Below are 144,179 nucleotides of genomic sequence, written 5' to 3' on the forward strand. Positions count from 1 at the left end.
ATGAATTCACAATTCAAAATTACAAAACATATATTAAAAGAATCTCTCATGAGGGAATGTTCAGGCAGAAAAATTGGACTTTTAGACCCATAAGAATTAACAAAAAAGAGAAACAGAACAACATTTTCGGACAGGGTGGGGATGAGAAATAGGTCTCTACTCAGCAAATGGGAATGGAGGCTAGTAGCTCCCTGCGCTGTGTTGAGAGGACCCAGAGGCCGTGTCCAGGCTCAGTGGAAAAGCCTCATTGTCATGTATGGTGTTCTCTTCCTATAAGAAAAGGTTGCTTGTTTTTGTTTGTTTGTTTGTTTGTTTGTTTTGTTTTGTTTTAATCTCTCTCATTAGGAATGACAGGATCTCTCAGCAATGAAAAAGTTTGTGAACAAAAGAGAAAGAAGTCGCAGTGAAATATCAGGTCCTTCCCCAGCTCAGTCCCTCCTGTATGTTCCCATTGCACTTTGTACACCTGTTTTGATCACTTTCAGGGACTAAGGTTAGAAGCTTACAAATCTGTCTCCAGCAGGACACAATGAGCTTCCTGGAGGAAGAGGAATAATATTTCATCCAAGTGTGTCTCCCTTGGGCTGACTGAAGTCCTTAGTACCTAGCATGGGTTTAATTGTACTGAAGAAGAGGAGTGAGTGAGCAGAATTAAAAGCCAGAAGGCAGAATCATTTCTAACATAAGTGATCACTTCATTCTTTACATCGTCTTCCCAAATGAGAACCATTCACCCTATCCAGAGCATCCAAAAATAAAAAATAAAAAAAATAAACTCACATATTCATTTTTGTATGCTTTCCCTCCCCCAGCACCTGTCACTATTTTTTGCACATAATAGGTGCTCAACACTTTTTGGGTAATGGATTGATAGATCAGCTTTCCCAAAACAAAGCTTCTTGAACTACCTGTCTTTGTGGGGGTCCTTGAATCCATGGCCTGAGTGGTGACAACAGTTGGTTAGAGGTATAGAAAGCAGCAGTCAGCCCTGGAAGAACCGTCCCAGTTGGGCACAGGAAGTCAGCTAATGAAAGGGTGAGCAGCAGAACTGCCTCATAGGCCACGTAAAAAGCCACTATTTTTACTCCTCAAGATATTTTCCACTTCAGGACTGTTGACTTTTCTTCCTTGATCTATCTCTTACTTCCCAGTTCAGTCTCAGACTTGCTTTCTTCCAGTTTCAAACCAAAATTCCCTCCCCAGAGATATCTCTCCAAACACGGTTTTATGAGGAAGGCTAACAGACCTGGGCTGTGGGCATCTTTGATACGGATGAGAGCACAAACAGCCCTCTCACCTCCAAGGAGGACTGCCAAACAGGCCGCCGCTTTAAATAGACAGAACTCCAACTCTGCTGGCCTTGCCCTCCTCCCGTTCATCATGCCCCACATCCGAAATCTCTATCCATCATTCACACTCCTGTTTGGTCTGGACAAGGGAGTGACTTTGGCAAGGCTCTCAGAATATTCTTCATGACCTCCAGCATTCCTCTTTGCGGTCTAGCCAACCACAGTGGATTCGTTCAGTTTCCCATTTTAACAGAATTTCAGGAGTTAGTGGACCAATTTCAAGACTCCCGTCTTGAGAGATCAATTACTTAGAGTGGCAGCATCAAAAGGATAAGGAGAGAAAAGCTCCATGGGGGGAAAAATGGCATTTGAGCAAGAGCTGAAGGAAGTGGGGAAGACATCCATGGGGACAGGGAGAAGCAAACACAAGGATAGAGAAGGTGGGAGGTAGCTATGGGCATACAAGGACCTCAGTTTGAGTAAAGTGTGACAAATATAACTGGATGAATGAAGATGAGGAATAAAAAATCATGTTAATAAGTTGGTTGGGGTCAGAGGTGAACGTAGAAGAAGTATAAAGTTATCTTGTGGCAATCCCCAAACACAACCATTTCACTATCAGCTATGCGCCAAGTTCTACCATAGCCACTCAGGTTGTACAATGTCTCAGACACAGCCCTCAAAGTCCCCTCTAGGAACAATCTACTATCTAGTCAGGAGACTCTTGGGAAACACACATTACAGAATAAGGTTATTTTAACCTGCAATGAACAAAGTGCCTCAGGAAGCCAGAGGTACAGGGAAAGTAGGCATGGGGGGGTGGGGGAGGAGCAAGTTCAATGTCCTTACAGGAGGAGGTAAATTTTGGTTTTTGGCTTTTATATTTTGACCACCTTCACTCATTTTCCCTACCCCCACCAATCTGTTCTCTGTTTCTATGAATTCAGGGTTTTTTGTTTGTTTGTTGTTTGTTTAGATTTCACGTGTAAGTGAGATCATACATTCTTTGTCTTTCTCTGCCAGACTGATTTCTCCTAGCATAATGCCCTCAGTGTCCATTCTTGTTGTTGCAGATGGCAAGTTTTGTTTCTTTTTTATGGCTGAGTAATATTTCATTGCATATAGATACCATATTTTCTTTATTTCTTTATCCATCAGTGGACACTTAGGTTGTTTCCATGTCTTGGCTCTTGTAAATAATGCTGCATTAAACGTGGGGGTGCAGATATCCCTTCAAGATAGTGATTTTATTTCCTTTGGATATATACCCAGAAGGGGGATTGCTGGCTCATATGATAGTTCTATTGGCAATTTTTTGAGGAACCTCCATACTGTTTTCCATAATGGCTGTACCAACTTACATTTCCACCAATAGGGCAGAGAGTTTCCCTTCTCTCTACATCTTCACCTATACTTACTATCTTGTCTTTTTGATGATAGTCTTCTAAAAGTTGTAAGGTTTTCATGTTGTTTGTGGTTCTGGTTTGCCTTTCCCTGATGATTAGTGATGTTGAACACATTTTCATGTACCTGTTGAATGTCTTTTTTTTTTTTAAATTTTATTTATTTATTTGACAGGCAGAGATCACAAGCAGGCAGAGAAGCAGGCAGAAAGGTGGGGGGAGCAGGCTCCCCACTGAGCAGAGATACCAATGTGGGGTTCCCTCTCAGGACCTTGGGATCATGACCTGAGCCAAAGGGAGAGGCTTTAACCCACTAAGCCACCCAGGCACCCCTGTTGAATATCCTTTAGACAAATGTCTACTCAGTTTCTTTGCTCATTTTAAAATTCAATTACTATTATTATTGTTATTAAGTTTTCTGAGTTCCTTATATATTTTGGATATGAACACCTGTCAGACATATGGTTTGCAAATATGTGAGTTCCTTATTTATTTTGGATATTGATCCTTTATGAGATATATGGTGTACAAACATTTTTTTTCTATTCTATAGGTTGCTTTTTTATTTTAATGATCATTTCTTTTGTTGTGCAGAAGCTTTTTTTTATGATTTTATTTATTTATTTGACACGGAGAGAGAGAGATCACAAGTAGGTGGAGAGGCAAGCAGAGAGAGAAGGGGAAGCAGGTTCCCCACTGAGCAGAGAGCCCGATGCGGGGCTCAATCCCAGGACCCTGAGATCATGACCTGAGCCAAAGGCAGAGGCTTAACCCACTTAGTCACCCAGGTGCCCCTGTACAGAAACTTTTTACTTGATATAGTCTCACTCATTTATTTTTCCTTTTGTTGCTTTGTGCTTTCGGTGTCATAGCCAAAATATCCTTGCCAAGACCTATGTCAAGAAGATTTACCCCTTGGTTTTCTTGTAAGCATTTAATGGTGTCAGGTCTTACATTTAAATTTTCAATTGATTTTGAGTTTAATTTAGTGAGTGGTGTAAAATAGGGGTCCAGTGTCATTCTTTTCTATGTGAACATCCCATTTTCCTGCACTATTTATTAAAGAGACTGTCATTTCTCCATCGAATATTCTTGGATAATATTAGTTGGCTGTGGGAGGAAATGAATTTGAACAGGGATTTGGAGAGTGAGATAACCAGAGGTTTGGGAATTAATAGGATTCTTGAGTAGGAGAAGAGGTATAGTTAAGGGACAAACAACCAGGTCTGAATTAGTGGAATACAAGTAAATATTCAACAGCCAGCTGAAAGAGGTGGAAGGTCCTGGTTTATGGCAACTGAAAATTTCTAGTGCAAATGCTTCCATGAAAGCCAATTTCAAACAACCAATTTGAAGTCCATCAGCTTGCAGAATCCCTGACAAATGATCAGTTGGCTCTGTTGAACCCCCCGAGGCTGGTCCCATCACACCCTTGCCTAGTTTGAGATGATTGTCAGACATCCAGATGAAGGTGTCTGGTAAGAACTACAAGCTGAGCTAAGGCAGGGTCTTCAAAGTCTTAAGGGTCTGCTATATTTGGGGAAAAGGGGCACTGAGAAGTGAAGCTCTAAGCCTCATGTGCTTATTCAAGGAAAGTAGATGTATTCTAAATCTGTTTTATGCTTAAAGAGTATCACTTCGCCAATTTAGAGGCACCAGATAGAAGAATATTTCAGATTATATTCACATTGAAAGCTAACTGCAGATCAGCAGCATGTCCAATATGCTTTTGGAATTACCTTTCCAAATGCCCCAGCTCCTAGGTTCTGTACCTAGATGCCTGTTACAGATTTTCCATAATCCCTTACTGCCACCTGGTGGGTGAAAGGGTGCAGCACTTAAGGTTAAAGGACCTCAAGCATCATTTGAACTATCTACATAGTTACAACTTCCGGGCTATACAACTAGGTACTCTAGTGTCATTGTTATTGTTAAAGGAAAAGCCATTTGGGAAAAGATAGTCCCTGCAGTTCAGAGAAATGTACCCAGTGGCAACTTCAGTTATTGCTGACAGTTCTCAGAGTTTTGACATGGCTGGTGAAGATCTCCGCTGATTTGCCCAGACTTCAGTGACCTTTGAGATACAAGGGAAGGCACTTCTTGCATAGGATGCTCCTGTAAATAGCTCCTCTTAGTGGTCAGTGTTCTGGATGGATACTCAGACACACCATGGTTCCCAAGGAATTTCTATGGCATCCGTACTTTTAGTTCATATGCCCCTAGTATTTCCTAAATTTAAAGATATCCTATGGTGGGGGCATCTGGGTGGCTCAGTGGGTTAAATCCTCTGCCTTCGGCTCAGGTCATGATCCAGTGTCCTGGGATCCAGCCTGCATTGGCCTCTCTGCTCAGTAGGGAGCCTGCTTACTCCTCTCTCTCTGCCTGCCTCTCTGTCTACTTGTGATCTGTCTGTCAAATAAATAAAAATAAAAATCATTAAAAAAAAAAAAGATATCCTATGGTGATGCATCACTGAGATCTAATGATATTTTTTAAAGTTCATTTTAACCATTTTATTCTATCAATAAGATGAGAGTCTTTTTTGGCAAAGTCATTATGCAAAACAAAACAAAACCAAAAATCCAAAACCAAAAAACAAAACCCTACACCAATTTTATACATACCTAATTATAAGGGCCAACTAACCAGTTGCTGACTTATTTTATTTTCTTTAATCCATAAGGATGAGAACTTCCTTATGAAAAGAAAAACAAGAGAAGGCACAAAAGGTATTTCAAATTAATTGGTTAGGTAACTAAAAATGTAATCACTGCCTTTCATATAATTACTGCAAGGTGAAATTTAAAATTATTTATGAATATGCCCATATGGTTACTAAAAATATGACTAGGAATGCCAGTTTTTAGTATTATTTATTTTTCCCATTTTTTAAAAAACTTACTGTTTTTACACACACAAAAATGAACACTCATCTTAAACATAGCAACTAATGTTCAGATTTAATTTGAGCAAAATTAAATAAGATATCATTTCTTGCATTTTAGAATGGTAGATAAATGATTATATATGTTTCTATCAAGAAAAAACACCAACATTTGCCAAAAAGACTACAACTAACATCATTGTTAAGGATGAAAGACAAAGTTTCAGGGTGCCTGTGTGGCTCAGTTGGTTAAGCAACTGCCCTCGGCTCAGGTCATGATTTTGGAGTCCCAGGATCCAGTCCCACATCGGGCTCCCTGCTCACCGGGAAGTCTGGTTCTCCCACCGACCTCTCTCCTCTCATGCTCTCTCTCATTCTCTCTCTCTCAAATAAATAAATAAAATCTTAAAAAAAAAAAAAAAAAAAGGAAAGAAATGCAATGTTTCCCTGCTAGGATTGGGAACAAGGTAAAAATCCCACTCACCACTATTACTCCCCGTGATCCTTTAAATTCCAGCTGGTGAAATAAAACAACAAGAAAGGAAATAAAAGGAAGATAGATTGGATACAAGGAAAAAACTGTCCTCATTTGCAGTTGTTATGATGGCCTACGTAAAAAACCCCAAGGAATGTGTCCCGAAAGTCAGACACAAATTGTGATATATTTCCACAAAATTCCACCAAGTGTGCCTACCTCTCCTGCCTCCCCTCCCATCTCTTTCTTCTCTGGGGCCTCTGCCACCTCTGAGACAGCAGGACCCCAACTCCTCTTACTCCTTCTTTATGATGTTCCACTTCCACGTAATGAATAGTAAATAATCATCACGCCATATAGTTCAGCAACCCGTCTGTTGCATATGTATGAGTGCCTTTATGTGAAAATCTAATAACTATGGCAAGAACTGTATGAGATGTTTTTGTGTCTTCCTTATTATCAACTAAGTCATTGTACAGAACATTATGTGTAAGACTGGTATGGAAGTGGATAGCCTATCCTCCAGTAGGCATCAGGTGGGTGATATTTAACATAGAATAACTAATGTGTAAGTTTTCTTCCTGTTTTATAACTTTGTTTTTAAAGAATTATCTTGTCATACAGTATACCTCTCTCATAATTGGAGAAATGGTAGGTCAGCCTCCTATCACACACAAGTTGTTTTTTTTTTTTTTTAAGACCATAACAATGTTTCCAATGGCTATATGGTAATAGGACTGTAATGTTGTATGCTATGAAATTTTATGATGATCTATTACTGTAGAAGCTAGGCTACTGGGAAGCAATCATGTTGATTGTACAAGGCTACCATAAAGCAATCATATTGCTACTTCTTCATTTTTGCTGCATGAATCATTATACCTGTAAATAAATACGAATTTCTTCCTCACATTATCTTTTCATTTTTTTTATGTCTAGTGTTAGTAGTATGTGTAACATCTACACATATGATACAAATAAAAATATTTATGTAGGTAGGGCAGCAATTTATCCTGTAAATGGTTGACAAATCCTTGCAGTATGGATAAGTACATATTATCCTGTAAGTGTAGATTCTCTTCCTTATGATTTTATTAATAACATTAATAACATTTTCTTTTCTTTAGCTTACTTTGTTCCAAGAATACAGTGTGCGATACATAACATACGAAATATGTATTAACTATTTATGCTTACTGACAGTAGGCTATTAGTAGGTAAGTCTTGGGGAAGTCAAAAGTTATCTGAGAACTTTTTGATTATACTGGGGTTGGCACCACTAACCTCCACACTGTTCAAGGGTCGACTGTAATTATTTAAAAATAAAAAACTGCTTAAAAAAATCCAACTAGAAAAAAATGCTCATTGACAATTAATATATATATGTACCGATGTATGGTCAGATAACCTCTTATTACTGAATTCTAAGGGCAAGAATCCAATGTACAAATTATACCTCTGCTGAACTGTATTACTGCCTTGTTTATGCCCCAATTCTCATACTCCAGTACATGAGCAACTTCTTAACTCCTTAATGCCTTTGATTTAATGATTCACATGTGTATATCATTCTATTAGGTGTCAAACCCAGGTCCACACCAATGTCATCTTTGAAACCTCAGAGTTTATAGTACAGCGCCTGGCCTGTATTAGGGTTGTATAAAGGTCAGTGAATGAAGGAGCTAGAGCCAAATAAACTGTATGTTAATTTGAAGAAATGGAAGAAAGAATGCATGAAAAATTTCAGATTACAGCAACAAGAGTTTACAGGAAATATTGTGGTGAATGGAAAGGTAGACATTTTCACGACAGGAAAATCTTCCAGGGAATGTTCCTCACTCTAGCTGCCCTGGTATTTTCTAAAACCGAACAATTCCAAGATGGCCAGCAGGGGGAGAACTACTCCTTAGGTTAGAATTAGAATCGGAACCACTTACAGGTATCTCCAGCTTTTTGAATGTTTACATTAGGCAACTTTGCTTTTACAAAATAAACCTATATGAGTACCTGTTTTCGCTAACCAGAAGAAATATGAAGAGGATCTTTGGCTTTAAAAAGAAGAAAAAAATCAAAAGTAGCATTCAGCATTTGTTTTGCAGTGCACCTTTACCAGGGCAGCACCCCCAGCAGGGAGAGGGGCTCACACCTCCCAGCAGCAAGAGGAGCTCAGCCAAGTTCCTTCCCCAGAACTACCCTCATCATCTCAGCATCAAACTGCCATAGCTTAGAATCGTATGTGAGCATCTGTGTTTTATCCCGATTTATTTTGTGCCTGTTAGCAAGAAGGGTCCTAAGGTATCAGAAAAGCCTAAAAGGGGATGACTCAGTTGGTTAAGCATCTGCTTTCAGCTCAGGGTATGATCTGAGGGTCTTTGGACCCAGTCCCATTTCAGGCTCCTTGCTCAGTGGGGAGCCTGCTTCTCCCTCTCCTTGCTCAGTGGGGAACCTGCTTGTGTGCTCTCTCTCTGGCAAATAAATACATAAAATCTTTAAAAAAAGAAAAAGAACAAAAAGAGAGAATGAAAGAAAGAAAGAAAGGGAGGGAGGGAGGGAAGAAGAAAATCTGAAGAGAAGATATTTTTTGGGTCGGGCAATGCTCAAAACAATTTCCACATAAGTTAATGGTCATTGCTTCTTGTCTGTACTCCATTTCTACTTAGGAAAAGCTTCATAGGAACGTTCCACTTTCGGGGAGTCGGGGAGAGCCATATTTGTGGCTCTGGTAGTTTCCTATGTTCAATTTTATCCAATGCTGGCATTTTGGGGCTAACAATGTTTCTAAAGTGACAGTTGTTTTCTGGTATTTTACTGCTGTCACACACACTGCTGTGAAGCATAGTCATAAACTTGCTGATTCCCCCATCTACAATCAGGGCTTACCATCTGTTCTGTCATCATGTCCTTCTCCTTCCTCATTTTTAAAAAAATTATGGTAAAACAAATAAAAACATATAACACAAAAGTTGCCTTCTTAACCATTTAAGTGCACAGTTTCATAGAGGTAAGTATATTAATATTGCTGTTCAAAAGATCTACAGAAATTTTCCATCTTGCGAAATTGAAGCTCTGTACCTATTAAATAACTCACATATCCTTCCTCTTCCCATGTCCTGGGAACTACCTTCTACCCTTCTACCCTCTGTTTCTGCGAGTTCAACTGCTCTCGATGGTTCATATACATAGAACTGTACAATATTGGCTTTTTGTGTTTGGCATATTTTACTTAGCCTAATGTCCTCAAGGTTCATCTATGCTGTAGAATGTGATGGATTTTTCTTCCTTTTTAAGGCTGTATAATATTTTATTGTATGTATAGACCACATTTTGTTTATCCAATTATCTGTCAATGTACATTTCAGTTGTTTGCACCTCTTGGTTATTGTGAATAGTTTTGCTACAAACATGGTTTGCATCAACATGGCTTTTTAAATATAAAATCAATCCACACAAACAAAAGACGTGGATCTCAATTTTTAACTCAGCCTTATTGTTTTCACAAACAACAGAAGATAGATTTTTGAAGCATCCCAACATTCTTAGCACATAATAACATAGGTAGTCCTTTCCTCTGCTTTCAATAGTCTTTGTACCATTTTCCAGCCTCTGCCCACTGCCTGGTCCCAAAGCCAATGCCACACATTTCAAATTGCACTTAGTACAACCTACTCTCAGGTACCAAATCTAATTTGTTGCATAAAAACACTCCAAGACACAGTAGCTTAAAAGGATGATTTAATAATTCTCATGATTCTATTGTTGTGCTCAGCAGGGTGGTTCTTCTGGTGGTCTCACTGGAGTCATTCTCATCACTGCAGCCATCAGGCAGTTCTGTTAGGGCTAGAGGGCATAGAATGGCCTTACCCTCTCATCAGGGGCCTTGGTGCCAGCTGTGAACTGAGTATCTCTTCTACACTGTCTCTTATCATCCAGTGGGTTGGCCCTGACTTCCTTAACTGGTGGTAGGAATGTTTTCAGAGCCCAAAGCATAAGGTGCAAGGACCCTTAAGGACAATCTTGTAAGTGTCACTTTGGCCACATTCTATAGGTTAAAGCAAGTGCCAAGGCTAGCCCACATTTGAAGTTTGAAGCAACACGATCACTCTGAGAAGAAGCATGCAGGACAGAAAGAGCAAACAATCTATGGTGAAATGGGGAATGTAATGAGACTGTTCTGGGAGAAAACCCAGGGACATAGAGAAAGAGAAAAAGTGGTTGATGGAGATGTGCAATCTTTCAAGCGTGCACTAAGTTGAGGAAATGAACCACAGTCCAAGAGTTTCCAACACAAAACTGTTTATACCCCAACAAAGTGAACAGTTGTATGAGACACAATCTCAGAAGAGGGAAGGAAACAAAATATCATAGAAAGTTGAAGATAACTTCAAGTTCTCTTTTCTCCCACCACTACTCTAACCTTGGGCTTCAAAAAAAAAAAAAAAAAATGGATAGGAAGCAAAATATTTCTCCCTGAAACCATAGTTTAAAGGAATAAACAAATGACTCTCAGATACAATTGGAAGATGGTCACCAACTCCATCTCTGAGTAAAACAGAATGTGAAACAGGGGTAAGATAAAAAGAAATGGCATTAAACTCAGCAAATATACTCTGGACTAAAACAGGAGGGAGGGAAGGGAGAAAGGAAGGAAGCAGGCAGAGTGGGAGGGGTGGAAGGAAGCTTTATTTCATCTATTCTGCCTACAAAAACGTAGGTCAAATAATAAAAAGAAAATAGACACATGGATCCAATAAATAAAAGTAAGTTCAAAGAAGATATGATAAAACAATAAAGGTTTTAAAAAAATATTTTATTTATTTATTTGAGAGAGAAAAGGCAAAAGCGGCACGGGGTGGGGGGCGGTGCAGAGGGAGAAGCAGACTCCCCGCTGAGCAGGGAGCCTGATGTGGAACCCCATTCCAGCACCTCGGGATCATGACCCGAACCAAAGGCCGATGTTTAACTGACTGAGCCACCCAGATACTCCTAAAAAGGAGATTTTAAAAGAGAGGATAGCATGCCTAAAGAAATAATACACAAATAATAAATTACAAATAGCAAAGAAGAGAATAAACATGCTGAGAAATGGAATCAGGACAAGGATGTTTGAGATAATCACAGTGATTGGAAATATATTTAAGAAAGATTAATGCAATAATCGAGAAGCTAATAAATGGATTCAGGATGTTAACAGTAACAGGCTGTCTGGGATGATGGTTATTTTGCTCCTTATGCTTTACAGTACATTTTTATATTTCCAAAATAAAAATGAAATCTGTCACTGAGGAAATCATTGTTCTTTTTTTTTTTTTTAAAGATTTTATTTATTTACTTGACAGAGAGAAATCACAAGTAGATGGAGAGGCAGGCAGAGGGGGGGGGGAAGCAGGCTCCCTGCCGAGCAGAGAGCCCGATGCGGGACTCGATCCCAGGACCCTGAGATCATGACCTGAGCCGAAGGCAGCAGCTTAACCCACTGAGCCACCCAGGCGCCCCTCATTGTTCTTTTTTTAAAAGAGAGGTTAATGGAAGATGGGGAGGTGGTTAGAAACCAGATTATTGGAGTTTCAAACAAGGGGAGAAGTTAGTGGGGAAATAATGTCAGGGAATGTAAGCCAGGCACCTGTTGGTCCTGTCTCACTGGACCCTGAACTCCAGGGACAGATGCAACATGGCAGACGCTGTAGGGAAACGGAAGGACCAGGACATACTCAAAGCAGAACAATGACAGCAGCGAGAGGTGGGAATCACAGACGTGTGGCTGAGGAAGAAAGGTGAATAACAAGGAAAACAAAGCCCTGGAGGAAGTGAGAATTCAGGTCTGAGAAAATAAAAAGAAATCACACTTTCTCCATAAGAGACAGGAAGGAAGGTATGTAGGTGTGAACCCAGAAGCTTGGAAGGAAAAGGAAGATGACAGAAGACAAACGTTTTGTGTAATCTGGAGGAATTCAAGTCCAAATGGGCTCTTTAACCGTGTTACCCTCATCACAGTGAACAGCAATGTGATGAGGGAATATCATTCACAAAGTGTTAATACGCCTCTATTGATACCCGAGGTGCTGGACATTTTCTGTTCTTTGGATGCTTATCATCACATATACAGAAATGGGTGAAGACACTTCAAATACATTATAAGATTCAAGAGTATTTTTTTTCTAAACAAATTCTACTGATTTTTTTCCACATTATAAAAGTAGTGAATTATAGAGGAATAAAAAAGTGAGGCTCACAGTAAGCCCCAGCACTCAGATATAATCACTGTAAATATTTTACTGCATTAACTTCCAGAGACAACAAGAGGGGAGAAGCTGAACGGGAAAGATAGAGAAGAGGAAAGGAAGGAAGAGGAGGAAAAGAGATTTAAGTTTTCCTTTCACCAAAATGGATACATAATCATATGCTATTTTAGAAGCTCTCATTGTTGATTCCTGTATTGTGTAGTTCTTCCGCTTAAGTAGACTTAGATGAAGATCACATCTCTGAGAATATTCTATTGTAAGAATACATTATACTAGTACTATTTTCTCCAACAAGAGTCAACCATTTCAACTGAGTATCATTTGAGGTCTTTGTACAATTGTACAATGGCTTCCTCAGAATAAGGAACTGATACATGGCTTCCTCAGAAGGGAACTGATACATGAGCCATAGTTTACGAACAGTTTTTAGACTTTTGGAATGCAATTATCAAACTACCTTCACCTGGGCCATAACAACTTGTGTGGCCACCCTCAAGGTGCCACTACTGCAGACTAACTTCTCAGCACTGGAGACCCACATCTGTTAAAATTCTCACATAGTAAGCCCCAAAATAATGTCACTTGTGTATTTTTAAGAGCTAAAACATTTTTATGTGTTTTTGTTTTTTACAGCTCTTTTCCTTATGAATGTTTTTTTTTTTTTTTTAAAGATTTTATTTATTTATTTGACAGAGAGAGAGATCACAAGTAGGCAGAGAGTCAGGCAGAGAGAGAGGAGGAAGCAGGCTCCCCGCTGAGCAGAGAGCCCGATATGGGACTCGATCCCAGGACCCTGAGATCATGACCTGAGCCGAAGGCAGCGGCTTAACCCACTGAGCCAACCAGGCGCCCCTCCTTATGAATGTTTTAATGCAGACTTTTGCCCAATTTTCACTTGAGAGTTAACATTTTTTGGTTTTGCTTGTAAGCGCCCTTTTTATGTATTTATTTTTTAAGATTTTATTTATTTATTTATTTGACAGAGAGAAAGATCACAAGTAGGCAGAGAGGCATGCAGGGAGAGAGGGGGAAGCAGGCTCCCTACTGAGCAGAGAACCCGGTGCAGGACTCAATCCCAGGACCCTGAGATCATGACCTGAACTGAAGGCAGAGGTTTAATTCACTGAGCCACCCACGTGCCCTTAAGCGCTCTTTTTAAATGGTCATATTTCATGCTGTTAATACGCTATTAACGAATTTAATTCTGACTTGGAATTCAGCTGCTGATGGAGTAGAACATGACAAATCCGAACATTTTCAACACATTCTTCAAGGAGGCAGTGGGACCTGCTGTTTAAGTATATGAGCCTAACTTAGACCTGGGCTCCATTCCCTGCCAGTGATAACCCACCAGCCAGAACTGGATTAGTATTTTCACTTTACAGAACTGTTGAGAAAATTTATATCACTCATTTAGCACAATGTCTGGAACCAAAGAAACACCCAGTTAAGTAAGTTACTATTGTAATTATCACTATATTTGATCTAGTTTCAGAGTTGTCTTTGTCATCATAATAATGTGACTGATTCATTGGGTAAATGAATAACCAAATTTGTTTATGGTCAACCTTCCATGTTGGGAAGGGAGGATTTCACATCACTTATACTTCTTTGTCTGTCACTATGTTAACCAATGTGAGATACCATGGCCCTGAATTTCAAAGAGAGTGAGAAGTAGGAAAATCTCTCTCCTCTGGAGAACAGAAAAGTTGCCTCAAAATGTTTGTTCTAGATGCTCCAGCAGGGTTGCTACCGCCGACTTATATGTCATCCAGGCCTATGTGTTTTTCCTCACAGCAAAAGCTATTCCCTGAAGTTGATGGATGTGAGGATTGAGAGATGCCCCCGTGTGTCTCCACATTTGCCAGTAAACGTTTATAACAGCTCTTTGTAGCTGGAGGGACACTACGCACCTTGTAGAGGTTCTCATGTGAGATATCCAAACTCTGAGAAGTTCATTCTTTCCCTCTTCAGTTCACCACACATGACACTTCCCACAGTAAAGTCAATGAAACTGTATAGTCCACGAAAGGCATTCTTGATCTTATATGTACTGTATTTTTATTTTTATATTTGTATTAGATATATTTTTAAAATTCTACCTCGTGTACTAGGAAGATATCTAGAGATGTACTCCTCTTGAAACATAACCCAGGGAAAACACCATCTGGTATTTAAAAACTTGGGATGCAAAGAATAATTAATGTCAGTGTGGTTGTCCTCTAGCTGCATTTCAATAGCTTAGGATTCCTGAGCTGTCTTAAATGGATATTTTGGTAAGATCAGCTTATTGGGTTTTATTTGTCTGGACATTGTCTTTATTAACCAACCACTATTTGTCAGGCACTGTTCTAGAAACACTGGCTAAAAGATTATGTCTGTTCTCAATGACAGATGAGTTTGGAGACAAGATAAAGAAATTCCTGAAAAGGAATCTATCAATTTAAAAAACATATGCTTAAATGTCAAATGAGAGTTATAACCACTGGGGGAAAAAAATCCCACAGGGCTGAGTTGTGTATCTTATGAAACAGCACACCCTTGACATAAATCTCATCAAAGTTATAGTTTTAGGGAAGAAACTCGAAGGGTATAGTCTTAGCAAATGCAACAAAGATCACCAGCTGGAAATGGTTAGATAGTGCAACTTCTTGGGATTTCTTAATTTCCTTATGAGGGTTGTGTAATGTGTTCTCTTTAGGATAAGATCCTGCCACATCCAGAAGCCCTAGGTGGAAGCAAATGATTCTCTCACACCCATAACCACATCGCCCTGAAATTACTTCCTTGTATGGCTGCAGACTACCTTTAGCAAGCCATGCATTTGGGCAGAGTATCAGGGGCTGAGTACAATTTCTTATAGATCATAATGCCACCTAATAACATTTTGTGCAGATTAAAGGACAATAAAATGTATCACACACAGGCAGTTGGTCGCAGTTACAGAACAATGACTAGCCTGAAGTCCTGTGCTCTGTCATTCCCAATGTCTGGGAGGTTCTGATCACATGACCATGCTTTAGGGGTAAAGAGAGGAGAACTAGTGTCAAAAGGATATGGGCCTTGGGCTAGATCTTGAAATCAAGGTAAAATGTTGGTCAATAAGCACCAAGGGGGCAGGCATCTTGTTTATTCTGTTCCCCAATTTAACCCTAATGTTCATTTCCTTAACACAGAGTTCACACAGCTTTGAAATCTGTTGTCAATCTTCATCTAACTGAATCTAACTTAGTTGAACGTGATAAGTGTCCTATTGAATTAAACAGTGGTAAGATCTTAAAAACACAAGTGCACAAAGGCCCCACAGGTTAACCACTGTTTCTGTACCTTTATAGAAGTGAGTAACACTTCAAAACAGTGCCATTGTGTCAAGATCTTGAATAGTTTATGATAGAGAATGCAAAATTATAAGTTTTGATCTGAGGTTTTTTAGACTGTAAAAATTTGAGCAGGCAGATCTGTTCATTGAACTGAGAAAATTTTGGTCTCATTTATTTAAAATAATCTCCAGTCTCTGTTAACTTATAAACCTTCAGTTCTGAAAGTTTCATTTGCTTTCTATTACACTTAGCACAATGTCATTTAAGTGTAGGCATAAAAAATTTTGATAGTGAGACATACCCAGATGTCTTAGGGCAAAATTACTAAGAGATATAAAAACCTCATTATCTGGATATGTATTAAATTGTTTTGTATCTCTATGTGTGAAAGCTGAAGTCTATTCTGAGTTCTGAATTTGATATATAATGAAATTCTATATGAGTTTTAAGTGTTATTTTTATTAAAACCTCTCTCCCTGAGTTCAGGTTTTACGGGCAAGTATGAAGTTAAGCTTAAAACTATGACACTGGGACGGAATGAAAGGCATACTTTTTTCTATTGCTTCCTTTTGACATCTCATGAGGGTAATACAGATTCCAGAGATTCTTTAATTTCTAGCAGACTACAGTTTCTACCACGGCTACAATTTCTACTAAATATCTTTATTTTTCCTTTCATTGCTGTTTATGGAAAGGATAAGTACAAAAATTTCACGTTGAAATAAAATCTATGGAAGTTACAAATCAGATACTTTCCCTCTGGTTTCAGACCATTCTAAATACTGGAAGGATATTTATACATGCCTTTTATTTTTTTAACCTAGAAGTATGATTGCAAATAATTAAAATGCCAAAAACAAGAATATAGGTCACAAATCAGAAATAGATGTTTACTCTGTGAACCTGACATGAACTTTGGATCTTTTTCCTCCTTCCAACAATACAGTCATGGTTAATTGTCTATAGCCCTTGCATGCAGTATCATCCCAGGGAAAATACCACCACCCTGTTCCCTGTCCCCACCCTACACACACACAGACACACACACACACACGCACAAACGCGTGCGTGCATGTGAGAAAGCAGCAAAGATTCTGTATGTAAAATTTTTATTGGTAAATCCACATTTCTTAGCTTAGAGACATATTCTACAGACTTCCCCTCTCCCTCATAATATTTAGACTGCCAAAAATCAAGGAAAATGTCATTGGACTGTAGCCATGTTACAATTTTACCTAAGGCTTACAAAGCACCTGTGATAGGCTTTGGCATGAAGTGTAATCACCACATTTAGTTTCAAAGTTCAAATGCCTGTTCCTGATATAGATAAGCAGGTACCCACAGGGCAAGGGAGGACAGTTAATGCAGCTAATGACAAAAAAAAGTCAATGTTGGGGCTGGTAACAGCCTTTTCTGGAGGACTGGGTGATCTTAGATACAATCTCATCCACCGTCTCTCCTGAAACAGGATGGGGCTAGCTGGCCTAACAGCCCTCCACACACTGACCTACCCTGCTGAACATTTCCCTTTCCCCCCCGAAGGTTTGCATATTTTTCTCTGAAACTTCTAAATAATTTTTAAGTTCCACTTGATTCTTTGCTTTGCCATGAATGGGCTGACTTATCTATGAAATTTTATATGGAAGTTACTTACCTCATTTAAGAAGTACTGATCAGAGGCATGGCAATAAAATTAGGGGAAAATAAAGGTTTTGTTTTGCATATGAAAAGCAAAGAACAGCCTTTATTATACGCAGTAGGTTAAAGACATTTTCATATATAGCCATGTGAATTTACCATTCAAATTGGGGGACTGGAGGCCAGTCACATCTTTTAAACTGATCAAACAGTCAAAGGAGAGATCTGTTACAAGACAAAAAAAGAAAACAAACACCCTGTCTGAAGAAAACAAACTAAGTAGGAACAGATGTGGATGCTCTTTACTTTAGAGTCAGCACAGCATTAATAGTCTGACTTTTAAGAGCAGGAGATGATTATAACAAAGCAGGAAAAATAAAGTAGTTTCATGTCATAAGTTGGTCATAGCAACACTTGTAGAAAATATCAGAAGAGTAAATGGGAATATGCCAAAAAGTATCCATCCAAAGGATGTTAGGATGTCCTTTCCTTACCTATTCACCTGAAGAGCTCCAATCTGCACCAAGTTCTAGCCCAAATGTCACCACCTCTGGGAGTCACTGCTGAGACCGTCAAGCAATACCAAGTGGTCTCCTCTGTTCTCCCTGGCAGATGGCTCTGCCTCTGGCTCCATTAAAACAACTACCACCCCTTAGTACACTTCTGCTCTGTCCTCTCCCTCTCTAGTTTTAGGATTATTAGTAGGACTATTACTTGTCTTTCTTTGTATTCCTGGTGACTGGCAAAGGGGAGAGGCATCTACCTATTTAATCAAGATCTGCTAAGAGGCTTTACATAGAGGCAATCACGTGTCTGCATGTGTTTTGAATACATAAAAATCAATGAGAAACTTCTATAAAGTAGATATCCTTCTGCTAAATGCAGATAAAAAGCTTAGATATTATATATAAAACAAAAAAAGGAAGACTCTGAAGAGAGAAGTCAGGCAGGCTAGGGACCTTGGGACCTAAGGGACAAAACTATGATGAGTTCTCCTGTGTTTTTGCTTTTTAGCTCAGATGTCCCAGACTTGGAGCTGAAAAGGTGAAATGGCCACAGAGCACATGTAAAGAAGTCCTAAAAAAGGCCTGTTCTCCAGCCAAAGGCCTGGAAGAGTAATGGCCTCGCAAGAGAGAAAACAGGAAATGCTCCACTCTAGCAAACGCCACTGGAAAGACCACAGACCCAACCAGACCAGTAAAGGCCAAGTGGGGAGCCTAGACTTCCAGCCTCTCTGGGCTGTCATGCAGTACCCTAACTCCCCTGACAGGGTGGGATCTGAGAGGGTTGAGTAAGCAACTGGTCAATTCATCCCCACCTGGTCATAATGAAGCCTCCTCCCCACCATTCCTGCCCACAGTATCAGTGGACACCACAGGGGAGCAGTGACAAGGCCCCCTGCACACCCCAGGCAGGAAGGCATCAATGGAAGCCCAGAGGGGAACTGAATTCCCACCCTGTGCAGCAATGACATGGATCCCATCTTGTTCCAAGTGTCACTGGAGGCTGAGTGGGAAACCTGGACTTGTAGCTACACCTTGGAGGAACTAGACAGTGCCCCTAAGTCCTCCACTAGATTGATGTCAGAGAAAGTCAGCTAAAACAGAAGGTTTAAATAAGATCCACAGTCATGTAACATCTAAAATATTCAGGTTTCCACCGAAAATCATTCATCATGCCAAGAACCAGGAAAATCTTTTTGAATGAAAAAAAGAAAACAGATGCCAACCCTGAGATGACACAGATGCTGGCATTATTTGAAAAGAATTTTGCAGCAGCCATTGCAAAAATGCTTCAGTGAGTATCTATGAATTACACAGAATAAATGAAAAAATAAAAAATCTTAGCAAAAAAATAAAAATTCTCAGCAAAGTAATACACAATATAAAGAAGAACTGAATGGAAATTTTAGGGAAAAAAATAAAAACAAAACTTAATGGGCGAGGGGGGGCTCAACAACAAAATGGATTAGAGAAGTAAAATAACGAGTGAACTTAAAGACAGGACAATAGAAATGACCCAAACTGAACAACAGAGAGAAGACAGATTGGAAAAAAGCAGTGTATAAACCCTCAGGACCCTATGGGACTAAAACAAAAACCAACAAAACTTCCTAAATTATTAAATAATTTTTAGTACAAATTATATTATCTAAAGGATTTTGTGGCCTGTAGTCTGTTCAAGAATGATCATCATAGGAAGGACAAATAAAAAAATTTTGGTGGACTAATATAACACCTAAATCAAACCCACATAGCCTACAAGTGAAGGAAGCCCTTGAAGGTTCACAGGTATAGTCACACTAAAAGGTATAGTTTATGTGGAGGAGAGGTCAGGTTCATTTATCATGACCACAAAGAAAATATAAAGCAATGGTTATACATTCTTTCCAAACCCAAGAAACTTTAAGATAAACAGCTCAGCACAGTTCTGCTGCTGGTGGGGTCATTTTGGGGCATAGAGGAAAACATTCCTGCCGTCTTGATGGAAAATGTTGCCAGGCATGCATTGGCAAGTTCTCTGAAGTTCCATGAAGACATTTTTAATAGTCTAAAATAACCACTTTTAGAGCTATTTTCAACCTATGTTCACTACCAGTGAACGGGATGGGAGTATCTTTCTTTTTTTTTGTACAAATGCAGAATAAAATTTTATAGCAGGTACACAGACTGAATTACTCAATTCACAGATCTTCCCTCAAAGTTTAACTTATTAAAAGCATTAAATCCGAGGAAGCCTAATCACAATTTACAAAAAACCAAACCCACAGGATTACATATTTTGGTTTTGAATGGGTGTTGGCAAAGACAGAAAGAGGGCCTTAGAAACAGTTTTGCTTCTGCTAATTTTTTTTCAGTTAAAACTAAAATGAATGAAACTCCAAGCTGGAAAGAATCCAGAATCACCTTTAAATCCTTGTGAAAATACTAAGGTAAAACAGACTATTCCAATCCTATCCATTAATGCTGAGCTTGCCAGTTCCATAGAAATTTATTAGTGAAAACAAAATTCAAATATCTGGCATCCAGACAATGTTCACAGCTATTTTTGCCCTTAAGAGAAGTTGAAGAGCAGTTTTAGATATGGTGTGTCTTTATTCCCCAAATTGGAACAATTCTTACACATTCAAACATGTGCGAGACTCAGTAAGAGTATTTTCCTACTGCCGGGCAGAGGCTGCCAGGTTCCCTGAGATGGTTGTTATCACAGAGGATTCTCAGCTCTAACTCTGGTCGGCAGTTTCCAAACAAGGCGACAGTGTGAATAGAGGACTGTATAAAATAAAGGTTCTTTCAAAAACATCTATGGTGTGTTTTTGGAATAAAAAAATATCAGTCTTCTTGGTCAAAGACTGGCAACCGTGTTTTCAACTGTAGAATGTCTGCAACGGGCTCTTTTCGTTCTTGAAGGAAGCTGAGTCCAGTGATGAGTTCAACATCCGTGATCCGAGCTCTGTGTAGCTTCAGTAACTCTTCTACCCATGACGACTCGTGCTTCCCCTGCTATGAAGTGGGAGGAAAAGAAACGTCACTGGAGAACAATCCGCATTCCCTACCAGCACCCCTTCTTCCCATTTCAGTGAGTTCTGACCCTCTGGCTCCCAAATGGCAGATGCTCTGACCTTTGTCAGCATGATCCCTGTTCTTGAATAGCTCAGCATCTAATACATACGATGCACCTTTGTTGAATTAAATGTGGGAATTCCCAAATTTCCCAATTTGGGAAAAGGCAAGTATACGTGGAATCAGTGCTCACGTATTGCATTGGTGCATGAAACTTCAACAGTGTGAGGTTAAAAACATGTTGGAGAACAAAAGCAATGTGGCGCGGTAGAATGAATATGGGGATGGGCGTAAATAAACTCGGACCCAAGTCCGGGTCCTATCATTACCATACCATGTAAAGTGAGGCCAGTTATTTAACACCTGAATCCTGATTCTCTTACCTGCTCCTTCCTTACAGGAGTGCTCTGAGGATCAAATGTGATGATGTGTGCAAGTGCACTAAAAGAACACCCGTTCTTATCAGAATCAGTTACGTACATGGGTACAATGAAGAGAGGGTTAGGGGTGTGGTAAAACACAACTCCATTTCTGGGGAGGTAGTGAAGTCTCAGCTAATAGATCAAATGAAAAGTAAAGGCACATGCTCTGACACATGGAAGCAGAGCTGGTAGCTGAGGCAGGGAGCAGAGATGGAAATCATACATTCATGGTAAGCATGCATTTCTCTGAATATGGCTCCTGGAGAAGGTCAGATGAAGAAGGTATCCACTGGATGGCGGGCTGCAATTGTACATTAAAGACGTCCTCCAATAAAGACTTCTGTACCCTTGGAACATTATTAGTTGGAAATGATAAATATAAGCTTTCCACATAAAAGGGGAATGGACCAATAATCTCCATTTTCCCATTAGCTTCCAATCATCCCTGTATCCAGGGCTACTTACTGCTCCAATCAGTCTCCTTCTCTGCAATAGCCTTCACTCTAGCTCTTGAAGGAATAACCCTGACTCCGTGGACTACTTGGCCAGTAGATATTTTCCATCTGTCCCAACATACACATGAACAGATAAAAAGTACAGGCAAGGCATCTGATGTCTCAGGCCAATGTCCTGCTAATCATTAGTTGCTACTTCAGAGATGAAACAGAAGGAATCAATCAGGATGTGTGATAGACCTTCAAATAACCCTTTCTCTGGTTCATGTCCAATAATTAGTGTCCTCTAGGTACACTGCTATTACAGAATTTGACAAAATATTTGCATTTAAGATAGCAGCACAATAGCTTTTGAATGGTAGAGATGGTGAAAAGGAACTCAAAGCCTCACTCATGACACCTGGCATCATTTTGGTCAGGGAGACCTGAGCATAAGTCTCTTTGAAAGGAGGGCCCAGAATTCAGACATGATATCTAGAGAAGAAACCATCTTTGGCCCACATGTGCCACATGCTAAGAATAGTGGAGAAGGAAGACAGGAAAGGTCTAGGTCCCTCATAGTGTTATTGACCCAAGACTGTCTACTTCTGGACATCCTGTCACCTGAGGTACCCGTTAATTGCTCAAGTCACTGTAAATGGGTTCTCCATTATTTGCTGCAGAACATAACACTAACTGGTAACTTTAGTGACAATTCAATCCATTGAGGAAGAGAAAGCAATGAAGGAGAGAACACTTAGTATGTATCCCGCAGTGTCCACAACAGTGACCAGCTGATAGATGTAGATGCCCAAAGGGCATCCAAATAGGTAAAACCCTGTTATTCCTTCCTTAATTCTGAAGCATAAGGAAAAAGAAGTTAATGAGAAATATGTTCTATGAGGACTGGTCAATTCATTCTCAGTTTATCAGAGAAGTAAGTAAAATATCTTCATGAATTTTAATGAATGACACACAGGCTCTTAGATCAGGGATGACAATGGATCTCTGTATTCTACTCCTGGGCCCACGGCAGAAGCTACTGTCTGCTTTGCTCACTGCTGTGTCCTCTGGACTAAGAGTACCCGGAAACATGTATTTATTGAAGGAATGAACGGCTGGATCCAAGAAAGGATCAATGAATAAATGCAGGGAGAAATTAATGAGTGATGATAGCACTCTCTCCTGCTAAGCTCAGACTGGGCCTCAACTTCCTTTTGCCCACAGGACTCCTAACTAAACCACCCATTCAAATGAGGCTGGTGAGAAAGCTACATTGCTTTGCCAACTTAGGTCTACACTTATATAGTGTAACTTCGATGGACAAAAAAAAGAAAAGTGGGAGGAAAAAAAAAAACAACTAGGAAAAAACTAGAAAAAACAACAACTAGAAAATCTGGGAAGTACTCTGAAAGAAAAACAAAATTGGCTCACTATGGGGAAAAAAAACTTCCCTAAAATTTTAATACAGTCTTGTTCGAAGACGAGGTTTTGTTTGTCTGTTTGTTTGTTTTTAATTATGAGCAAGTAAGATAACATAAAACAATTATTTCCAAACACTGAATGACAAAAGAGTAAGAAAAGATAATTAGGAACAAACATGACTTGTATAATAAAGTGATATAAAGAAAAGTAATCTGAAATACTACCTAACCATAACTTTAGGACTAATTTATAACAGTGCTGACACTTTTAGGAATTATAAATCCAGGTTTCAAACAAAAATAAATTCATAGTTCAAATAAACCTAGAACTTAGGGGCTAAGCTGAATGCAGGCACTAAGTTTTTACATTTTGATTTGTTTTTTGTGTTTTAATAGGCAAGGGTGGTCCTCTCCAAAGATATACCATCTCAGAGCATCAAATTTAAAATCATCCTGCAAAGTACATGTAAAAGCACACCCTTTCAAAGTACATGCATATTCACATTCCGTTTTTACCCACAGTGATGTCAGACACGACACATGCAAATATACTTATATTCATATGGTCAGCGTTTAAGGTGATACATGAACAAAGGCTACTTACCACACAGCTCTCACTATTGTCAGTCCTGTGAGGCAAAATGAAAGCTAAGGTGTCTAACTCATCACACTGGGAGGGAGTCTGGAATGTGTTTTTACAACTTGTCAGCACAATGAAGAAGTGAGTTGGGATCAGAATTTCTTGATTACGGATGAGTTTGCTGTTTCTGGAAAATAGGACAATCTTCAGTTTAAGAAAGAAATAGATCTCTTCTTTTTAGTGAATCTTTTGGTGAAGTATATTTTTAATACAATGAATCTAAAAATAAAATTCAGTCAAATAATTAAATATATTGTAGGAAGTTTGTAATCATAATACCTCAACATATTCTGCTGAATTGAAAACAAATTAGAAGACAGGTAAACATAAGCCAAATAATTTTTATTTTCTATAAAAATTTACTAAACTTCAGATTTTTTTTTTTTTTTAGTTCTACCTTAGGACACTGGAATTGAGACATGAAAGAAAAAATACATCTTTCTAGAACACCTACAACCAAGATTCTGAAGCATTATTGATAGTCTTCTCAACTCTGTGCAGCTATGCAAAGACAGGAGACAGAGAGGAAAGTGGTATGGGATTTTTTTCTATTCCAGCCCTTCTAGAGAAGTCATGTTTCTGTGAACTCTCCTTTGTTTTAAAGGGATTTCCTTTCTCGGGGCATCTGGATCGCTCAGTGGGTTAAAGCCTCTGCCTTCGGCTCAGGTCATGGTCCCAGGGTCCTGGGATCAAGCTGCACATGGTGGAGGAGCCTGATTCCTCCTCTCTCTCTGCCTGCTTCTCTGCCTACTTGTGATCTCTGTCTGTCAAATAAATAAATAATAATCTTAAAAAAAAAAATGGTGGATTTCCTTTCTCATGCCAGTAACTTCTTTTAAATTGCAGCATATTCTTCAAGATGTCCCAAGTAATACTTTACCTCATCTTAATTCTACTTCTTTTGTTCTGAAAGCTAGGTTTATTTATTTGTTTTTCAGCATCTTTCCAAATTTAGGGTAGTGGGAGCCTCATCTTCAATTGTAATCTTGTGTGGAACCATAACAGAAAACTGATTAAAACAGAGCGCTCTCGTGGAATGCGAAAGATATGAAGCTCTCTCTCTCTCTTAAGATTTTATTTCTTTGCGAGAGAGACTAAGAGAGAGTGAGCAAGCACAAGAAGGGAGACGGTCAGAGGGAGAAGCAGACTCCTTGCTGAGCAGGGAGCCCGACGCAGGACTCGTTTCTGGGACTTCAGGATCTTGACCTGAGCAGAAGGTGGTCACTTAACCGACTAAGCCACCCAGGCGTCCCTGAAGTTCTCCTCTTTATACTCTACTGCTGTGATCTCAGGCAGTTATGGTGGGTCCCTTACGACTCCAGGGATATAGTAAGAAACAAAACAAAAGCCTGTCATTTCACAAACTACATTACAAACTAACGTGTCACAGATAAACGTGTGTGAAGAATTTTCCCTGAGCCTGCCTGAGAGAGTTCTTCTCAGGAACCAGCTGAACCTCCCCTGACATCTCATTCTTGTTACCCTATGCCTTAATAGTAATATTACTGCAAAAAATCAGGCTGTTATTGTTTTATGAAAGATCAAATGGTTTCTAAAATGTTCTGCTGCTGTACTTTACAAAAACAGCACCTACTGGCGGTTTCTTTCAAGATGGTCACTCAGGCTCCCCCTAAAAAAAGGGTTAAAAAGGTTAGGTAAAAGCTGCGACATTCGCCCAAGGCCCGCCCTTGGACACTGCAGCTTTAGAATTCTGCTGATGCTTCCAGGCAGGATGCCTCTAGCCATACCACAAGGTTCCTTATCTTCTAACCAGCAGTAGTTAATGAAGACGGTATCTCAACAGTTATCCGCACAGAGATTTTAAACAAGGGTGTTACCTTCTTAACAGATGGCAGAGTTCAGTGTTTAATCTGAACTCAAGAATTACTCATCTAAGCAGAGTCGAGGAGAAACACTCCTTTCCTCTAAAAAATAATTTTACTGAACCCTGAGCAAAACATCCTAAGATATTTCAAGGGGCTTCCGGTATAAACAGAAATGTCTTGTCCATCAATACAAACAGTTTCAGACAGAAAAGGCTCCACGGATTCAACTGGATGGTAATCCCACACGACGGCTGTTTTTAAGAGGAAATGAAATATGTTCTTACTGCTTCAGCATCTCTGAGGAATCGTAACGTCCGTCGTAATCAGAGTCAAACACAGGCCCGCTGACCACATTGACGCCATTTCTTTCCTCCGCATACCGTTGCAGAAGGGTGCCGTGGAAGTAGCGCCATATTACTGGAACAAGAAGGGTGTCAGTGAAGGTTCCAGAGAACAAGGTGCCATGCTGTCATGTGAAATAACTCAACGACCTTATTCAAAGTCAGCGTTTGTAATAATTACTGACAAAGCCAAATGTGGCTTCAGTCTTAGTGTGAGGCCAAAAACCCACTGTTCAGCTCTGGCTTTTGGCCAGAAGAGACGAACATTGAATTCAACACTATTTTGGGCATCCCTGACTATATGCCTCACCATGAACATAAAGAAACAAGGCAGGTTATTCAGATTTATTGTTAATATCTGAAATTCCCTTTGAAATATTCACAAGTATTCTACATGTAAATTAGAGTAAAAAATTTCCTTGCACGTAATTTAGAGTAAAAAATGTCCTTGTATGCTCCATATTTTAAAATTCTATATGTCACCTGAAGAATAATTTAAATTTATTTTTGTAGGAGTTCCAAATACAATGATAGTTAATAATGATGCAAAAATCTATTCATTTCAAGGTCAAAAACAATTATCAACAACTCCCAAAGTTAAATGGGAAAACAAACTGAAAGTTCATGTGTTAGTAGACTATATAAGCCAGATAACTTAGGAAGAATGTTACACACTTTTTCCATCAAAAAATGTTGTTTACAAACATGTAAATACAGATAGGATAATAGGTATTAGAATATATCATAATTCTAACAGCTGTAGAATTTTTGTGTACTGGTATCATCAAAGTTAAGAATGTGTAAGAATGTATACCTCTAAGAACATACACCTAAAAGAACATGCTTGACAGTAATTTAATTTAGAGGATCAGTCTTAATAATATAAATTATGCCTATAATATATAGAAATTCATTGAAATTGTGAGATACAGGGTTAAAATTTTTTACCTTGAAAACTCTGGTACATTGGCACTATATTAGTATTAAGCAATGCTTCAGAATATAGTTGATCTGAACCTTTATTTAGTTCTATAAAGAAAGCAAAACAAGACAACTATTTCATTCTTCATGAATAACATTAGAAATCATACTTTCTCATGGGAGGGCACTTGAAAAATTAGCTGAGTATCACCTTAAACCCATAAAACATTCCTAAGTACAGGGTCAAGGGAAAGTGCCATGTGTTTGGTCAAGTCCCTTAAAAAAGTAAAATACTTACATCTTTTCTTCTTCAAAATGAATTTATCAAAAAAACAAAAGCTTAACAACAGCCTAAATTAAACATATACGAATTTTACATTATTTGCCTATTTCAACTAACAATGTATTGTTTTGACAACTCTCTTTCCTTAAACTCTTCTACGCTAAGAAGGAAAAAGAGATTATCTGGCTTCAGAACAACACCTACTACCCAGAAAAAACATTGCAGGATTTCTGCCTCGAAATGCTGTACAAGGCTTCTTTGTAGGGATTTTCAGCTTGGAGTTGGTCTATTTTCATAAAGCAACAGCCAAGTTTTGACTTCAGACCCTTACTCCGGGGACTGGGCTGGATATGGAGAATATTTGAGCACCTGGAGCCTTCTGCTCTTTGCCTTTTAAGGCCAGCCTGAAAATGTCTTCTCATTAACACACAGATGTGCCATATTTAAAAATAGAACACTTAACTTCAAAAAAGAAAAAATAAAAGCTCTTCCCTAGCAGCTCCATTTCTGTGAAAGTGTGAGCACCCTTAGGTTCTGCCTATCTCTACTTCTTAGGTGAATTACATTTTTCCTTTTATCAAAAAAAAAAATATTTATTTATTTGAGAGAGAGAGAATGAGTGAAGAGCAGGGGTGAGGGGCTGGGAAGGGCAGAGCCCAGAGGGAGAAGCAGGCTCCCCACTGACCAGGGAGCCCAACATCCCTGGACTCTGGGACCATGTCCTGAGCCAAAGGCAGATGCTGAATCGTTCATCCAAGCAAAAGCTAAAAAGTTGTCTAAAAGTCAAGCTTCAGACACTTTAAAATTTTTCTCTAAGAGTTATACTTCTCATTCACCATTTTCACCAATAAATAACAACAAGATGATGTATCCGGCCTCAGAAGGAAAAGAAAAGGAAGAAGAGAAAGAGGCCAAGAGAAAGGAAGGTCAGGGAGGTAGAAACTTACGTGGTGGGTAGAGGAACTCATAGCTCAGTTCAGCATTATTTTTATAAAAGGAACACTTATGGACAGGACTAAGAGAAATTCGAAGATCCTGGTAAAGACAGTTGGAAAAGTCTTCTGCAGAGAAACTGTCCTGAAAAACAAAATGAAAAGAGCCATTAGGCGTCAGGCATCTAAAAGAAAAGAAGATGGCTTTATGAGTAGCTGAAGATGCATCACACCATTTGAAAACAGAGCTCTGGCTGTCCTTCGCCATTTTCCCATTTTTCTAGTAGTATGTTCATTTTTTCCTGAGATGCAAAAACTCTTTTACGATAGTAAGGATATTAGTCATTTATTACATATGTGCAAATATTTTCCTATTATGCTGGGCCAATTTAGTGTAGCCTTTTTTTTTTTTTTTTTTGGTCAACTGCAAGCTTTTATATACTGAAATACTGATTTTGGGGGGATCTGAGCCTATCTATCTTCCATACACAACTGCACAAACTCCAGCTGGGGGTGGGGAGCCACTGTGTAGCACAAAAACCTCAGGAGCACTGAGGACTGAATTTAAGCAGCTTTGATTACATAAGTCAACCGAACATTTGAACAGAATCAAAGAACATTGTAATTATGGCATGAAACAACAGTAAATTTGATGGGAACCTACAAAACACCGGGCAGACTCCTACATATCACAAAGTCAAGTAAAAAAAAAACATGTTTACAGTGTTGGGAAACTGTCTTCAAAATTAGAACAATCAAACTGATGGTAGAAACGTTATGGAATTATATGAACGTGTATGGGTACATAATATATGTATTTTTAACAAAGAAATTACATATATACACACACATAGCCTTCTCTTTTTATTTGGCATTCTCAGTGACTATTAACAATAGTTTTATTTTTTAAATCCTGCTGCTACCCTCCATTAAGCTCTCTCAGATCCCCTTACCACCCCTTAAGGGCATCCTGTAGAGCTTGGCAGACATTCAGTTTCTGAAAATCTGGTTGGTCTAGTTTAAAACTTCAATTTGATTAAAATCTCAATCTTATCCCCTCCCCCATTCTCTCTTTCAAGGCTTATCTTCTGTTTCTCTTTCCACCAGGGCAGCCAGGGAGCAGGGGTGAGGGGGAATGGTGGTCTTATTCTGGGGTATTTGCCCCACCCCCAACCCCCAACTCTTGTCAAGGCCTTCTTGTGTTCTGGGAGGTGCACAGATCCCTGGCCTCTCTCTGGTCTGGTCTGGTCTGGGTTGGCGGGGTGGGGGGATCTTCTGTAGGTGGTATATGCAGAGAGATCACTAAGCTTTTATGACCTTGCCCATCAGTGAGGAACCCCTAAGGTGAGCACAGTGGAGGAAAATCCAGACGGAAAATACAGCTATGTATTTAGAGATGAATCATTGTGCCTGACTGCAAAATTGATTTCATAAAATTGTAAATTAGAATCCTAAAATATTAAATCAAACATAAAGCAAGGGAGAAACTTTTATTGCATGCACACGCCTCCTTTCACACAAGAAGACATCTGCTTGGAGTCTTAGAGTCACACAGTGAGTTTGTGGTCAGGCTAGAACGAGAACTTAATCTTCTAACTCACAGTTCAGTGATCTTCTAATTCAGCAACTGATGAGAGAGCCAAGATTAACTGACCCAAACTAACTTGGCTTTCAATGTTTTGCTTAATGATAATTTGAAATAATCACACAGAGCTAAAGAAGCGACCAATACTTGCATTTCTGCGGACGGTGTAAGAGGTCCAAAGGGGCATCAGGATGTCATTGCTGTAAGCACTGACGAACTGGTGCTGGTAAAGGAGACAGACCGAGGTGTTTCTCTGCAGGACTCTGGGTCTTCCGTAAGGTAAAGTGCTGCGCTTAATAACCTTCTCTTGGGTTGTAGGGGAAAAATGAAACCACCATTCAAACATACTTACTGTGAATATAATTCACAGTATATAATATATTCTGAATGTGTATACAGAATAAATTATATATATACACATATGTGTGTATATGTATACATATACAGTGAATATGTAAGAACATACTTCCTTATAGAGTATATAAGAATCCATCCAATTCTCTACTTAAACCTACTGAAAAGTTATTTTTTTTTAAAGATTGCATTTATTTATTTGACAGAGAGAGATCACAAGTAGGCAGAAAGGCAGGCAGAGAGAGAAAGGGAAGCAGTCTCCCCGCTGAGCAGAGAACCCGATGCAGGGCTCTATCCCAGGACCCCGGGATCATGACCTGAGCCGAAGGCAGAGGCTTTACCCCACTAAGCCACCCAGGCACCCCATAAAAAGTTATTTTTAACTGTAAAATAAAACTAAACACAAAGAGCAGAACCATAAACAGTTAAGAAAAGGGATTCATTGTAGTTTTTGCCTATGAAGAGTCTGAAAGATGAATGTAATATCAAGATATCACAAGAGAACACTGTGTGATATTGCTACAAATTTCAGCATTAGGACTTTAAAAATATTGCTAAAATTCTTCAACAGTATTTTAATGATTATTATTCAGGGAAAACTCTAGGCAGAGAAGTTTCTTGGATGAGAAAGCAAAAATTCATAACTAAAATTATGAGACTGAGCTGAATGAAACAGTAATAGTATAGACCATTTACTGTACTTTTTCCAAGTGCCAAGTGCTTTGTAAAGTCCTTTGTATACATCATCTAATTTAATTCTTACATAACCCTACAAATTAAGGTTATATGCCCATTGTACAGATGAGAAAACAGTAGTTTACAGAGAATGAATACTTTTTCCCTGGACATATAGTTCCTATGCTCATATTCAAACACAAATCAGTTCCAGAAATGCAATCCTTTACCACAAGGTTTTGTCATCACAAGGCTATCAAAGATATTTCTAAACATTTACAGAGATTTTTATTTTTATTTTCTTTTATTTTTGAGAAAGAGAATGAGAGAGGGAGAGCACATGCGAGTGGTGGGAGGAGCAGAGGGGGAGGGAGAGGGAGAGAGAGAGAGGATCCCAAGCAGACTCCACACCTTCGACGTGGGGCTCAATCTCAGGACCCTAAGATCATGACCTGACCTGAAATCAAAGAGTCAGATGCTTAACTGTCTGAGCCTTCCCAGGTGCCCCACATTTACAGAGATTTTTATACAGGCAAATTCAACTTGGGAATTGTGCAGAATTTGCCTTCTTATTACAGAAGGAAAAAACTGAGCCAAGTAACAAGAATCACTTTACTATATCAGAGTGTATCAGACTATATCAAAGTGTATCAGAGATTGTATCAAAGTGAGGCTGAACATCCCAGTGACTGACAAATGTTAGCAGTTGTCTGTATATGAAGCATACTCTTCACTCAAAAGCTATAAAGAAATAACTTTAGATAAACAAGCCAATTTATACTCTCTTATAATGAACTAAGAAGCAGATGAGATAGAAATCTAACAGGTGTTTACAATGGAAATCTGAAGTTCTCTAATAAAGCTATAAAAATCTTCAAGATCTCGAACCACTTCGACTATGTTCATAAAGAGTAATTCAGCTTCCACTAAATATATGATTTGCTGTAAATATCCCTCCCTTCCGTATGACAAACAGTCTAGACCATCAAGCAAAGACATCTCTGTGTTTCCTCAGGTGGTCTCCACTACCACCTTTAAGTTACTGGTTGTTCTCAACTAATGCCCCCAAACCACATGTTCTATGATTAACCTGGCTGAGAAACTAGCCCACTTTTACATTCCAAACTCAAGGGGAAACATGTCTTACCTTCTGCCACAGTCAAATTCAACTGTATCTCAAAATCCACAACTGGTAAGACCTAAAAAGTTAATAATACGATTTTAAGCAATGAGAGATGTGAGGTTTCGTTTTGTTCTATTTTTGTTTTGAGACATGTTTCAATCTTGTAACAAACAACTTCTGCAGCATAATTATCCCATTATGGGATGAAGATAAAGCCATCTTGTACAAGTCAAACTTATTTTTTTGACGAAGAGGATAAAGTTCAGATGACAACTGCAACAAGACAGAACTGCTACCCAAGCACAGCACTATGAATGAAAAACAAGAGTTGTTCCTTTATCATCTTTGCACTGCTCTCAGAGTCTTTCTATGAGCCTAGAACAAAATGAAAAGCATATCCCAACTGTTCCCCAAATCTCTATCTTTAGGGACACTATCGGTTTTTTTTTTAAAAGATTTTATTTATTATTTGAAAGCGAGAGAAAGAGATCACAAGTAGGCAGAGAAGCAGTCAGAGAGAAGGGAAGCAGGCACCCTGCTGAGCAGACAGCCTGATGTGGGACTAGATCCCAGGACCCTGAGATCATGACCTGAGCTGAAGGCAGAGGCTTAACCCACGAAGCCACTCAGGTGCCCCTAGGGACATTATCAGTTTTGTTCACTTGTCATATATTTTCATCTTCTTACGACTATGTTAAGACAGGAATAAAAAAGAAAGAGTGCCATATATCCATTTCAAACCCCCAAATATGTGATTTTCCCTCTAAATTTAAAATTAATTGAGAGATATTTTAGAGAAGGAAAATTATGATTGGTTGATAATCAAGCCCTCACTGCTAGATAACAGCACAGACTCCATGATTCAGGATGTTCCAGGACTTGGCTAGATTTCCTCCCAACCTGCATCCAAGTTAAGTCATAGCACCAAGGGATAAAGACAGAGGTGAAAATGCAAAAACTAGGAAGAGGAAAAATAAACAATAAGAGGGCAGCATGTGTTCCATCAGAATTAAACATACTTAGATATTTATGCCTACTCACAGATTTCAATTTGATCACTAAGTGTTTCCACGGCATAAGCTATGCAGAGGGCACCCTAAGATCCAACTGGGCTACACTTTGGTCAGTACTTACTGAAGGATGACATGAGCACTCAAGGTTACGTCTGGGGCTTCTTGCAAAGGGGCACTGCCCCACAGGGTGGACTTCTCTGGGATTCTCTGGGTTGTAAACGGGATTCTTTAGAAGGTGGTTAAGACTCCCATGAGTTCCATTATTAGGAGCAGGTGTCAAATTCAGTAAATCTGCATGATTCCAAGAATGGTAAATGGTTACTTAGAGGTTCAAAAACAAATAAATATAAGACTTAGCTCATGACTTTTATTTTTTTTAAACCCTATCTATGCAAGAGTTCTTTACTTTCCACCCAAAATGAAACTATGAAATGCTCTTGAATTTTAGAGCATTTATGACTATGCTGTTCTTAATAATGGGATTTTAATGGGATTACTGATATGTACACTGTCCTCTATGAACTTGTGAATTTCAGTGTGTATGACTATAGTAACCGCCATGCATGCTTATTATATGCCAGTCACTGTGCTAACGTATTTTTCTTACTTAATCCTCAAAACAATTTAATAAGTTATTGCCAATATTTGGTAGCTGAGTAATTAGAGTGTTGTGCCTAAGGCCTCAAAGCTACTAACGGAGTAAGACCCAGGATTCAAAACCAGCTTTGTCTGAGTCTGACTCATGCCCTTGGCAATAACCACAGCAAACACTTCTATAGGAAAGCACTTAGGATATGCCAGGCACTGTTTTAAGAGCTTTAGGACATATGAATTCATTTAACCATATAGGCTCCCACTAAAAGAATTACACTGAGGACATATTTAAGGTTTGCAAACTCCCAGTACCATTGTCAGGAAAAGGAAGTCATATTTAAAACACAGTATCTAACCATAAAAGTACTAATGAAGAAAGTACTGGGTAAACGAGGACTATATCTAATAGAACCTCCTCAATTTCTACAACCATGACATTGTCATCCATGAGAGTATTACTGCTACCAGAGGTTCCGCCTTGTTTGGGTTCCCTTCACAGACTCCAAACTCTTCCTCAGGCTTCCACCCCAGACCTGTTTTAACTGCCATATAATGAAGCCCACGGCCTGCCAAACTGGTAGGCATGGGTGACGTATGACCCTCCCTCCTCTGAGTGCCCCACTTTACCTGTGTACAGCCTCGTGGAAGAAATGTAAGTCATCAGATGGCACAATCCCCGTATTTTTTTTCAATGACTCTGGGTCAGGAAGAAGGTCTGGCTCCCCTCATCATCATCTCCACACAGATGCCCACCATTGACCTACTTTGGATTTTCCCATTCCAGCTCTGTTTTCAGAAGAAATGAAGGAAGCCTGTTCTCACTTACCACACATTAAATTATAGACTTCGATATTTTCAAAGGAATCAACTTCAAAGCGGTGCTTAAATCCAGGTCCATAGCCGATAAAGAGGGCCTAGATGGGCCAGAAAAGTAACAGTGTGTCAATTCATTTCCCCTGTGTATGCAGCTGGTGACAAAAAAAGTATTTTATATTATCTATGCTGTACATACATAAACTGGTTAACATAATGGGAAAACTACCGTGTCCATGGATTTGGTGGGATACTGACTGAACCCATGTTGCACATCTAATCTAAGGACATGTGGGATACTTCTCTCAGCTTGACTTGACAATCATAATGGAATGGATGATGAAATCATTGTTCATCTAGGAAATGTGATATAAATGTCACTCTGCCCATTTCACACAGTGCTACAGGCATCAAATTAAATCACTGTTATGAGTATATTCTGAAATTTTAAATTTATAGGTAACTATAAGACATTATCTTCATTTAGAACAAAAATATGATACCTTTTCTCCTATTAAATCACTACATTTCACTTACAATGTGGCGATATTCTTAATGGGGCACAAGTATATACAAAATAACTATTAGAAATTTAGTGTGAGGTAAAAGTCACATGTTCATGAAACATGAACATAAAATTTTAATGTAATGCTCAAAGTAAAACAGTTCTATAAAATTATAAGCTACATTGATTCTCATTCAACACATACAATCACACTCCACGTTTCTAAGTGTATAACTTTATATAGTTTTCTTCAGATATAAATCATTATTTTTTAAGAATAACAAGTTTACTTACTTGCATATTTGAAAATAAATTGTCAGAACCATGGAATCCATTTCCACAATGTTCCTTTTCTGAAGGAGCCCTAATTTTGATATAATATGAATTAATGATGCAAATTCTATTCACAGTGTCAGATTTGTAATCATGACATTATTTCTGTTCATAAACAATGTTACTATTTGGTTAAACCAAAAAAAAAAAAAAAAAGTAAACAAAACCACTGGGCTTGGGAAGCATTAAGGGGTCATCCTTATCTTTTATTTTGTAGATAAATCAACTGCAGAAGCAGTGTGGCATAGAAGGGGAAAATCACTAGCATTGACACAGAACCCTGACTATGCTATTTACCAGCTGTGACTTTGGCAAGTTAGTTATCTTCTCCTGGTTTCAATTTCATCATGTTGGGTTGTTTGTACAAAATAAATGGCTTAGTCTAAAGATATCTTTGGAATACAGGAGATGTCTGCGAAATATTATATGAGGTAAGGACAATCTGTTTCTTCATCATCTCCACACAGATGCCCACCATTGACCTACTTTTGAACACTAAAAGCACAGCTCTCTAGTGAAAGGAGAGAGACAGTGAGATGTTGTTCACTGCTTAGGTTTTGCTTTACAGCATGGCGTCCTGGCAACCATCAAAAGAGTTAATTATCATGTTTTGAGATATTAACAATATTAACCATCCAAATAATTTTCCAACACACCAAAAGCTGAGGTGAAAAAACAACTCTAAGAAGAAAATAATTGCTCATTATTATAAAGAACTTTTACCAATTGTTCACTGGATTTAAAGGTATTATTAGGATAGCTGTCATGTGCCGAAGAGATACAATGGTTAAATGGTAATGCAAATGTAGACATAAGAAATAATCAATATGGATGTGAGCAGAGCAGCGGTTCCTAGCTGGGTGTGGATGGCCCTCCCCCTAGGGAACTTCTGTCAAACTCTGGAGCCATTTTGGTTGGCACAACTGTGAGAAGGGTGCTTTTTCATCTAATTGGTAGAAGCCAGGGATTGCTCTCAAACATCCTACAATGCACAGGACAGCTCCCCACAACAGAGAATTATCTGACCCAAAAGGCCAACAGGCCAAGGTTGAGAAACCCTGGGATAGAGCAGAGAGAATCGCATCTGTACAGTTTTCATATAACAACATTGTTGGAAAGGGTCCAGTGGGTACACTGAATTACAAACATATCAGGGCTACATTTACGTGGAAACCATCAGAACTTACAATGCAAGTTGCCACTTAGGGTCCAAATAGAATGTCAAGGGCTCAATCCTGTCATTTTTGGCAAAGTGCAAACGCTTCGGTAAGAAATGTTTCAGGTAAGGTTTGAAGTGCTGGTTTGGTTCCCGGCACTGAAATTATAGAAGGTAAAGAAAAACTCTTATTTCCATATTTTCTTACATGTAAACTTCTCTTGAAATTGTTTAATTCTGTATGAATTTTTTCTGATAAAAATTTTACCAGCCTGCGTAGTAAGTCACAGATGCAAAAATAATTGTGTTCTTACTACTTATACAACGTACCAGCTGACCATTCCCAACAATTCAATACCCACATTTTTTACAGGAAATTAGATCTGATGCATAAAAACCCTAAAACTCTTAGACTATGTCACTCAATTTTATATGGTTTACCGCTGATGATATTCTTTTCAAACACTTATAACTACAATGTTAAGAATTTTCTTTAACGCTTAAAACGAATCAAGTAAAAAAAAATGCACTATAGATAATTCATCACCATAGATAATTCATCACCAAGACAAAACTTATTTTTTAAGTGGACATAAAAAAGACTGATAGGAAATATTTAATAATGCTAACAGTATCTATGGGGATATAGCTATAAATTTTTTTCTTCTTTTTTTTTTTCCAATTACTTCTTTACCTGCATAAAAATTAAACCATGACAATAAATGAATTCTTAAAAACCTTTTTTGGAAGATAGATTTATTTATTTGAGAAAGTGGGAGAGAGTGAGCGGGGAAGGGCCACGGGAAAGGAAGGAACAGACTCCCCGGAGAGCAGGGAGGCTGACATGGGCTCAATCCCAGGACTCTGAGATCATGACCTGAGCGGAAAGCACACGTTTAACCCTCTGAGCCACCAGCCTTCCCCTTAAAAACTTTCAATGCCAGCTTACTGGGACATGTTCTTAAAGATCTTTAAAAACAACAGTGCATCTAAATTCTGGCCTACATACTCAAAAATTCTAATGCTAAAATCCCAAGAACAGATACTGAACCTCTTTTCTAAATATATCTTAAAAAAAACTAACAATACCTAGATCATGAAAACATAAAGATACTCACAGAAAGATTTCTGGCAAGGTCTTCATAATCAACTGAAGGGGGGCAAAGATAATAATTAATTGTTGATGGTATGCTACAATTAAAAATGAAACAAAAATGCTGAAGTCAGACTCCAACTCTATTCTTCAATACCAAAACAAGTTTCAAACAGCTTATTGAAATCATTATGTATTAGTTATTGGCAAGAATGAGAGAGATTGTTAGAAACCACTCCATGCCTGTGAAATTGTGTCATACTATTAAATAAAAAGGCAAGTTACGAAATATCTATCCATCCATCTGTTCATCCATATGTGTGTCCATCCATCTGACCATCCATCTATCTGCCCATGCATCTAGATCTAGTATGATGGCCTGGTATAAAAATTAAAAAACAAACACGTCTTACATAAGCATACCAGATATCTGGGAAGACCTATTCCAAGCCTAGCAACGTTTATCTCTAGAAAGAGGAAATCAGTTGTGAATAACAGAGGTTTAGGGAAACTGCTACTTTTTACTTTACATATTTTGATATTTGATAATTCCAGAATTTTCAAATAAAAAGGACATGGGGGACCTTAGAAAAGAGGGCAAACAGACTTGTTTTGAAACTGAATTTGCATAGCAAGACCACAAATGTAGTGTACTCTGGACTACAAATCAATAAGTGTGTAGCTTTCCAAAGATTCTTCTAGCTGTACTTTATGTAAGTTTGAGAAAATTATTCAGATAAAAGAACATGTATTGTATATACATCTTATGTCTGTATATTGGTAAATAAATACAGATATAGTATTTTGCTTTAATTTGGAAGATAGAGGCCTAATGAGGTAAGGGTGTCATCAAAGCTTAGCCATCCCATCCTAAATAGTTCTGGGCACTGACCCCACCTGTACAGTTCTTATATCAGGCTTTGTAACAACCGTATACTACTTTTATAAATTAAAACAAAATACGAATTAAAACTTACGAGGCATGTACAGAGTCTACGCTGAGTGTCACTATGTTAACCTACTGTTTAATATCTGCATGAACACTTTCCTGAAATAAACTCTATTTCTCCCCATGAATATTCAATAGTTCTATGGAAACATACAACATTCAGTGCCCAAACCTAACCAGTTCCAATAAATGTCACACAAGCTTTTTTCTCTTTCTGTTTCAAAGTTAACTGTCACAGAAAGATAAATAAGACTTGCTGGTGGTATCTGAAAGTTACCAAAGAGCAATCAGAAAGTAGGCAATAACAGAGGTGGAAACAGTTAGGAAATGGACCTCACTTGCAAAAGAATTAATATTTTTAGAAAATTTCCTGGCAGTTGGGGTTCCACATGTAGTCAAGAAAGAATGTGAAATTTCTTCTTTTCTGTTTACAAAACACATTCTTACTGTGTTTTGGAATGGTCAAGGAAAGTCATTTCTGAGGACAGAAACCAGCTGTTTATAGAATTTTAAGAACTACAGAAGTGCCAACATTCCTCCTCATAATAGAATATTATTCCAACAACTCTAAGCTATTTTAATGGAATGTCATTAATTAAACTTGAATACATGTAGCCGAACTTTTCAGGTTTTTTTTTTTTTTTTTTTTTTTTTTTTTTTAGTATAAGTAATCTCAAACCTAACACAAGTAAAACACACACTATAACATAAAATTGTACTAAGCTCATCAGATAATATGCTTAGCAATGAATAGCAAAGATAAGTGGTTAGACCTGTGTCTTCACACCCAGTGCCTTTATAAAATCTTTCTGGGTGCAGAAGATCTGCACTGGAGAATTAATCATGAAAAGGAAATTAAGTTTAACCATTGCACTTTAGTGTAGAGATAGAATAATTTAGAGGTATATATTCTGAATGTAATCATATTCAATGTTAGCAACCAAATATACTTACATGAAAAGTATTTATCTGGGACATCAGAGGGTCTCAATCGAGCTGCAGGTCCGTATACAATTTTAATATCTTTAACATCTCCCAAATATTTATTCAGATACACATATTTCTTGCAACTGCCTTGTTCCATGCCTGGGAGAAAAAAATTCTCAAACATGTTAGAACTTTAATAAGGAATTTTACATGTAGAAGAGAATTTCTTTCACTTCCAGAATTTAATTCACTAACTATGTGCTGAGTGCTCACATTAGTTAAATATCTAATAGGTAAGTCACAGAATTTCAGCCATATATACCACTTCACTCCCCCCCCCCCAAAAAAAACCTTTTTCCCTTCCTTCATCCACAATTAGTTTAATATTTCTTATTTATGTATTATAGTATCTTTTTATGAGGAAGAATATCACGGTTTCAAACTGAAGAGAAATGCCTACTCATTTTCCCCAGATCACCTAGAATATGAATGGTAGCATAAAATTCTCAGTCTCATTCCAGAACTGTAGCTTCTTCGGAACAGAATTTCTTACAATCATTTCTAGAAATAGCTTTTAGGAATTCTTTCTGAAGCAAACAATAACAATAAGCAAAAACAAAAAGAAAATTGTTTTCTATTTTCTTATGCACTCATTGCTTCTGTACTCCTAAGGCTGTTACACAAACATGTTCTAAAGGTCATAGTAAGAAAAAACGAAATTAACATAGTGCTAGAATTTATACTCCTTCTAAAATCAGATTTTTCATGCTAAAGAAAATAAGAAAAGCACATAATAATGTGTTCAAGTTAAATCTAGAACTATTAGACTAGATTTACCAAAATTTAGTATTACTTTTTTTTTTAGCTATCTAAAATTCCCGGTGTAAACCCAAGTCAGGAGATGGGTGCACTGTTATTGATAGGCTCTTAGGTTTCTGTGAATTCTGTACTTTATTTTACCTGTACTTTATGTCTAATATAATTTTTTCCTAAAAAATTTCCACAAAAAACTACATAAAAAAATTAACTGTAACAATCAGAAGAAATAAGGTCACAATAGCTAATCAAGGAAACTTTTTTGGGAGCACCATTTAACCTGAAGGGTAAATGATGCAAAGTCAGATTACCGTGATCTGAAACAAGGATAAGGTTCAGGCATCGATGTAAGTTCAGCTCTTTCAGACCATCCATCAGCATGCCAACCATGTTGTCAACCCTCTGCAAGACTCTAATGACCTACGAAAGGGAAGGGAGTTCATGTGATGGATTCCATACTAATGGTTATTTCTACATAAAACTATCTCTGTTAATACAGGGAAATTTCAGTGGATGCAACTATTATGATGAACTGATTTACATTAGGCTAAGCCAGGGCAGGTAAGGCAATGCCCGTTAACAGAAGAAGGGCCAAAAAAATAGTGGGGGGGGGGGTGCAAATCCCACACATGCTCAGTTATAAATATTAGGAATGACACCAGGGGATCTGATTGTCTAACCTGTCAAAGATGTTAAAATTCTTCATGAAATGCTTTTTATAGTTCTTATATTGTATTTGATTTTTAAAATTAGGAGGAAAACAACTCATTATTTCCTTACAAACTCTATGGATATTGAATATGTTTTATCGCAAGGACACAGAAGAGCAAATGGTTTTAGCAACTTGCTTAACCTGCTTTTCTGCTCTCCTTGCAAAACCACCTGAGGAAAATTCTTGGCAGTTCTATATGTGTTTTCTGTTGTGCATCAAATCTGTCTTGTCTCTATGGTCAATTAATTTCACTGTAATATGAAACAAGCTCCCTCAATGCGGTCTTTCATTTGCTTAAAGCTACCCAAGTAATTCAAATTGGATTTTTTAAGTATTAAAATAAAGTGGGTTCCAATGTGCCATTAGAATTTAAAAGAGGTTACACATTGGTAACTGTAATATAAAAAGCAATGGGCTCAATCTTGAATGCAGATGAATCAGAAAAAGTAGTACTTTGGCAAATCTTCAGTGAAATTAGAAAAGGCGGCACTAACGTTACAATTCCTATGATCTGATAATCAGACAATTACAAAATGATCCTTAGACTTATTTGTAGCCAAACTGACCTGGACAGGACACTAAGTTCCCTTAGTGAATGAATAAAAATTACACTAGCAGCTGGCCAATTGTCAAACCGACATAACACCGACAAGAAGCTTTCCCCTTCACTGATGATAATGTGGTTGCGTTGTCCGCCATGCGTCTTCCTTACCTCACGTCTAAGGACCATTTGTGCTTAGTTGAAGGACAGAAGCAAAGCAAGGACACATGGAATTACTAACTACATTGGAGCTACTACAGATGGATTTTGATGGAAAGATCTGGAAAGTAAATACAGCCCTAGGTTGAGGGTCAACTTCCCCCTCTCTTCACGCTCTTTTAGCTAACAAGATGGCCCCCAAAAGAACCTATGCTCTAAGGGGGCACATTTGGAGTAAACCCGGGGAAAGGGAAATCAGGAGAAGATGGATTAAGCAAGTGTTTTAAACTCAAGTGAGAAAAATGAGCTTATATTCTCCCCTCCTGCTCTTGCTGAAGCAAGAACTTAGAGCAAGTAGCACTCTCAAAACCAGAGCTCGCAACAGACACATGAAGATGGGCTCTGCTCTAAACTCTGAACTAAAGAGTCCTTGAGGCTCACCAACAATTTAGCTTGGGGGTAAAATTCTAGCTATTCCTAGTCTTTCATCTCCTAGAATCACATGGGGAAAAAGATAACAAAGAGTCTAAGATTAGGGACTGGCTACACTGATTCTCCTTTCCTTGTGACTAACAATACTCACAGATCCTTACTTCCTGTTTCTTTTCAGATCTCAGGTCACAGATAAAATATACATCATAAGGAAAGTCGGCTTAGAGATAAGAAGAAAGAAGCTCAAATCATTTTCTGTTTTAATGCTTCCTCTGCTCCAAGATACAAAAATCATACGGCCACACAAACACTGAAAGCAGTATTTGATCTTTTAAAGCTCTATACAGATTACAACATAGCCAGGAGTGAGCTAAGCTCCTTCAAGAGTGTCAGGTCAAATATACTGACCTTAGTCCATGAGCTGTTTCCCCATCTCTAGCTTCCTAGTAACTGCTCAATAAAACCACAGTAATTTCAAATTCTCTATAGTTTTGACAAAATTTCCCATATTTTGATGCCCAGGCTCTGTTGTGAACATGAGCTCAGAGATTAGTGATATATCTCCTAGGGTAGAGAGGTCACCGGAGGCTTCTTGTGGCATCTGACTAATTCTCTTATTATAAATAGAAAATTAGAGTTTTTCCCATTTATAACATTTCCAAAGACCCCTTACTTTTTAGGTTGATGTAGGGAGAAACGGAGTGGATAAAGGCTTTGGAATGGAGAATATGGGATTTACCCTCAGTTTGAGTTGGCACTGTCGAAAGTACAGACGAGACAAATTCTCCCGACCATTATTTTTATGAAAGGTCATCCTCTGGTTTAGTAAAATTGTGTTTACTACTCATTCCAGAATCATGGAATCTTAGAGACTGGTCTAGAAACCTGCTTCAAAGCAAGGTTTAGTTAGAAGCAATCACTGATAAAATGATACTTACTTCACTGCTGACCGGTCCATATGAATGACCTGAAGAATCTGGTTCTTCTAAATACAGAGTGTAAAAGTGTGGTCTAAATCAAACAGCATCAAAATGTAATATTTTATAAACACATTGTAAAACAGAACGGAAAAAATAACTTAACACTTGATAGTGAGTCTACAACACGGCGCCTGGGTGGTTCAGTGGGTTAAGCCTCTGCCTTCAGCTCAGGTCATGATCTCAGGGTCCTGGGCTCAAGTCCCGAACTGGGCTCTCTGCTCAGCAGGGAGCCTGCTTCCCCCCCATCCCCTTGCCTGTCTCTCTCTCTCCTTGTGATCTCTCTCTGTCAAATAAATTTTAAAAATCTTTTAAAAAAATAAATAATAAAAAATAAAAAGTCTACAACACTGGGATAACATTTCTAAACTTGCTGAGAAATTATTTACAGGTTTGGAGTTCTTCAAAATGCTCCATAAAAAGAGTTTATTTGGATACAAAATGCCAGAGACAAGTGCAATGTCTTCTTGCAGCTCATTTTAAAATATTGTGTAATTTCTATAAAACAAAGGAGTATTTCCCATAGAAAATTAGGCCTCTACATACCTTTCATCTTTAGGAAGCTGCAACCACTTAAGAATAGTTAAAATCCTTTCTTCAAAAGGTACTGAGCTAAAATTAAGAACAAGCAAAATGAAACAATCTGTGACAATTGTTGAGTTTAAAATACCAGTGATTTTCTTATGCAAAATAGCACTGAAAGACTAAAACAATCCCATGCATTAACTGTGTTTGAAGCAATGCAGAAGTTTTATTTGAAAACTCAATAAAGGAACAAAGGTTAAGCTTTACACATAATTACACAAATTAATTCCTTAGCCCGTCTTAATATAAGCTATGCTTAGACTCAACTAAAACAAACTCTGTTCTATAGAAATGCTTCACATTTTTTTTTTTTTTTAAATTGGAGAGGCTGGGGGCACCTGGGTGCCTCAGTCATTAAGCATCTGCCTTCAGCTCTGGTCTTGATCCCAGAGTCCTGGGATCAAGCCCCGCATTGGGCTCCTTGCTCAGTGGGAAGCCTGCTTTTCCCTCTCCCACTCCCCCTGCTTGTGTTCCCTCTCTCTTGGTGTGTCTCTGTCAAATAAATAAATAAAATCTTTAAAAAAAGAATTGGGGGGGGAGGAGTGTGTGCCTGGGTGGCTCAGTGGGTTAAGCCACTGCCTTCAGCTGGGGTCATGATCTCAGGGTCCTGGGATTGAGCCCCGCATCGGGCTCTCTGCTCAGCGGGGAGCCTTCTTCCGGCCCACCCCTGCCTGCCTCTCTGCCTACTTGTGATCTCTGTCAAATAAATAAATAAAATTAAAAAAAAAAAGAAAGAAAGAATTGGGGAGGCTGTAGGGGCACCTGGGGGGTGCAGTCTGTTAAGCGTATGACTCTCGATTTTGGCTCAGCCATGATGTCAGGGACATGAGACCAAGTCCCGTGTTTGGCTCCTCAGTGTGTGAGAAGTCTGTTTGAGATTCTCTCTCTCCCTTTCCCTCTGCACCTCCCCCAGCTCACACATTCTCTCTCTCTCAAATAAGTAAATTTTTAAGGGGAAAAACAAACAAACAAATAAATAAATAAATATTTGCTTCTTGTATCTACTCAAGGATGTTATTCCTGTATCTGAGAAGAGCAATTGCTACCAGGTGAATGACCTGTGTGTCGATACATTCTATAAAGCGTACCTCTTGGACAGCTCACTTGCTCATGATTCTTAAAAAGCCACAGTCACCACAACTTCCTATTTTATTCCTGCCCAAGGATCTGAATGCAAACTCCAACATGCACCAGCACTTCTTAGAAAACCTCTAAAAAAAACTCAGCCTAGTTTTGCTGTCCATCCATCTATCTAAAACTTACATACCCTCCATCTAAAAGGTAACTGAGATAGAGTTCTTATTCTGACTGTTCTCATGTTTCAGCCAACATATCACAGAAATGCTAGAACTTAGCACTTGATAAAAAGGAGAAGCTGAGATTTAGAACAAATGAGCTGTTCTGAAAAAAGTGCGTGTATACATACCCATTATATATTTTATAGATGTCTGGGAGAATTCCATTAATTTTCACATCTGATCCTGGCCAAAAAAAGGTGCCACTTCTCAGGCCTTGATATTTCGTGGTGAGCCAAATCTGGGGAAGAGAGTGAACCCAAGTCAGAAAACTATACAACTGTGCATCTGTTAGGCAAGTATGTGTTCATGGGACATCATTTCCCCCAAGTGCTACAGGATTTCTGAAGTGAAGGAGTTTCAGCAGTGAGACTACAGAATAATCAATAGGACACCGGACAGCAGCAACATGAAACCAAATAGAGAGCACTTAACCTAAAAAATATAGACGCCATCAGCTGGAAACCTCTGCAACTTTCAGAGCCCTAGCCTTTGATTTTAACAGGCACCCCTTGCAAGAAAAAAATATTCCCAAACACACATGTGTTTTATGTGTTGACATTTTTATTATGTGACTAACACATATTAAGCACCTCCTGCCAATTACAATTCTAAATAGTATCCCCAGAAGCATCCCAATTATTAATGTGGTTAATCCTCACAATAACCCCCTGAGGTAGATAACAGTATCATCTACAGTATAAATATAAGAAAACTGAGCCACTGAAAGAATAATTTGCCCAAAGTCACATAGTTTCAAATATCAGCACTAAAATATGAATTTATACCCTGCAAATTAAACATCATGCTTTTTTTTTTTCCTTCTAAGAGGAATATTGAGACTATCCAAAAAGACCCCACAGAATTTTTGTGGCGGTTTTTTAAAAATACAAAGAACACATACAAATCATGGCCGGAAAGAATCTTCTCAGCATATACAAATGAAGTCAGAGTTTACCTCCTTCAGTAACAGTTTTGTATGGATCAAAATATGGCCCCCAGACTACGGCTACAAACTACTGGTACAAGAAGGTAGAATTAAGCAGAAAAGAAAAAAAGTTCAGAATTTCCCCAACCTGGCTATGAAATAAAACTACACCCACTGCACAATGATACAAGATTTAGGATTATCAGCATTCCTTTCATGTACAAAAGGATGGCCACAGACAGGATCAATGACATAAGTTATTAAAAGCTCCAGGGAATCTGTTGTTTTACTCTGATTGAAAGAGATGAGAATAATTTAAAAAACAAACTATTTTAGTAGCTAAAACAAACAAACAACTCACTGGTTCTCCTTTGTACCAGGCAGGATTAAATTTCTCCTTACTTTTAAGTGCAAAGAAAGCGTTAATTTTGGGATCATATATTTTATTGTCAATTATGCCATGGGATTCTGGATAAAGTCCCTAAAAAATAGAAAAACAGGATTTATGCAACTTGTGAGGGTTTTTTTTTTTCATTTTTTATTTTTTATTGACATATAATGTATTATTAGCCCCAGGGGTACAGGTCTGTGAATCGCTAGGTTTACACACTTCACAGCACTTACCATAGCACATACCTCCCCATTGTCCATAACCCAACCACCCTCAAGCTGTCAGTTTTTTAACATGAAATAAAGTTCAAGAATGAAAGCATCGAAGAGAAAACAGGTAACTGAAGCTGCAAGAAACTTAACGTAGTTTAAGGAGAGAAGAACAAAACAACGTGACTGTCAAAACACAACCAACCACTCAAGATTTTATAATATAGTATTTGCGTTTTAAATTATGTAACAGGAGAAATTAAGTTAGGAATGGTATGGATGAGGAGCTATATAAATAAGCAGCCTCCCCAATTTTTTAAAAAGATTTTATTTTTATGTATTTATTTATTTGGGAAAGACAGTGTGCAAGTGGCGGGGGAGGAGCAGAGGGAGAGGGGCAGGCGGACTCCACGCGGAGCAGCGCCCAACGTGACCCGGATTTCATAACCCTGAGATCACGACCTGGGCCAAAATCAAGAGTCAAATGCTTAACCAACTGAGCCATCCAGGCACTCCTACAGCCTCCCCAATTTTTAAAAAAAGTGTCCTACTTTCCTTTTGCATTGCTGAGTAAAGCATTTCTGTGGAACAAACATTTAGTTGAGTCTGAGCATACACTTGTATTAATACAGGCTAAAGAATTAATTTCCGGGCTTCAACCATAATGCCTAATGAATTTGACTATTTTTCTGGACTCCAATTAAACTGGGAAACTTTGAAACAAAAACAGGGCTGCAATCCTATGAAGAGTCAGGCAAACTGGATTGCTTAAACTTATATATCAAGGTGATCAAAAAGACAAGTTGAGAACCCATAAATGTAGGACAAATTTGTACAAATAGAGCAAGCTACAAAACCATAAGAAGAAACAAGACACAAAAATTGGAGAATCTTAAACTGAAAGGAAACCAAGAAGAGTCTTTAGTCACTTCTTTTCAAGATGGAAAACCTGAGACCAGAAGGTAAAGTGACCTTCCCCAAATTAACACAATTAGTGGCAAAGACTAGGTTTCCTCGCTTAATCACATATTGGAAAACAAGTGATCTGATGTCTAATTATTGGTTCAAAAAATGCAACTTTTACACCTCTCTTCTGTGAACATACAAAAGTTGGAACTTGGAGCTTACCGTGACAATGCTGTAGTGATTGGGAAAAGTTTTTGTTGGATATACTGGTCTCATGTTTTTGGCGTATGTTCCACAGTTTTCTATAAGGGAAACAAATTAAAGATTGTTATTAAATGCAACTGACAATCTGTTTACTTCATCTAGCTTTCCTGCCAAATAAGTCTAAACAGCTTTAAAAAAATAACCCCAGAGGGATTTATAACCATATAAAAATTTAGAGTTAATTATAAAGCAACATTGTAGAATCAAATTCAATGTTAAGAGTTAATTTTTCTCAAAAAAATATTGAACAAAATAATTAAGCCAATGAAAGAATTATCCCATGTTATCAATAACATAAAGTTCCAGAAGGAGCATGTACAATAATGACACCTACTATAGCTCTGTCCAATATTACTTAGTGGTCATATACCTAAGTTATATGAGGTACTTAAAAAAAAAAAAAAAGAAAAGAAAACCCTACACTGATGCCAAAATCTGCAAAATTAAAACAAGGCTGAAGCAGCAGCTGAGGGGGACAGTGTCCCAGTGTGAAAATCCAGAACCAGCTATGTCTGGACAAACTCAACACAACTCTAAAGACAAAAGGCATCTTCTGGCTTCATGCTGGAGAAAGCACAGAAGCCAGACTGCTCTGGATTTAGCCTTGGTGTTAGACTCACGGTGTCATGCTCCTTTTCTCCAGCCTCTACTACTGAGAAAAAAAACCACAAAAACTAATGATTCTAGCATTTCAATAAATCACTGCTGAAAATGTTCCTCAAATTAGCAAGTGTCTATCTATCTCAATGCCTTCCAAACAGTGCAGAATTACAGGGTATGTCCCCTAAGTATCCAAAGCTAGGGCTTAGGCTGACTGTGTGCTGGTTCCTTTAAAAACTTCACATATAGTACCCACAACTCCTTAATTCTGAACCCGGGATGCCATCTTTGCTGCCATGGAAACAAAGAGACCCCTTAAGGGTCACAAAGGACCAGATTCAGGCCTCAAAGCCCGTGGGCCTAACTGCTAAGAACAGAGCCTTCCTTGACCATGACTGCTTTTTTGCTAAAGATTTCTTTTCATGTCAATGATTACTTATAAAAATTATTCTCTTCTAGGTAGAAATTAAAAAGAGACATGTTTTAAAAGTTTCCCAAAATTATTTTGGTTCATCATAAAAGTAGTAAAATAAATGCACATGTGTAATTACTGAGAGTGATTTTCATATTTAAACTAATCTCATATACTCAAGGCTAATAAGTAATATTTTAGAATTCCAGAACACTAAAATCACTGTATTAACTTCTATTTCAGCCTCACATTACACTGTAACTACTTAACTTCTCATCACTGAGAATGAGCAAAGTTCTACAGTTTTTATGCCCATATGCAATTCTTTTCCTTTCTCAATAAGCAGTGATGATACAAGTGATACCCATATAACTGGGGCTTAATGTGATTTAAAACTTGAGCATTAATATTAAGACCACTCTACTACTGCATCAATAACTTACAGAATAGTCATTCAATTAAGGCCTTGTATGAGGCAAAGAAATTGGAAGGATGCTACATGATACTATAGGATAACTAGCAAATATTCTACACTACTAGAATCATATCAGAAATACTTTCAGTTTTGAAAATTCCATTTTAAGATGTAATAAATATCAAATAAATGATTTTTCCACAAAAGGAATCTAAAATTCTAAGAAAAAATACATACATACATACATACATACATACAGGTATCTATAGTGTGTGTGTGTGTGTGTGTGTGTGTGTATATAAACTGTATTACCTTAGAAGTATTTAAAAGGCAGCTTCAAAGTAATTATAATATTGGAGACTAATTCCTTATCATCAGGTTCAACTACTTCATCATAGTGATGTTTGGTAAAACACATCCTGCCAGTATTTTTCCAAAGAAAGCCCGCATCCCTAGTCTATCTCACTGAAACAGTGACACTCCCAATAGTGAACTCTGAAGTTACTCACTTAGTTTGCTAATAACAGGAAGAAGGCCACCCCAGGTGTGTAAATATTCTGCCCTGAAGCCATCCAAGGAAAATAAGAGGGTAGGAGGCATTTCAAACCTGGATAATGAGAAAGGGAAAAAAAAATGTTTAAAAAAGTAGATGGAAGACACACATCCAGTGAAGGTTCTTTTCCTCCCTTGGCACAGGTCCAATGAAGATTTCTCACTTAGGTCAGCCTGTGATCTAAAGGAAACTAACATGTTCAGCAAGCATCCTTATAAAGGAGATTTCACATTGATATGCAATATACATGCTTTTACATTTCATTATCTGTATGATATAAACATATATCATCAAATAGGATTTCTCAAGCACTCAGACCATGTTGAACCATTGTATGGACACTAGCATTCATAGTCCCTGCTTATTCCAAAAGCTGGACCAAATGCTACTAAAATATAATAATATTTTCCCACTTTGCAGAATGCTAATAAATAGCATTCTCTAAATTACGTTTTTGTTTCCAGTAAGTTTTTTCCTGAACAATCACTTTCTGATATCATCTCTATATGAATCTGCTAGATGGTAGCTCATATCACATAAACTATATATATAAAATTTAGTTTTTGAATTTACTATATTGAAAAGACAGTACTATTTAGTAGAGACGTTTGAAATGTATTCATTACTTTTTAATAAATAAACAACAAGGAAATGACCCAAAGCTAGGAATAAACAATGAGGGTATGTGCGCATGCACACATGCAAACACAAACACACACACACACAAAATGCACGTGGTGTGGAAATCCAAAGGAGGAGAAACATTTACAGTGACGCGCTCAGTCAAGGAGAACAACTATGGGCAGCTGTTATACAGCCAAACCAGAACAGGCATGGTTCAGAACTTCTGAACTTATAATAATACCTGGTGGACGAGGAGAGTTATGGATCACAGGCTCACCATAAAAGAACTTCCCACTTAAAGTTTACGGAGTAATTTAAAATTTGACAGTAAATGCCTAACTTTGCCTTGCCTTTTTTCAATTCTACCTCCTCCTCAGCTTACTCTCTCACACAAACACAAAAGGAAAAAGAAAAAAAAAATTGGTATGTAATTTCCACTAACTCATGTTTGCACCATAGCTCAGTTAGAAGATTCCAGAATCAGATGCATAGGGTCTCAATGGTCCATCACTGTATAAAATCATTTGTATTCATTCAACATAAAACATAAACTACTCATTGTGCCAGTGTAAATTTTGTAAATTATAAAATTTACAAGGTAAATACTTCTAGTATCATAACACAGGTTCCTAATTACGATCTCATTGTAAAGAAAGGAACAGTTACATTTCCACTAAAAGGATCAATATTACAACTGAAAAATCATCATCAGTATGTAGAAGGAAAAGAAAGATTCAAAATTCACTAAATCTAAATTTTCCAATAAATCTTGGACTTAAAGGACAGCACAACATACAAGAGAGGTCCCTTTGAAAAAAGTCTCTTCTACTGTGATTTTTGGTTTGGGTTTAGTTTTTGCTGCAGCTACTACTATTGTTTTAAACAAAAAAGTACTCTCTCATCCAAAAAAAAAGAATACACATCCTATAAAGCAAAAATAAATTATATACAACAAAAAAATAAGCTAAAGCACAGCTTTAAATATTTTAATAGTTTGGAAAAAAATGATGACTTTAAAAAGATAAAAATGTATTTCTGAAGATGAATAATTCAAATTATATGAGTTAAGAGATCTCAATTGGAGCAGAAGTAAATGTATGTAACATCTTCATAAAATCCCCCCTCCCATGAATTGCACACAAATTTTTCTGATGGCCTAGCATACATAAGGTACTGTGAAAAATACTTTAAGGGCAAAAAGAACCAAAATGAATTATAAAAATTATGCAACATTCTCTCACAGATACATTGCTTATCCCTCTAATTTATAAGTGAACCAAAATATAAAAAAAAATTAAAAGAAAACTGTAAAGTGATTTGCTACAGATTTAACTCTCAAAGCTACAAATGGAAGTAAAGGGTCTTCCTTCCTGAGGAGAAAGACAAAAGATTTCCACCCCCTGCTCATGAACACTACAGACTAGATAGTCAATAATCTCTCTTTTTTCTGTTAGCTTCTGGAAGAGGAAGACATTCCATAATTAACTACACCACTGGTGCCCAACACAAAGCCTGACTAAAAATACCATTTAATGAACCAAGGATTGGTTATTATTTTTATCTTTTCAATTTGGAAAGAGAAAAAGAAATAGTACCTCAGAAAAATAGTATTTCAGAACATCATCTTACCCTGCTGGACACTCTGGCTCATTAATGTTGTCACATGTTTCTTCTACCCAACTTTTCTCTCCTAAAATATTTTCAAGAAATAAGACAAGTTGAACACACTGAAGAGTACCAATGATTGTGATGCTGGGAGACATTATGAAAGGGTCCAAAACGAAAATGTCAACAGATATATAGATAATATGGGGCATGATTCTAGGAAAATACAACAAATACAGGAAGTTACACTCTTTCATAGTAAGAGTTAGTTTATATCAGAAAGAAAAAAAATGTGTAATTGTAAGACTAAAACACATTACTGTATTCGCGAGAACCGAGAGGCATCTTTTTCACTCTTTAGTTGTTAATATTTTCAGGCAAAATTTACAAGCCTCCTTTTTTTTTTTTAAGATTTTATTTATTTATTTGACAGAGAGAGATCACAGGCTCCTTGCTGAGCAGAGAGCCCAATGTGGGGCTCGATTCCAGGACCTTGAGATCATGACCTGAGCCGAAGGCAGAGGCTTAACCCACTGAGCCAGCAACCCAGGTGCCCCTACAAGCCTCCTTTTATCCACCCAACAACATCTTCTAGTACTAAATCCTCGATATCATAGTTCCTCTCATATCAATTGCAAAGAACTCTGGGACAAAACATCAGCATATCATCAGTTTACATAATATCCTATGACCCTGGGCTGTAATTTCACATCTATTCTTTTAACACGTGGCAGACACTGTCTTCATTCACTATGAGGGCACCTGGGACACCGAAGTCAGCCAGGACAGCAAAAGACATCTTTCCACAAGGCAGCATGAAATATGGAGCTGATGTCAAAATAACATGAAGGGGGCGGTAGCAGGAGAGGGAGTGACTATGGCTAGAACATGATTTGCTGAGCATAGACAGTAGTAATTCTTTACCCGACGGATGGGTACAAAATTCACTGCGTACTTTCTTTACTCAGATGTGTTTGAATCTTCCCTTGGTAAAATGTTTTTTTAAGTATTTTCTCAGCCAACATAGTTGATCCCTAGGTAAGACTCATAGTGTAAAAATGACCCCTCTGCAAAACCCCACCACCACCGAGGAGGATGGCGAGCTGCCGTGGAACAAGATGGATATGTAGAGAGCTGACCTCGGCACACGGCGCTATAGTTGATACAGCAGTCGCCCTTGTCCCTGCAGTCATCGGAACAGGAGCAAAGGCTTCTGGACAACCTTTTTTCACCACATCTGAATTTGCTACAAGTCCATATACGTTCTAGAAACAAACAACAAAATACACGTTACGGTCCCAATTCAACACATCTGACATGGACCCAGACTTGCTCTCTTCTGGAGCAGGATCCACAAGACACCATGAACACTTTCATAATTCATAGTTCCTCGCAGAGCCTGCCACTGCAGTGGTCGAGCTGAACTAACAGACAGAAAACATGCAAGAAACAATTGCTATTATGTTGCTAAAAAGAACAGAATTTCATCATTTTAAAACACGGACAAACATTATTATCATATAATTCAGGCTTTTTCCGCCAACCACCTTCAGGGTTCTCAAAATTTAATCTGAACCTAGTCCGTTCTCATTTAAATATTAAATATGCAAGTCATACGTAGAGAAATCCAAATCAAACTGAGAACATTTCCATATTCTGATTATTTTATTTTGAAGTATAAGCAGAACTTAAGTACACTGAAACTAATGTAACATTCTGTGTCAACTCTACACTTCAATAAAAAGAAGTAGATGTCTAGGAACTCTTGTTTTAATGAGCCCACATTGAAAATATTCATATATTTCAAGCAGACTTTTGACGTTAGTTTAAGTGCAAATTAGATTATACTGGCTTTCAGCATACGTTAAAACGGGGCATGGTTTGGCTAGCCATAAAGGGTTGAATAAGGCAAAACTTGTAATTTTTTTTCTCTAAGGAAATACAAAAGCCAAAATTTTAAAAATCTCAAGTGAGTTAGATAAATCCCATACCTAAAAGATGCAGAACTTATATCTGATCTTTTATTAATGTCCACGGCCCCTTCTTTTTCCCTGCATATTTTTATTTACCTGGTTCTATACATGTCTCCTGGTAATCCAGACAGCAGTTTCCAAGGTCAACGCAAGCGACATCACAGCGGCAATTCCCAAATGTTCTCTCAAAGCAACGACCTTTGCAACTTTTAACTAAAAATAGTGAATACTGCATTAGAGCTTTCAGATCACAGAATCACAAAGCAATCAACTGACAGACTTAAGATAGATAGATTCAAATCCTACCTGACAGAACACGGATGGTGAAATAAAGGCACCCAAGAATCTTTTCAGAAATACACACAGAAAGTGGCACAAAGAAAAGGCACAGAGTTTTGATTTTATCTCTTGTCATAGAGAAATAGAACTTTTAAAACTGATTACAAACCCGACTGGGGCTTATAAGACTTAAATCCTTACGGCACGGTAAAGAAAAGTCAGAAGGAGGACTTGCGCTGAATGTTTTATGCTCAGAAAAGATTGGCTTAGACAGCAATAACGTTCTCTAAAATTTTGTATGTGAGGTTAAGATTTTAAAAACGATTCTCTGAATATTTCAGAAAGAGAAAGAATGCCGGACATACCCCATCCCCAGTCTTGGTTTATAAAAGAAGTAATGTAATGTCCCTATGTGAGCTTTCTGCTGGAGTGACCCTCCCCATCACCTAAAACACCCATTTAGCCTTTAGGCACAGCCTAATGCATGAACTCCCCAAGTCAAGGTATGATTTCCTTTTTTTAAGTTTTTATAAAACCTTGTTCTTTCCCCACCCTCCCCCACCCCCGTCACTTCCTTCCATCGGAACTAGGGCATTTGGTTAATAGCCTGGTCTCACACTAGACTCCCAGCTTCCTAAGGACAAAGACCAGTATACTGTGTATACTGTGCATACTGTGTCCCAGCAGCCCACAAGATGCTGGGCTATAGTTGGTACTAGCAAGTTTCTGTTAAAACGGATACATGGAAGGAAGATTTTTTATTAAAAACAGTAATTTTATGTTGTAACTGTTTACTACATACTTGGAAAAAGCTAGGTTTTCATTAGATTACTAAAATCCACTTGTAAGATAATACAAATCCAACAGAAAAAAAGCAGTAATCCTATCTCCTGACCACCAAATCCCACGATTTTAAAAGCAGTGAGGACACGTAACAGTAAGTTTCGGGTTGCCCAGTGACACTGAATGGTTACCTAGTAACCCTGCCAGGACTGCTTCAGAGACTAACTCCCTGGGGAAAGAGTGTCCTAGGAGTCCCTGGAGAGGCAGGGAGAAGGCTCCACGGGCCCAGCACCAGAATCTTTAGGCCATTATTTGCTTGTTTGTTTGAATTTTTTTGTTGTTGTTTTGGGGTTTTCTCTTTGTTTGATTGACTTTTTTGGTCCAAGCCCGTCTTTGTTGTTTTAGGATGCAGTTCTGCAAATAGGTAAAATTTTATATGGCCGATTCAATGAAAGAGCTTCAAGAAGGCTCAAACCAGCATCAGGTCTGCCATAACTACGGACCACCCACAGATTAGGATATAATGCTTTTCTCAATCATATTCTGAAGAAGTCTAAATAGCAACACACATACACACAAGTGTGTGTACATGTGAATTACTGTAGTAATTACCTTCTTTGGCACAGCTTGGTTTCAACCCAAATATACAACCAAGGATTGTTGTTAACACACAGACTGACAATACCTGCAGAGAGAAAAAAAAATTATATGGCTTCAAACTCTTTTATTTCATCAAATGTTTCTGAAGTTGCTGGTGCTGCTGTTTCTTGATGTGCTTTGTGAAAATTCAAACTCCACACCTAGGCTTTGTGCATTTTTCTTTATGTATGTTATACTTCAAGAAAAAGTTTACTTAAGTGTTAGCAAACGAATCTATGCCATCGAAGATGAATGCTTCCAGAAACTTCCCAGTGAATGCAAATGAATCCAGTCAGAATTTGGAAATAATTAAGGGAAGGAGAGAGGAAAACAATCTATTTAGAGGTTCATTTTCTTAATTCTTTCTTAATTCTTCATTTTTTCTTCATTCTTTCTTATTTGTTAATCCACAAAAGGCAATATGAGACTAGTAGATGCCTCTTTTACATAATTTAACTACACAAACCTAAACAATATCCTAACATGCCCCATGCCCCACAGCAGCTTGTGGGAACAGGCACTACTAGACAGGACTAGGCACCTGCACTGTGGGCCCAAACGTTACCACACACTGGTTGTGTAACTTGGGGGAGATCACGAACATGCTCTAGACATCAGATTACTCCCCTATACAAGTAAAGGGCTAGACTACATGGATCTCTAAAAATCTTTTCAGCTCTAACATTTTGCCTCTTTCTCATTCTCCACTCTTGGGGCCTTTGGCATTTTAAGATAGACAGATATACCAGAAAGAATTTTTACTTGAGAATTAGAAAAGGAGCAAGAATAATAATAATAATAATAATAATAATAATAATCCATAGAACAACCCTCTATATTTTTAGCAGCATGCAGTTTCCTTGACAGATCTCTGGAATCTCACTTAGCAGGAAAATCCAACAAACCACGCATTCAGTACCAACTATGTGTAAAGCCTGAATTATGCACAGGAAAGAGGAAGAAATGCCTCAGGGAGCTTCTATCTGTTCGGGAAAACATAAATATGAAAGCATAAATGGCTCATATTTGGCAGGTACTAGGAGCAGCTCCCATTCCACAGTTGTTTAAAGAAGGAGAAAGGTTGCAGTGGTTGGAGAGAATGAGGTCAGAGAAGGCTTCAGGGAGAAAAGCTTTAGCCAGGACTCTGAAAGGGGGAGATGATGGTATGAGATGATAGATGATCTGATAGAGAACACTTGTAGGAGTAAGGACAGCATCAGGACCGTTCTGAAGGAAGAAATGGAAGGCAACAAATGAACAGTGAGCAGCCTACTTTGGCGAGAACAAAGAATATGCAAAGGGGAATGAATGTAGTGACAGGTGGAGTGGTGTTTCCCCAAAGCCAAGCTAAAGAGATAACAGAGACCAGAGGAATGGGTAAATGGGACAAGGTGGATGGTGGGTGCAGGCTTTTATGAACTCGCTCCCCCAAATGGGACACCAAGTTTAACTGTATATGGCAGTTGCCAGGTTAAGTACTGGATACTCAGTAATAAAACAGACATGACCTTTGTCCTTGAGGTGCCTAATGTCAAGTGACTGCAAGAGCTAAAGAGAAAGGAAATAATAAGTAAACTGAATTGGCAGGTCTGACTTATTTCAGAAGAAAATGAGGGTGAAGGAAGAGGGAGCAAGAATATAGTGGGTCTCAGGCACCTGGGTGGCTTGGTCAGTTAAGTGCCTGCCTTTGGCTCAGGTCATGATCCCAGGGTCCTGGGATAGAGTCCCATATCAGACTCCTTGCTCAGCAGGGATGCTGCTTCTCCCTCTGCCTGCCTCTCCCATATCTGTGCTTGCTCTCTCTCTCTTTCTGACAAATAAAATCTTTAAAAAAAAAAAAAAAGGATATAAAGTGGGCCTCAAACACAACAGGGTCTAGGTGAAGTCTTTCCCCTAGGAAATCAAAAACCTAAGTGTATGTATATCCACTGAAATAGGGAGTCATCAGAGGAAGAGGTTGGACAAACAAGTAAACATTGGCAAACAGAACAAGGTACTAGCAGAGCACTAACAGATTCCCCTAAACCTTCGATGGTGGTATAAGCAGGCACAAACATATGAAAGGTAATTTTTAAGTCTCTATCAAAAACACTAAAAACTCTTTCTGTCGGTGATGAACATATAGGGAAATGAAAAAATTGTAAAACTCATTGTATTTAGTATACTATAATTTAAAACATGGAGAATTAAAGTTTTCATGATAATAAACTTATGAAGAATGTTTGAACAGTGCTTTATCTTCTCATCATACAGCTTACAATACAGAGTAAGTATCTTTTCCAGGCCTTGGCAAACCACCGCATTCCTTTCCACGCTTAATTTTCCATATTTCAACCTTTGGACTTTTAATAATGTGAAGTATCTCCATGAGTTCCTGTAATATGAATTCTTTTTTTTTTTTTCTAAGATTTTATTTATTTATTTATTTATTTACTTGACAGAGAGAGAGAGAGAGAGAGAGATCACAAGTAGGCAGAGAGGCAGAAAGGTAGGCAGAGAGGGAGAAACAGGCTCCCCGCCAAGCAGAGATCCTAATGTGGGGCTAGATCCCAGGACCCTGGGATCATGACCTGAGCCAAAGGCAGAGGCTTAACCCACTGAGCCACCCAGGGACCCCCTTTAATATGAATTCTTATGCCAGTGTCCCTTGCTCTAGGACATCCTCATCCTCTCCATCATGACCACAGTCCTCTCTATATCCATAAACTCACCACCACTAAGCTCCTCTCGCTGCATAGCTAGCTACAGTCTGTGGAACAGAGGCAGTGTTAACATTCCCATGGTTGGCTTTTTCTTCCAGAACCCCATTTACATGTGAACTGAATTTCACTTCTGGCATTATCACTTTTCTTTCCGTTTCTGAATTTTTACTTTCATCAGCTAATTTTCTCTTTCAACCATCCATCTGTATAAAATGTCATGTACATTTACCACCCACGGACAAGGAAGCAACACAACCACTTGCTTTGCTGTCTGTGAATGACCAACGGATGCATAGTAACAATCACTGACAGACTTTAGAAGAAGCCATGTTGGTCACTGGCCGCCATATGCATCTGTTATTTACATGGTGATTTGTGGACTGAAAAAGCTAGCAGCGAAAACTGTACTCAATGCAACTCCTTACAGTCAATAAATCTTGGTAACTGAAACTTGAACCATGTTGTTGGGGGACTGGTGTTCATGAATTAAACTGTGGTAACTGAAAGTGAGCATGCCACAGGATCATGTCAATCTAGGGTCATCTGTACTGTCACAAGGGACAAGAGAATTGTCCAAGGATGCTTATTTCAAAACTGTCTTCACAACAAACACACACAAACAAAAATCAAGAAATAAGCTCATTTTAAGAAACTGGCTTAGAAAGTCCGTTTAATCTACACCATCTCAGGAGGTTAGCCTCAAAGATAGGCAACGTCAGAAGAAGGCTGAGAGGAAGATACAAACAAACAACAAAACTGAGATACAGCCAGAGGAAGTTAGAAGCCACTGCTGATGGACATCCTCAATTTTCTTGGGCAAGTAAGAATATCTCCTGGGAGTGAAGAAGTCTAGCTGGGGCCCTATAACGAGGGGCATAAGACATCCCAAGTGAAGAATGGTTGCAAATCCATGGTGCAAAGAAGACTGAGTCAACAAGAGAAGACTGCAAAGACCTTCATGCTCTGGGAGCCCAGCTGAACCTGAAATCATGAATTATAAATGGTCCAGGTAGCCTGTAATTTCCAACCTGGGAGTGGAGGAATGGGACAAAAAGATAACATGGAGTGGGGAGAAAGGAAGGCAGGGGAAACTAAGCAGAAAAGCTGACAAGAATCAAATTATGGCTGCAGAGGCTGAACAGGGTTGAGACCATGGGGACATAAATGTGAGAACTGGGAGAAGACAGGGGACCAGGCAAGTGTGGGAGTGGGAAAGAGGAAGGGAGCAAGGAATGAGGAAGAATGGAAGTTATGAGCCTAAAAGGAATTTTAGAGTCTGGGTTCTCAGAAGTGGGACAGCTTGGAATGGAGATGAAACTAAAAGGAGAAACCTGAAATTGGCATAAAATGCTTGTTGGAAGTAAGAAGACCCAAAAGTTCTACTACTTATGCTAATAATCAGAGTTAAATTTATACCAACAAATAAAAAAATCACAGGAGAACTTTATTTATATTCTGAAATGTATTTGTTTAAAATACACATTCCCTCACTGCTGTAAGAAATTTAGTCATGAAGATATACTACCAACAACTGTACAGTTCTTACTAAACATAAAACAGAAAGCGTGAATGGTTCCGTTACAGTGACGACTCATCTTGAGGAAAGCTACAGGACGATCTGGTGGAAGCAAGCATTTAAATCCCAAGCATTAGGGAGGAGCACCTGGCTAGTGCACACCTCCTGATCTTGGGTCAGTGAGTTCAAGGTCCCTGATGGGCAAAGAGGCAACTTAAAAAAAAAAGGAGGAGAAGAAGAACAACAACAACTAAGTGGGTGATCAAGTCAGAATGTGAGGGAAAAATCAACTTTCAACAGTCACTATGTGTCACACAGTTAACATCCAACAGAAATACCTTGTAAAAAATACTGCTTCTAGCAGCCAAATATATCAAAAATAAATCCAATAACTTAAAAGCCTAGATGATGAAAACTACAAAACTTTACTGAAAACCAATAAAAGGTGAATAAAAAGAGAAAAATGAAATACACAAAATTCTCAATTGGGGCGCCTGGGTGGCTCAGTCAGTTAAGCATCTGACTTTGGATGTCAAGGTTGGGAGTTAAGCCCTGCAAAATACAAATCAAAATAAGTAAGTAAATAGTAAGCATGGGTTTAAAACACACATGATATATGCAATCTCCACCTTCCCGTTAAGCTGATGGGGCATGATTTTTTTTTTTTCATTACCTCTTCATTGCTAAAAGATGTTACTTAGATTTTTCTTTTTAAAAGGATTTTATTTACTTATTTATTTATCTGAGAGAGTCAGAGAGAGCACCAGTGGGGAGGAGAGGGAGAAGCAGGCTCCCTGCTGAGTCAGGAGCCTACCACAGGGCTTGATTCCAGGACCATGAGATCATGACCTGAGCCGAAGGCGATACTTAACGTGCAGAGCCACCCAGACACCCCTGAATTTATCTTTTATAAGATAATGAAAAGCATGGAAATGAAACAAAAAATATGACAATAGGGACAATCAATTCCCATCTACAATCACATCCGTAAAAGATGAAACTTAGATCACCTACTACTGTGTTATACAATACCCAATCAGAAGAGTTTTTAATAGGAAATTTCAGAGTGGTGAAATCTAATTCAATTTTAATTTCTTCTCAAAGTGGTTTAAGAAAGCAATGTCAGGGACGCCCAGGTGGCTCAGCTGGACAAATAATTGTTGAGCTGAATATCAGCCAACTGTGACTTCAGGTAGTTAAGGATCTGCCTTTGGCTTAGGTCATGATCTCAGGGTTCTAGGACAGAGACCCAGAATGAGAATCCCTGCTGAACAGGAAGTCGGCTTCTCCCTTTGTCCCTCCCCTACTCTTCATTTGTGTGTGTGCTCTCTCTCTCAAATAAATAATTTTTTTAAAGCAATGTCAAAATTCACTACTCATTTTTACCTCTATAACAATTTAGGTAGTTTTCATATTTTGATATTCTCTTAAAAATTAGAGACAGAACATTTTATCTTAGAACACATGGAGCTACAAGACACACAGGTAAATTATTGGAATGTTTTGCCTCTACATTAGAAGGATATTTATTTGAGAGTTTCCTGCTTGTTTAGTTGGGGTACTTAAATCATTAGGCCTTTCTTGGACATTTAGTTAACCAAAAGAAATAGATTCAAAGAAAGCACTCAATTTTATTTTTCTCAGATTCCCTCAAATACAGTGGCATTAATATAACAGATATTATTCTTTATTGAGCATTCATTCATATATGAGTGTCTACTTGTATGCAGTCCCTTTACTAAAGGCCAGAGAGACAAATGAAAGCAATATAAATGAAGCAGGAGAAGGAGGGTGGAACATGAAAATGAATGATTACAATGGAATGGGACAAGAGCTATAGCAGAAATATGAAAAAAATGTTAACATGCTAATAGCACAGTGGAGAGAAGAAAAGGAAAGAATATTGATTTAAAAGACAAAAAATAAAAAACAGAAAACACTTCACAAGAAGAGACTTGGAGAGAAAGGGATTTCCCCCTCAGTCAATAAACAGGTATTTGAGTGTCCGCAATATGCACTGTATTTAGGTTCTGTGGGGAAGCACAAAAATAAAACAAAAAATTATTTGTGGTGAAATTCCTAATCTCAGAGTTTACCATCTAATCAGGCTGAGAACTCCAGTTTATTGATGATAAAGACAGGAAATGGTGAGAAGTGGCCTAAGAATTAAATCACATGGTAGCAACAATGGGTGCAATTGGCACCTTGTGCAAAGCCAGAGGGGTCCAGAAACTACCACCAGCCTAGGAGACAGAAGGAATGGCGTAATAAGCATCACTTCTCCAGTACCATGCAGGAGGCACTGTTCTCAGGGTTTTAGATCAAATCATTTCATCTTAACAGTAACATTGAGGCAGATTATTGACATTCACCCAGTTTAAGGAAACTGAGCGGCAGAGAGCTGACAAGTCGCAGGGGCAGGATTTGAACTTGGGCAAGCAGGCTGTAAAGCAGTGGGGGCAGTGGGGAACATGGGAGTGGCTAGAAGGGGGCCACAGTCTGGGGGGCAGTCAGTGGGGAACTGCTGGGGCATTTAAACATGGAAGTGATATGACTGGATTTATAATTCTAGAAAAATCCTTTGGCAATGTTGTGTAAGGCTCTGGTATGAGTCCAAGTGTGAAGTAAGAGCCTGGACTCACCCACCTCTCCTTTTTCAGGAGATGCTCTGTCCTCTCTATCCTCCTCACTCCCAAGCACTACAGCCTTCACCATGTTCCATGAGATGGGTCTGTCTCTGACTAGACTGTGAGCTCCAGGGAGGGGTAATTAACTCATTTCTGTACTCTCTGTGTGTAGTATGGTGCCCAGCACACAGTAGGCATTCGACCAATAATTGCTGAGCTGAAAATGAGCAAACTGTGACTTCATTAAACAAAATTTGAGAGAAAACCATAAACCTGTCCCTTTTCTTCATCTGACTTGACAGGGTCAATCTAAGTGCCTTGATATCTATTCTATATAAATGATGCCTACAATAAATATAAATGAAAAACATTTTTTTTTAGGATACGGTATACTGGTATTTGATAGATCTTGTATTCACATATGACAGATAGACTGTAAATGCTCATCCAAGGTGAAGGTGATTAGCTGACCTATCACATTGCTTATCAGTCTTCTGACTTTTAAGCATAGCTGCAAGCTCTCTGAGGAAAACTTTGTGAGAACCCAGTTTTATACAAGACTGAGTCTTCAGGCAAAATTTTTTTTTCCTACTGAGTATTAGATCCTCAGAAACTTCCACAGGGCATCTGAAGGGATACCAGAGAAAATGTCATATCCTTGAGGAACTTTTAACTATTACAGAGTTCAAAGTATCCTTCAGAACAACTGCTAGAGTGCATTTTGGAACTTTTGAAAAAAATAGTTCTAACTTCTGCTTAGCCTTTTACACACTCAGTATTATTAGTTATGTTTGACTTAACTGAGGATTCTCTCAAATGACAGTGACATTTTACATAAAGCAATTTATATGAGTGCACAAATGAAAATGAGGAAGAAGACACCAAACACTGACCAAGTCCATCTCTCTGGGGCAAACCTCACAGTAAAACTCTGAAGAAACTGATTTCTGCCTGGCAGAAAGAGTTTTAGGTTCAAAATGGCTATGGTTCAAATCCCACCTCTCTTAATTCATTTTTGTCAGCATTCAACAAATATTTCTTGAGAGACTACTACATGTGAAGATTGATCTAATGCTAGGACTACACCAGTGAACAAAATGATTTCAGTGTTCTCATGAAGCTCGTGTTCCAGTGACTTCTAGACAACCACAAATGGTGTGACTTGGAAGCATTTCATATCGCCATTTAATTTTATTTTCAAAAACCACTAAACAGGTGATAATACCTACCTCTCAAAATTGGCACAAGCTTTGGGCATAAAGTACAGAAAGTGCCCAGATTGGTGACTGTGACACAAAGGTGTTCAATAAATGATGGTCCCTACCAGGAACAGCCAACTCACTAAGAGCACTTGAGCCCATTGAAGATTCAGGAACAATATAACCAATGTTTAAGCAAACTACAGGGTATTCTTTTTAAGACGCTGGTAAAAAGAAATGCCATAAACTAGTATATTAACATTTCCCCTCCCCCTTATTTTTTCTGCAGCAATCTATTTTCAACAGCCGTTGAAGACCATGCAATGGTTTAAAAAAATCTACCCAAAAGATACACTAGAGTGAGAAAGAAAGCAAAATGTTGTTTTTCATGGGATGGTGGTACTGGTATTTTTAATTATATCTATACAGCAGCTCTCCAATCCATGTTAATGAAAAAGGGATCCAGGTAAACAACAATCTGTATATTAGAGCACCACAGATCCATGTCTGCACACTTAACAAAGTACAGCATTTAACTGATCCAAGCACTGTGAGTATAAGAACACCTTAAGATATTAATATTCTTTTGCTCAAAAATTACACGTCTTGCAGCTTATCCTAAGATAAAAATTTATGTACAAATATTTATTACAAATGTTTACATGTAGCACCACTTACAAGAAAAAATAGACATATACACAATCTCCACAGAAAATGGCTAAAGAAAATATATTTATGTAATTGAATATTATATAGTCATTAACAATGATAATGTAGAAGAAATTTTACAGCATGGGGAAAAATACAGTAATGACTACATATTGCAAGTAATAAAATAAAATGGGCAGTGTTGTCCTAACTTTCTATTATACATGACATATCTTTTAAAAATAGTCTGATCTCTGCCTGATAGGCTCACAAGTGATTTTTTTTTCCTCTTGGTACTTTTATTTTCCAAATTTTCCACAATGAACCCATATGCCAGAGGACTAAGGGCACTAGGATATGGATATTAGTGACCCAGAGTAAAGTTTTCCTATCCTGGCATTTAGGTATCTTCAACCCAACCAGAAGCTCCTCCCTGTCCATTTTACTCTAAGCAAACTCCAATCAACAAATTCTGCCTCCATTCAACCTATCTAATCCTACTTTTTTTTTTTTTTAAGTATTTACTTATTTGAGAGAGAGAGAGCGAGCAAATGTGTCTGAACAGAGAAGGGGCAAAGGGAAAGAATCTCAAGCAGACTCCAGGCTGAGCTGAGCATGGAGCACCTGAGATCATGATGTGAGCTGAGATCAAGTTGGACACAACCAATTGAGCCACAGGAACCCCCCCAATCAGTCATTCTTAACTATCAGTGAACAGCCATGATTCACCACTCATTCACCACCCTACAATACAAGATAAACAGAAAGTATAAGATCAACACGAAGGGGAAAAAAAAGGGAGAGGAAGAGAAAAATATATTAGAAACAAACACCTAATTAGTATTCTCAGTGGGATTAAAAAAGATATACATAAATCTTCAAATCAAAGATACTAATATCAAGCTTCCAGAATTATAAAAGGAGGCTCATACTTATTCACAGCATTTTAAAACTCCAGAACATGAATGACAAAAAGATCTTTAAGCTGTGACAAATTCAAATAAATAAATAAATTTAAGAAGAGCAATAAAGAGGGCGCCTGGGTGGCTCAGTGGGTTAGACCGCTGCCTTCGGCTCAGATCATGGTCTCAGGGTCCTGGGATCGAGGCCCGCATCGGGCTCTCTGCTCAGCAGGGAGCCTGCTTCCCTCTCTCTCTGCCTACTTGTGATCTCTCTCTGTCAAATAAATACATAAAATCTTTAAAAAAAAAAAAAAAGAAGAGCAATAAAGAGGTATAAGATCAGAGTTAGTTTTTCCTTGGAGGTTTAATAGAATTCATTGGTGAAGCTCTCTGGGCCTAGAAAGATCTGTATAATTTTATTAATTTTCTGTATCAATCTCTTAATGGGTTATAAAATTATTTATTTTCTAATTTTTCTTAAGCCAGTTTTGATAAATTATTTTTCTTCTTGGACTTTTTCACTTTATATACATTTTCAAATATATTGATAGAAAGTGATTTATAATAGTTTTTTGTTATTTCTTCAGTGTCTGTAGCTCTGTTTATGGTCCTTCTTCCATTCCTCCTTTCCTTTTTATCTTAATGAGGCTCACCAGAAATAATACTCCTTTTTAAAGAATCTATTTCTTGCTTTGTCAGTCTCCTCTTTTATTGGTTTATTTTTTTATTTTACTGATTTCTGGTCTTATCTTTATTTTTTTTTTCCTTCAGTAGCCTATGTTTAATTTCTATTTTGTTTTGTGTTTTTTCCCAAGTATGGCTATTTAGGTTATAGCTTTACAGACTTTCTTCTTCTTTAATATTACTTTTATTCTAATTTTTAAATTCCTTAAGTCATTGTTGTTTTATAAGTTCATTTAGATTTACCCAACTATTTATGACTTCATTCATTTTAACACATTTTCCTTTGCACCTTTTATCTGGAATCAACTGGAATGTATTTCCTTCTGCCTGAAGTATTTCTTTCACAATTTTCCTGATGGCAGATCCTCTCAGTATTTGTTACTTTATACATGTCTTTATTTTGTTCTCAATCTTGAAAGATATTTCTTCTTGGTACATAATTGCAGTTTTGCAATTATCTTCCTTCAGCACAGTGAAGATATGGTTACACTACCTTATGCTTTTAATCATTGCTACTGAGAATTCAGCTGTCTGTTACATTTTTGAAGGAAATGTCTTTTTTTCCAATACCTTTAAAATCTTTTTATTTTTACTTTCGTATTCTGCAATGTTATTCTGTCATTTGCTGATATGTATTTCTTTTTTTTTTTTTTTTTCTGCTTAAGAGTTTAGGAGCTACTTAAATCTGAGGATTGGTATCTTTCCTCAGTTCTAGAAAACTGTTATCTCTTCAAATAGTATGCATTAAAGGAAAAATGGATATTAATGGGAAAACATTAAACTATAAAAAGTGACCTAGAAAGTCTTTAAAGAACCAAATAAAATTTATGGGAATAAACAAATGAACAAAATTCAGTGCCAAGGATTCACATCATAAGACACACAGTGAAAAACAGGATTAGTAAGCAGGAAAGTAGTTCAGAAAGCATCATCTAACATGTATCACAAAAAGAAAGATCACAGGAAATTACCCTTCCTCCAGTTCACTATTATTTTGTCTATATTTTCTTTTTTTTTAATAATTGAATTTTTATTTTTTTCATTTAAATTCAACTAATTACCATATGATGCATTATTTGTTTCAGGGATACAGGATTGTGATTCATCAGTCTTATATAATATCAAGTACTCATTACAACACATACCCTCCCCAACTACTAAGATTTTTTTTTTTAATTTTTAAATTTTTTTAAATTTCTTTATTTGGGGGGTGGGGAGGCAGATGGAGAGAGAGAATCTTAAGCAGGCTCCAAACCCAGCACAGAGCCTGTTACAGGGCTCAGTCTCACAACCCTGAGATCATGACTTGAGCCAAAATCAAGAGCTGGACACTTAACTGACTTGAGCCCCGCAAGCGCTATTTCTTCTATATTTTCTTCAAAAGTAGCCAAGAGTCTTATAACCTGCATCTATAACAATACCATCTGAAGTGTCTGCTTCTGAAGTAGGATATTTCTGATGGGTTTTGTTCACTGTGCCATTTTCCTCTATGTGCCAGGTTGTTTTTTTAAACTGTGTTCTGTTCATTGATGTTGAAAATTTTCAGAATTCTTTAGAAGCCGGGGATGGAAGTATTTTCTTCCAAAAAGGATTTATATTTGCTTCTGCCAAAAACAAAGATAGAGAAACTTCAAGTTTGAGACCACCTTTATAGCTTAAGGTAGATAAAGTGAAATCAACTTACATATATCTTTATTTATGAGAAATAAACCATAAATTACACAATAGCTAGGTCTTTCACAGACTGTTCTAACTCCATACAACATAATACATATGTAACACATTTATAACAATTCATAGCATATAAGATAAATAAATATGCACAATTTCTATATAGAATGAAATTATGATTTCAAAACTTTATTTCTGATTTATGATAGCTTCCAGAAATGTACCTTTTATATTTCTGTCTCTTTTATCTATTGTCAAGCTCATCAAACTCAGTTTAAGAAATATTAATGCTTGCTTGTACCATATCAGGGAATATCCATTATGGTAACTGTCTTAAGTAAAATGTCCTTTATCCTCACAATTTTGTAGGATTTGGCAATTATGGAAATAGTGATATTTTTTACTATCTCATTAACAGGTCTCAATTAAGAATCAGAGAAAAGTCATTGTAGTAATATTTATCATCAGATTACTAGTACAGGTTGAAGACTAGAATTTGTAGACAAAAGGAGGAGCAGATGTTAAAGCAAAAGAGAAGTCATTTAAAAAGTTTTAAGCAATAACTAGCAATTTATTAAAGCATACACACACACACACACACATACACAATGACAGCAAAACCTAAAAAATATTTAGGGTCATGGTAGGCAAGGCTATCTGTGACCAAACCATTGCTTCTAAGAGCAACTAGAAGGACCAATCAGAAGACTAATGACAACATAACAGAGGGGAAACAATTTGGTGGTTCCTTTGGATCTGCAAAGATCTGTGCCTATGAGGCACAGCTTGTTACTACCTGCTCAAACCCAGCTGTTGAAGTACTTCAAGAACCCCTCTATTACAAGCAAACTAACATCAAAAACTATAGCACTGTTTCTCAGAGAGATTCCTAGTACTGCGGATAAAAAAAAAAAGAAAAAAATCTCCACCCCATAGATACTAGTATAGCACTTTCCTCAAACATGAAAGGGAAAATACTGGCTTTAAAATGAGTGCTATTAAAAAAAAAAAAAAAACACAAAATAAAATAAAATAAAATGAGCACTATTAAGACTGGAGCCCACAAAAACAAGTTTCAAAGACGTATCACGAAATTCTGGGCCTTCTAAAACTCCATCATCAAAACATTTTTTTTTTCATAAATACTAATTAAGAGAACTACTGAATGTATGCTATCATTTCAAACAGTCCTTGCTTCTAATTTGTGAGAAATAGTGTTATCAATTTGTTGGATTTTTTTTAATGGCAAATACTTCTCATATTTAATAAAGGGGGAAATCACAACAGGCTTAGTTTAATAGACTTTATAAACCTAGATTCTGGTTGTGAGTAAGGAGAACTGTTCCCCAGTGAAAATCCATACACTCTTCTTTGGAATATTTGTGTTCTTTTTTCATATCATTAAAAAGAAAGAAGAGAAATAAAATCACAAGGAGGTAGAACAGTTTAGTAAGACACAATATTTTAAATACTGGCTCTCTTAAATGCTAGGATGTATCACGCTCCAGACATTTAACCCTTTCCTAAGTGAGAAAGAAAGGAAAACAGCAAACAGGTATTTTGTAACAATCAGGTATCATACAATGTTCACATAAAACAGAGAAGACAATGCCCCCAATCTAACATAAATCTGTTAGGAGATAATGATAAAAGAACATGCAGTTTAAGATAATTATTTTGAATAAATACATTTCATATTTGGTTGGGGTAATAAAATATGAGATTCTTCCCTAAACTAGAATTAGTTTAATTCTAAACCAGAAAAAATTGTTTAATTATAAGCCAGAAAAGGCTTTTTTGGCAACTTTAATATTTAAGCAAATAGTCATTTCATCAATTCCCTGATTTTCAAAGACATATTCTAGTTAAGCAAACATCTGAAGAAAAGTACCAAAGAAAGCTCATATCAATAGCCAATAGGGCCTGGTGGTGATAATTAAAAAATAACTTTTTTAGGACAGGTTAAAATAAAATATCAAATTAAAAGGGTGGGAAATATAAAGTAGAAACAATGTTACTAACTTTACCATAATCCACAAGGAAACTATTAAAATTTTAACCATTTTCAGTTAAAAATATAAATATGGCAAAACTGTGGCCCTAATCACAAAAGACCAATAACTCTTATGGCTTTATATCCATATAAGGATATGTATTACATTTGGAGCTCTGTGATACCAAGGAACCCACATCATCTATCGCCCCCCCATTCACTGAGTTGGACTGAGTATTTTCTGTGGTCCCTGATAAATCTAAAATACCTATGAATCTACTTCTGAAAATTGATTCTACCTCTATTTGCATCACTCCTGACCCCATCTCCTACACCCTCCTCTCTTAAGGAATTTTACCCTAACTCTGTACATGTATTAAGATTCTTGGCTGACTCTGGAAAACAGTATGGAGGTTGGTCAAAAGATTAAAAATAGAACTAACCTAAGATTCAGCAATTGCACTACTACATATTTACCCAAAGGATACAAAAATAGTGATTTGAAGGAAACATGCACCCCAATGTTTGTAACGGTATTATCAATAACAGCCAAATTATGGAAAGAGCCCAAATGTCCATCTACTGATGAATGGATAAAGGAGTTGTGGTATACACACACACACACACACACACACACACACACACACAATCTTCAGCCATGAAAAAGAATGAAATCTTGCCATTTGCTACAACATGGATGGAACTAGAAAGTATCATGCTTGGTGAAATAAGCCAGTCAGAGAAAGACAAAAACCGTGTGATTTCCCTCATCTGTGGAATTTAAGAAACAAAACAGATGAACATAGCGTAAAAAAACAATGAGAGGCAAACCAAGACAGACTCTTAACTACAGAGAACAAACTGAGGGTTGTTGGAGGGGATGTGGGCAGGGGGATGGTCTAAATGGGTGATGGGTCTTAAGGGGGACACCTGGGATGAGCCCCGGGTATTATAAGTGATAAATCACTAAATTCTATTCCTGAAACTAATATGACACAGGGTGTTAATTAAATCAGAAGTGGGAGTCAAGAAGTCACTTGAGCCATAGCCAAAATTTTTCGTGGAAAGCTGCAAAGCCTCCAGAGAACTGAGTTATCTGGGGCAGCAACTCTTTTTCCTATTATGTTCATTTAATATCTTTCCAGTTTTAACAATAAATAACTGACATACATCACCATAAGTTTAAGGCATAAATCGTGATGGTCTGATTGATAGATATTGTGAAATGATTACCACAGTAGGTTTGACTAACATTGATCATCTCATAGGTATAAAAAGAAAAACTTGTTCATTTATTTCTGTTTCAAAAAGTACCAAGCCCTTCAAAGAGAAGACTATCCAGTATTTGTAACTTCTGGCTGAGCAATCAAATCACTTCTCTCAGAGCTCACCAATTGCTTTCACAGACTGTTTCTCTCTAAACTTAAAGGTCAGGGGGTAAAGCAGCAGCCATTTGGTGGTATAAAGTTATGGTTTCAGGAAAGAGACTTAGCTTTAGTGGCAATTTCACTCCATGATCTCTATTCCTGCCCTGAGTTTTGAGATGTGATCACCTAATCAACAAGATGGGTAACAAAATCCCTCAACAGGAAGCAGGATCACTCTTATAAAGGCTGGAGGGGAACTCCTCAGATACAGTCTCCTGCCACTAAAGCTTCCATTTATATCCACAAATGGGAACTGCCCACAAGGGATCACAGAATTATTAAACAGCCACACTTTGTTCTTGGTTTGATGGTTTCTTTAACTGTGGTTTTTTTCAGTTAGCAAAATACATTTTTGTGGCTTCTCTTTATGTAATCTTCTCACTTCCTTTAGTCTCTTAAGAAATGCAGTTTATTGAGATAAGATCTTGAGGAAAGTGTTTAGTAAACTGGATTTCTATCTCTTGACTTATAATAAAATAAAATGAGGGGGCCCCTCCATGGCTCAGTTGGTTAAATGCCCTCCAACTCTTGATACTGGCTCAGATCATGATCTTAAGGTCATGAGGGCATGGAGCCTGCTTTGGAGTCTCTCTCTCCCTCTGTTTCTCTCCTGCCCCACTCATGCTCTCTCTTCCTCTCTCTAAAGAATAAATAAAGAAAGTTTCAGGGGTGCCTGGGTGGCTCAGTCAGTTAAGCGTCTACCTTTGGCTCAGGTCACGATCCCAGGGTCCTGGAACCCAGCCCCCCGCATAGGGCTCCCTACTCAACAGGGAGCCAGCTTCTCCCTCTGCTTCTGCCTACTGTTCTCGCTTGTGCTCTCTGTCCATCAGATAAATAAATAAAATCTTAAAAAATAATAATAATAAATAAAGTTTCAAAATAAAAGGGCAGATGGAATAAGTATTTAAAAATTTAATACAAAATCACTAGAAGAAAAATACGAGCAAATATTTTTATAATTTTAGGGTAGTGAACACCATTATAAGGTTGGTGCAAAATCCAGAAATCAGAATGGAGAAGTTAATATATTTGATCCATAAAAATAAGGAATGTCTGCAATGTCAAAGAAAAAGAACATCAGTCATAAGAAAAATGGGGTAAGGGAAACTGGGATAAAATGTTTTTGACAGAGGGAGCCAGGGAGGCTCAGGCAGTTAAACATCTGACTCTTGGTTTTGGTTCATGTCATGATTTCAGGGTTGTGGGACTGAGTTCCATGCTGGGCTCTATGATCAGTGCAGAGTCTGCTGTAGATTCTCTCCCTTACCTTCTCCTTCTGCCCCTCCACTGCTCCCCTCTCAAATAAATAAATAAAATCATTTGAAAAAATCAAACATTTTGAACAGGTTAAAGTCCCTGAAAGATTATGAGCATATAACCAAGTAGAGAAAGATAATCTGCAGTTTTAATATACCAAAAGTAATAAACTAGTTTATCCAAAGTAAAACGGCCAATAAAATTATGACATTCACCTTCATTACAAGTCGAAGAACTGTCAAGAGTTCTTTTTTAGCCAATGAAATGAACAATTAACAAAATATTAATAATTACAAATGTTGGCAAGGATGTAAGGAAAAACACGAACTTTCTCACTGCCTTCATAGAAGTATATGCTCTTTTCTCAAAGGTCATTTAGATTCATCTACCTAAAATCAAAATGTGCATAATCTCCACTCCTGAAATTCCAAATTTAATAATGTATCTGATAGAAATCTTCACACAAGTGAAAGGCTATGCAGAGACATTTATTTATTACAGCATTATTTGTAATAGCAAAAGTGTGCAAAGAATCTAAACTTCTGATAATAGACAACTGAATAAATGTAATGCATTATGATAAACCCAAATGATATAAAATACTGGTCAATTCTTGGCAAATTACGTAAATCCATCACTGAAATGCTTACACTTAAAGCCTTCAGCCTCCATGTAAGCAGTCTACTCTGAGGCTATCAGGTTCTAAGCTCAAATTACCCTATGCATAGATCTAGGCACTGTGAGGTCCTGAAACTACATGAAATGGGGGTTGACATGCTCAGCCAGCACCTAGATGCTCCATCTCCAGCTGCAGCAACTCCAGCCACCATCTGACTACAACCACATCATGGACCCTGAGTGAACCACATCTGCTCTGCCAAGCTTCCGCCAAAGTCCTGACCCATCAAATACCACTAGAGGGTTTTGAGTCTATAAAACTGATGACCAGACACTGAGAAGAAAGGAATTTATGAAGCTGGCAGAACCAACTAGTACGCTCTCTGAGCACAGGAGAGTGCATGCTTACTTTTCTTTCCCCTAGGTTTTATGCCTCCATCATTCCCAAGGTAAAATGACCCATGGAGGCATTTAAGAGTTGACTCTGCTTAAAGCACACAAATGGTCAGCTTCATTCAGCTTCATTCAGAGGTAATGATCTGATTCTTCATCACTTCACAGAATGAAGGGTAATGCCTGAAAAATATTCCACAGAGCGACATGGGGATGGGAGTGATGTGAGGTGTATTTTGCTTCCTTTGGTAAAGGCACAGAGAATTTAGGCACAAACATTTCTGAAGTCCACTCCTAATTTTCAAGCGGAAAGCAGACTTTTGGTTATGAGTATCAAGAATATTAGTAAACATTTAGGGAAAAAAAAAGTAGAACAAGATGAGACTGCCAAGTCTGAAACATCTTGTAGCACCAGAAAGTAAATGAAGTGCTAAACACACACACACACACACACACACACACACACACACACAGAGTGATGGGAGGGATGACAAAAGGTACAAACTTTCAGTTATAAAATAAAAAAGTCCTGGAGATGTAATTAATGTACAGCATGGCAACTATAATTAAAAATACTCTGTTACATATTTGAAAGTTGTTAAGGGCACATCTTAGAAGTTCTCATCACCAAGACAAAAAAATTTGTAACTAAGTGTAATGATGGATGCTAACTAGACTTGCTGTAGTGAACACTTTACAATATACCTATGTATTGAATCATCATGTTGTATAACTGGAACTAATATAAAGTTACATGCCAATTATACCTCAATAAAAAAAATTACAATCCAATTACCCAGTGTATGAATGTCTCCATTTCACAACATCGTAATCCTCACTATTTTGAAATTAAAGCTACTTTGTCAAATACAATTTTTTTTAAAAAGCCAACTATAATTTAATTTTAAAAAGCTGTTAATCCAAAAAGAAAACAATATTAGTAAACATTTAGGAGAGAAAATAGAACAAGATGAGTTTGAAAGTCAGAAACTTTCTGTAGTACCAGAAAATAAGGAAGTGTTACACACGCACACACACACACACACAGAGTGATGGGGTAGGTCAAAGGGACACAAGGGCCACTCCCAATGGCCAAAACCAGAACAATTTGAAAATCAGAACAATTTGAGCAAAAATACAAAGATATACAGATTTTTGGATTATAATCCAAAGGATTAAATAAGTATCAGTGAAGTATAAACTGAAATAAACAAATGACTGAATAAATAATAAGTGGAGAAGAACAGACAAATCTCCCATATAGAATTCCAAGTAATTTATGTAGATACTCCACCCTCCAGATAGAACTTACTCTAGTCTAATAAAAGTGTTGGCTAGGATTCCAGAGTACAGGACAGAAAAGTACAAAAAGGAGCATCTCTAGCAATGAGGAACACTGAAAAACACGACCTCAGTGGTCTGCCTCCCAAAAGTGAACATTCCCACTGTAATCATGAGAAAAATGTCAGACACATCCCAGTTGCAAGACATTCCACAAAGACATGACTAGTATTCCTCAAAATTGTCAAGGTCATCAAAACAACAAAAGGCTGAGAAACACAGCCAAGAGGAAACTACAGAGATGTAACAACAGAAAGTAATGTGGTATTCCTGGATGGGATATGGGAACAAACAGAACAGGTCATCAGGGAAAGCTAAGGAAATAGGAATAGAGCACAGACTTCAGTTAATAAGGCTTTATCAGCATGGATTCATTGTTTGAGACAAATGCACCATAGTAATGCAAAATGTCAATCATCCCAGCTCTGGTTTCATCAACCTTCTCCCTCTGCCCTTCCTGCCCTCAAGGTGGTAGCAGGTTCTTTCTGTTACCCTTTATGGGGCTGCCTCATTGCCACACCAGTCCATTTGGCTTTCAGTCCTTCCAACAGCTTTGCAACTTATGTGTTATATTAAATTCTCTCCCTCTTTTTTTTTTTTTTAAGATTTTATTTATTTATTTGACAGAGAGAGAGAGAGACAGTGACAGAAGGAAACAAGCAGGGGCAATGGGAGAGGGAGAAGCAAGCCTCAGGCGGAGCAGAGAACCTGATGTGGGGGGCTTGATCCCAGGACCCTGGGAGCATGACCTGAGCTTAAGGCAGACACTTAACGACTGAGCCACCAGGTGCCTCTACATTAAATTCTCTTGATGAAATTACCAAGTATGGTGTTTGTTTTTCTGACTGGATGCTGGCCATACAGCAAGAGCTTGCACTCTCTCTCTCTCTCACACACACACACCAAGGGTATAATCTAAAGGCATAATCTAAACTAAACTGAATATAGGCAAAGAAGTTTCCATTTTGAGGATTCATTTGTTTTTAATTCTCTATCTCCTAAATACAAAAAAACAAAACAAAACAACAACAACAAAAAACAAACCTTTTTTTAAAATTAAGTCAGCTGGATTTCAAGGAAAAAATAATCGCTCCCAAAATAATCATGAAAAAGGTTTATTTCTTTTGAAGCTACAGTCAAGAAAGATATGAGTCATTAAAAGTACTATTAAATAATTTTAGAGAAAAATGTTTCAAGTTAAGCTCATGAGATAGAAGAGACAGGAAAAGTAGTTCATTTATGGGACAGGAAAGCCCTTTCTACCCCCAGGCCAAGCACAAAACAGATGGACTAAAAGGTAAGGAGCCATGGATTTTATCCAAAAGCCAGTTTTTCTTGCCTAGGCAGGTATCTTGCCTTCGCAGATGGTAGGTCAGAGATAAAACACAAAAGATGGAGAAAAGACATTGTGTTCAGGTAAATTTCTGTGACTGGTTTCTGCCTCCCCCCCCCACACCAAGTAATTTTTGTACCATAATGACGAGAGAGCAACTTGTAGTTATTCCTGAAAGATAGTCTGGGGGGGGGGGGGCGGTGGCGGACAACAAAAAAGACAGCTATCCAGAGGATTCCGGGCAAGTCTTCGCAAGGACAGGAAATGAGAATAACAAGGAGATAACACCATAGTTAATCAAAATTACAGTGGAAAATTAAGACAGAACTTAAAAAAAACTGGTAAGGGATACACGGGTTTATAATTTAGGAAGGAACATAATTTTAGAAATGTGTCACTTTTTAATGTGTATATTTAGGCTTAAGCCAACTTAATTACACTCAATCATCTGGATAAAAAAAAATCCTAAAATTACACTTGTAAGAACATTCACAAAGTAAACCTTTTGAGCAATTTCTTTTGTTCCAACCAATGTTTCCTGAACAAAGAACATTTCTTCTATGTACACGTTCATTATTACCTGCTGGAATAACTATAAAAGTGAAAAAAAAAAAACCAATCCTGTAATATCACAACCTTCTAGCAACAGAAGTTTGTAAGATGCTAATGTTCTCTTTGTCTCTATTGTCTAGTCTGGTAGTGACTAGCTCTTCACTGTGGAACACTTGAAAAGTAGCTGGTGTGACAGGAACTGAATTCCTTTTTACTTAACCTTAATTTATGTAAATTTTAATTTGAATAGCTACTTGTGGAACTTACAACCTAGCCAAAAATAGAAAGTAGTTATGAAACAGCCAAGTAAAAAAGTAAAAGCATATTCTTTCTTCAGCCACCATGTTCTTTAATTTGTCCCCACTGATGTAGTTTTGGAATGCCAGTGATCTGGTGTTGGTGGAGTGTGGTCCAGAGCTGATGACTGAATTCTTGGGATGTCTTTGGGACAACACGATAGCTTTATTAAATCACACAACCTGTGGGCAGAAAGCTGCTGCTCCAGTTAAGTGGGGTGACCTATTATATAGTTGGGAGTTAGAAGAGGTAAGGAAAAGGGAGGTTTTCTAAAGAATTTTTATGTGTTGAAGAAGACCTACAAGATACTGGAATCCATCGTCAAGTTCAGGTTGTTTTTCCCTCTAATAAAGCATTAACATGAAGGTAGTTGCCAGTTTCCTTCTGGAAGTTAGGTTACTGATAAGAATGCATTTTTCTTGTAAATCACTAAGACATTTTGTAAACTGACAGAGGCTCCCGCCATTTTGGACTATGATTTCTATTAGTTAACCATTTGTTTTTTTCCTTCCCTTAGTTTTAGGGCAGGCAGGAGTGTTTGAGGAATGTCACAGAGATCCCACCTGCATGCGGGTTCGGGAGGGGGGTGGGGTCAGCTCCTGCTTAGCCCTCAGCTGGCCCTCTGCTCCCTCATCACTACCATTAAAGCTAAAATGATCAGTCCAAAATGTACATCAAACTTTATCACTAACAATGAAAATAGAAATAAAAATAAACAGAAGAATACTTTACTGATTTCCAAGTGCTCTTGAAACAAAAAGCAAAATCCATATGGCAGTCTGCAAGGCCCTGCCTGGACCCAGCCCCAGGCCCCCTCTCCAGCCCTGTCACACATTACACCCCTCTCCTTACCAGCGGCCCTGGTCTCCTCCCAATTCTGGGATGGACCACGCTCAGCTATCCCAGGGCCTTCATACTTGGAGCCGCCCCCCCTTCGGAAGCCTCTTCTGCACAGGACACGTTCATCCTCTGTAACTAAGCCATCTTCCCTTCAGGACTCTCCCTTAGGGCCTTGGGTAAGGCTTTGAGGCAGCTCTTATCACTGAGACAGTCTTCCAGATTCTTTGATAACTGTCTGGTCCTGCAGCAATGGATCCCCGCAATGGATCACGAGAACAAGGAGGAAGTCTTTCCCTTCCCCAACCGCCATTTAGACGCCGGCTTCTCGCCGGAGACTGACTGGCCACACAGTAGGAACTCGAAATAGTTAAATAAGTTACCCCACCCTAACAATAACAATTAACCCTAATCTAGCATCTACACTCTCTCACGCACTTTCCTAATAAGTTTACGTATATTAATTCATTTAATCCTTAAACTAATGAGGTAGCTAGCTACTGTTTTTATCCCCATTTTGCAGGTGAGGAAACAAGGCACAGGGAAGCTAAGGGACTTGCCCAAGGGCATGTAGAAGTCTGGACAAAGATGAGTTTCCACTCCAGTAGTCTGGCTCTTTAGCGCTCAACTCTATGACCTCTATATGAGTAAGAGGCAACTGAGTGCTTCAGGGATGGGGGAGACGGAGCCAACAACCAGCTAAGGAACGCTTCGTCTTGGATCCCAGGGAGAGTAGTCAGGTAAGAGAAAGGGGGGTAAAAAAAAAAAAAAATCACTCTTGGGGTAGGAAACAGAAATAATCAATACAAAATGTATCTGGAAAACAGTGCAATTCTGGACTATAACGGAAGGTATGTTCAGCAGAGCTAGGACACTGTGGAACAGGCATCTTTGGAGATCTTGGCTAACTCTCAGTTGGCATAGTACCATAAGAGCAGAAGTTGAAAATTACCTGAGTCTTTCAAATATCTAAGTCCAAGTTAGGCATACAATATATGCATGTCCCATACACTACAGAAGGGACAGAGTCCCACCGACTTGTGGGTCCCAGAACTGCACTTACCAGCCTTTGCATGTGCTCCCTCTTACATCACGCAATGGCGCCAATCCAAGGAGGAAGAGTGCTTACATCGAGCCTGACAAAGAGTCAACTCCATAGAGGCACTTATAAAAAAATCGCCAAATACTTCAATAGCTCTTACCACGCACAAGGGTCTGCTCTAAGTGTTTCACAAATACTGACTGATTAGTGACTGACACAGTATGTCACTGGCCTCCAGCACCGCTGGAAATGGATGAAGCTGTTGGTGCCCAGCCCCCATCTGGTAACACTGTTAACTGAAGCAATGAGAAAGGCAAAAAGAAGATTGAGCTTAGAGGTATGCACCTACCCTATATGTGACGTTTAGGAAAACTCACTGTTCAGCTATAAGAGACCTGAGCAGTGGAGGTGAGGCTCAGGAATGACTAAAACAAACAAAAACAAAAAAGTGTTATAGACATTTTTTTAATTCTTGAGGACTGAGTAAGTCTGAAGTATCAGCAGAGATGCTTTCAAAGATGACCCCATGAACTAGCAAAATAAAAGTCTTGAAACCCTATTCCTGAAAGATGAAAAATCTGTCCAGCAATAACAAAATCTAATAATGGAATATAAATGAAAAAAAAGGAAATGGAGCAGTATCTGTTGTATGATCCCATTTTTGTTTTAAAAAAGTAATACACACAAAGAAAAGTCCTGAGGTAGGAAACAAAAACAAACAAAAAAACTATTACTAGCAGATAATAAGAATGCAATCTTTATTTTCTTCCTTATGCTTGCCCACATTTTCTGAATTTTCTGTAGTATGCAGTATTTTTATAACAAGAAGAAAATACTACAAGCTCTCTATATTATACAAAGATTTTAGACCTAGAAGAAAGCCACCTAATTCAAAACCCTTGAATTGTGGTTAAAGAAACTGAGAGTCAGAGGAGCAAAGCCAATGTTCAAAGGTCACACAGCAGCTAATTCTTGTGACTCCAAGTTTCAGACTCTTTACTTGTCTGTCCCTCAAGACATGCTTGAATCAGCCCAGAAAAATCACTGTTCTCTTTTCCAAGTTTCCAAGAGATGAGATATGTGTCGATACTCTTATGTATCAACATTCCTCACATTTACTTCTTTGGAGCTGATCGGTAAGGCATTTTAGTGTACGAGTTGTTCTGTAGTTCTCTTGTTAATTCAAGAGACAAGACCCACGTAGTATTCATAATGCTAACCACACCCTTCCCACCTGAATAAACTTCATTCACCTGTCTCCTAGCCTCCAGAAGATTCTAATCTCAGTGATGCCCGGTGGCATTCATAGCAAACCAGCGTGTTTGAATGACGAAGTATTATGGAATAAACTCTGTGCCAAGGACACTGAATGTGATTCAAAAACACCTGAAAAAGCCCTGCTCCAAGATTTCTTTGTTTTGGTTTTGTGTCAAGTATGCTGTGGATGGTTGAGAAGGTACTGGCAATGGAAACTCTTGACATGAAGAGCTCTGTTTGATGATGCAGCACAGAAGTGAAATCTGCCTGACACTCCGATAGATTGATGTTTGAATTGGAAGGAAATCTGCATGTTATCAGCAAAGGCAGAAGATTGGCTCTGCAGAGAGCAATAAAGGACAATTAAAGAACAAGCCAGGGCAGAGTAAGGAAGAGGCAGTTCAAGTACAAGAAGCAAATGAGAGTACAGGTCAGTTCCTGAGATTCCTGAGACCCAGAAACCGTACATGTGGAGGCGGGTTAGAGACCCTGTATGTCATGTCCAGAAGCACAGCAAGGGTGATGGGCTACTTGATATTTTGTTAAGAGTTTATTCACTTATTTGACAGAGAGAGAGACACAGTGAGAGAGGGAACACAAGCAGGGGGAGAGGGAGATTGGATGCAGGGCTCAATCCCAGGATCCTGGGATCATGATCTGAGCCTGAGCCAAAGGCAGCCGCCTACCAACTGAGCCACCCAGGCACCCCTCAACAGGCACCATTAATGAAGGCACCCTGAGGTCCAAGGAAAGAATAGGGCCAAAGGCAACCGAGCAGTTGCACCATTTCAACCCAAAGCCAACACAGGGGAGCCCTTTAAGGAACACTGAGAAATTTTTTCTGAAGCACAGCCTCATGTATGAAATCTGGGGAAGCTGAATGGGCACCCCAGCTAGAGGAATTCGGGTTGGTGGGCCTTCTGTACCCCTTCATCATCCTTATGGAGCGCTGTTCCTCAATCTTGAATGTGTAGACAAATACCTGGGGATCCGCACAAGTGCAGATTCTAGTTTTGTGGGTCTGGAGTGGGGCCCAAGATTCTGCACTCTGTACAAAGGCCAAGAAGGTGACGCTGATCTTCCAGCCTGCTGACTACACTTTGGGTAGAAAGGAACTGCGTGCTGTCTGAATAAGGAAAAATAAAGAACTTGGTCACACTGAAGCTTATTGGTAATCCCAAGAAAAACGACCACTTATTCAGGGCACATTTTGGGTCCAATTTTTATATGCTACTTAATTCTCCTTGACAGCATCCTACGTTTGGATCATCACTATTTTGCTGTTGTGGAAGCTAATAGTCAGGACACTTAAGTTATTTGCCAACATGCAAATAGCTAATGGCAGTTTCGGGATTTAAACCAAAATCTGTCTGACTTCAAAACTATTTATCAATAAATTACAGAGATAAAATTAATAGAATTTTGAGGAATTCTTAGAAAGTCCCCCAAGTTTCTCTAAGCCATGATTTTTCATCTCTAACACGGAGGTCATGGCAGAGCTGTGGTTTAGACCAAAACCAGACAGTAGATGTAGAAGTATTTTGAAATCTAGAAATGATCTTACATAGAGTAAGTCATAACTAGCTGATTCTTTTTATATCTCTAAGTCTCATTTAAGATTTTATTTATTTATCTGACAGAGACAGCACAAGCAGAGAGAGCAGCAGGCAGAGAGAGAAAACGAGGCAAGCTCCCCGCTAAGCAGGGAACCCAATGTGGGGCTCGATCCCAGCACCCTGGGGATCACATGACTTGAGGCGAAGGCAGACACTTGACTGAGCCACCCAGAAACCCCTCATTTCTTAAAATAGTACTGAATGTATACCTTTCCTTAAAGCCGATATTCTTAAAACTTCTGGTCTCAGATTTCCTTTATAGTCCTACAGAGGATCTTAAGAAGCCTTTTTCACACAATTGTGGACATTCTTTAAAACCACACCAAAATTCTACAAGTGGTCATCTCTTAAAGGCAAAATACAACATAAAACTTGAGACAATATTAATATATTTTTCATATGATAACACTAAAATCCAATAGTCTACCTTGCACTTTGAATGAAACTTGCACCCATTCATAGTTTAATAAATCCTCCATTGGTCCCTTGGAAAATACTGGTTTACCAAGTTATGTAGTTCTTCCAAATGCTGACACAATGTCTTACACCTTATGGAAAAAAACCCACACTCCTTACTATTTCCATCAATTTCTTCAGGAAAGTCTTTTTTTTTTTTTTTTTTTTTTTTTTTTTTAGGTTTTATTTATTCAAGAGAGAGAGTGAGAGAACACAAGCAGAGGGACTGGCAAAGGGCGAGGGAGAAGCAGGCGTCCCTGATGAGCAGAAAGCCCCATGCTGGGGCTGGATTCCGGGATCCCAGGATCATGACCTGAGCCGAAGGCAGATGGTTAACTGACTGAGCCACCCAGGCGCCCCTTCTTTGGAAAGTTTAAAAACTGGGAAGTTATCAGTTGTACAAGAGAAGATACAAGGTTCTCTAAAATTCTGATTTTTGCTGAAAAGACTGGGTTTTATCATGAGAACAGATACCTTAATTTGTTTTCCTTGAAGAGACAAGCCAACATTATGTATTTTGAGAAAATGTGTGCCACATGCAAAAGCCTGAATAACAGTGTGTCAGTTGTTCTTTCAAATAAAAATGTTCTGTGAAAAAAGGCAGCTAGTTCGGCTCACAGCTCAATTACATAGTTTCCCGCCAGAAAACCACAGCTCTTCAGTGTGCAGCAGATTGTGGACAAGTACTTCCCATCTCACACCTACTGAAGAGATCTGTCACTCAGGGTTGAGATTTAGTAAGACTTGCTTCACTGAGGACATTTTTACTGCTTTTATCTAGTACATTCTTTTAAGCAAAATTGGCTTCTTTGTGGTGTAATCCCAAGTGCAGAACTACTGGTCTAGTCACCCATTGCCTGGATCTGGGCTAAGAGGACAGCAGGGCCATTGCTTTAATCCCATCAGCATAAAGGTCAGCCCCATGAAAAGGGCAAAGGACCTCATGCTATTGTTGTTAAATCACTTGGAATTCATGATCCCCCTGAAAGGCTTAATTTAGGGACTCCCCAAGGACCCACACACCACAGTCTGACAGCTGCTGCCTGAAATATTTTGGCTTTTGAAACTTTGTTCTACCTGTGTTGTCTTTTGCTTATAAAACATATTTTATTCAAAATAAAGGTAGTCTGGAGCAATGGGAGACTCTGTGTGGAAACATTTCATAATGACAGTTGTACTTATTTTGCTGCACAACACCTCAGTAAAAATGAGTTCCTTTCTGTGACTGTCTCTCCGTGACAGACCACATACCCCAGATGCTTGCTAATGTCACAAAGCTTTTCCAGGGAGAGATATCAGCTTTAGAAACAAGCTACCTTCTTTGAATTATTTCCGGAAGATCAAGATAGGATGCTCTTGAAGGACCACACCTGTGATAGAATGTTTGCCACCTAAATCTACATAAAGTCCCTGAGACGGGACACAGTGAGAAGATGATCCATCCACAAAACAGGTATGTTTGTGAAAATCCACTTCCTCCAAAATGACTTTCTATAAGGCCTCTCCATTTTCCTAGTCTAGTACATTTAAAAATGTGTTCAGAAGGGCACTCAAAGTAAGATGAAAACCAAATTTATAGACACTGGAAGCTCCGAGTAACATGTGATATTGACATCACAACGAAAAAGCAAATGAATGGGATGCCATCAGCCATTAACCCAGAATAAAAGTCTGTAGTTAAGTCCTTTTAGTTATCCGAGTTTTCTACTCCCAAATGCACAACTTTTCACCTGTAAATCTGACCCACTGTTTCTAGAAGTGGAGTAAGTGAACCAAATCCATCTGAAGAACTCGAGGTACTTAATCTATTATGCAGAGTCTTTGGGTCCATTCCTATCTTGGTCTGCTCAAACTGCTGTGACAAAATGTCGCAGACTCAGTGGTTTAAACCACAGAGATTCTCACAGTTCTACCGGCCGGCAAGCCAACGATGAAGACTCCTCTTCTTGGCTTCTGTCACTCATGAGGTCTTCACAGAACCTTTTCTCAGGCTGTGCCGGAGAGGGGGATAGGAGAAGGGAGGGAAGGAGACAGCTCGCCTGTTCTCTCCTTTCCCGTTCCTGTAAGGCTGCTAATCCCATCATGACAGCCCCACCCTCCCGACCTCAGTGAAGTCTAATCACCTCCCATAGGCCCGACATCCAAATATCGTCACATTGGGAGTTACGACTTCACCATGTGAATTTGGGAAGGACACAAACATTTAGCCCATAACAATTTCAAGCCTCTACACCACAACCTCTGGGAATGGAGCCCAGCAATCTGTTGTCCTTAACAGCTTCCGGCTGTTTTCCTAAGCGTGCTGCCGTTTGAGAAACCTGATTGCACCCCTGTGAGCCTGTTTTCCTAATCTGTCGATGAGAACTAATTGTCACTATACTTTCCTGTTCCAGAGTTGCCGACATGCTGAGGAGCAATTAAAAAAATACGGGAAAATGCTTTCCCAAACTGCAAAGTGCTTTGTGAATAATAATCATCTGAACTTTTACCACCTACATTTCCACCAAATCTCCTTCTAAAAACTAAAAATAGGAGTGCGTGGTTCAGTCAGTTAAAATGTCCCACTCTTGATTTCTTTCGGCTCAGGTCATGATCTCAGGGTTGTGAGATCAGGGAGCCTGCTTAAGATTCTCTCTCTCCCTCTCCCCTGTCTCCCCTGGCCCCTCCCTTTCTCTCTCTAATAAAAAAATAAGAATAAATAAAATAAAAAAAATAAAAAATAAAAGTGAGGGGCACTTAGGTAGCTCTGTCAATTAAGCATCTGACTCTTAGTTTTGGCTCATGTCATGATCTCAGGGTCCTCACATCAAGCCCAATCTTAGGCTCCCCACTCTGTGGTGAGTCTGGTTGAGAGTCTCTCCTCTCCCTCCGCTCCTCCCCTCTCTCTAAAATAAAAACTATAAATGAATAATCTTAAGAAAAAAATGAAGAATAAAATAAAGATTATTATAGATGTTAATTCTTATAATCATACCTCAAATAACTAAAATACTCAGGAAATAGAGTGTTCTGACTAGTTAATATGTAGCTGAACATTCTGGTCACTCTTTTGAAAAACCCTTTTAAATATATTATTATACATTATTCCCGTGGTAAATACATACCTTAGATTTTATTTGATGCCTAAGGATTTTACTTTCTGAGTATCAGTTTTTGCTGCATAAGATGTGGGCTTGAAAGAGTAATCTATGTTCTGCCTTTAACTCATTGTTTACTTTGTTTTTTTTTTTTAAGATTTTATTTATTTATTTGACAGACAGAGATCACAAGTAGGCAGAGAGGCAGAGAGAGAGAAGGGGGAAGGGAAGCAGGCTCCCGGCTGAGCAGAGAGCCCGATGTGGGGCCCGATCCCAGGACCCCGAGATCATGACCCGAGCCGAAGGCAGAGGCTTTAACCCACTGAGCCACCCAGGCACCCCTCATTGTTTACTTTCTGTTCGCAATATTTCATAGTTGATAAAGGTATGTTTATTTTAACCAGACGTAGATCTCTAATTGCAAGTTGTATTCTAAAAACTTATATATTCCTAAATCATTTGAATTATTTGAAATGTTTCTCTACCAAAATAAATACATACATATATATATATATATATATATATATATATCTCAAAATTAAGTTCTTTAGCTTGAAATGCCCTAACACAGGTGAAATACATTTGCTATGAGTTAGAAGTCACAGGGATATTTTGCAATGAAATTGATCAAACCCAATCTGAATATAAAACTATTTTCATTTACCTTCATGTTGGTATCTGGAAAAAAGGTTAACTGGAGGAAGATGAGAAGGTAATAGATAAAAATTTCTATAAATAAGGATGCCTGGTGACTCAGCCAGTTAGGCATCTGCCTTCCACTCAGGTCATGATCCCAGGGTCCTGGGATCAAGTCCTACACTGGGCTCCTTGCTCAGTGGGGAGACTGCTTCTCTCTCTGCCTACCGCTCTCCCTGCTTATGCTGTCTCTCTTTCTCTCTGACAAATAAATTCTTAAAAAAAAAAAAAAATTCCTTAACTATTTTAAATGGGTCAGTGGTCCTCAGTTCTTGATTATACAGAACACACAAGGTCTCTCAACACAGCCATTAGGGATTCTCTTCAGAGTCACGGATAGGATATAATGGAGGCAGGAGACAGCAAAACTGTTGTCCAGAGTGAACTGAACAAGCGGAATGCAAGGGAATAAAGACAGTGTTGAAAGGATGGCTGTGTATCCGTGGAGCGGACACTGCGGAGGTACCAATGTCGAAAGAGAAAGAGACCAGCATGGGACTCAGAGCAGAAAGGAAGTAACTGAAAGCAGCGCTGAAGGAAACAGTACCCCTCAAAAGCCACGAAGACTGAATGTGGAGTATGAGAGCAAAGTCACCAACACAGAAGGGGCCTCGGTGCAAGTGAGGCAGACTCTCATTTGCACCCACAGGATGACCTAACCTGGGCGAGCAGGATGGCCAAACTGGGGCTGTCTGCACCTGAGAGGATGGCGGGTGGCCAGATCCTGTTTCTGAACCCACGTGATCACAGAGGCTGTGTCTGGCCTGTCCTAAGGCATGTGGGCCTTGGCTGGAAGCTTTTGTTTACAGCTCCTTCACTGCCTCTTCGATCTCCCAAGGCCCTAATGAAACACTATCCCAGTTTTGATGTTACTCCTGAATGGCTACCTAAGCGCCGTATGACTTTCAACTGACCATATGGTCTGTGATTGTATAGTCAGTCTTCCCATCTGGCCCTTTTCCAAAGCAAAGTGCCCCTTGGTCTAAGTAAAAATGCAGTGCATTCATTCATTTGGCCAAAAGGTGACACCGAATATCAGGTGCTGTCTGAGGCCCAGTGCTGAACACAACCATCTTGCTTGCCTCCTAGAAACGTTTGATTCATTTTCTCACAACATGTGAAACAAATACCAAAAGGATCAAGTGGGAGACTTATCTGGGCTCTAAGATGCTCTGGTCATTTTGAAATATGCTAAACAATGGTTGGATGGATATTACATTTCAACAACACAAGAGCAATGCAGATTCCTAGTCCCATTAAGAGCAGAGAATTAGGGGCACCCACTGGCTCACTGAGTTAAGCAAGCATCTGAACTCTGTGATTTCGGCTCAAGTCCTGATCTCAGAGTTGTGAGATGGAGTCTCACATCGGCCTCTGCGTGAGATTCTCTCCTATCCTCTCCCTCTGCCCCTCCCACCGCTCAGGCTCTCTAAATAGATAGATAGATAGATAGATAGATAGATAAAACCCTTTAAAAGGGGGGGGGGCAGAGAATTATCTTGAATGTTCTCCATACCCTATTTTAGAGATAAAGTAATGTGTTGTAAAAAGGGGAGAAAAGCTTACTGAATTATTAACTTTAATATGAATTAGTAACTTTAATACCGAAACTTCTGATAAACAAGGGCGACCTCTGCCACTTACCAAGAACTCTTTCACTGAAAGATGAAAGTGGTCTTTAACCACCACCACCACAAAGCCCTTTACACACAGGTGGACTCGTATTCATAAGCACCGCAGAAGGTCACAAATACAAAATAATGGTGTAGAAGGGCATACTCACTGGTCAATGGAAACAGGTACTGCACTGGGGCTGAGAATTCTCTGCCCTCTAAAATGATACCAGAGAGTAAGGATTATTTCAAATAATCTTCAAGTCTGACCTCAGTGAAAGTCAAAATTTCAGTTCAAAATTTAATTTGGAACTAAGGAAAGGCATCCAGTATATACCACATCTGCTGGAGCATCTCCAGAGTAATACTTCTACTTGCTGTCTGAGTTTTCCCCACAGTCTAGCTTGGTGCCTGGGCATGAGCATTTCCAGGGCCCGGGGCCAAAAGCCACTAGAGCCTGCAATTCTTTCCCTGGACTCAAACACCGTACGAACGAGAAACAAGGGTAGAACAGGATCTTCCCCTCTTCATCCACTCTCACATTACTGCATCATTTAAGATGGTCTGAAATATCTTCAGAAAAATGCCAAGCTGCCACTGATTCTCTCTGGAGGGCAACTCTGTAGTTACTCTGCTAGAGAGAAACTGTTTGGCTGAGGACCAGCTCAGTGGATAGCCTCTAGTAATCTCAACCCCAACTGCAATCAGCCAATCCATTTCTTCAGCTTTATGAAAATTGTGTGGATGTTTAACTTGAAAGAAGGAATCCGTAATTGCAGCTCCTTTCTAGAAGACTTGTTCCTGAACTCTCTGATGTCAATTGTCAAATTCCTTCTGGAGACTTTTCCCTTTAAAAGTGCATCATTTGGGGCGCCTGGGTGGCTCAGTGGGTTAAGCCTCTGCCTTCGGCTCAGGTCATGATCTCAGGGTCCTGGGATGGAGCCCTGCATCAGACTCTCTGCTCAGCAGGGAGCCTGCTTCCCCCCCCCCCCCCCCGCCCCACCGGCCTCTCTGCCTACTTGTGGTCTCTGTTTGTGAAATAAATAAATAAAATCTTAAAAAAAAAAAAAAAAGTGCATCCTTTTGGGGTGGAGGGGGAGGGGAGAAGCAGGATACTGAAGTAGGGAAGAAAAAGAAGGATGGGTAAAAGGTTCCACATTCACTTGAGTTACTAATTAAGATTTCAAAAACATTGCCATGAGTTTAGGTGTATATTTAATGTCCCACAGTATTTCATCGAAGACATAAGGTAAGAATTCTTTGACGATTCATGTTATGACAAAGACCCCACCTAGTGGGATAAGAATCATTCATGACTGTGACTATGAAAGGAAGACCACAGACACTTCCATGTCCAGTACCCTGGTTACATCATGAGAGCACAATGGAATGCTGTTTGGCCAGCTGATGCTGCCCTGTCAAAGACTGAAATGCACATTTCAAAGGTAGACCTTTGCTGATACCTATTGTGAAGCTATAAGGAAATGAGTAGGAAAAGGTTTAAAACCTGAATATAGCAACTGGCAATTCAGCAACCTTCCAAGGCTATAGGCATCTAGAAATGATTTCACATTAAAACTGCACACAGATTCACTGTACAATTATTGAACACCTGGTAGTGTGCTAAACACCTGGAAATATGGATACTAAATAGTTTTAGTGATCATGTTATAGAAGCGAAGGCTGACCACTAACACAAACAGAAAAAGTGACTCAAAACACCAAAATAAGTTCTGATGCAAAAATATATGTTGAGATACAAACATTATGTGGTTTGTGACTCTTTGAACCTTGGGCTTAAGTTTTAATTACTGAGCATATGATACTATCTCTTTAGTCTAGGAATGTTCGTTCCTCAAAGTATTGTAACATCTCCATGATACCTAAAATACAGTCAAAATGGAAATGCTTATTAAAGGAAAGTAGATTTCAAATATCAGAAAAGATATTCTCTACACAGCATTGTTCAATCATAAGGTAAGTGATATTACTCCCACATAATGCAATAAAAATTATGTCTCCATGTAACTTTCAATTTACTTCCCCACAAACTTCGTTCCCATTGGATCTTTCATAATAATCCTATGCAATGGGCAATGGAGGTGATGTCCTCATTTTAACAAATAAGAAATTGAGATCTGGGAGAGTTCTACAAGGCCTCAGCAGTTACTGACTAAACCAAGAACCCAGGCTGTCAGCACAGCATTTCCTACCATAGGAATGAACCCCACTCCCCCCCCCCCCCCCCGCCACATTTCGTCAAATTTACCTTGGATCCTGCAACTGTCATTATACAATAGCAGAGGAATAATGGCTACTTTTGTTAGCATGAAAAACCCTGTAACCTACTGTTAAAAGAGTGGACAAAGAATCGTCAGCGTTTCTTCACATTCGCATAACATGAATATTGATGGATTTCTGTACAGCTGCAAGGAAATTCCTAAGCAGAGCCAAAAGAAAAGGCATTTCCCAAAGTTCCTGATAACACTTAAAGAACTCTGTTAAATCTTTTCAACTGAAATCGGTTAATGCAAAGAAAGTCATCAATATTACCCCCAGAGTCGCCCCCCAAAAGGATTAAAAAGGGGAAAAAATGTTGGTCTTGCCTAAGACCAACAACTTTTGGGCTGGTCATTTATCCTTTCTAAAAACTTCGTACTCTGCAGGGGGACGAGAAGTATTTCTCAAGATGGCCATTTTCACAGCCTGGTTTCCTCAACGGGGCCCTCAGAAGCATGCGTGCCACACTTGAGCGTGAACGGCTCCCCCGGGGGCAAAGAGCAGGAACGGAGCAGGGAGCAGGGCTGCGAGCCCGAAGGCGAGCGCGTGCAGGCGAAGAGGAGCGGCCGCAGCGCTGCCTCTCTCCGGGTCGCCGGTGCTGACCGCGCTCGGGGCGCAGGAGCCGGGCGCCGCCCTCCCCGCCCTCCCGGGCGCGGGGCAGGGCCGCGGACCTACCAGCGAGAGCACCTTATAGGTGTTGGGGTCTTTGGCCGTGCGGGCGCTCGCCGCCTTCTCCAGCGGCTCCTCCCCCAGGTCCATAGGGGCCAGCAAGGACTCAGCCGCCTGGCCGTCCCCGGGCGCCGCGGCGGCGCGACCGACGCTCGGGTCGCGGCCGTTCCCCGCCGGGCCCTCCCGGGGAGGGCGGCCGCCCTCGCCGCCGCTGCTCCCGCCCCCCGTGCTGCCGCTGCGCTCCATCGTGGCCCCCGGCGCTCCGGCCGCGCCGCCCCGCCGCGCCTTTAATAGGCTCCGCGCCGGCCACGCCCCGCCGGCCGCCGCGCCCGCCCCTCGCCGCCAGACCCCGAGGAGAAAGCAGCTCAACGCCCAGCATTATTTGGCTTCCTGTCTGATTTCGGGCACTCTGCGTGTCGGTTATTTTGGGTCCTTTACGTGGGCGCGTCTTTAACTTCCCCCAAAGCCTTCCCCTCCCCGCGCCCCGGGGCACCTTCCGAACACTTGCAGGAATCGCCCTGCGTGGCCTCACGGCGCGGGCTGGGCTGGAATTGCAGAGTGTGGTCTGCAGAGGGCATGAGATCATGGGGCCCCAAAATAGAGCGGGAGGCGGAGGAGAAGGATGCAGCAGCGGCCGGTGCGGCTTCTCGGCGGCGCGAGAACGGAGTCGGGCGACCCGTGCCTGTGCTGCGACGCGCAGAGAGGCTGGAAGGGTCGGGGGTGGGACGGGGCGACCTTTTTCTCCGGCGTAGAAGCAAGCGAAAATTCCCTCCAAGTCCTGCTACCCACTGCTCCGCTACTCTGGCAAAGGAATAACCCACCTTAAAATACCTGGTGTAACTAAAGCCCTCATACATCAGGGATACTCGATTTTCCGCGGATTTATGTGGTTTCTGGGTTTTTCTTGATGATCTTGCCTTCATATATTTACTTTTTAGTTCCTTTAGTCTTTTTATGGTGAAGGCTTGAAAGTGTCAACGCTGCCTCATCCTGACGTTGACGCTGATATTTGGTTAGGAGTATTGAACATTTTATACGCTGATACTTTATTTTTAAACGAGGACACGAACGGTGAACTATAATTCTTGATGGGTTTTGATTCACCTTTGATTCTACAACTTTCAATTTTCCTTCCTTGTCAGAAAAACCACAAGTGTGTAGTGAAGTGATGCTTGTCGGCCAAGGGCCAACCAGTGACTTTCAACTGCTTTGCGATGCCAGGGACCGACTGTGGGGACCAAAGAAAGTTATACATTCCAAAGACAATCGTCAATTCACTTTGACTGCCCAAATGTATACAAACATTCTTTTAAAAAAAAAAATGAGAATAGAGGGGTGCCTGGGTGGCTCAGGAGTTAAGCATCTGCCTCGGGCTCAGGTCATGATCCCAGGGTCCTGGGGTCCAGCCCCATATTGGGCTCCCTGCTTGCTGGGAAGCCTGCTTCTCCCTCTCCCACTCCCCTTGCTTGTGTTCCCTCTCTCACTGTCTATCTTTCTCTGTCAAATAAATAAAATCTTTAAAAAAAAAAAAAACTGAGGATGGATATTTACCAGATATAAAGTGTGTTTTACTCCCTTTAAAATAGTCAAATTTAAGATGCTTTCTATTTATACTGACTCATTCATTCATTCATTCATTCACTCAGTAATGAATCTTTCAATTCACTCTTTGGCTTCGAACTATGTATACCATACCAACATGAATAAAAGTACGTATTTCTCAAGTAGTTGAAGGGGTGAAGACAATAAACAGCATCAACAAAAAATTAAAACCCAAGTCCTAGATGCATAATAGAGTTACAAATAAGTTATTTTCAAAGTTTAGTGAAAAGGTAATTGACATCTGGAAGAAGTAAAAGCCATCTCTCAAAACATGACTGAGCTCTTTTTTCTTTCTTTTTCTTTTTCTTCTTCTTCTTCTTCTTCTTCTTCTTCTTTTTTTTTTTTAATTACCTTGAGTCAGCTTACAAACCACCCAAGAGAAACAGGTTTTCACTATTTCATAGTCACATATTTTTTACCCCAAACTTGGCTCCAAATTTTCCTTTAACTGTTTCCAAAAATCTGATTCAAGGACAAAGATTTGTGCCATAGAGACTGGTCAAATGAGTGTCCAAACTTCTACAAGAAAGTCAACAGAAACTTCCAGTGTGGCTTTGAACCTGACAAAACAAATGGAATCTGTATATTGATCGTAGACATCCCAAGGCAAGGAGGAAATCACTCTCCAGGCTTCCCCCTGTGGGAAAAGAGAGCACACAGAGTCTGCAGAGGCACAAACTTAACTTCCATCAATGAGTGGGGTGCCCCCTGCAGGTGACCCGTGGGCTCTTGTGACAAGGGTGAAGGTTCACATAGGATCCTGTCCCTGCCCCTTGTAGTAAGATAGATTTCTCAAGAGAAACAGGAAATTTAGATGTTTGTGTGAATTCTCCAGATCGCAAAATTTTTGTCTACAAAATTCAGAAAAGCAATTTCTCTAAACACTTGTAAGGCCAAACAAAATGTAACACATCTGCAGGGTGGGCCTGGCAAACAGGCCACCAGGATGTGGCCTCTGCCTTACACTCTGGCCTCACTGGGGCTTGTCAGGACTTCCATGGGTAACTATAAAAGTCTCACTGAAATTTTAAAATGAGAGGACTATGAATGGATCGCTTGAGTACGCCACTTATCTTGCTTCGCTACAGACATCACCATGCCTGTAGAGACATCTTCTTGCCTTGATCTTGTTTCTACTCCAAATTGTCTGAGGGACAGCTTTACCCTCCAAAGTACAACAGACCTTTCGTGGTTAATGCAAGGTTAACATCCTTGGTCCTAAATGACTCTGCTTGAATGATTGAAGACTGTAATCTAGTATAGCAGTAAAGAGGAAAGTCTAAGAGTTTATAAGATTCATGGGGGTCCTGGGTGGCTCAATCGTTAAGCCTCTCCCTTTGGCTCAGGTCATGATCTCAGGGTCCTGGGACTGAGCCCTACATGGGGCTCCTTGCTCAGCAGTGAGCCTGCTTTCCCCACACGCACTCCCCCAGCTTGTATTCTCTCTCTTGCTGTGTCTCTTTCTGTCAAATAAGTAAAAATAAAACCTTTTTAAAAGAATTTAAAATTTAAATTTAAATATTTAAATTTTAAAAGAATTTATAAGATTCCTTAAGTTTTATTCTGCAGAAGTATATAAACACTTCTCCCTCAGTGCCTGAAACTTGAGACACTGACAAGACCAAAACACCAAATAAAACCAACTTATCTGTGTTTGAAGGATGACTTCTTGACATGAGGAACAGTTCTTCCTGGCTCTGAAAAATGGAAATTATTTTAGTAATTATTTTACCAGCTGTTCTAGAGCTGGTCCAGCTTTCTCCAATTCCCGGTAAAACATGAAGCCCAGCCTTAAAAGAAAAAAAAAAAAAAAAAAAAAAAAAAACCACATGGCCCTTTAATCTTCCTGAGATATAGAAAAAAATTATTTTCCACATGTTAATTTGTTTTTAAAATTTTGTTCGACATCCTTTCTCTTTCCTTTTTTAGGGAAAAACATGACGCTCTCTGGGAGAAGCTTCGATAACTACGTGACCTTGTCCAGATTACAAGAACTCTTTGAGTCTTGGCTTCCTCATTGATAAAATGGTGTTACAAATAATACCATAAAATTACATAGTTTTCTCCAAATGCCAATAAGATGTGGAACATTTCCCCAACTTACACAAAAATGTAAATGTCTCCTTTCATATATATTTTTAAAGATTTTATTTATTTATTTATTTGACAGAGAGAGCAGGAGAGTGTGGGGGGGTGTAGTAGCAGAGGGAGAGGGATAAGCAGGCCCCCCGCTGAGCAGAGAGCCTGATACAGGGCTTAATCCCAGGACTCTGGGATCATGATCTAAGCCAAAGACAGTCACTTAACTGACTGGGCCACCCAGGTGCCCCTTTTTTCCATATTTCAATCACTCAACTCACATCCCTAACAGAGAGAATAGAACAATTTCATTTTCACATACACAATCCACGATTTAGACTTAATTTCTGGAAAGGTTTGAGAGCTGCCAGTAAGAATGCATCTGCAAAGGGGGAGCCCATGGGGTCAGGAAGGGATGCTTGCCCCTCTGGGTTGGAGGAGAAATGGCTTGTTATCAGGCAGATAGCAAAATGAGTGAAGTGGAAAATGCAATTGAGAGTAATAAAAACTGTGGAAACATGGAAAACACATATCCCATCTAGAGGGAGCTGCTGTCCAGGCCTTCACTTTCTGGTTGTCTGCAGTCTCTGCCACTTCCCGTTGTCCCTTATATTTCATTTCCAGCAAAACCTCAGGGTGCCATTAATCTGCATGTATGTCTGGTCTCTGCACATGTACCCTTATGTCTTCTAAAATGATGCTGGTAAATGTCTGACTTGTTTTCTTGGCTCCAACAAATCTCAGAACTTCTTTCAGCTCAGATACTTCTCAGTACAGCCACATCCTCCATCCAACCATGGTCTGAGCTCTTTATATTTGACTCTCTGAATTAGGGTCACCTTATCACGAACTGTAGGTTTTGTTTTGTTTTGTTTTTGTTTTTTAAAGATTTTATTTATTTATTTGAGAGAGAGACAGTTAGAGAGAGCATGAGTGAGGAGAAGGTCAGAGAGAGAAGCAGACTCCCCGTGGAGTTGGCAGCCCGATGCGGGACTCGATCCCAGGACTCTGGGAACATGACCTGAGCCGAAGGCAGTCGTCCAACCAACTGAGCCACCCAGGCGTCCCACTGACTGTAAGGTTTATGGCATAACTCCATTGGCTCTCAGCTCAGTACTTTCTACATCCCCACAATGTATGTAGGAACTTGTGAATTGTTCCTTCTGTACAGGAAAGTCAACGAAAGCTCCAGGGTACTCCTCAGATTTTGCCTGGCAGTATTAGTGAGGGGAACAATCTGTCAACAGTTCCTCCTGCAGGCTCCAACAGGAAGTAGAATAAATGCATCTGTACTTCAGGCTTTCTGCATGACCTATCTAAGGCTTACCCCACCCAGTATTTCAGCTCACAAAAGGTAAAGCTTGAGGACATGTAATTAGCATAAACAAGACTTGAATTTCAGAAGAAGATGGAGTGTGGAGTTTAGAAAAAAACTATTTGAACAAAATAATTGAATAGATGGAGGCTCCTGGGTGGCTCAGTTGGTTAAACGTAGGCCTTCAGCTCAGATTATGATGCCAGAATCCTGGGATCGAGCCCCACATTGGACTGCCTGCTTGGTGGGGCCTGCTTCTCCCTCTCCCTCTGTCACTCCTCCAATGACACCACTCAAAACTGAGATCTATACAAAGGCATAAGATATTTGGGATATTTGGATAAATATTTGGATAAATATAAGAAATTTTTTCTCATATAATCTTTTGTTAAAAAGATTTATTTATTTGAGAAGGAGCACACCCAAGTGTGTTCACATGTGCAAGGTGGTGGTGGGGAGGGGAGAGTGAGTGAGAGAATCCTCAAGGAGACTCCCCCTGAGCAAGAGGCCAACTCTGGTCTTGCTGGATCTCAAAACTCTGAGATCACGACCTGAGCTGAAATCAAGAGCCTGCCACCTACCCCAAGAGCAAACCAGGTGCTCCTCTCATATAATATTTTTAAAATAGAATTCATTTGAGCAAAATTAATGACAGCTTGCCATGGGGTTGGCAGTATATATAAAAGTAAAAGACATGACAGCAATCGCACACAAGATGGGGGGCTGAAATGGAAATTTACTGTTGTAAAGTTCATACCCTATAGGTGAAGGGATATGAAATTAATGGAGGATAAGTTATGACATGTTCAAAGCTGCAAATTTAGGTCAATTACTTATAAAATAAAAACAAAGAGCTAATATGTCAATATAGGAGATAAAATGAAATCAGAATTAATTACACAAACTAACCCCCAAATGGGGAAAAGAAGAAAAAAGAAACAAACAAACAAAAGATGAGAAAATAGAAAATAAATAACATGGTTGATTTAAATCTACTTACATTGACAATAACCTTAAGAACAAATGGGTTAAAATCTATTTTAACTAAAGGGAAAGTTTCCATATTGAATAAAAATGCAAGACCCAGCTTTATGCATAAGACACCCACTTTAACAGTAAAGACAGGTAGGATAAAAGGAAAAGATGGAAAAAGATATGCCATGAAACACTGATCAAAATAACCTAGCATATTATAATGGTTTTAGACAAAGTACTTTTTAAAAAATTACCAAAGGTAAAAGACGTTTTCTTATGATAAAGGGGACAGTTTATCAAGAAAATATACTAACCTCAAATGTGCATGCACTTAATCAGAGTATATTAAGCAAAACTGTGTTAATTTGAAAAAAAAAAGAAATCTACAGTAATACGTAATGATTTCAACATCCTCTCGGTAACCGATGGAACAAACAGAACATCAGTAAAGATACAGAAGAGTTAAATGACAATATCAACCAAACTGATGAAGCTGGCATATATTCAAAACTCCACCCAATAGCCAAATACACATTTTTTTCATGTACTATGGTATATGAACAATATAGATTATAAGATAAGCCTCAGTATATTTAAAGGATGGAAATCTACAAAATATGTTCTCTGAACGTGATAGATTTAACCTAAAAATAAAAACATTCCCAAATATTTGGCGCTTAGATAGCATACTACTCCAAAAAAACCCGAGTCAAAGAAGAAATCACAAGAGAAAATAGAAAATATTTTTAACTTAATGAAAATGAAAACACAGTGAATCAAAATTTGTCATAAGCACCTAAATCAATAGTTATAGGAAATGCCATGACATTTAAACTTATGTTAGAAAAGAAGTCTCAGGAGCTTGGGTGGCTCAGTTGGTTGTGTCCAATTCTTGATTTTGGCTCAGTTTGTGATCTCAGGATCGTGAGATCAAGCCCCACATTGGGCTCTGTGCTGAGCATGGAGCCTGCTTAAAATTTTCTCTCTTCCTCTCCTTCTGCCCCTCCCCACCTCTCCCTCCCTACAAAAGAAGAAGGAGGAGGAAGAACAGGAGGAGGAGAAGGGGGAAGGGGGAGGGGAAGGAGAAGAAAAGAAGTCCCAAATGAATGATTTAGAATGGAAAATGAATTAAATTTAGAGAAGCTGAGGGAAGAAAGTAGTAAGGAGAAGAATAGAAATTAATTAAATTGAAAACAGCAATAAGTGAAGAAAATCAATGACACCAAAAATGTTTCTTTGAAAAGCTTAATCAAATTGATATAAGGGGCCCCTGGGTGGCTCAGTGGGTTAAGCCTCTGCCTTCGGCTCAGGTCATGATCTCAGGGTCCTGGGATGGAGCCCCACATCAGACTCTCTGCTCAGCAGGGAGCTTGCTTCCCCTTCTCTCTCTGTCTGCTGCTCTGCCTGCTTGTGATCTCTTTCTCTATCAAATAAATAAAATAAAATCTTAAAAAAAATTGATATAAAACCCTAGTTAGACTTACCAGGAAAAAAAAGAGAGAAGTCAAAAATTCCCAATATTGTGAATGAATCAGGTGACACAGCCACTAGGAATCCTCCAAACATTAAAAGGATACAGGAATATTATGAATAATTGTACATGAAATTCTAGAAAGGCAAACTTGTAGTGACAGAAAGCATGTGAGTGTTGACTGTGAGTGGGCACAGAGGACTTTCTGGAGTGATGGAAATGCTTTATATCATGACTGTGGTGGTTACATAACTCCATCCATACATCTGCCAAAACCCATGAAATAGCACACCTAAAATCAAAGAATCTTTCTGCATACAAAATAGGCCTCAATAAGTCCGATTTTTTTTAAAGATTTTATTTATTTATTTGTCAGAGAGAGAGAGAGAGCAAGCACAGGCAGACAGAGAGGCAGAGGGAGAAGCAGGCTCCCTACGGAACAAGGAGCCTGATGTGGGACTCTTATCCCAGGAGGCTGGGATCATGACCTGAGCCAAAGGCAGCCGTTTAACGAACTGAGCCACCCAGGCATCCCATTAAGTCTGATTTTTAAAAATTAAAAAATAAAGTAATGCAAACAGAGACTTCTGGGCAAAAGTGATGGATCAAACATATGTATTTTCTTTCACTTTCTCCAAAACCACACTCAAACAACAGAATGACTTGTTACAAGCATATAACCACCGACAAAGAGAACTGGAGAAGAGATGACCAGAATAGCACAACATTAGGTGGAAAAACAAGTGGACACTTGGTAACCGCTTTAGGAGACCAAAGAAAGTGTAACTCTAAAAAAAAAGTAAAGTTGCCAAGAAGCAACTAGATTTATATATAAAATGGGCTGCACTAGGTACTTCTGTTAGAGGATAGAAAGGTCAGACTTAAAAATAGGACTATTGGTTAAACGTCTGTTCAAGAAGCACGGAGAAGAGGGCGTCAGGGTAGCTCAGTTGGTTAAGTGACTGCCTTCGGCTCGGGTGAAGATTCCAGGGTCCTCGGATGGAGCCCCGCATCAGTCTCCCTGACAGACTGCTTCTCTCTCTCCCTCTGCCTGCTACTCTGCTTACTTGTGCTCTCTCTCTACCTCTCTGTCAAATAAATAAATAAAATCTTAAAAAAAAAAAGAAAAGAAAAGAAGAAGAAGCATGAAGAAATGAAGAAGGCCAGAGTCTCACACTGATCCCATGCACTTGGTCTGTCTCTTCTCCCTTGTCAACAGAAAACTGGATGTTTATTCTGTGGAGAAAACAAAACACAGTCTTTGGACTCGAGGACTCCAGAACTGAGGGTAAGAAATTACCATATTCATTTATTTAATTAGTTACCACTATCAGGAACACATTTATTGACTATCTACTGTATAGCAAGGGCTGTACTGGAAACACTGGCAATAAAAGCAAACAAAAATACTAAGAATTGTCTATCGTCACAAGAAGCTCCTAGTTTGGTGGGAAAGAGAAATCCTGACAGTTCATTGTGAAATAGCAGGTTGAAATCTATGAATGGACAGCACAATGTGTTAGGGTCCATAGAAAGGATACGGATCCCAAACTGAAGGGCCAGAGACCTGATGATCATTGTCGCTTATGCCCCCTCTAGTCTGCTTTAGAAAACCTGTTCCATGGAGAGCCACCAGAAGGGGCATAGCGACACCCCTTTAGTCATGACTGATTTGCCCAGAAACTTACCTCCCAAGAAATCTTGCCCATCCGCTGATTTAGCCGTGACTGAGGTTGTCTCTGATTTGAGCTGTGAGGTTTTCTGTAGTTGAGAATTTTGCATCAGGCTGAGCTGAAAGAGTAGAAAGAGCAGCTAACCCGTGTGCACACTGAGTCGTCAGGGGAATCTGCTTTCTCCATGGGAAGCGGAGTCCGGAGTGAACGGGACCTCTGGATTTTCAGCATCCCAGCCCAGGACTTGAATAGCTCAGCTCTACTTTATATACTATCTTCGGATTTTACCTATTGTTGAGTGCTTAAAGGAATGCCCCTCCTTTTTTGCCTTTAGTTTTGTGTGTGTTTGTGTTTGTGTGTGTATTTGTTTTGTTTTGTTTTTTCTTTTTGCCTCCAGTGGATTTCTTTCCTTAGGTACCAAAAGACTAGAAGCGGGATCATGGGAGACCTCCTGAAGAAAAGGATGCCCCGGCAAATCTTGAAGAACTGGTAAGGGTTAAGTCAGGCTAAGAATCGGGAGAATGGGATCTCAGGATGAAGGAGAAGCCCATACAAAGACTCACTGACCTGAGAAAGTTTGGCTCCTTCCAGAAACTGCACCACAAGTAGTTGGGTACCGTGCAGGCAACTGGAGAGAAAGAGACAAGATATGTACAGTTGGCATCTAGGTGCTGAATGGATAAGGCGACGAAATAAACTCCTGGCCTCATTCATGTCCTCATTTCTGCAACTCAGAGAAGATAAATAAGATGACCAGAAAGTTTGGCAAGGCCATTAAAAGACAACGAGTTGTGGTGTTCTGGTTCCAGGAGAAAAATTTACAGCAGTGTGGTTATATGTAAATATCTCACTTAGAAAATTAATTCAGGGGGAAAAACTTTCAAAATATCTTCTTTTTTTTCATGAGCTCTAATAAAATGCATTTTAATAAATTAAATGTAAGATGAATGGAATGGTAATTATTCACAGGTCTCAAACTTTCCATGTGAATCTAAAACAAAATAATTCTGAGTCTTCGCTATCAATTGAGAATTAAAATTAAGATGGATGTTCTTATAACAGAAAAACTAATTACCCAGAAATCTCCATATTTTTGAGATTATCATACTTCTTTATAAAGAAAAATCAAGGTCTTAAACTTGCAGAATTTTTTTAAAAGTTATTTGAGAGAAAGAATGAGAAACAGCATGAGAGGGGAGAGGGTCCGAGGGAGAAGCAGGCTTCCCACTGAGCCAGGAGCCCAGTGGGATCCCGGGACTCTGGGATCATAACCTGAGCTGAAGGCAGTCACTTAACCAACTGAGCCACCCAGGTGCCCCTAAATTTATTAAAGCATGCAAATTAAAGTGGAAAAATTTGAATTTTCAGGGAAAAATTATGAATAATTAATTCTTTTACTCCTGGCCATATATTTCTTGATCTTAGAAATTCTTCTAGAGTTAATAAAACATATACTAAAAATTTAACTATTTTAGGGGAGGGAGCCTGGATGGCTCAGTCAGTTAAGCATTTGCCTTGAGCCCAAATCATGATCTTGGGGTCCTGGCTTGGAGCCCCACATCTTTGGGCTCCCTGCTCAGTGGGGAGCCTGCTTCTCCCTCTCCTTCTGCCCCTCCCCCTACTTTGCTCTCTGGCTCTTTCTCTCTCTATATCAAATAAAATCTTTAAAAAAATTTAACTGTTTTAGTAAAATTAAAATCAAGTTGAAGATACACTTTAATATGCATAACTATTAAATAGAAAAAATACTTTACATATTTTTACATGTGAAGATTTGCCCATCTATTCTTTATTATAATGCATTCACATGCACATACACATATGTTTATCTTTCTGTATCTATACATCCATCCACTGCACAACTATAGGAAACAATTCAACAGTAGGAAACAACATATTTGAAGGAACACGTAACTTACAGTTTCTGAAGCCGTAATCAGGTCTTTGATTAACTGAAATACTGAACAAATTTACTTCATCTGGCATGGAAACCAACAATAATAATATTAACTTATTTTATTGCTTGTCACCGTGTACTGATCATGGTACTGGAGACTTACATCATTTATGCTTTTTTTCACCCCTTTTTTATTCATTTATTTATTCATTCACTTATTTATTTATTCACTTAATATTTATTGAATTCCTACCATAAACCAAGTGTTAGTATAGGCACAGTCTACAAGGGTAAAAGAACATCAATCTTCTGAAGGAGTTTAAGAGTATAATGAAGGTAGATAGATATTAATCAAATAAGTGTTGAGAATTATACTTAAAAATTGTAATACACACTATGATGAAAAGGTACAAGGGGCTAGAAGGTAGATACTAGAGTATCTGAACTAATCTGTGATAGTGGAAGGATGTGGCCAAAGGAATTCCTGAGAAAATAATGCTCAGACCAAAATTTGAAAGATAAGTAGGGCTTAAACAGGAAGTGAAAATGAGACCACGGACCCAGATGATTTTGAAACATGCTTGCACTGGTTTTGTAACATCTGTATAGAGGAAGAAATGAAATAAATGGACCACGAGTTGTAAACTGGAGACCTCTCAGGTATCCGTTCTTTATCTACCAATTATATGGGTTCCTTTTTATACGTGAGAATAATTTAAGATTTCAACATCCCCCCAACATTGCCAGAAATAGTTTTGGGATCCAGATGGGGAGACACTGGAATTAACAAGTGAAAAAAAAAAAAAACTTGAAAGGGATAATAACAATAATACACCTTGGAAATGTGATTCGAGTATATGCATTTTGAAAATAGGGAGAGAAATAGTAAATTGGATGAAATATACATTTGAAAATTGATTCAAATATGTAATTTGAAAATAAGGGAGTCACATAAATGAGAAAAATTATACATCCAAAAGGAGATTCAAAAAGAAAGCAAGTCACAGAATGAGGTTGAGAAAAGAAATCCATAAAGATATTTTTTGTTTTGATTTACCTTGAGTTCTGAAGCACTACAAGTAACAAGTGGCCTCTAGGAGGTTGTAAAAAGAAATTAAATGTCCTGTGCTTTTTTTGCCTCCATCACGCTATTTCATAGGAATGAATCCTATTTCATAGGAATGAATGCTTGGCAAATTAAAAAAAAAAAAAAGTAATATAAAGATTTATTTTGGCTTTTTTTACACTTTGCTCAGAATAGAAATATTTGAATTTTGGAAGTCGCAAATTGTAAACTGTATCAAAATTTTATTTTAGTAAATGATTACATGTCTTTCAAAATAGGAGGCTGTAGACTCTGTGGGTCACAGTGTTAGGTCTTTGGCAGTTGGCTTCCCAGCTCAAAGAGGAGGCTGCCATGTGAGCAGAATAGGCTGGCCCCCCTCTCCAGCAGTTGCTCTATTGTAAACACAAGTGAAGTAATCCCAAGAAGAGGCAAAAAGGACTTTAAGGATTCACTCAGGCATGCTCTTCTGCTCTCTGGAAGTAAGCCAAGATTGAGATTGTCTAGAAAACAGCTGTTGATGACAGACCCATCTGGTAAGCAGCTGAGACACGAAGTTGCTTTTTCTGAGCAAAGGCTTAAAGCCAATGGGATCTCTAACAGGCATTGATACAAACAACCGTGGGCGCCTTGTAGAGCCTTGTTGCTATGTGACTCTATGACAGGGAGAAAATAAATGATGATAAATAAAAAAAATAATACTTGTGGGGCTGATGGGGTTTAGGGCAGGGTGCCCCAGAATATGCTATTTTGGCATATTATTTGAATTAAAGTTACTAGAGAAATAGCCAGTACAAGAAGAGGGCTCTGACTCTCTTTTCTGTCTCTCTGAAAGCAGGAAATGAATCTCCCAGGTGAAAGACACCTTGCCTACACCAGGATGTAGAGACATCCTTATTGCTAGAGAGCGGGAATTCAAAGCCAAGTAAGCTTTTTGTAAACAAACTGCTTAGTTTCCTCACTAATGAGTACTCAAATCTAAGTTTCCTTGTCCTGCCAGTACTTCACAAATGTATTGTTTCTTTGTCTAAAAGGTATAAAAGCTTCCTTCGTTGGTCACATCTTTGGGTCTCTCATTCTTATGGGGCTCAGTATATACAAAATTCAAGGTGTTTTTCCCCCATTGATCTGTGCTATGTTAATATAAGTATTGGACCAGCCGAAAGAGCCAAGAGGGGTTGGAGGAAACTGTCTGCTCCCTAACAGTCCTTTCACAGTGGGCAGGACACTTGTGACAGCTCCAGGGTTATAACTGAAAGATTCTAGGGCCTCTGACTAGCACCAGCAGAAAGTAAGAATTCTTACCACATCTGCCTCCCAGGTCTCTGTCTGCAGGGTTCCATGGAAGCAAAAGTGATGAAATCCCTTTTGCTCTTTTTCTAAATTTAGATTATCAGAAGGAAATATTTGTGGAACTAGTTCCTGAGGTATAGATTTTAGATGAGTGCTGTCATTTTGTATTGATCTTTTCCTTCCAGACATGGCTACGATTTCTTTTTGTACCTATTATAGATTCATCATAAGGAGGAAAAATCAAAGGGCAAAACTCAGGTAGAGACCCTATAAGCCTGTTGTTTGAGCTGGCCTCACAGACTGATGAGTTTACAGTTCTCATCAGACCAATGTCTGTTTATGAAAATGTTGCGGTGGGTCCCCTGTGTAAAAACTGGATGAGACTTTTCCTTTTGTCTTGTTCTATGTCTTGAGCATGTGCTTTTATGACCAATGAGAATATTCTTTCTGGTCTCCACCATCCGGAAGGTGGACTCAGTAGGGTTCACTTTGGTGGTCATTTGAATGGACCAGGTTTCCAAGACACAAAACTACAAACAGCATTCCCCTTTGTCTAGCCATGCCAGCTCTCAGGGGAATTGTCATAACAGGTCCCAGTCCATAAGGGGCTTTTGTCATCTCAACCTTTGCTGTCTGCTAGTGCTAAAAAGTCTCATTTCTATAGCGCCTGCCCAATGTCACAGATTAGCGGGTCTGTGACTGGAGAGGCATCTCATGTTCCAATAAGAGACCAAAAACAGCATTTTCACTGCACCATCCTTATTGCCTATGCAATGAAGTCCTTTGCTTTCTTAAGCTGTCAGGATCTCTGAGGGCTGCATCTCTTGTATTCTCTTATAGGATGCCTCTTGCATTTTTGGTGAAGCCATGAAAAAAGCTTATTGGCTTAAGTCACTCCTTGGATTAGTATAAGAGTCTATTCATCAATGATTAAAAATGGATCCTTTGAATTGGAAAAACTGCTATATTTTAGAGAACCTAATCAATTGTCTTCTTGGTACCTATGGAAAGACCAAATTAAAAAGTGAATACAAAAAATATGATGGCTAACCGTAGGGACTCCATTAACAAGATAAAAGAGTAGAAATTAAACTTAAAGTCCACGTCCAACAAAAATTCCCCTTCTTAAAATCTCACCCCATCTCCTCAGACTCTCTTAACTCCTCAAACTCCTCCACTTTCCCCAGAAAATCCCTTAAACCCTCAGCAGCTTGTTTTATCTTCCCTTTCTCTACAAGATTTCCAGAGTACTCCAGCCTAATCTGTAAGCCCAAGGTCTACATGTCACTTATATAAATGCCAAAAGCCATAAATTCAGAAACACCCAGGATGAGCAATAAGGTTCATTTTGTTGGGCTTTAGAACCAGACATTGCCAGCTTCAGGTCTTCCTAAGCAATATCTTTTGTGACTATATCTAAAATGCTCTCCCAACGAATTCATATTCTCTGAACAAGAGAACATAGAAGTCTTTTGATTTCCATCTTAGTTGAAAATTTTTCAACTGACTGAAAAAGACAAATTCAAAATAAAGTGGTAGAGTGGGTAAATCAACTTCTAAGCACTACAATGGCAAAATCTACCTAATTCTTTGAAGATAGCTTATGGAAATACAGATTTTTTTAAAAAGTTAAAATCAATGATTTTTAACATATGCATGGACTCTTCAGAAAAACAAAAGCATGACTCTGTAAGCAATCAGAATCCACTCAGATCCTTTCTTATTTGCCTTCAGACATTTGCAGATATTATAAAGAAACAAAGCTATTGAAAACAAAATTGTTTTGTACTTAAGAAAAAGAAGAGGGATGCCTGGGTGGCTCAGTCAGTTAAGTGCCTGACTTCAGCTTGGGTCATGATCCCAGCGTCCTGGGATGGAGTCCCATGTCAGGCTCCTTGCTCAGTGGGGAGCCTGCTTCTCCCTCTGCCTGCCTCTCTCCCTGCTTGTGCTCTCTCCCTCTCTCTGACAAATAAATACAATATAGAAAAAAAAAAGTTTTCAGTTTTTCACTATTAAATAGTAAAAAAGAGAGAGAGAGAGAGAAAGGAAAAGGAGGAAAATTTAAAAAGTAATTACTTCAGGTTTCTGGTAATAGACAAATGTATCTCAAAACTCTGAGGAAAAAACTCACATTGTTTCTCTGTTCCTTGAAGTTACAGATCTCATCATGCCTTTAACATGTAAATACAGCCCACTAACACCTGAAACTAAGGAAAGGGGAAAGGGAGGGTGAATGGAGAGGGTTTGGGTAGGGGAGAAAGAGGACTTTAAAAAAATACAAATGCTGAAAAGACATCTTTGCCCAAACGCTAGACCACAGCTTCCTTAAGATTGCTTCCAGTGACAAATAGAAATCTGAAGTCTTCTCCAGGAATAGTAAAAACTTTTAGCTATCTGAATGGATACACTTAACTCCAGCTGTTTATCCATCAGTAAACTAGTAAATTTTATATTGTTATACCTGATTCATGACTAAATGTTTCAGATTAAAGCTGTAGGATCTCTATTTAAGTTTGTCTATATGTATGTCTATAATATGTACATTACAAATATGATATTTTTCTACCTCTGGATGGCATTGCCAAATTTAATTCATAAAAGAACTCTGTTTAATTGGCTTAAAATTAAGTGCTAATACATTATTTATAATTCTCAGAAAAAAAGAAGAAAGAAATAACCACACTACTTTTCAAAATCATATGCCCTGGGAAAATATTTGATATTAAAGCAAGTTTAAGTTTGTTGGTTAAATGATTACAGACATGTCTTTATAGAGTTCTCAGCATTCAACATAATGCTTTTATTCTACCTCAGTTTACTAAAAGTTAAGTAAACTCATGTTATCTCTGTTACAATATTTGTCAGCAAGAAAAAAACAAGCCTAAGATACTGGCTAACTGCTTTAATTTCTCAAGAAATTCTCATGAGGAATCTAAGTATGATTGTTAAGAACACATGAGTTAAATAAATGCCAAGTGAAAGGTTTTAAAATGTGAACTTCTCAGCAATGATTGATTGCATTATGAAATGTCTACTCATAGTTTTCTGAATCTACTTGGTAACTTCCAGAACTTCAACCCTTAAGATTTTGCTAAGTTAAATTAAATTATGGGGACTTACTGAGTGTCTAGATCATTTCCAAGTAAGATGAATACTGAAATATTAGTTGCTGAACAAGTCTAAGTTTACTTACTTTTGATTTATTTTTACAAAGGAACTAAAGTGATTTGGGTATATTAGTGAATATGTCTTGCGTTATGCTAAATAAGTTGTGCTATAAGAAAATAAATGCTTCTAGAAATTATGGAATGTATTTATAATTTTGGCAACCTAAGAATACTGATGTATTAGCTCATAATTGATTACTTTTAAATTTTCACTAGAAATTAAGGTTTCTAAGGCTTACAAATTCTACTTAATATAGTTAAGGCTACTAGAAATAAGGGAAATAACTCTGTATGCAAGAAAAGTAGGATATATGTTTTTAGAAATCAAATATACAAGGAATAAAGATGCATTTCTGTTGAGGAGGGGAAAAGAGTAATTTTGTCCTAAAGCAAAGCTGATTATTTCTGAACAGGAACGATAACAAGGGACAAATTAAAATAAACACAGATAGTTGTACAAGGTTTATGAAAAAGGAATCTTGGGGAAAGAATTTTATATGTGATCGAATTAGATATGGTTGAATTAATTTGTTTTAAGGTTTTTTAAAAAATAAGCTTGAATATCAATAGTGTACCTATGTCAAATCAGAACTGAACTTTCTTTCATCTCCTAAACAGACAAATAAGTCCGCTTGGACTATTGGTCTGTTCCTCATAAAAGTTTATGCTCCTCCTAGAGATAATAAAATATTTTTCTTCACCTCTTAAAGTAATCTGATTAAAAAACAAGAGTTCTATGTTTTCCCAAAACAATTTTCTGTGTTTATCAGGTCTTTGATTACTAAAGAAAACCTAGTCCTCTTGATATTCAAAAAGCTAAGTTTTGCTTAGAACTATGTAAGCTGCTTCTTCTTTTTTTTTTTTTTTTTTAGATTTTATTTATTTATTTGAGGTGGGGAGAGAGAGAGAAAAAGAGACAGAGAGAAAGAGCAGAGGGAGGAAGAAGCAGACTCTGTGCTGAGCTGAGTGGAGAGCGCGAAATGAAGTTCTACCACTGGACCCCAGGATTGCACAACCCAAGTTGAAGGCAGACAACCGACTGAACCTCCCAGGCACCCTGAGAACGATGTAACCTTTTATATTTGCCTATGAGGTCTGTAATTGGTTAAATAGATAACTAGGGATTGTTTCACAGTGACCTATGATTCTAAAGCCTTTTGATATTTTTTGACAAACTTCCCCCAAATCAAATTCTAAATAATCTTTTGACCTCAAACTTGGAGAATTTTAAGAGGTCCCTGGGGCATCTCAAAAGATTTTTTCTCTCTTCTTGTAAATGAGAAATGTCCCAAAAGTTAGGCTTATTTAGTACGTTAAATTACATGGGAAGCATTGTCAAATAAGTGATGATAACCTTTCTTAGGTTATATGGTATAAGTGAATGTAAATAATATGAGTGCTCTAAAAATTATAGAAAATTCCTAGAATTCTGATATGTCCTAGTATAATGTTATCAATCATAATTCCAGTTATTATTATCTTAAAATGTTGTGTGTCCAAGGAATAAATAATCTTGTCAAATTCTCTCACCAATTGCATTGTAACGAACTCTCATCAGATATTTAATTATGGCTATTTTAAGTCTTTTTTTTTTTTTTAACTTATAGGCTGTTATTGTTTTATTCAGATGCTTTTACAAAAGCTTCCTGCAAATTTGTTTCATCTTCAGAGAAATTTGTGGAAAAGAATCTGACAAATACTCTAGAACACAGTCTACTGATAACTTTTCAGACCCTATCACTGAACTAAATAAGAACTTATAGATGCCTCACTGGGGAAACTGATGGCTTCCTAAAACTTCTGACAAAAGACAGATCAACAAGAATTAATTACATGGGACTGACTGAACTGAGGAGGATGATTATAATTTTTATGATTTTTCCTTTGAAACATTGCTAATTTTTTTGATGTTTTTGTCTTCCAGATCTAAAGAAACCTTTTTGTCTTTTTTTTTTTTTTTTAGATTTTATTTATTTATTTGACAGAGATCACAAGTAGTCAGAGAGGCAGGCAAAGAGAGAGAGAGAGAGAGAGAGAGAGAGAGAGAGAGAGGAGGAAGCAGGCTCCCTGCTGAGAGAGAACTGAGCAGAGAACCCAATGTGGGGCTCGATCCCAGGACCCTGAGATCATGACCTGAGCCAAAGGCAGAGGCTTTAACCCACTGAGCCATCCAGGCGCCCCCTTTTTGTCTTTTTCTTAAGCTTCCTAAGATTTAGACCAAAGAGAAAACATTTATCTTTTCTTCTCTACTTGATCCCTCCAAATCTGGCAACTCTCAGTGAACTCTTTTATATGTTTATGGCAATATAATTATTTGCATAAGTTCAATAAAAATCCACATTTCACATACTTTGTCATTGTTTTCATTGCATCATTTCTGTGATGTGCCGAAGATATCCTAAGTACTTATGTGGCCATCTGTTTTGTGGAATCCCAGAGTAGTCACAAGACTTACTAAAAAAAAATACTTCTTTCTCAGACTTCAACATGTTGGGTAAATCTATCTCCTAAATATATTTACTCACACAACTTCCTCCATTGATTGCAGGTATTATTAGAGGATTCTTGTTTGAAGAGTCGAGATTCTCTTTGGCTGATGAGAAGGGAAAGGGTAGCAGGAAGGAAGGAAAGCACATTACTGAGTTGTGCCTGATATCCATCGATCCCCACTGGACTGCACCAAAATATATTTTGTTGAAGGGTCTGCTGCTATTCGTAAAGGTAGTTGAAGAAGTATCATTTTGTGGTGAGAAAAGGCTTTAGAATCAGAATACTTTGGTGGGAGCCCTGGTTTCTCTATTTAATGATTTAATGATTGGAGGACCTAGCCAAGTTACCTAACTTCTTTCTGCTTTGGTTTCCACATTTGAAAAATTGGGATAATAATACTATCTGTTCTGCCCATCTCAGAAAGGCTATTTGAAATACAGTGAAGATCATGGGCATGAAAGCACCTCGTAGGGGCGCCTGGGTGGCTCAGTGGGTTAAGCTTCTGCCTTTGGCTCAGGTCATGATCTCAGGGTCCTGGGATTGAGCCCCGCATTGGGCTCTCTGATCAGTGAGGAGCCTGCTCCCTCCACTCTCTCTCTCTCTGCCTACTTGTGATCTTAAATAAAATCTTAAAAAAAACAAACCACTCTAAGTTTTAAGGGACCATTAGTGTTGGTGCTGATGTTCCTGTTATAATTACTGAGGAGTAGTTGCAAACTGAAGCCAAACCATTTACTCCCAAAGGGTGAATTTGCCATTTTTGGGGTGGTGATTCATTTACCAAAAAATTCCTAGGATTTCATTTTTTAGTTTCAAATTAAGTATTGGTAAGCCTAACTTGTAGATGGTGCATACTTAAAATTAATGCTCATTTTTAATTTCATGCCATGACTACTGAAAAAAAAGGTTCCTTCCCTGATGAAAGCTTTATAAAAATTTCTAGCCACAGAGGCAAACAGATTTTTTCTTAATTGCTCCAAAGGACAATCTTTCCTGGGTGATAATTGTGTAAATTTGAAGATCTGTGTGAGGATCCAAAGTAAATGTCTAAATATACAGAACTCAATGCAAGAAAATAACCTTTTATTTCAAAATAAAATTTGAGTTTAAAAATAAAAGTCGATGTACTTTGATAAGATAAACAGACCCACCTTCCCTTTCCCCAACCCTGACTATAATGACCTTCATTCCTAAAGAAATCAATAAGACTTCTTTGTTGCTTACTATAACTTCTTTTTAACCCCATCCTGACCAATTTTTACTCCCTTTACACCTCTTATTCCAAGGTGACATCAGCTTTCAGGTAAAAATCAATATTCAAATATCTTTTCATATGGAAGATTCTGAATGTTCCTTGATGCTTGCCCTACTTTGAATATCCCCTGTGTTCTTCTTTCTAGGGATATATTATTATTGTATGCTATACATAAGATAGTTTGTATATCATACAATAGTTTTGCTGATGTTAAATTACTCTTTGGCTAATAGTAGAAATAAGTATTTGAAAGATATATTATTTTTTAAAGTATTTTGTCTTTCTTTTCTTTTTTATTGAAGTATTTTTGACATATAATATTACATTAGTTTTAGGTGTTCAATGTCATGATTCAACACTTATACACACTACAAAAATGATCACCATAATAAGTCTAGTTATCATCTGTCACCCTAGAGAGTTAATACAATATGATTGTCCATATTCCCTGGGCTGGACATTCCATTCCCATGATTTTATTTTATAACTAAAAATTTGTACCTCTTGATCCTCTTTACCTATTTTGCCCACCCCCCAACCTCTTCTCCTCTGGCAATCGTCAGTCAGTTCTCTGTATCTGTGAGTCTGGTTTTATTTTATTTTGTTTATTCATTCCTTTTATTTAATAGTTTCCACATCTAAGTGAAACCATATAATATTTGTCTTTCTCTATCTGACTTATTTCACTTAGCATGGTACCCTCTGGATCCATCAATGTTGTCAATAATGGTAAAATTTCGGCAGAGGAAGAGGGAGAGAGAGATTCGTAAGCTGGCTCCACACATGGCTCAATCTCATGACCCTGATATTATGACCTGAGCTGAAATCAAAGTCAGATGCTTAATTCAGGTGCCCCAAGATCTTCTGCCCCTTTTAAAATCAGATTTGTTGTTTTTCTTTGTATTGAATTGCATGAGTTCTTTTTTTTTTCCCCAAAGATTTTATTTATTTATTTATTTATTTATTTGACACAGAGAGAGAGAGACAGAGATCACAAGCAGGCAGAGAGGCAGGCAGAGGCAGAGAGAATTAGGCTCCCGCTGAGCAAGGAGCCCGATGAAGGGCTCGATCCCAGGACCCTGAGATCATGACCTGAGCTGAAGGCAGCGGCTTAACCCACTGAGCCACCCAGGCGCCCCATGAGTTCTTTATAGTTTTTGGATACTAGCTCCTTATCCAATATATGATTTGCAAATATTTTCTCCCATTCGGTAGATTGCCTTTCATTTTGTTGATAGATTCCTTTGCTGTGAAAAGCTTTTTTAGTTTGTTATAGTCCCATTTGTTTAGTGTCACTTTTGTTGCCCTTGTCTGTGGATGAATTGATCACATATGTGTAAGTTTATTTCTGAGCTCTCAATTCTGAAAAACAGCCCTTTGAAATGGTTTTCCTGCATACAGAACAATGTTATAGTGGGAAAGAATTAAGATCATAAAAAATAATCACTTGGCTTGCATAAATTTTCCACCAATATTAGAACCAGTCTGTGCACAAGTTTTAAATTTGGGAATTATATTTTTAAAATTGGGGAACCATGGCTTTATTCCATAAACAGCAGGCAAATTAGAAAGGAAGAAAAAAACATGCTTATCAAATGGAATTAATTCCAGTTGGCTGTTTTTTTAAATCAAATCACCAGAATGACTGCCAGATCTGTTCCTTAGGTGGCATGCTACAGACTCTTAATAGAACCAAAAATAACAGGAGTGTTTATAAAGGTGAACCCCTATAGGGAAGGGAACTAAGAAATTCCAGTGGATCTTTACCCCCAGGACCTCTAGTGAAATCACCCATACTTGAGACTAAAGATCTTCTGTGGGGTATATTAGACTTTCGCTGAGGCATGTGAATTCTGGGGCAGGGGGAGTCGATATTATGATATAATTTTATATTTTAAAAAGCCAAATAAAAATTTTTACTCTGGGGGCACCTGGTGACTCAATCAATTAAACATCTGACTCTTCATCTCAGCTCAGATCATGATCTCAAAGTGGTGAAATCAAACCCCACCTCCAGCTCTCTGCTGGGCATGCAACCTGCTTAAGATCCTCTCTCTCCCTCTCCTGCTTCCCCTCCCACCTCTTTCCACTCATGCACACACACACACTCACTTTCTCTCTCTTTAAAAAAAAAATTCTGAAATTTTGAATCGTTTATTATTAACTTGATTTTCCAAGAGGACATGGATTTTGAAACATTGACTTGTATCCAGACTTTTTTCACTTTTTTGCTTTCTGTGGGAATTTGCCCGACTTTTCATGCCAGGACCAAGATCTGTACTGAGAGTTGGCATTGAAGAGACCACCAGCTTCCTAGGGTGCAAGAGAGAGACAGAAACCCAGCCTCCACAAACTCCCTGACCCAGGACACAGGATATTCTACATCTGCCTCCACCCTTCTCCTTCTCAATAAGCCTTCCTGTAGAAATATAAACCCAATGCCCAAGGGTCCTACATGAAGCTTGAGTTACATGCCTGGACAGTGAGCTGATGGAGCTCTGGATGAGAGTTTGGCTACAAGGAGGGTCGCCATTTCTGACAGAGCAATTTTTCTTCCAAATGAATCTCCTGGGAAAGAAGTAGGATGGAAGGGATGGAGGGAAAACCTGGCCCACATTTATCAGTATGGGCTTACTTAAGCCTTTTGCTAAGTAACGATAGAAAACTACATTGAAATAACAGACTTCATTACTACAACCAGAAAGTATTTTTTCATGATTAATTGCTTCTTAGGTTCCAATTTTTGAAATACAGCTCTGCTGATGAGAATGTGCTAGTAGATCTCCAAAAAAAAAAAAAAAAAAAAAAAGAAAGAAAGAAAAGAAACAACCAAACAAACAAACAAACAAAAAAGCGTAAACAAAGTTAAAATGCGTAAGCTGGAATTATCAGCAACTATTAACAACATAAATGTTGTGTATTGGTAATTTCTTATGGTAAAATAAAGATGGAAGTGTGTTTATCACACAGAGTAACCAATGGGAATTAACAAAAAGACTGATGAATTGGCTGGCTTTCTTGATCAATGGTGATTCCAGCGGCATGAAGACTAAAGATTTTGTGGCTCCGCAACCTGTAATCAAAAACGGAGCACCTGTTGTACATAGATCCGTCTTTCAAGGGCCCCAACGACCCCCAGCCTTAGGAAGCTCTAGTCTGAAGGTGGTGGTCATGCCGGTCTATAGCTCATCCATGCGCTCCGTGACATAGACTCTGATTCCAGAAACCAAAGCCTCCAGGTTCCAGCATTCCGCCATTAACCAGCACTGCTGAAATTATCCAATCATTACATTAGGAATGCTTTCATTGGCTTAATGTTTTATCTATCCATAGCAACACTTTTTTAAAAATTTTTTTTTTGTTTATTTGAGAAAGAGTAGGGAGACAAAGAGCGCAAGTGCGGGGAGAGAAAGGAAGAGGGAGTGGGGGAAGCAGACTCCCCATTGAGCAGGGAGCCTAACTCGGGGCTCAGGGCTAGGACCTGAGATCATGACCTGAGCTGAAGGTGGACGCTTAACTGACTGAGCCACCCACGCACCCACTATAGTAACACTTTATTTACCAAAATGCAAATATTCTTGAGAGGAATAACAGAATATGATCTATCTAGAGCTTATAGCTCAATGGAGAAAAGTTTCTGAAAACCCAGGAGCTGGTTCTAATAGGAAAGGAAGAGAGAGAGGATGAGGGCGAGGAGCATCTGAAATGACTGTGATAATAAGAGTCACACCAATGGCACCGTGGACTCTGAAATCAGCTCATTCGTTTGCTAGCCTTGTTATATTGAACCTTACCTCGACAGCATGCACCTTCAGGATAGCTTAGGTTTTGAGGATAAAAGAAAGAAGCAGAAACTAGAGAAAAAGATAAACCAGAATTCCGTATCTAATGAAGCAAGTGAAAGAAGATGGAAGATCTCTTGGTTAGGAGAGGATTAAAGCATCCACAATAAGTGGGTAGGCACATCTGCAGAAGGGTGTTCCAGAAAATAGACATGGAAAAGCTTTAAGATCACGCATGGCCTTGGTATTAACGGATGCTCTGTACTACCAAAGTATTCTGATTGCCCTGGTTCTGGCTGCATCCCAGTGTCCTCTCTGCCACCCTACCCACCTAGGGCTGTCACATCCACTCTCTAACAGTTTGTGATGTCCTCCATCCCAGGGACCCTTGGGTTCCTAGGTTGTTCTCAGAGTTCTGTCTTCAGAAAACAGTACTCTTAATCAGTATCAGCGACGTGATTGCCCAGAAGTCCTCACCAGAGGTCTAATCTATTTCCAATGTAGAGCTAGCAGGTCAGAAATAGGTTTCATCTCATCAGGCCCATAGAATCCTCTCAGACCCTCAATCTGCCTGCTTTGCTAATTCATGAACTATTTTCATCTCCACTATAACCACTGTCACTGCCATGAAGGCCCCTACACCCATTTCTTATAGACATTCATCTGTTTGTGAGACAAGTATTGGGAGCCTACTACCTGCCTGACACTGGGAACACAGCAATGGTGGGAAGAGCCATGAATCCCAGCTTTCCTGGCCCTTCCAGGTTCCTGGGGCAAGGGAGGGGGGCATGTGCAGACAACAGGGATAATAAATAAATAAATTATATAGTGTGTCAGAGAGTGCTAACTTCTACAGAGAAGCATAAGTTGAGGGGGAGGTATTTGGGGGAAGTAGCTGTAATTTTAACCATGGTGGCCAAGGAAGGCCTCCCTGAGAAGATGACATCTAAGTAAAGACAGGAAGGAGGTGATGAACGGCATCTGGGGCAGGAGTCCTGCAGGCAAAGGGAGCTGGAGAGAGCACAGCCCTGAGACCAGAGCCTGTCTGGCCTTCCTGAGGACTGCCACTGGGAGGCCCTGTGGTTGGAGCAAAGCCAGGGAGGGGAGTTGAAAGCCCATGAAGTGAAAAGAGTCAGGAGGCTGTGTCTTGGAGGTAAGAAACAATCCTTGTCTCCAAATCCCACAAAACTGACTACCATTGTGAGACGTTCCCCTAGAGAGCTTCTTTTGGGATTTTGTATCTTTTATATCCAAGTGCAGTCAGAGGATTTACTGTCCATATATATATGTTCTGCCCTCTGTTTGGAGCTTCTGACAATTGAAGGCAATATCCTCACATATTTCATGGTTCCTTTGATGGCAATTAGTTTGACAGGTTTTTATCTGGGCCTGTGTTGACTCTCAGTTGCTACAGAGATGCAAATCTTCAGAGATTTTTTTTTTTCTGTTGACTTTTCTGCCAATCAATTCAAGAGCAGAGGAAGTGCACAGGAGGGTTCACAATCAGGGATCTGGGCATTTCTGAGCCGTGACACTAAGAACACGGAGATAAGGTAATGACCCGCAGAAGGTGGGAGAGGACGTTACCAGTTCTGACGGAGACACACTGGCCTACCCCTGTCGCAAGGTGTCCCCACTGCTGAGATCAGCTCATCATTCTCCCTCCCACTGAATAAATGCCTGCTTTTCAACAAACTATTAGTACTTTGATGGTTAAGACTTGCCATCTTTTGAACTATTTTAAACGATTTTGTATATTTCATAGTACCAGTGTCATTGTAATTTTTTAATGAGAAGTATTTTTTTTTTTTTTAAAGCCCAAGATTGAATCCAAGGAAGCATACAGCAGTGAATACAGATGAATTGACTCCGGAATCTAACCCCGCCCTGCATTTTTCATAACCATAATGATGTTTCACACAAATGTTCTGTATAAAAAGCAATTACTTAGAACTTACTCTGTACCAGACCCTATCTTGAGCACATATTAACTCTTTACATGTATTAACCCATAAGTTTTTCTGATATATTCTATTGTTATACCATTTTATAGATTTAAGAAGTTGATGCTGAGAGAGTTTAAGAAATCTGCACAGTGTTGCTATGTGTAGCTGCCAAAGGCACCTATTTTCATTTACCAGAAAGAACTGGGAAAATATATTCAAAACTTAAGAAGCGATAAGCAGACTAATACCATTAGATCTGCTTGTGCTGTTTAATACCGTGTATTCCTTGATGGATATTTCTGATGGACGAGGGATATACTCCTTTTAGGGTCTTTAGGTAGAGATCAGGAACGTCATAGGAAACCTTGGCTTATTCAGATCTTACAGGCTCACCAATCGGCCTGAAAACATGGTAAAAATAGATGTTGATACATTATCTCACTTTTCCTATATCTGAGTCCAGTTTCAACTGAGGAAGTCAGAATTATGTGTATAGGGAAAAATCATGGAAATAATCTAACTGAACACTGTCCGTTCTGCTGGAGCTCATGCACGTTGCTACTCTGTGACTTAGTCGTCATTTCCTTATCTCAGGGTTAAGAAATGCAGAAATATCTCCAGGAAATGAATTAACTAGGAAGTACATGAAGACTCTTGGCCATCCTTCTTTTTAACCATATCAGACAGGGGAGTAATGACACAAGACTCAAGAAGAGCTCCCCACTGGGAACACTGATGAACCCAAGGACACATCGTTTACTGTCCTTGAGGTCAGGTCACTCAAAAGCATACAGAGTGCCAAGTGTCTCAAAATCCAAAGTCCCCATGGTTTTTGCATTAAGGTCTTCCACCCACTGCCCCCCCAAAATTTTCCTTGTTCTCATTTCATTGCCATCAACTTAAATCCATAACATTGACATATAGTGAGTCTCTCTTTATAAGCTTGTACCATTCTAGAAAAGTTCTAATTTACACTCTTGTGCAATTTTTATAAAACTCATTAATGCTGTTTCTTGGGGCATATCGTCATTTCACACATGCCATCTCACTCGAAGAGCACCATCCATGCATATACATTTGTATTTTAAATTTACATATTTACATATATTTAATATACATATACTATTTTATAAGCCACATTAACAGTCACATGAGGCACATGTCATGATGCCTCAAACTTTTTGAAATGTCACATTTAAGAAGAATATAATTTCTGATAAAATCATTTTTTAGTCCTGAGTTAAAGTGGGTGAATATTTATGATAAAACAGCATGGAAATAACATTTGAAAAATTCCAAAAAATTTTTTTCTTATCTCTCAATATTTTCAAATCAACATTCCTCTTCTAAACTTAAAAAAATCCAAATAAAATCAATGTATTTAATAAATATGTATTGAGTAGTTGACATGTGCCTTGAGCCCCTACCACCTGACAGAAACCTTTGCTGGGTGATGGAAACACAATGAAGAAATGAGCACCACAAAGATGACCCTTGCCCTCATGGAGTTTAGTGTCTAACGGTGGTGCTAATTACACCAAGGAATATAACTATAAGCAAATAAAGACGAGGGCAAGATATTTAGGACTTACCAATAATTCAAATCATTTTATGATAAATCATTTTATCAATAAACTACATGAGGATGCATAGCAATTGTTTGGGATATATCCAACTGGTTGCCCAGCAACAGCACTTAAAAATCCAATCAGTACATAAACTTCAATATGGCAGAAGTAAGCTATGTATCTTGTCCCCAGACTTTCTGTTTGAGTTGGTATCCTCTTTACCCTTTCAGTTGCTTAGGACAAAACCTTGGTATCATCTTGACTATTCCTTCTCCTTCAATTTCTTTTATCCAATCCTTCAGCAAATCTATGGTTCTAACATCAAATTCCATATGGAATCTGACCACCACTTCTTTCTCCCACCACTGATCTCACTGAGGTCTGGATTAGCCAAATAGAAGTAATACTGAATCTTGCCTGGAATTTTACAAATACCCCCAAATGGCCTCTCTTCTACATTGTCCCTGGAGACAGAGAAACATAGGAGATGTAGTGTCACTTGAGGCTTAAGGCTAAGTCACTCTTCTGCTCAAAATGTTCCAGTCAATACTACCCACCCATTAAATGCACAACCCTACAGGGGCCATTTTCCCTCTGACCTCACCTTCTGCTCCCTTGCCCCTCACTCCCTTACTCTACCGTCCTGGCCTCTCGCTGATTCCCCAAATGGCCAAGAACATTCCCCTTCTAGAGCCTTTGATCCCCTGTTCCTCCTGCATGGAATGCTTCTCCTCATAGATCTCATGGCTCACTTACTCCCTCACCTCCTTCAACTCTTTGCGTGAATGACATCTTTCTAATGAAGAAGCAGAATATTAGTGTGGTCCTGTCTCAGCTGCAAAGCAGGGTATTAATGCTGTTTTATTTTAGCTGTCCTGATACATATTTTCTTGCTGGGGACATTGGCCCTGACTAACTGCCCAACTAACTCCTAACAGTCTTCGCAGCTGAAAGACACAATTATCTAACACCAAGTTTCTATAGTCAGAAACACCTAAGGACAACAAAATGGACCCATTAATACTATACAAAGTTATAAAACCAGAATAGACAGATTCATTTCTTGTGGCAAGTAGTGTAATATTGACAAATGACCGAAAGAAACAGGAATAAAAATGTATTCAATTTTGCTTTTTGGTTAACTTTTGTGAAGAAAAGACTTTAGACCAAGAATGGTGGAACAAGCATTATCATTAACAAACATTATTTGTAAAATAAAATATTTGAGATATGTGAAGCAGTGAGAGAAAGGGATGCTACTCTGAACAATTTATCCCCACAAATTAAAGTAGTAGGCTCTTAAAATTTCTAAGCCATTTCTAGTTACTTTTAAGAAGCAAACTGGAAAATATTTGCTGAGCGACAGATGAGAGCAGAGCCGCTATAACTACAATTTCCTAAAGTAAATCACACAAGCCGTAGCTTACCTTTAAAACATGTATGTCCAGGTACTGGCACAAAAACAGACACATAGATCAATGTAACAGAATAGAGAGCCCAAAAATAGACCCTCAACTCTATGGTCAACTAATCTTCAACAAAGCAGGGAAGAATGTCCAATGGAAAAAGACAGTCTCTTTAATAAATGGTGCTGGGAAAATTGGACAGCCACGTGCAGAAAAATGAAATTGGACCATTTCCTTAAACCACACACAAAAATAGACTCAAAATGGATGAAGCACCTCAAGTGAGAAAGGAATCCATCAAAATCCTTGAGGAAAACACAGGCAGCAACCTCTTTGACCTCAGCCTCAGCAACTCCTTCCTAGGAACATCGCCAAAGACAAGGAAAGCAAGGGCAAAATTGAACTATTGGGACTTCATCAAGATCAAAAGCTTTTGCACAGCCAAGGAAACAGTTAAAAAAACCAAAAGATAACTGACAGAATGGGAAAGATATTTGCAAATGACGTATTAGATAAAGGACTATTATCCAAAATCTATAAAGAGCTTAGCAAACTCAACACCCAAAGAACAAATAATCCAATCAAGAAATGGGCAGAGGACATGAACAGACATTTCTGTGAAGAAGACATCCAGATGGCGAACAGACACATGAAAAAGTGCTCCACATCACTCGGCATCAGGGAAATACAAATCAAAACCGCAATGAGATACCACCTCACACCAGTCAGAACAACTAAAATTAACAAGTCAGGAAAGGACAGATGCTGTCAAGGATAGGAGAAAGGGGAACTGTCCTACACTGTTGGTGGGAATGCAAGCTGGTGCAACCACTCTGGAAAACAGCATGGAGGTTCCTCAAAAAGTTGAAAATAGAGCTACCCTATGATCCAGCAATTGCACTACTGGGTATTTACCCTAAAGATACAAACTTAGTGATCCAAAGGGGCATGTGCACCCAAATGTTTATAGCAGCAATGTCCACAATAGCCAAACTCTGGAAAGAACGTAGATGTCCATCAACAGATGAATGGATCAAGAAGATGTGGTATACAATGGAATACTATGCAGCCATCAAAAGAAATGAAATCTTGCCATTTGCAATGACATGGATGGAACTAGAGGGTATCATGCTTAGCGAAATAAGTCAATTGGAGAAGGACAGCTATCGTATGATCTCCCTGATATGAGGAAATGGAGATGCAATGTGGGGGTGGTGAGGGGTAGGAAAATAATAAATAAAACAAGATGGGATCGGGAGGGAGACAAACCATAAGAGACTCTTAATCTCACAAAACAAACTGAGAGTTGCCGGGGGAGGAAGGTAGGGAGAGGGTGGTGGAGTTATGGACATTGGGGAGGGTATGTGCTATGGTGAGTTCTGTGAAGTGTGTAAACCTGGCAGTTCACAGACCTGTACCCCTGGGGCTAATAATACATCATATGTTTATTAAAAAATTAAAAAATTTTTAAAAATGTATGTCCAATTAAGTAAGAAAAGTGTTAAGGTCTAGGCAGGAGCAATAAAAGGCCCCTCCCTCCCCTGACTTGGCTCACGCAGGGGGCTAGGGACCAGGCTCACAGAAATCCCAGATGTGGAGAAATGCTGAGGCATACAGAATCAGAGATAAGGGAACATAACAAGACTAACGAGATCACCCCATTTGTCCTAAATGTCAGAGACCAGATATCTCTATGACAGTTACAGCTGGACCCCTGAAAGTTATCAAACGTCAAAGAGAAAGTAAACATGGTACTATCAACAGTAGAGACATCAAGAAGATTTCTGTTCCCTGGTATGTTCTCCATAAAAGACTGCCAGTGAAAACCCACAGTGGCAACCCATTCGGGACCTTCTCAGTCTAGAGAGCTTTTCTCTTTTATTTCTGTTCCCTTCTTCACTCAATAAGCTTTCACTCCACTTCACCCTTTCCTGTCTGCAAGATGCATTCTTGGACTCTGTGAGACCAGAACCCCAAAACCCTGTGCCCCAAGGGAATAACAGGAGCCAATTAATTCATGAAGCACAGATTCATTCATTTATTCAAAAGTCACTGAATGCCCACCACATGCCAGGCATTCAGGAAATGTCTCCTGAATTTAAAAAATCCCCACCCTCATGGAAAATAACACCATGAATTTTTGTGTTTCTTCCTTGGTTTGTTTTTGGTAACCAGGGAATCAAGGCAATGCCAGAGTCAGAGCACCTCTGGATCTCCAGAAAGCATCTGACAAAGCCTTTCATGGGCCCATCACAGCCAATTGCATGGTGGGTCCCTGAGCGATGAACAGTGAGCAGAGTGGACACTCTGCAAACTTGTTACATATCCCATTGAGGGAACTCAGAAGGTGACATGGGTCTGATCTGAGTGAGAAGTCCTGTTCAGAGAGGCTAGAAAGGCCACTCCCCTCAGTGGAGCTCACCTCACCTGGAGGAAGGAGTTCAGTTTCATGCACCACAATGGAAAGGAATATCGTTAAACCAAGGATGACACAAGTATGTTGAGGACATGCACAGACTGTCATGTGAGGAGCTAAGGAAGAGAAACACATACACACACACACACACACACACACACACACACACCGGTGTTTGCCCTGAGAGAAAAGAAAATTTGGGGGATACATAACAGTGACCTCTATTCTAGAAAGGGTGCTACAGGGTGGATGAAATCTAGGAAAAGACTGAACATCTTTGAGTCAGACCCTTCTCTGGGGCATTAGCTCATTTTGTTAGGCATTAGTCAGGACATTAGTCAGGACATTAGTCAGGACCACGGTCCCCAACAAGAAAATACAGAATCAGGACAGCTAAGATCAAACAGCACTGACATCCTGTTTTTGCAGATTAGATAGGAGCACACTAATACTCTGCTTTGCAGCCCTTGCAGAAATAACTTCTATAAAACGTCCTAAAATAAGACAATCAACCACAAAGCATTTGTCACTACCATGGGCAGGGGGCAGTTAAGGGGTGGCTCAGTGGGTTAAAGCCTCTGCCTTCGGCTCAGGTCATGATTCCAGGGTCCTGGAATCGAGCCCCGCATCAGACTTTCTGCTTGGTGGGGAGCTGCTTCCCTTCCTCTCTCTCTGCCTGCCTCTCTGACTACTTGTGATTTCTGTCTGTCAAATAAATAATAAATAATAAATAAAATCTTTAAAACAGAAAAAAAAAAAAAGCCTTAAGGCCCCAGATGTATTTTGACCATCAGCACAGAGATAGTAACATCATAAGTAGATATGATACGTGACCAAAGCCCTGACTGGCACGATTCAGCACACCCTGATTGCTGAAGAGTCCCGCAAAAGAGCTCATAAAACCCCCTAAACTGAGAAACCCCATGCCCTCTGAGGGCAACCCTCTCTGGCCTCCCTTCCTCTCCAGGAGCTTCACTCCGTAAACTCCGCTCTGCTTCCCACCAGTCTTTGTCTGGCCTACCTCTTCATTCTTCTAAGCAGCAGGACCAAGAACCGCGGGCACTAAGGGGACACAAAACCTGTAACAATTTAACCCTCACCTTTAGCTTTAAAGAGCCTGATCCCTGATGGACACAAGCATCTAACATCTCTCCCGGAGCAGAGGTAGAACATTGAAAGGCATCCCTTCCGGTAGCCAGTCCCACCTTCCCAGGGTCTGAATGAGGGCTTTGGTATTATTAGCTGATTGTCATTGTTTGTAGAAGTTCCAAGCAGTTAACATCTGGGACCATTCAGAAAGGGGAAAAAAGTATTTGACCTTGCTGGGGGGGCGGGAGGGGGGCGCGAATGTTTAACTAAGTGATAGAGGTGGAGGAACCATTCCAGGAATCATAAGTGACTTTGCAATCTGAAAGGACACGGGGAGTGCAGCCGGAAAGGCCACAGCAGCCTAATTCCATAGAAAATCCCACAGGGCACGTAGGGGCCTGCGCAGACACAGCAGTTGGCTGCCTTCCTAAACGGGACATGGGACCTTTAGAAGTGTCTACTTGGAAAATGAGAGAAACTGGTATACCTGGGTGGGAGAGTCCGCTGGACCTCTGCACTTCAACAAGCATTTCTGAATCAGGCTTCTATTCCTTTAAGAACCAGGCTTACCTTCAGATTCATTTTGGCTTATGGAGGCCCTCCTTACCCACTATGCTCACAAAGAAAGGAATCCTTTCAGGGAGACTTCAGAAAATATATGAAAAGGGTCTTTGAAAGCTGTCGCAGTTTGAAACTGACTTTCAATGAGCTACTGCTGACTGCTGTGATCGGGTTAAAGTAGATTCGGTGGTTTTTCTTTATTTTTAGTATTTAACAGTATATTTTTTTCCTACTCTTCTCCAATAACCTACATATTCTGAGCCTCCCGATGATCCCTTTACAAGGAAACTGACAGCACAAGGAGAAGCGTTCATTTTCCCCGGTAATGTTCCCGGCAGATTTCTGCACTGACGGCAGACCACGCTTAATGGGCATACATCTATAAGCATAACTTTAGGCACTATTCAAGAAAACGGACTTTTTCCTACTTTTTACTGAAGTAGCCGCCTAGATGATTCTGGGTGGGTGGTGATCACATCCCCACTGTGGCCCATTCTTTTCATAAACTCCTCTGCTGTCCTTCCTCAGCACCTCTCAAACCAGAAGCAGAGCCATCCTTAGCTCCCCAAACTGTTCTGTGCTTGTGTTAACTCTTATTAAATATTTACTACACGCCAAGCATTGAGAGTGTGAAAGGCTAAGTAAAATAGAGTCACTTAAGTCAAGGAACATTTTTTTTTTTTTTTTTAAGTCAAGGAACTTTAAAATGGATCCAGGAGTCCATTAAAAAGTGGGCTGTGTCTGCCTTTAGCTCAGGTCATGATCCCAGTCTCCTGGGATCGAGCCCTGTGTCTGGCTCAGTAGGGAGCCTGCTTCCTCCTCTCTCTCTGCCTGCCTCTCTGCCTACTTGTGATCTCTGTCTGTCAAATAAATAAATAAATAATCTTTAAAAAAAAAAAAAAAAAAAGTGGGCTGTGAGCACGTCTTCACCAGATGGAACCATGAACTTTTCACCCGGGCCAAACCACAAATACTCCAAGGACTCCGCTTGAACACCTGCAGGTCGCTACAGGAAGGGACTTTTGCTTAGTGATAGCCTTAGCAACCACTTATGTTTAGCTCAGATGAGTTTTGTCGCCAACCCAATCAAACTTCCTTGTAAACAATGTATAGGAGTCTTTCCTTTTTTGCTTTTGCTTGACTTTCACTCCCTAATTGGGACACTATGACCCTGAATTGTAATTCTTTGATCCCAGATTAATGGTTTTGCTTCATTATTGCCTCCCAACAATTTTAGGTGGACTGAGAACACAATGCAATTTAATCGGCACAGGATCCGCTCGAATGGGTACGATTTGTATTCCTGCTTTACAAAGACAAAGGCTGAAGCTCGTACCTTCTGCTTAAACAATTGGCTGGTAAGTGGTGACTCAGGCTCGGAACCCTGTTCCTTCAGGCTGCACTGAAACACTTCTTCTACCCAGTTCCTTCTACCTGGGATGGGTCCCTAAGTGCCTACATTTAATCAAAAGTGTCAAAGGATAATCCCAAGTAGGAAGTGAGTTAGCGGGACGGGAATCTCTGGCCACTGGAAACGAAAAGGAGCAGGACACAATAGTGGGCGTTAGGTGTGATATTTCTTATTCTGGCTTGTTCACCCCCAGCCGTGCAACAGCCTCAGCCTGGAAGAAGAGGTCAAGACTGGCCACATAAGCACAGAGGGGAGAATCTAATGCTTTATTGCTCTTTTTCTATTTCTACCTTTTCAGACTTGTGGGCCTTGGAAATCCATCAGAAAAGCCTGAGAACAGCCTTAGGAGAACTGTTGGCAACACCCCTAGGAGTTGTTAGCCAAAAGCTTCAACCTCCCCTCCTCATCACTGAGAGAGAGAGAGAGAGAGAGACAGGGACGAGAGAGACCTGTCTGTTGGGAGTAGTTCAAAGATATTCTTTCCACCAAGAGAATTAGTTTAACAAAAAGGAGCCATTGTGGTTTAGAGAGCTCACCATTGATTACTAGGTCAAGATAAGAATTATTCTCTCCTTTTTCCCTCGGAGACCTTAGATAGTAAAGTACTTTTGACCTTGGGCAATAGAGATTTCTCTGTCCCCATTGAGACTAATGTGGGGAGGAGGGAAGAAGTCAACATCCATTGTACCACTTTTCTGTGCTCCTGTGTACACCGTCAGCCTTCACTCAACCCACAGTCCTGTGGCCCTCACAGCGGAATCAGGACAAAAACATAACATTCCTAAGACCAGCAATGGCCGTAAAGGGGTCAGAACACGCCACCCTGAGCTATGCTGCTTTGGCATATGGACTGAGCTGAAGGCACTTGACACACAGGAGGTGCAGGAAGCTCCCCCCCTCCCCCTTTCTACCTGAAAGCATATCATAAAATTTGCCATGAGAAGGATGTCTTCCCTGCACCAGGAAGAGAACATTCTTATCACCAGCGATGAATGTACAAGCCAACTGACTAAAATAATTCTTATCTTCCATTAGTTTCTTCCATATATTTTCTCATCACTGCCTCACAGTTTACTGCCCTGAGCCCAAACTCCTTGGTCTTCTCACATCCCCACAATTTATCATTCATTGTTTAAAAAAATAATCTAAGCTTCGGGACCTAATGGTTTCTTTTGGACACCATTTTCATTTTTAAAGACTCACGTGTACAGATAAAAATATTAAGTAAGATTTGTATGCTGTTCTCCTGTTGATCTATCTTCTGTCAGCTTATTTCTTAGACCCTGCCACAGAACGCAGGAAGGGGGCAGAAAGTTTCCCCTTCCTGAGAGCCCTCTTGGAAAGCATGGAAACTCATTTTTCCAAATAACTTGATGACAAAACTAGGCAAACTGGTGAAATGCCTCTTCAAAATACTTTTCCTCCTTTTTTGTTCTCAAACATGCTATTCACAACAAACAAAAAGAAAATGAGTAAATCAAAACAACTCAAATATCTCTGTGCAGAGGTAATTACCATTAATACTTCAGTGCAGATTCTCCCAAGCTTCTTCTGTTTGAGTTAAAACATACACTCCCTCATATACACGACATCATTCGTACATTTTTGAGTACTTGCCCACCGTTATCTCCAAATCAATCACCAGAGCTGAACCAGCATGTTTGTTAAGGTTTCCAAGACACTGTCCTCCAGAAAGATGGTATCCAGCAACATTTTCTGGAACCCACTGTTCCCCTAAAGCCCTTAGCACACCAAATCACCAGGCTCCAAGGATAATGCCAGAAGAGGGAAGAGAGAGTTTTACTATTCAGCCAGGAGGCCCCTCCCCTGGGGCTCTTAGACTTCACTAAGATAATGTAAATGATTGTCGTTCTGTTGCCCCATCCCAAACATGTAAAATGAGACAGCAGCCGAGTCAAATTGGTATCCCAGAACATTGGAGAGTCCCAGGGCCTTTGGAGAGGGCGTTGTGATGATGTGCAAAGTTGTCAAGAAAACAGAGCAAAAGCCAGCCTTGGGTGTAAGGGGCTCCTCTGCAGCAGCTGGTAAAAGCTGCTGTGTCAGAGGAGCAGAACTTACTTATTAATCCAATATTACATAGCACTTACTAGGCACCAGCCACTCTAAGTGCTTCATCCTGTATGAAGGCAAATAGCAACTTTAGCCTCATTTTTTACATGGAGGTTAAGTAACTTCTTGGGATTAGTTCTAGAGTATGTGTGTCTAACCACAGAGCAATGTTGTCCATCAGGGAATGTCCTTGATCAAACGAAGAACTTCCCCATCCTCTCCCACATATACAGCATAGTAAATGCTCATTTTTTCCAATCAAGCAGAAAGCACCATTTAATTGGTATTGGAAAAGTAAAAACAATGAAAATGGAAATTTGTGCACAAAAAGCTACATAATACCTAAAATAACTAGAATGATTTTATTAGATCATCTTTTTTTTAAAGATTTTATTTATTTATTTGACAGAGAGAAAGATCACAAGTAGACAGAGAGGCAGGCAGAGAGGCAGGCAGAGAGAGGGGGAGAGAGAGGGGGAAGCAGGTTCCCTGATGAGCAGAGACCCTGATGCGAGGCTCGATCCCAGGACCCTGAGATCATGACCTGAACCAAAGGCAGAGGCTTAACCCACTGAGCCACCCAGGTGCCCCTAGAATGATTTTAGATAGTAACATGCTCCCTGCCCCTGATTTAGCCCTGGTTTCATCTGTCATTCATTAATTTTAACTTCTTCTTTTCTGGGGCAGAGTCCATTTTTTTCCTTAATAAATCAAAATTGGACTATTTAAGGCTTTATTTTTCCAAAACCCTGTGACATATCTCATCTTATTGATGAGAAGGTATCCAGGCTTAGAAAGGCTAAGGGATTTATTTGTGGTAACGGGGGCAGATCATGAACACACCTTCCAACTATTTCCCCACTCCATCCTGTGTCCTGCCCTCTGTAATCCTGTAACGGGCTTTGAAACCAAGCGAAAATGTGAAGACGTGTGCGATATGTTAACAGACATAGGTAGTTAGATAAACAAACAAATATCTAGACACACGCACAACCATAATATTTCATGTATCTTGAATTCAACCATCTGGTGAATTCACCTCCTAGAACTCAAAATCACCTAATCATTTTACCTGTGCATGCACGGATGGATGGATAGAGTATGTACGGGTTTGCTCACTTCTGGTCCTCTTCGCCCTGCATACCTCACAGAATGGGTTTTTTTTTTCTTTTCTTTCTTTTTTTTTTTTTTTTTAAATCTTAGTAAGTATACTCTTTAATCCCCATCCCCTATTTCATCTATCACCATACTCACCTTTCTTCTCATAACCATCAGTTTACTCTCTATATTTAAAAGTCTATTTTTTGGTTTGTCTTTCTCTTTTTTCCCCTTTGCTTGTTTCATTTCTTAAATTCCACATAAGAGTGAGATCATATGGTGTTTGTCTTTCTCTGACTTATATTTCCTAGCATTATACTCTCTTGCTCTATCTGTGTTATTGCAAATGGCAAGATATTATTTTTTATGGCTGAATAATATCTATTTACCTATATATCTATATCTATATGTATATCTGTATCTATCTATATCTATATATCCATAGTTTGGCTATTGTAAATAATACGACAATAAACAGAGAGGTGCGTGTATCCCTCTGAATTAATGTATTTATATTTTGGGGTAAATAAGCAGTAGGGCAATTACTAGATCATAAGGTAGTTCTATTTTTGATTTTTTGAGGAACCCCCATGCTCTTTGTCACAAGGACTGTCCTGGTTTGCATTCCTGGTGACAGCACATGAGCGTTCCTTTTTCTCCATATCCTCATCAACACTTATTGTTTCTTGTGTTTTTTATCTTAGCCCTTTTGACAGGTATGGGTGACCACAGAACTGATTCTTAAATTCCACAGGTCAAGCCCTCCGGCTCTTTTCTCTCTGCAGTTGACAGAGAAAACTAAGGCCATCTTTCACTTAGGCATTCATTTGCCCACTCATATGTGTGAAACTGCCCTGGGACCTTCTACGCAACTTATAAAAACACCCTCGGTCTCTTCCAACATAAACAAACACACAAACACACACACACCCAGGCATGCCTGCCTACACATGCACACTCACGTGTGTACCCATGAACACACTATGTCCTGCAGTCTTGAATTCCCTCTGGTTTCGAGAGTTTATCGATAAGATGTCAAATTCTCCTTTCATTCATTAAATATTCTATTACTTCAAGCAAACTACAAGTCCCTATATACTACTTACCTAGGTTTGACAAATCTTAACATTTTAACATCAAATCTTAACATTGAACCTTATTTTTCTCTTTTACTGAAGGAATACAGCATTATCAATACTACGGGGCTCACCCACGCTTCTCCTTGACCCCTTCTCTTTCTCTTCCTCATTGAAGGCAACCACTAACATGACTATATCCTATCGAGGGTGCGCATTTTATTATTGATACATGCATTAATTAACACTATTTAATCTTTTGTATTCTTAAAATTTCCTTTAAAGGCAATGCTGTAGAACCATTCTGCTTTGGAAACGTATCCGCAGTGATACATGTATTCATAGTTGGTTGTAATTGCATTTTAGTACTGTGCTACCGTATGTACATTCGCAATTTATTCATGCTGTTGCCTCTTCATGAATATGTAAATTATTTCTAATTTTTTCTTAATTATAAAGTATCATCTCCTGCTCCTTCATGGAAATGAAGATACTGGCCCCAAAGCTCGTAACCTCCCCCGAGACCGCTACGGACCCAGTTTACTTGCTCTCTACCCCAGTGTTGAGTTATTCTTTGGTGTATGGGCCCTGGGGGTATCTCTTATTTTTTGCAAATTTAGCTACACATTTAAAGCCTGTTTGTCATATTTTATCCAGCATATTAGGTGTGACTTAGCAAGGGTGTTTTCTGGTTAGCAGTTCCTTCTCATTACCTAAAAGGGGAAAGCCACTCTTTTCTTATCTAAACTTTCCTTTTCATCAGTGTCATCACATTCTCTTGCTTCTCTCTCTTTTTTCCCCTCTTCCCATTTCTTGTCCTTTAGATAAAAGAATTATCATAAGGTTTGTCCTGACTCTTCTCACTCTAATGTGATCATTTTCACAAACCTAACTGACCCCTGTGTACTGATGACTCACAAATCAGGGACCCAGAATTCTCCAACTAGAATCTCCCTGACTTTCAGATCTGTATGTCCAATTACTTCCTGTTTATTTTCACCTGAAGGGGCCACTGGCATATTAAATTCAGTACTTCCAAAACTTAACTCCTTCCTCTCCCCAAATCGTCTCTGTTTTTTATCTCTAAGAGACAGACAATGTCATCCACCCGAGCCATAAAACTTAGTCACTCTCAACTCCTCCCTTTACCTCAAATCTTGGTTTCCTACATCCCACCAGAATCATTAACCACCAAATTCACTCACGTCCACCTCCTTTCTCCTCTACTCCGCCCTCCACTTTTTCTTTCCTTTTTTTTTTTGCCTTTCTGGGCCTTTGTCATCTCTCTTTGAGCACTCATAAGAGCCATTTATTCCTGACCTTGTGTTTTCCAGCTAGGGTTGTCAAATTTAGCAAATAAAAATATAGAATGGCCAGTTAAATTCGAATTTCAGGTGAACAACAAATACTATTTTGGTGTAAATATTTCCAAAATATGGATGGGAACCAGAATTTATCTGGTAGTTCAACAAACACATCTTTAACATTGCTGTCAAAGTGAGCAAAAACTTTTATCGTGGTATTTCTGGCCTGATGTCATCAACGTTTCCTTGTTGTCCACAGACCATCTTTGGACAAATCTTGACCTGGCACACAAAACCTTCCATGACTGGGCTACTCTATAAGTCTCCAATTTTCCTTACATCTCTCCCTCGTAGACTGTGTTCCAGGCACGCTAGGTCTTCTCCTGAAATACATGGAGCTCTTTTCTGTCTTGGAACATACAGGCCCATCTACCTGAATCACTGTTTCCCAGTCTCTCATTTTTCAGAACTTAGCTAACTGTTACTTTTTCATATAGCAGTACCTGGTTACTCTTTATCTCATTCTTCCCCCTCCTCTTCTTCCTCTTCTTCTTCTCCCTCTTCACCTCCTCCTCCACTTCCTCCTCCTCCTTCTTTTTAAGATTTTATATTTATTTATTTGTCAGAGAGAGAAAGTGAGCACAAGCAGGGGGAGTGGCAGGCAGAGGGAGAAGCAGGCTCCCCACCAAGCAAGGAGCCCAATGTGAGACTTAACCCCAGGACCTTGGGATCCTGACCTGAGCCGAAGCCAGACGCTTAACCCTGACTGAGCCATCCAGGCATCCCTCCTCATCTCATTGTTGTTACTTTTCTTTTCTTTTTTTTTTTTTAAGATTTTATTTATTTATTTGACAGACAGAGATCACAAGTAGGCAGAGTGGCAGGCAAAGAGAGAGGAGGGGAAGCGGGCTCCCTGCTGAGCAGAGAGCCCAACACGGAGCTCGATCCCAGGACCCTGGGATCATGACCTGAGCCAAAGGCAGAGGCTTTAACCCACTGAGCCACCCAGGTGCCCAAAATTGTTTCTTTTCTTAATAACACTTTCACAATCTGAGAGTATCTTGTTTATTTGCTCATCAGTTTATTATCTAACTTTTCATTAGATCAAAAACTTAACTTGTTCACCACTGTACTTCCAAGGCTTAGTAGAGCTCCTAATACATGGTTGGCACCCAATTAAATATTTATAGAACAAATAAACAAATGAATAGGTGAATGAATGAATCAATGAATGAACAAGCAAGTGAAAAAAATGAATGACTAGTTAAGCCCTCTAGCCATGAGTTCCTTTTGAGTCTTTGCTTATGCCCTATGCTTCATGCCCTTAGTTTGGGTTGCCATAACAAAACACCCTAGAGTGAGTGGTTTAAACAATAGATATTAATATTTCCACATTCTGGAGGCTAGAAGTTGAAGATCAAGGTGTTAGCATGGCCAGTTTCTGGTGAGGACTCTTTTTATGGCTTATAGAGTGTTGTCTTCTCACTGAATCCTCTCACAGTAGAGAGAGAGATAAGCAAGCTCTCTAGAATCTCTTCTTATAAAGGCACAAATCCCATCATAAACGTCCCACCCTCAAGACCTCATCTAAATCTAGTATCTTCCAAAGGCCCCAACTCCAAATACCATCTCGTGGGGTTAAGGACTATAATATCTGATTTTGGGGAGACATGATTCTGTCCACAGCATGCCGCAAGTATAGTGCCCATTCTTCCCTTCTGTGTGCTCAAGAATCACCATCTCTATACAGAGATTCCAGGTGAAATAAATCACTCCTTCCTTTGAACCTCACCAACATCCTATGTACCTGTTGTACTTTATTGTAACTGCTTCCCTCTCTGAGACTGTAAGTTCCCTGGGAGCTGTACCAACACTTCAATGTACCATGTCTGGCATAATGTCTGGTACTATATTCCCAAATTTCAATACAACTCAACAAATATTCATTAACTGAATAGATAATTGGATGAATGAACAGTAGCATCTAGGAAGGCAGTGTAAAATAACTCGGGTTGGATAGCCAATATTCATACTATAAAGCTCACAAAAAACTGCTCATACAAAATATGTTTTTGGACTCTCAAAGTCTATTTATAGTTAGTTTTCATGGTATTCATTAATTTGGTTACATGATTTTCAAGTCAACTTGCATTAGTTTGCTGGGGTAGCCATAACAAAGTACCACAGAGTGGGGAGCTTTAACAATAGAAATTTATTTTCTCACAGTTTTAGAGATTAGAAATTCTAGATAAGGTGTTGGCAGGATTGGCTACTTCTGGGGGCTCTGAGGGAGGGATCTGTTTCAGACTCTCTTCTTGGCTTATACATCCTCCCTGTGTCTTCACATCCTCTTTCCTCTGTATGTTTCTATGTCCATATTTTCTCTTCTTCTAAGGACTATAGTTGTTTGGATTAAGCCTACCCTAATGACCTCATCTTAACTTGATCACACTTGCAAAGGCTCTATTTCCAAGTAGAGTCACATTCTGAAGTACTGGGGGTTAGAACTTCAACATATAAATTTGGGGGGCAACATAATTCCGCCCATAACACAATCTCTGTAATGTGAACGAGAAAAGTGGCAGGCAGTGCTGGTCTAAGCAGTCACATATCTTCAGAGAAAGAAGTGACAACCAATCACCTGAAACCAAAAGACAGAACATGGTGGACAGGGGGTAGGTAAGGAGCAGCAGTGGAAAACACATTGAAAAGTAAGCACAACCTATATTTAAACTATATTTAAAACAAATATTAAACTATTAAACTATATTAAAACAAAAACAAACAAGCAAAAACAAAAAAAAAAAAAAAAAAAAAAAAAGAAAAGAAAGGTTGGCCGAAGGGCAGAGTTATTGCTGTTCAGGATAATAAGAGTCTGTAGGACAATATCTGGTTCTGTATAGAACTTAAAGGGGCAGGAAGAGCTGTAATATATTTTATAAAGTGGTCTTTCAAGCACAGTTACATTGTTTTAAATAGTGCTTCTTAAATGTAAACCTCCAGCTACATAAAAAGTTTCATTATTCAGCCCTCCCGTGATCCCAGTGGTTCCTAATAATAACTCCCAACTCCAGGTGAATCACCATAGATCATAGAGTAGAAGTGAGATAACAAAATATCAAGTAGTTCCCAAAAATGGGTTAAGATACAGGAATATGCATTCAGATGAGAAACATCATGTGTAAAAGAAGACACTTTCTATCATTTAATTCTTATGCTTGCTCTTAATTTCTCCTTTGCCACCCACCTTCTGGAGGATCCTGGAAGAATGAATCACCATGTGTGAAGGAAACTCAGGAGTATTGGTTTCTTGGAAGTCTGACAGGTGACTCATATTTCATAGATTTTGTCTTAATTTCATTTGGAAAAAAGCTTTCACATTTCCCAAATTTACAGTATGTCTGTTAAAAAATTTAAATATAAAATAAATATAGATAAAATAATACCTAGCTTGTTAAAGCTGGGAAGTATTGTATACTTTCTGTAGTATAAGATAGTCTCATTTCATTATGTTGTCTTCTACACTAATGATTTTAACCATAACTACAATCAATAATTGTATTAATTAAAGTAATGCTAATTGCTTTGGCAAGTACATGACCAAAATTATGTTTCTGTTCAAATACCGCCGCCTTGAATATTTTACTGAAGACAACTCAGCTCTGTCTTTAGTGATTCTAGCACTTCTATATTTGAAAATAAGTCAAGTATGAGGATACTTTCTATTATATTTGAATCAATAGAGAGTGAACTCTGTACATTGGATATTCCTGAATTCTTTCTTCTCTAAATTAGAAGGTTTAGTTTTGGTCTGGATTTCTCTATATTTCTGAAATCTCCTGGTAGAATTTTTCAACTTAGGCCAGTGTCTGGACTGAAGTAACAGTGGAGCTTACCAATTTAACGCATCACATGCCATAAATAGAGTGTTTTTATAGCACTTCTATTTCTTTAAACAGCCAAGTATATTCACAAAAATGAGATAGCATTGATCTCCTGGTATATAAAGAGGTTTAATGAAATACTGTACGTAGAGCATTTAGCACAGTACTATCATCTGCAGGAAACAGCAAATAGTCAATGTACAGAATATGACCTTATACAAGTAGCACTTAGAAGGATATGTATCCAGATGTCAGCCATGATCTGCTCTGCTTGTTCCTATTTTGAGTGTTATTTCTTTTTCCTATCTGTATATCTTTGTTATAAGAGCATTTACAGCTTTGTAACAAGATTAAGAAGTGATTTTTTTTCATTTTTAAGATAATATTTTAAATTCAGTGCAGATATTTATTTATTAATTTTTCTACATCAGAAATTCCCCCATTGATTGGTTAGTCCAAACAAACCATTTGCAAAATGGGTCTTATTTCTCCATCAAGAGTCATGTGTTTAAATTTTTGTTAGTGGCATAAAGATACAATTGTAAGCATATATGAAAGGAAATGTTTTCTGGACTATGAAAGCAGTCATCTTTTTCCTTCATGAGGCTATATTTGGAGGAAAAGTATTAACACCAGATAACCTGATAATCATAATAGCATTTCCAATTAAGATGAGCTGAATCACTGCCTGAAAGTCGAAATAACCAGATGTGCCTGAAATTCTGTGATGGCTCCCATTCTCATCCTGTGTCTACTCTGAAACCAAACTCAGTTTTTTGCTACATCCTCAAAATAAACCCAACACTACAATGCATTCATAAGTAATACCAATTTTACTGGTGATTTCTAAGGGAAATGAAGAAAATAAATTACATCATGTATTGCCAAGAAAAGCTCAAGGGAAGTTAGTCTTCACTCTTTGTTCCCACATTCCCTTTCCTTACCTGCCAGTCAAAAACTTCTGTTGTCTTAACATTCAACTCCAGCCTTTGGCTTGAATTCTTGATTATCAGAAAGAAACCCGAGCGGGTGACGAGGAACGCCCTCCACAGACTATAGCCATCACCACCACAGTCAAAAAACAGATCAATAGTGTTAGTGAAGTCTCCCCCGGGGGGGTTTCATGCTCCATCCCAAACACTTTATCAAAATATTTACCCACCAAAGCCGGTGTGTGTGTGTGTGTGTGTGTGTGTGTGTGTGCGTGTGTGTGTGTGTTGGAAGTAGTCGTGAAATTCTGCAGGCAAGAGAATATTGTTTCCACCAGGTAAATAAATATGGAATATTGTCATAGATCATAAACAGAGTATGAAAGTGACAAGGATCCTTTCAGTTTTGCTCCCGGCCTGTCTTTGTCCCCCAGCTTTGGCTTCTGATGAGAATGAGCTGGCCAACCCAGAGCTCCTGGTGCTGGGATGAGAACTCTTTGAAGGTAAGTTCCCTCTGTGTTGGGAGCTTTCTGGATGCCCTTTCAGAAAGAACATAGCAGTGGCTTCTGAGGACACATGGAGCCTCCCAGGGCAAGTACTTTTTAAGAAAACTTTTTTTAAAACCTAAAAAAAAAAAAAAAATTCTCTATACTTTTATATAACACACTTGACTGATTAACATGAATTTTAATTTGACATTTACCCAGCAAACTTCTACTCCGATAGTCATGTGTCCTGTTAGAATACAAAGCTATCTATAACATAAGAGTAAGAAATCTTACCTTGATAACTGTCATGAATCCAAATTCAAGCCTTTTTCCAACTATTGACGCCATCACTCAGCAGCCATTTACTAATTGCCTAGTTACTGTTTCCAAGTATGTGGGCTTTGGCTTGTAAAGTCACAGTAGGAAAAGAGGAAAACTCAGCCTACAAAGTTTCCATCAAATAAGTCTAAACTCCAGACATGTCTTGAGTCACTCTGACTCTACTTGGTTATTGAAATTATATGGAAACTTTTTCTACCCATTGGCACCACTAAAACCTCCAGACAACTGGTTTCTAGCCTTATGGTACACTGTGCTGTTTTTCCCTAATTGCTTTTTGAAATGTAAGAGAGTCTAATTCTTCCACTTTCTTCCTTGCTATTTTAAGGTTTCCAAACTTACGCTTGCATATTATCTAAGCTATTCTTATTTTGAAGTAAAAAGATGACTATAATTTTAGGTTTTAATGTTTCTCTTCTTCATTTGGTGTTGCTTCTCAAAATCAAAGTCACCTGCCATTCTAAGGTGGCCACATTTCATGGTTGTCTTAGACATCCCTGATGAACACAGCTTTCCCGCAGTGATCTGGGAATGGAAGTGCATTTTCTCTGCCTGGCCCCAGGCTCTCCTTTGATGGATCCTTCCCCATTATCAGCATCTTGCCCTCCAAGTTTTACCTAGAGATCTCAGGCAACAATCATCTCTAGAGATCCCCCCCAAAATACAATTCAAAATAAAGCCCATAGATTTAGGATGAATTTAACAAATCTTTGGTAGGAACAGTTCAGATTTTAAAAGGAAAACACTTCGCGGCATACTTTTCAGAGGGGGACATCATACTAGAAGAAAACAGTACTCTAAATTCTCTGAATTTCACTTGCTACACCTGTACCTACTCTCAGGAGTGTGAAGAGAAGTGAGATGGTGTAAGTAGAAATAAGTAGTATTGTGTAAATTCATGTAAAAAGTTGTGAGATCTATATGGCCGATAGACTAGTTAACAGTATTACACAATGACATTTCCTGATTTTGATATTTTACTACAGTCATGTGAGATGTTAGCACTGGGGAAAGCTGGGTGAAGGATATACTGGACTCATTGTTCTAATTTTTCAACTTCCTGTGAATCTCTAATTATTTCAAAAACACTTTGAAAAAGGGTGATAAATTTAGTCTTCCTAGAAAGGAGCTAGGCGCTAAAGTAATAATACTAAAATTATACCTTACCTGCCTCATTTTCAGTTATCTTATATGTCCCGAAGTGCAATGCGTATGATTTTAAAGTAACTAATAACTGGGAAACCTCGGTGGCTCAGTGGGTTGAGCGAGCTTGACTCTTGGTTTCGGCTTAGGGCGTGATATCATGGGTCCTGAGATGGAGTCCCAGGGCCCGCTCTGTGCTCAGCGGGGAATCTGCTTGAAGATTTGCTCCCTCTGCCCCTCCTCCAACTCCTCTGTCTCTCTCTATCAAATCAACCAATCCATCTTTAAAGTAACCAATAACTACTCCCTCGATACAAGAAGCATCTTCAATCCTAAAAAAAATTTTTTTGAAAACCATTAATGTGGTTTTTCTCTTTTGCCTGTTTTGAGCACAAGTATTCATCCTGACTTGCCCAAAGATGGAAGAGAGTAAAGTGAGGGAAATCAATTATGTTTTTTTCATTCATTCACAAATATCAAATGAAACACTGAGGTTCTGATGTTCAAAAATAGGACTTTTCCCAGAGACCAGGGTCTTTCACCACAGATTATTATTTGGGGAAATGAGCACCTACATTCCTTGATCTCCCCTTCAACACACTCAGGAACTGACCTGACTGCCAAGACACAGAGTTTTCAGTGCAGGGGATCCAAAAGAAGGAGGGAAGGTTGCTCTTTATTGATCTCATCAGACTGTGGAAAGAAGGAGAAAACAGAAAGTGGTGACAGTCAGATGTACATATCAGTTTTTACATCGCTGGTCTACTGACCAAATGTGTTAGGTTCATGATGAAATAGCTTTCAAAGGTACAGGGCAGGTGGCCAGGTACTGTGGCCCCAGGGAGGAAGCTGCCCACATAAGGCAACAGGGTACAGTCACCGAGACAGGGAGGAAAGGAAGTTCCTGAAGCTCACTTTCCTGAGCCGCTCAGTTTCCCTGTGGCATGGATCCTGGTTTAGAGTCAGCTTGTGTGGGAAAGGAAATCCCACATTAGGGGGTGGGATTGGATTTCCAGGCCAACTAGATGGAGAAGATGTGGTAAGAGACTCAGAGGCTGAAGTGTCTAAGCCAAATGGAAGGACCTCGAGCTCAGCACTGCTAGAGTTCAACACTGGGGACCAGTAGGGCAATTCCACGGCAAGGCAGAGAGGAAGGTACGTCTCAGCGCAGAAGATGTCAGCCAGAGCACACTCAAGGACGATGGGAAGCCAGGGTTCTCCCCCCCCATAAGACCACAAGGCCACCAAGTCCACCTTTCTTTTGTTTAAACCTGGACATCATCCAAGAGAGGAAAAGAGAATGAAATATTTTCATCCTAGAGTATCCCAACACCACCCCAAAAGATTGCTTTTACATTATAAGGTCACACAAAGCTTTAAACAGGATAAGGCTTGGGTTCAAGTTTTTTCCCTGTCAGTCAGCAGATGGTGACTTCTCTGCACAATGAATTAGAGCATAGTGAGTTATGAGTTAGATATTTTTTAGTTTGCTATATGCCTTGTCAACAACAGGCACTCTGCAGGGTATCTGGGAAGCTAAAGAAAAGAAGGAAGACTAAAGCTGAGCAGAATTTGTTCTCACTGGGATTTAACTATAGGGAGGACAAATCACATTATTGCATCTTTATGTGTAAGGTTTCTCTTAAGCATAGCTTAGTACAGCCAAAGTGGTTAACGCTTTCCTAACAAGTATAAATGGGGGCTGACAGTTTTGCTTAGCATGTAACAAGCCCCTTAATCAGACAGCCTGATCCTGTATCAGTTGCTGGTACAAAGATGCACGAGATAAGATTTCTACTCACAACTTGCTCACAAGCATATAAGTAAATAATTGTGATATCATGAATGCTGGGGCTCAAGTTACTTTTAAGAGCAATGATGCCAACAGAAGTTCGGAAGAGAACAAAGATCCATCAGCCAGCCTTTCACCCAGACTCCAGTCAGTCATGTTATTGAATCACTAATATGTCTTGTAATAGCACCCTCCATAATGGTTCAAAGAATTACATTTTAAAATGTGCTGAGTTGTATATTTTCAAAAAAAAAAAATGTGTTATTTTCCTGCAAGCTAATATTTAAGACTGGACTAAGTTCTTTCACATGGGGGTCTATAGTCCCAGGGTAATTTTCAGAACAAGTAACAGAGTATAGTAACGGCAGTTTTCTCTTTTCTAAGCATGTTTCATGTGTTAGCTCACTTCATCTTTACAGCAGGTATTAAACTGCCCAGTTTTAGCAACAAAAATGAACCGCACAGAGTTCGGGCCGTATGCTACAGGGGCCCCGCCTTTTAATTGGCGAGCTGTTCTTCCTGTTCCCTGTCCTTTCTCCAAAGCACTTGGCAGGCCCTCCCGTGTACAACTTGTTTTACAAATTGGCTCCATTGCTCCACATTTACTAAGGATATTCTTCAGAACGCTAGCACTTTACGCACAGGTTGCTGGCCACCTTTTGTTTTAGTTACAAAGTTTTGTTTCTGTTGTTGTTGTTTTCTCTTTTACTGAAAAAATAAATCCTTGGAGCCTTTGATCTATTAATGAGCACGTATAGACTTCCAAAGGACATGATCGTGTTTAATGCTTCCCAAACATATAGACCATCTGGTAATAGATTAAACCTTTAAATCAGGTTTCTCCAGAGATATAGAATTAATAAGATACACATACCAATACACACACACGAATACACACACACATATATACCCACACATTATATATTATATATATATAATAAGATTTATTTTAAGAAACTGGCTCACATGGGGCACCTGGGTGGCTGAGCCGGTTAAGTGTCTGACTCTTGATTTCAGCTTAGGTCATAATTCGGGGTCATGCGATTGAGCCCTGGCCTTGCTACCGGGTGGGGAGGCTACTTAAGATTCTCTCTCTCCCTCCCCCTCTGCCCCCAGTCCCTTTCCTCTTCCCTTTCCTCCCCTCCCCAAGCTCTCTCTCTGTCTTAAAAAAAAAAAAAAAAAAGAAAAGAAAAGAAAAAGAAAAACTGGCTCATGCAGTTAAGGAAGCTAGAGAATCCAAAATCTGCAGAGTGTTTCTGGAAACCCAGGGAGGAGCAAGTTTGCAAAGAACTAATGTTGTAGATGAAGTCTGAAGACAGTCTTTTGGAGAATTCCCTCTTGCTTGGAGAAGTTTCTGTTTCTGTCAAGCCTTCAACTGATTGGGTGAGGCCCACCCACATTACAGAGGGCAATGTGCTTTTCTCAAAGTCCACCTACGTAATGCAAATGTTATCCAAAAACACCTACACAGAAACATCCAGAATAGATCCAGCCATGTTAACACATACAGTGAGACATCATACCTGAGTAGGATTCCACAGATGTTACCTTAGAAAACCCTGCCTCAGCTAGATTATCAGCTGGAAGGCAAGACCTGAGTTTTGAGATTCTTGTATCCTTCAATATCATGATTAATTAATAGTAATAGATTTTAATTATGGTAAAAATGGAATAAGCAGTGAACTTGGAGCAAAAACAAAAACAAAAACAAAACAAAAAAAAACATGGAGTCCAATCCTGGATTAGCATTCTAGTAAATTTGAGGTCTTGAGTAAGTAATTTCAACTCCATTCTTACCAGGTTTGTTATATGTGAATGGGGAACAATCACAACTGTGTCAAAAGATTGTGGAATCAAATAGCAAGACAGGTGAAAGTGTGTGGTGCTTTTTTATGAATTAGAAAGTGCTTCACGAAGCAAACAATTATAGCTCAGGACAAAAGACTATATCAAAATATGGCAAAGCCAAAGCACATCTCTGAAAATCAAAACATTCCATCTTATTTCAGTGTCACCAAAGCAGGGAAGGGGTTAAACGATGTGAAATTGTCAATGTTTAGCAGTTTTTTAAATTGAACGGCAATTTCTTAAGGCTCATCCTGATACCATAATAGGAATAGAGTATAAAATGCAGAGTTATGCTTGGGGTGATTGCTAACAGACTTGTTATTGCAAACTAGAACTTGATACACCCTATTCATTATTGTCTCTGCCTATAAGGAGATTTTACCCTGGAACAATGTGACTTAGAGTACCTGGTAAACACAAAAAAAAGAAAAAAAAAAAAACTCGATCACTTTTTTTAGTTGGTTGCAACTTTAAAAATAATTTCCTTTATCTTCTTTCTTCTTCTTTTTTTTTTTTTGGTAAGGTGAATCCCAAGAAATGGTGAAGAGAGGTTGTGGAGGACAAGAAAGTTTTACTAACAGCCACACTGGATTCCTACAGCTCCTCGAGCACACCAGTCATGTGCCTTTGTAACTTCCCCCATGAATCTGCCTGGTTAACACCTTATCTCATTCAAGTCTGATTATATCTCAGCTTCTCAAGGAAGGGTACCCTGACCACCCTATTTTATGTTTCTAGCAACCTGCCACCACAACCTATTTTCTTGATGCTTTTTCCTCTGATTTACTTTTTCTGTTTTTTCTTTTCTAGCACATATCACTTTTTCACACATACAGTTTAATTTTCTTATCTGTTGTATCTATTATTTCTTGTCTTCTTTGCTAGAATATAAGTTTCTCAAGGCCAAGGGTCTTTGTCAAGTTTGTTCATTGATTATATAAAGCCCCGGGAACAGTGCCTGGAACATAGGAACTCAATAAATGTTGGTTGAATTAATAGATTTAATGAGAAGATCTTGAATAGGAAAAGGTAGTTGGTTCCAGATTCAGAAGAACAGTCAAGAGAGGAAGGTATTTAGTATCAAAGTAATCCATTAAAATTTGATTTTAAATTTCTTTTTTTAAATTTTGAAAAAATTTGCTTAACTGCCATAAGAGGCGGAGTTTGGAATCTGAGGGGATTCTTGATGAAATCTCTGTAGCTTATTTTCTGAGATGAGATCCACAGAAATCTGGCAGAAACTCATGAAACTACCGCCAAGGCCAGTTGATCTGAGCCACTGTGGTCAATCCATTTCCATTTTTTGTTTTTTGTTTCTTCCCCTTTCCAATATCCCAGAGCAACAGGATAAACTATGCCATTGGGTCTTCTTCTCTCCCCTTAAATTCCTTATGTGGCCATAACTTATAAAAGTATTCTTGGACTTACCCAATGGATTGGGATTGTAATAAAAGCAGGCCAAATTTAAAGATCAGGGCAACCACTAACCATGATGGGGGATGCTATTCATGTGACTAACTCCTTCTGGCAGGAAATAGAGGAGTCAAACCTGCAAATCCCAGCGCAAAGAACAACCTGACACAATCCACAGATCTGAGTCACTGAGGCTATGCCTAAACCCAAGTGAAGCAGAAGCAATTGCTTGGTTAGTTCAAAATGAATGCTTTTTATTTCCTTAGGAGACTAACAAACCTCCTAAGCACCACATTAAATAGACAAGACACTTGTAATCATTAGGCAAATGTTCTTAGTTTCGAGAAACGTAAGAACTTTTTTATATCTTTGCTCATCCCTTGGAGACATAGAACATTATTCTTTAATTGAGTATGCCTTAAAAGAGGAACTAAATAACCTCTCCAGGTGTCTTCTAGATCCACACATCTTTAATTTATCCATGGACAAACATAATATTGTAGGAGAATTGAAGGAGCGTAGCTCTAAGTCTTGGTCCTGCCTTATTAGTCATCATCCAGCTGCCTTTATACGGTGGATCTGGGAGGCACAGTCGTACGAATTCACTGTCACTGGAAGACTGAGGTTTGTTCCTGTCTGGAAGTTTGTTCAAGCGTGAGTCCACTGATTGAGGCAGTGATTGTGGTCTGCCAAGGGTGCTGTGTAAAAAGGAAGTCGTTTCTTCCAACAGTCTTGTTTGTGTTTTCCAAACTGTTTCAGTTTATGTTCTGTTTCCATTCCCATGCTCAGCCCTCCCAAAGTAAACAGATGACAAGTTGTGGTGGTGGGATAGTGGTGAGGCAGGGGTGGGGATGGAGGTGGAGGAAGGAAGAGATGTCCCCAGGGCAAGAGGATTTTCAAAGAACCCAAATGTAATTTGGAAATAAACTCAAGTGCCAAAAACCAGATGGGATTTATAGCCTTGAGATCAACCCAATCTGCAGGCACAAATACAGACTCCTAGAAATTCCATTTACTTATTCTAAAATGACCAAACACTCCAAGACATTCTTATACCAAACTCCAGCTAAACTGGTGGCTGAAGATCAATCTTGGACATAGCAGTAGGTATACTTCTTTCTTCCATTCATCCCACCCATCCACTTCTGCTGGTCCAGAAAACTCATTTCTTTCTCAGACTTTCTAGAAGAATAGACCATGAACTCCCTTAATTCCAACCATGGCACTACAAATTCTGAAAGTTTAAAAAAAAAAAAAAAAAGGAAAGAATAGGAAAAAAAAAAAGAAACAAATGCATTGAGAAAATAAACTTCCAGAATTTTAACTCATTCTGAAAAATAAGACAACATTTAGAATTTTCTTTCTTTCCAAGTCTACTCCCAAGACCTTAGCTGACCTCACGTGGATTAGAAAGTTCTCTTTCTGCAAATGAAACTAATTGTAAACCTTGATTCAGTAGCACTGGAACTGACAAAAATCTCCCTTTAACGTACCTGTCTACCAAAATACATACAACTAAAAATAGCAGTAACATGTGGTTCCTCTGTTTAAAGGCAAATAATTCTATTGTATTATTATAACTCACATAGAAAGCACTTGTCAAAAATTAGTTGATCATGTATTTCTACGTTAGCAGAATAAAAAGAAAAGACAATTACATAATGTGAGATGACATAGTTCTTTTGTCCAAAAGTAAAAAAATAACTATATAGTTATAGTTATACAATTTATATAGTGTTACAATGAGCAAGTGTTACTTTCATGATTCAGAAAGCATAAATTATTTCCATTTTGGTGGGGGAGAACTATATCTCATTAAATGTAGATTTTGAATATACCAATTTAGAAATCAAAGTTGTATCAATATAGTACATTTGGTTTTAGAAAATAAAACTACCAAATATATGTCTGCCCACCTCCAGGAATTTTCCCAAAGGATCTACTTCCAACAAAATTGCATGTGCATAAGATTATTCATTGGTGTATATTTATAACTACAAAATATTGGAAAAATCTAAGAGCTCTTACATAGGAGATTGGTTTAATAAACTGTGGTAGCCCACAAATTTGATACGTAGATGAAACAGACCAATTCTTTGAAAGACAAAATCTGCTAAAACCCACACAAGAAGAAATGGATGATCTGACTAGATGATATCTATTTTAAAAATTGAATCAATAGTTAATGACCCTTTAAAACATCAAGCACCAGGCCTAGATAGCTCACTGGTAAATTCTACTTAAAGAAGGGTTATACCAATTCTATTATAAGTAATAGAGAATCTCTATAGAAGCACTTAACATACTTCCAAACTCATTTCATGAGAATAACATTACCCTAATACCAAAACTAGATAAAGACATTATAAGAAAAGAAAGGT

General features: G+C 38.9%; 1 protein-coding gene and 1 long non-coding RNA gene across 3 annotated transcripts; one reads left to right on the plus strand and one right to left on the minus strand.

The window, feature by feature from the left end:
* Window positions 1-16,702: 16,702 nt before the first annotated feature.
* Window positions 16,703-90,207, minus strand: ENPP1 (ectonucleotide pyrophosphatase/phosphodiesterase 1). Of its 2 annotated transcripts, none has more exons than XM_059177531.1 (25): window positions 89,962-90,207; window positions 55,226-55,298; window positions 53,648-53,764; window positions 52,718-52,843; window positions 51,603-51,663; window positions 49,306-49,403; window positions 47,328-47,407; window positions 45,961-46,080; window positions 44,803-44,912; window positions 43,338-43,403; window positions 42,753-42,825; window positions 40,282-40,390; window positions 39,182-39,313; window positions 37,304-37,335; window positions 36,217-36,344; window positions 34,991-35,060; window positions 34,205-34,292; window positions 32,906-33,075; window positions 31,796-31,847; window positions 29,771-29,925; window positions 28,050-28,179; window positions 26,847-26,927; window positions 25,842-25,974; window positions 23,696-23,858; window positions 16,703-20,748 (listed from the first exon to the last, which is right to left on the minus strand). In XM_059177531.1, the coding sequence occupies exons 1-25, from the start codon at window positions 90,199-90,201 to the stop codon at window positions 20,581-20,583; spliced, it is 2,775 nt and encodes a 924-aa protein (XP_059033514.1). In that variant the 5' UTR covers window positions 90,202-90,207; the 3' UTR covers window positions 16,703-20,580. The 2 variants fall into 2 exon arrangements, with proteins under 2 accessions (XP_059033514.1, XP_059033513.1); XM_059177530.1 differs by having other exon boundaries at window positions 16,703-20,751.
* A 33,906-nt stretch (window positions 90,208-124,113) lies between these two features.
* Window positions 124,114-143,877, plus strand: LOC131833796 (uncharacterized). Its single transcript, XR_009354635.1, has 4 exons — window positions 124,114-124,361; window positions 133,219-133,287; window positions 135,210-135,278; window positions 140,909-143,877. It is a non-coding gene; the product is annotated as an uncharacterized LOC131833796 (long non-coding RNA).
* Window positions 143,878-144,179: the final 302 nt, after the last annotated feature.

The sequence above is a fragment of the Mustela lutreola genome, chromosome 6 (assembly GCF_030435805.1).
Source record: "Mustela lutreola isolate mMusLut2 chromosome 6, mMusLut2.pri, whole genome shotgun sequence".
Classification (NCBI taxonomy): domain Eukaryota; kingdom Metazoa; phylum Chordata; class Mammalia; order Carnivora; family Mustelidae; genus Mustela; species Mustela lutreola.

What these genes read in the sequence shown, in the direction of transcription:
- ENPP1 (XM_059177530.1), bottom strand. Translation starts at nt 90,201, where the DNA reads ATGGAGCGCAGCGGCAGCACGGGGGGCGGGAGCAGCGGCGGCGAGGGC. An exon ending in CAGCTTCCTAAAGATGAAAG is followed by an intron (nt 42,826 to 43,337) that starts GTATGTAGAGGC and finishes TGTTTGATTTAG; the next exon opens with ACCACACTTTTACACTCTGT. An exon ending in ACAATAGTGAGAGCTGTGTG is followed by an intron (nt 20,752 to 23,695) that starts GTAAGTAGCCTT and finishes CCCACTTCATAG; the next exon opens with CAGGGGAAGCACGAGTCGTC.